The sequence below is a fragment of the Lissotriton vulgaris genome, unplaced genomic scaffold (genome assembly GCF_964263255.1).
Source record: "Lissotriton vulgaris unplaced genomic scaffold, aLisVul1.2 SCAFFOLD_773, whole genome shotgun sequence".
NCBI lineage: Eukaryota > Metazoa > Chordata > Amphibia > Caudata > Salamandridae > Lissotriton > Lissotriton vulgaris.
Genome location: NW_028241425.1, coordinates 105,234 through 249,412, shown reverse-complemented (window position 1 = coordinate 249,412; position 144,179 = coordinate 105,234). Strand labels below are relative to the sequence as shown.

General features: G+C 46.5%; 1 protein-coding gene across 1 annotated transcript; it reads left to right on the top strand.

Moving 5' to 3' along the window:
* Nucleotides 1-47,236: 47,236 nt before the first annotated feature.
* LOC147671298 (uncharacterized) lies at nt 47,237-105,904 on the top strand. Its single transcript, XM_086948090.1, has 4 exons — nt 47,237-47,325; nt 82,895-83,005; nt 83,243-83,494; nt 105,637-105,904. Exons 1-4 carry the CDS (start codon nt 47,237-47,239, stop codon nt 105,902-105,904), a joined length of 720 nt encoding a protein of 239 aa, XP_086804216.1.
* The last annotated feature ends 38,275 nt before the right edge of the window (nt 105,905-144,179 follow it).

Genomic DNA, 144,179 nt, shown 5'->3' with positions numbered 1-144,179 from the left:
TCTACCACGATCGTTGCTGATGCGCACGTCCCCTGGGCAGAGGATATCGGGCCCTGGTGAGGTCCGGGACTGCCCGTGTAACGGCGACAGAGACACCTAAGATGGCGGCTGCGGGAGGAGCGGCCATCACGGAGCAGGGCCGGGAGGTTTCGGCCGCGCTATCCCAGGTCGGCGAGGCCTCCCCGCCGATGATGGACCAGGAGCAGAGACTAAACCGGCGCCTGGATGCTATTCTGGATGCCATCACCTCGACCAAGGAGGCATTGCAGCAGGACATTGCGCAGGTTGCTACGGGGCTGGGGCTCCTGAGAGCGGATCATGCCAAGTTGGCGGATAAGGTTAAGGACCATGAGCAGCTGCTATTAGACCTGAAACCGGCAGTGGTGACCGCGGAACATAAGATAACGGACATCCTGACCCGGCTGGACCCTTTGTAGCGACGAGCGGAGGATGCCGAAAGCCGCAACAGACGGAACAACGTGCGGGTCGTAGGCCTGCCGGAGAGAATTGAAGGGGAGGATGCGGTGGCCTACATGGAGAACTGGTTCCGGACAGTGGTGGCACCGGAGGGTCTCACTTCCATCTTTACGTTAGAGCGAGCACACAGGGTGCCGGCTCGCCCACCAGCGCTTGGCCGCCCCCCTAGACCGATGGTGGTGAAGCTCCTCCATTATAAAGACCGGGACCTCCTCATCCAGAAAGCTCGGGCCTCGGGTCCGTATGATGTGGAAAACAGCCGAGTCACGATCTTCCCGGACTATACTCAGGCGGTCCAGAAGAATAGGGCATCCTTCCTGGCGGTGAAAAAGGAGCTGAGGGAGGAGGGCATCCAGTATTCCTTGTTCTTCCCGGCCAAGCTGCGGATAATCCTGGATAGGAACACTCATTTTTTTCAAAATCCGGATGAAGCGTGGTCGTGGTTGGAATCGTATCGAGCTGGCACGGACAGGACTGGCAAAATTCAGCGAGAAAGGCCTAAACCGCCTCAGGTCCGGAAGTCTCAACGGATTCGCTCCCGCAATAAGTTTCAGCGAGCGAAACGGGAGGCCCAAATGGCTGCGGACAAAAGAGGGGCGCTGGCAGCGATGGCGGCCATCACGAGATCACAGCAGGAGAGTGACTTGGCGGCTACGGACTCTGGTGAGGACGGTGGCAGGACTGGAGAGGAATTTTCGGAGGCGGAGAGCTTGAAGGGGCCGGTGGTCACCCTCCAGACGTCTGATGAGATTTTTCATGGCTGACTCTTATATGGGACTTGGGACACTGTCTCTTGTGGGGAGGTATCCTGTTGGCACTAAATGGGTCGCCAGGTAGGGTGAGGCATCAGCATTGCGGGATGGAAGGCGCGGGGCGCGGGCTCCGCCTGCCCGGGGTCGGCGATAACTCACCCCCTCAGGGCCCTTAAGGCCTTCTGTGGTGGCGACCACAGGTTAGTCGGATGTGTGTTTTGTTTAAGGTTTGGATCGGGGCTGACACTGGGTTTGTAGGCTCTGTCCTGGGGAGTGGGGTTTGGGGAGTTATTTCTATGGTTCGTTTGGGGGGGGCAACTGCTATGGTGTGGGAATTGTATGGCTATACTTGAACTGGATCACTCTACGTTGGTATGGGGACGTTACCTAACTTGAACTGCCTAACACGGAATGTCCGAGGACTGCGAACTATTGTCAAACGCCACAAAGTGCATGCTTATTTGGTGAGGCGGGGGGTTCAGGTTGCCATGTTGCAGGAGACTCATTTAACTTAACAGGAATGCATCGCATTACAGAAGAGATGGAGGGGTCAGGTCTTTGGCACCACTTACTCCGCGTTTGCTAGAGGGGTGCTGATATGGGTGCGAGCGGGGATACCGTTCCAGGTGCTGAATCAATTGGTGGATCCTGAGGGCAGATATGTGGCGGTGGAGGGGAGGTTGTATGGTCGGGATGTGGTTTTCAGCTGTGTATACGCTCCAAATGTTGATCAGGCCCGCTTCTTTGATGGTTTATCCGGCTCCTTGGCCTCTTTCTTGGCGGGGCCTGTGATACTGGGGGGGGACTTTAACTCGATCACAGATGTGGTCTTGGATAGATCCACCCACCACTGGTCGATTCCCCTGTACGTAAGTTAGCTGCACACAGGAAGGATTGGCAGGAAAGATGGGGACTGTTGGATGTGTGGCGGGAACAACACCGGGGTGGTAGGGATTACTCCTTTTTCTCAGCCCTCCACACTTTACATGTTAGGATCGACTCGGTCTTGTGCAGCGGGTCCCTAGCCCCATTGGTCTCCCATACGGAGTACCTGGCCAGGACCATCTCGGATCATAATCCTCTGCTGGTGCACGTCCAATGGCAGCGGGCGCGCTCCGCGATTCCAACATGGCGGCTCCGGCCCGACACCCTGGAGGACTCGGTGTTTAGTGACGCGGTCCAACGGGGCATAGATCAGTATTTTGATGAGAATGAGGGGACAGCTACTGATAGGTCCACTGAATGGGATGCGATGAAAGTGGTGGTGAGAGGAGTATGCATGGGTAGGTTTTCGAATGCTCGAATGTCGGTGTTGAATGCGCTTGCCAGTGCGGAGGAGAAATTGAGGGATCTGGAGCGGCGCAGGCCGGACCGACCGGATTTACAGGCCCGGTTACTGGAAGCAAAAGAGGTGGTGGCTACTGAAACGGAACGGCTGCGGAGCTATGACTACAGACAATATGCCATTAGAGCGCATGCTGAAAGGGATAAGGTAGGCACGTTACTGGCTAGGCTCGCTAATCCTGAACTCAGAGGCTGCCCGATCTTGAGCATCAAAAATTTACTGGGGGAGACGGTCTTTTCACAAACGGCGGTGCTGGAGTGCTTTCGGGCCTACTATGCTGAGTTGTACGAGAGCCAGTTAGGAGTGGAGGCTTGGGAAATCGCGGAATATTTTGAGTCGATGCAGCTTCCGGTGCTTGACAATGACGATGCAAAGGACTTAGGTGGACCTGTCACGCTGGCCGAGATTAGGGCGGCCATTAAACATATGGCGAGGAATAAAACACCCGGGGTGGATGGCCTGCCAATAGAATTTTACCAGAAGTATGTTGATAGCCTGGCACCCAGACTACTGGTGGTGTATGAGGAGGCTCACAGGTTGGGGGGTCTGCCCGGATCAATGAGGGAGGCACTGATAGTACCGTTGCTGAAACCCGGCAGGGAAGCGACTGATGTGAGGTCTTACAGGCCATTGTCCATGTTGATGGTGGACTATAAGATTTTAAGCCGTATCTTGGCCACTAGGTTGGCCCCACATATGACCAGACTGGTGCACAGGGACCAAGCGGGGTTTATCCCCACGAGGAGCACGGCGCTTAATATTCGCCGGCTGATTGGGATATTGGATGGTGCAGCGGACACGGACGATGCCCAGGCGGTGTTATCGGTAGACATTGAGAAAGCTTTTGATAGTTTGGAATGGGTCTATTTGGATGAAGTCCTGGTGAAGTTCGGCATTGGTGAAGGGTTTCGCAGATGGACGAAGGTGTTGTATTCCTCGGCAACGGCGCGAGTACGTCTGGGCACTCTGGTGTCTTCGGCTTATCCAGTTGGTAGGGGGACGAGACAGGGGTGCTCTCTCTCCCCCCTTCTGTTTGCACTGGCGATGGAACCACTGGCGGTGCGTGCCAGGTCGGGAAACATGTACGCAGGGATTGCTAGAGGCGGGCAGTTGCACTACATATCATTGTATGCGGACGATCTGCTACTGTACATGGAGGATACGGAACGAGCTCTGGAAGGGGCGATGGAAATGCTGTCTGAGTTTGGTCAGTTGTCGGGCCTCAGGGTTAACTGGACGAAGACTTGTGTCTTTCCGCTTAGGGCGGCCGCGCCCTGCCCTGCCCGTGATATAGGGGTGGTCTGGGAGCCATCTTGCTTTACTTATCTGGGAGTCCGTATCTACCACGAGGTCGCGGACCTCTTAGAGGGTAATATTGGGCGGTGCGTACGGGCGCTGAGAGGTTGCATGTCTTTTTGGGCCTCCCTCCCTCTGTCGGTATTGGGTAGGGTTGCTCTGCTGAAGATGGTGGCGCTCCCGCGGCTCTTGTACTATTTTCGCACGCTGCCCATTTGGATTCCGCAGAGGATCTTTAGGGACTTGCGGACGATGGTCATTGACTTCCTTTGGGGGCATGGTCGCCGTAGAGTGGCACTGAACACGTTGCTTCGCCCCAAGCTTGAGGGGGGGATGGCAGTCCCTGACTTTGAGTTGTATTACTTGGCCGCGCAGCTTCAGGTTCTCACACAGCATGTGGCTAGGGTGTTTAGAGGGCCGGAACAAGACCGAGAGCAGGGGATACAACGCCATGTCCTGGCATACATAATCATGCAGCAGAAACTGGAGTTGCGAGGCCTTACCATGGAGGAGAGGACGCTCAGGTTATGCTGGCAGAGGAGTCTGAGGAGAGCGAAGGCGTCCCGACCGTATGCCCCGGAGATACCGATAGGTATGCTAACTGCGCTGCCGCATGGGGGCGACTGGTCTCCATTGCTGGAGTGGGAGGAGCTGGGACTGCAAGTGGTGGGGGATTTGTATATTGATGGGACGCTGGTGCCCTTCCAAACGCTACAAGAACAGTTTGGGCTGCCGGAGGGGAGCTTCCTCTTGCATGCGGCCGTGGTGGCGGCCATGCAAAAGCATTGGAAAGGGGGGCTCATCGAACCGGAAACGACTATGGCTTGCCAGTATGTAGTGATGGCCGCCGGCACCTTTAAAGCGGTGACCTGCCTCCATAATAGGATGTTGCATGAGGGGCTAGAACCGCTCCTGGGCCTGAAAGCGAAATGGGAGGTGAGCATAGGAAGGCCCATTCCGGACACGGTGTGGGGTCATATCCTTAAGCGTACATGGAAGGGCACGAGGAACGCACGCTTCCAGCAGGTGCATTTTTATGTGTTGCATAGGGCCTACCTGACCCCGGAGAAGATCAAACGGTATTTTCAGGTGCAGGAGGCGCGGTGTCCGAGATGCTTGGCGTTGGAGGCGGATCTGGATCATCTGTTATGGGGCTGCCCGAAACTGGAGGGTTACTGGGCGGAGGTTGGGGCACTCCTCAATGCAGCGACCGACAGGGAGGTGGAGTTTGACATGGCGGCGTGCTTGTTGCTCTGGTTCCCGCACACAAAAAACACTAAGGTGACAAGTAAATTTATTGACCTGGGGCTGATACTGGCGCAGAGGGAGATCACCTGGCATTGGAAGTCCAGGGAGGGGCCGTCTGTGAGGAGATGGACGAATGAATTGCTGAGGTGGTCTGAATGCGAGAGTGTGCTCCGTATGAGACAAGCAGTCAAGCTTGACAATGAAAAGAGCCTGGAATCAGCGCGCGCATGGGAGTTGATAGTGCAGGCTCTGCGTGACTCTCTGGTGGACGATGAGGACTGAATGGATGGGGCATGAGGACACCGTGAGGCTTACGAGTATGGAGGTATTAGTAGATCTGTAGCGGGACCCATACTGGCGTTAGGAACACGGCTCACATCATTAGCGGTTGCTGGGGGGGGAGGGAATGGGTGTTGTTTTGGGGTTGTTGAGGGGTGGGTTGGGCACCGGGATCCAGGTTGGGGAGCGGAGGTAATTCCGGGCCTGTGACTGTCCTCACGGGTCTGCAGAGTTTGGATAGATAGCGGAACAGGGGCAGGAGCATGTGGCACTGTTATGTTAGGGCCCTCACAGGGACTGGGGGGCGGGATCGCAATATCGCCAAGAGACCGGGCTGTTAGACTATGCTGGACGGTGTCGGGGATGGGTTAGGTGTTGGGGGGGGGGTAAAATGCAGATACATGAAGAGATTTTCAACCAATTGTCCCTCAGGGATGCTCACTATGATGTCTTGCTGGCAATCTGGAACATTATGCCGCCCGGCCCCCGGGATACGGGCTGAATGGCTGTGTATACTCTATGTTTACTCGATCCATGCGGGGGGACACCATGAGTGTGCTGGTTGATTTATTGTATGCAATGGTTTCTAATTCTGCAATAAAAACAAATTAAAAAAAAAAAAAAAAAAATCTTTGTCCCATCGATGGACTGCATTTTGATTCAGGACATCTCACTCCTTCCAAGAGGTATCTCTGACCCTCCCCGGTGATGATTCGCATAGGAGCCCCCCCTGCCTCTATCCGGCAAACATAGAGGCTAAATGCTTGGTTCCTTTAGGACAGGGACTTTTGGAAGGTGGTGGGGCGGGAACTTAAACAATATTTTTCTCTCTAACGAAGGGTCAGTTTCCTCGCCGGGTACCTTGTGGGACGTGGGCAAGGCTACGATTAGAGGGGTCGCAAGCTTCAGCGACAGGCCCAATTGGAACAAATTACTTCATGGGAGGCGCCTTGAACGTGCCTCTGTCCGATCCCCAGACGCTTACGATGCAAGACTTCTCGCCTGGCTTCGGTCAGAGATCAAGCAGCTGTCACTGGATGCGGCCAAACTCCTTTGGCTTTCCTCCGTGACCAGGGTTTATGGTTGGGTCAATAAGAATGGCTCACTCCTTCACCGCCTTGCTACGTACCCAACGGCTAACTGTATAATTCCCGAGATTGCTGTACCAGATGGTTTAATGTGCCTTTCCCCAGTGGGGATGGTCCATGCCTTTGCCACCTACTATCACCAATTATATGAGGTTCGAGCTCCAACTCTTTCTCTCGCTGACCTGCTGGAGGTGAGGGGTGGCTGCCTTCCTAGTGTAGACCCCACTACTCAAGCTGACCTAGATCGCCCTATTACCCGTGAGGAGATCGGGGAAGCGATCGCTCTTGTTTCCTCCCGCAAGACGCCGGGCCCAGGCGGCCTCCCTCAAGAATACTAGGCGCACTATTGGGACGTTCTCACCCCTCACCTTGCTGAATTGTTTTGCAAAGCTGTGGAGAAAGGCTCCTTACCTCAGGAGACGGACATAGCCACCATTGTGGTTCTACCTAAATCCCAGCCGCCATTGTCACGGTGTGCTGATTATCGCTCTATTTACCTCATTAATACTGAGGTTAAACTGTTCGCCACAATCCTCGCCCAGCGGCGCAAACCCCACCTGTCTATTCTGGTCCAACCAGACCAATGCGGATTCATGCCCTTACGCGGCACTCGGCATTGTCTTCGCATACTGCATTCCGCCTTGGCCCACCGCCATCTCCTCACCCCGTACCTGGCGATTCTCCTGGTAGACTTCGAGAAGGACTTTAATTCGGTGGATTGAGGGTTTCTTCAGGATGTTCTTGGCAAGATGGGACTCGGTCCCTGGATTCCGGCCATGGTCAAGGTTCTTTACAACCTCCTGCGGGCTTGTGTCCTGGTAAACGGGGTTCTGTCGGAGCCCTTCTCGATTTGCAGGGGAATGAGGCAGGGTTGTCCCCTTTCTCCCTTCTCTTTGCTTTGGTGATGGAGCCCTTGGTGTCCCTGATGCGGTCTTGCGAACAAGCGCAGGGATGGGAATGGCCCAACACCGAGGCGGACAAAATCGCCCTTTATGCGGATGACGTCCTCATCTACTTAGCAGACTCCGCTCGTTCCAGCCCATATTGTCGTATTTTGCACTCCTTTGAATGGGCCTCTGGCCTCCTGTTGAACCCTTATAAATCGGTTCTGGTTCCCCTCCACCTATCCTATGAATGCTTCGACTGGCAATCTGATATACCTCGTCGCCGTCAATCCTTCAAATACCTAGGGATCTGGATGACCTTACTACCCGAGCTTAGCTGGGCACTCAACTTCACTCCCCTGGTGAAACGGGCCAAGGCGGACCTCCAAAAGTGGCAGTCAATGCCCCTTAACCCAATGGGGAGGGTGGCCCTTTTTAAAATGATGCTGCTTCCCCGCTTCCTTTACATGCTTCAGAACACCCCATGTGCTTTCCCAGGGCCTAGTTCCGCGAGCTAGACAGCATGGCCAGCAAGTTCCTGTGGAGGAGAGGTAGGTCCCGAATGGAACTATGTACCTGTAGGAGCCCATCATTTGATGGGGGTCTAAGAATGAATCACCTTTATTTACATTATCTAGCCACTCAACTTCTCTCCATACATGACTGGTTCAACGGAGGATAGTCCGATCCGGCTTACAGGCTCGAGCTGGGGGAGTTAGGCCTTGCCAAGATTCAATCCATGTTGTATGGGACCCCGATTCCTTCCTGTCTACCGGAGTTGACGCGCTCTGTTTCAACGGCTTGGTGGGCGGCATTGTGGCACACCAAATGGACACACACACCGACCCAATGTACACCCCTGTGGCGCGGGACCTGGCTCAAAGAATTTAATGAGCTTCAGGGCTTTGGGGCTTGGGACCTTATAGGTATTTTGCAATTGGGCGTTGTAAGGGTTGGGGACCACATGCGCTCCTTCAACGATCTCCAGGCCAGATACTCACTGCACCAATCACAATTCTATAGGTTCCTACAACTGCAGCACACCCTCCACACGCACCTTACAACAGGTACACGGCTTCCTTATCACAGCACGCCTGCAGCTCAGATTATATTTGGGGATCTGGGGAAGGGTGGCATCTCCCGCATTTACCGTACACTGATCAACAATGCCCCTAATTCCCTAGACCGACTGCTGGCACAGTAGGAATACTGGGTGGGCCCCTTGGAGGAGGAGGACTGTCGTGACGCTCTTATGGCCCCCAGAATGGTCACCGCATTGGCTAGACTGCGCTTGGTGCAGCTCTACTATTTATATATCACATACCTCACCCCGGTGCGCCTTCATCGGGCGAAGTTTAGTCCAACCTCAGCCTGTACCATGTGTGGCCACACCTGGTACAGGCTGAGGTTATGGTATGTGCCTGCTCCCACCTGGCGTGGTTCTGGATAGACCTCAAGGAAGAACTCACTGAAATCTTAGGGTGAGAGGTCCCCCATGACCCAAAGCACACGATCCTGGGCATCACTGATGGGTTGGATCGGTCTCGAAATGAGAAATTGTTTTTTACTACAGCTATGGTGGTTGCCAAGAGAGACATTGCGGCCTCCTGGAAATTCCCTGAGACCCCGAGTGTGGGGTGATGGCAGACTGGGGTGGATTGGTGCGCCACACAGCAGAAAGTCATGCATGTGCCACGTGGGTGCCCCAAGAAATATCATAGAGTCTGGGGGAAATGGTTGGGGGGGAGGTCTAATCATAAAGGGATTGTCCGATTTCATTTCATTTTGTTTTTATTTGTGTCTGTACACTGGGTACTGCAAATTCTTGCATGTAATCCTAGATTATTATGGTGTGGTGCTGAATGCCTGGTGCCTTCTTCCTTTTGCAAATCAATAAAAATATGTTTATCAACAAAAAAAAACATACACACAAATAAAGGTAATACAAAATGTGAAATACAGTAGCTGTGAGCTTTTTGCCTTCACTCCGGGGGGTGTGTGGATTTGCTGGGGCATAGCAAGGTGGAATTTTCTGATTGTGCATGATTTCAGACTCAAGCATTCCAAGCCTGCAGAGGAGGCTCACCCCAGCAGTGTTTCACCTGTAGGATAAATCACTTTTAAAAGGAACCGCCCCCGCCGCCCAGTCCAGTTGTTGACAAAGCAGCCATAGCCATAAATCTCCAACTAGGTCCGGGTGCTTGAGTTTAGTGAGTGTGAGTGTGAGTCTGCAGCTCCTACGTGTGCGCAAGAGTAGTGAGGGGGGATGGGGCAATGTGGCCGATATCAGTCCATGGGTTGATGGTGTTCATGACATCACACGGTGTGGTGGCTCTGACTTGGACTGTTGCTGCTTCATGTCACCATGATCAGCATCCTGATGCTGCAAAGGTCTCCTTAAACGACCCTTTTTCAATTTATTTATTTTTATTTATGCGTTTTTATATAGCGCGGACTTTACCCGAAGGCGTCAGAGCGCTTCACAATAGGAACAGAAAATTACAAATGAACAAAATTACAACAGCAGACGATAAGTTACATGAGGTAAAAGTGACAATTGTGAGCAAACAAAATACATGAGGTAGCAAACAGTGCAATACAGGGGGAAAGAGTGACAAGTGTGCAGGTTACAAGAGAAAATAAAGTACAATTAGAGGTATAATACTGCAATATATGCTAGACACAGAGGCACAAGAACAAACGTTACGTAGGCAATGGTGGCACTTGTGCAAGTATCAACAGCAAACAAAATGTGAGAGGTAGCAAAACAGTGTGTTACAAGAGAAAAGTGACGTGTGCAAGTTACAAAAGGGTACCATACACAGGAACAAGGATAATACTGCAATAAATGGTAAACACTCAAACTACCAGAACACACTGGGAAGGCACTTCCATAGTCATGGAGAATAGTTTCCAGTGATGGGAGGTCTTCCTTCAGATAATAGAAAGGGAGTGAATTACTAATCCAAATGTAATAGTTTATGCGAAGAACGTAATTTTTTTGCAAATCGAAATTTATTCTAGCTACTAAAGATTAATAGAGATGAGGATTAGTAACAAAAGGTGGGAACAAAAATAGTACATCAACCAGTGGTGACTGATGATCTTTGCAAGTGGTGGGGAGTAATACAAATCCCAGAAAACAATGCAAGCAAGCTTGAGATCTAGTCAGCAGATCATTTTGAAAATAATAGGATCAAATGGGGCATTTTAAAGCTCAAGTTTCACCTAAATGTTGTCACAAGCCTTCAACTCTGAAAGTGCACACATTAAATATTCAAGTACTTTCATTGTGTGCTAAGCCAATGAAGGCTGACCCTCTCCTGGAAATGATCGTTTGTTTACAAATGTGCAGTGGGTGACTCCCCCATATGTCAAAAATTACCTCCATCATGTCAGGGCCAGCATTACGACATGGGCGCCCTCATATGAAATTGGTGCCTCGTGCCTAGACTTGCATACAATATGGCAACAAAAGAATTTTTCTGTTGATGCGATCTACATAACATGGGTGACCTATATGTCAAAATTGACCTCTACTATGTATGGGTCCTTATTTTTTCAGGGTTACCTGCCCCAGCCCATTCCTTGTGGCACAGTTATCCTTAATGCCAAAAATGATATCCAGTAGGCACACTATTTGCTATCTGTCCCATATGCCAAAAATTACCTCTCGTGTGACAGACAGCAATTTGACATGAGTGCACCATATACAAAACATTACCTCGAGTTTACAAGTACCAGAATGTTGCAGTGGGTTGCTCTTATGCTAACAATTACATCCAGTGTGCCAGTATCAGCGTTTTGCTCTGGGTGGCCATTATGCCAAGAATGACATCTGTGTGCCAAGACATGAATTCTGCTCTGGGTGCCCATTTTTCAAGAACTCCCTCCAATATGTCAGCTCCAGCAACACATACATAAGAATTAACTTCAGTATGCCGGGCAAGCAGCAGACTCACAAGTGTAACATACTCAAATGTATACTCTCACTCAGCTATGCTCACTTACATTTACACACTCAATTAATTCTCTCTTAAAAAGCCATTCTCACAAATTCACACTCCTACGCTTCGCCCACGGAGTGTGCAGAGATTTATCTTCTTTGTGTACCGCGGAGAAGGCAAATCTCCGCACTCTGCAGCGTAGCTGAGTTGGCCAGCCCCGCCTCCACCCCCTCTATATTAACAGTGAATTCTAGTATGTAAAGTAAATTAAAACCCACTTACCTGTACTGCGGCATATCTGGGCTGCCCTCCTCCACTTCGTCGCCGTTTCTTCTGATCCTTGTGAAAACTGCGCATGCGCACGTCTCAGCAAATTTCTTGTGAGAAATGCACGTGCAGAGGCGTGCACGCATGCGCAGTTTTCAGTTGGATTAGAAGAAACGGCGACGAAGAGTAGGAGGGCAGCTCGGGGATGCCGCAGTACAGGTTAGTGGTTTTAATTTACTTTTTAAGTACTAAAATTCATTGTTAATATAGGGGAGTGGAGTTGGGTGGCGTAGCAGGGCTACACGGAGGGCCACGCGGAGGACCACAGAGTTTGTTCGTACCTCAGTGGCCATCCTCATAGCCCCCCTACGCCCAGGGCTACCAGATAGGCAAAACCTAACGCATTTACCAATGCTTGTTATTTAGGTTCCTTTGTGTGCAATATTTTTTTATTGTATTGTAATTGCATTTGTATAGCTGACGAGGCATCGAAGCGCTTTTTCGGCAAGTAGCACGCTACTCCGGGACCCATCGAGGATTAGTATTGAATTAGTATAGTGAAACATGCAAGTACATTTTAAGTGGTGGAAATGTTAGTCAGTTATTTGGATTCGGAAGGATAACAGAAAGATAGAGGAGGAAAGAAGGTTTGTATTTAGATGGCGCTTCTAACCCCTGATGAGGTGTTGAAGCGCTTTTTTTGGCAAGTAGCATACTACTCCGGAAACCCATAAAGGATTAGTTGTGAATTACTACAGTGAAATATGAAAGTAATTTGAGTGGTGGATATTAGTCAGTTATTTGGAGTGAGAAGGATAGCAGAGGGATAGAAGGGGAAGAAAGGTTTGCTTTCATATAACACCTGTTACCCCTAGTGGGTGTTGAAGCGCTTTTCTGGCGAGTAGCAGGCTACTTCGGAACCCATAAAGGATTAGTGTTGAAAATTAGTGTGGTGAAATATGAAGTAATTTGAGTGGTGGATATGTTAGTCAGTTATTTGGATTGAGAAGGGTTGGGGAGGGGGAAAAAGAAAAAAAAGGTTTGCATTTATATAGCGCTGTAACCCTGATGAGGTGTTGAAACGCTTTGTTGGCAAGTAGCACGCTACTCTGGAACCCATTAAGGATTAGTGGTGAATTAATATAGTGGAATAAGGAATTAGAAAAGTGAACATGCCAGTCTGGTATTTCGATTGAGAAGGATAGTGGAGGGATAGAAGTGAAGGATTTCTTGTTTTAAGTCATAGCAGTAGGAGGAGGCTTTTGCATGAGTAAAATGGGTTTTTGGAGGGGAAGAGTCAGAGGAAAGAGTTTAGAAAGGTTTGTTTTGGGGGATCGGTATAGTAAAAGAGGTGTCAGATGATGCAAGGAGGGGTAGAGTAGGAGAGAGTCAAGAAAGGGTTATTTTGGGGAACATAGTAGTGGTATGGGGTTTGGGATAAATGAGAGAGTGGGTGTAGAGGATATAGTGATAGATGTATAGGGTGAGAGCTAGGGTAGTGAATTGGAAAGAGTAGTAGAAAGACGTTTGAGATGAGTCCGAAAGTTGGGCTAGAAGATATATTGAGGGAAGTATAGGCTGAGAAATAGGGTAGTGCACTGGAAATGCTAAAATTGAAGAAAGTGGTAAATGTATGGATCCATAAGTACATTGAAAGTATATAGATGCATAAAGGAGGTAAGTATATGCAGATTCAAGATATTGATAGAGGTAGCGGATGAGAAATAGGGGTGTGCATTGGATATGCTTTTTCAGGAGAAAAGTAACAGACACACAGATCCAAGTACATGGAGGTACATGGATGCACAATGGAAGCAAGTACATGTAGACTTTTCTTTTTGTTTCTATAACATAATTATTGTACATGTTTATGCAAATCAATACACAAAGATAGGCACATATCTATAGTGAACATAAATGCCTATATACAGAGGGACAAATACATAGGGTGTGTATTCATGAATGATAAATGGGCAGCATTCCTGGCCCTGGTCTAAAACAGGCTCAAACAGGCACTCACTCTTGTCCTCTCCACCCTTAGCTTTGATGCCCGGGCTGAGACGCCCTAAGCCTTGGCCGTTTAGAGCCCTATTAGTCAGGTGACCCCTTCAGCCAATATAGAAGGACCCATATTATACTAGGTATAGCAAAGGACACATATTATACTAGGTATAGTGGAGGACCCATATTATACTAGGTATAGAGAAGGGTACATATTATACTAAGTGTAGAGAAAGACCCATATTATACTAGCTATGTGATGGACTCATGATAATGAGTGTAGAGGAGGCCTTATATTATACTAGATATAGAGAATGACCCATATTATGCTAGGTATAGAGATGGACCCATATTATGCTAGGTATAGAGATGGACCCATATTATACTAGGTATATAGAAGGGCAAATATTATACTATGTATAGAGAAAGACCCATATAATACTATGCATAGAGAAGGGCCCATATTATACTAGGTATAGAGAAGGGCCCATATTATACTATGTATAGAGAAGGACCCATATTATACTATGCATAGATAAGGACCCATATTATACTAGGTATAGCAGAACACCCATATTATGCTAGGCATAGACAAGGACCCATATCATACTAGGCATAGAGAAGGACACATATTATGCTAGGTCATGAGAAGACTCCATATTATACTAGGTATAACGAAGTACTCATATTCTACTAGGTAGAGAGAAGGCCCCATATTATATTAGCTCTAGAGAAGGCCCCATGTTATACTAGGTGTAGCAAAGGACCCATATTATACTAGGTATAGAGAAGGCTCCATATTATACTAGGTATATAGAAGGACCCATATTATAATAGGTATAATGAAGTACCCATATTCTACTAGGTAGAGAGAAGGCCCCATGTTATATTAGCTCTAGAGAAGGCCCCATTTTATACTAGGCATAGCAAAGGACCCATATTATACTAGGTATAGCAGAGGACCCATATTATACTAGGTATAGAGAAGGGCCCATATTATACTAGGTATATAGAAGGACCCATATTATACTAGGTATAGCAAAGGACACATTATACTACCTCTAGATACGGACCCATATTATACTAGGAATAGAGAAGGGCCCATATTATCCTAGGTATAGCGATGGACCGATATTATACAAGGTATAGAGAAGGAACCATTTTATGCTAGCTCCAGAGAAGGATCATATTATACTAGGTACAGTGAAGGACCCATATTAAACAAGGTATAGAGAAGGACCCATATTATACTAGGTATAGAAAAGGGTTAATATTATAGTAGGTATAGTGAAGGACCCATATTATACAAGGTATAGAGAAGGACCCACATTATACTAGGTATAGAGAAGGGCCAATATTATGCTAAGTATAGAGAAGGCCCCATATTATACTAGGTATAGAGAAGGTCCCATATTATCCTAGGTATAGAGAAGGACCCATATTATACTATGTATAGAGAAAGACCCATATTATGCTATGTATAGAGAAGGACCCATATTATACTAGGTATAGTGGAGGACCCATATAATACTAGGTATAGAGAAGGGCCCATATTATACTATGTATAGAGAAGGACCCATATTATACTATGTATAGAGAAGGGCCCATATTATACTAGGTATAGCAGAGGACCCATATTATACTAGGCATAGACAAGGACCTATATTACACTAGGCATAGAGAAGGAAACATAATATGCTAGGTCAAGCGAAGACTCCATATTATACTAGGTATAAAAAACTACCCATATTCTAATAGGTAGAGAGAAGGCCCCATATTATATTAGCTCTAGAGAAGGCCCCATTTTATACTAGGCGTAGCAAAGGACCCATATTATACTAGGTATAGAGAAGGCTCCATATTATACTAGGTATATAGAAGGACCCATATTATAATATGCATAATGAAGTACCCATATTCTACTAGGTAGAGAAAAGGCCAAATATTATATTAGCTCTAGAGAAGGCCCCATTTTATACTAGGCGTAGCAAAGGCCACATATTATACTAGGTATAGAGAAGGCTCCATATTATACTAGGTATATAGAAGGACCCATATTATAATAGGTATAAGGAAGTACCCATATTCTACTAGGTAGAGAGAAGGCCCCATATTATATTAGCTCTAGAGAAGGCCCCATTTTATACTAGGCATAGCAAAGGACCCATATTATACTAGGTATATAGAAGGACCCATATTAAACTAGGTATAGCAAAGGACACATATTATACTACCTCTAGAGACGGACCCATATTATACTAGATATAGAGAAGGGTCCATATTATACTAGGTATAGCGAAGGACTCATATTATACAAGGTATAGAGAAGGACCCATTATATACTAGCTCTAGAGAAGGATCCATATTATACTAGGTATAGTGAAGGACCCATATTAAAGAAGGTATAGAGAAGGACCCATATTATATTAGGTATAGAGAAGGGCCAATATTATACTAAGTATAGAGAAGGCCCCATATTATACTTGGTATAGAGAAGGACCCATATTATACTAAGTATAGAGAAAGACCCATATTATACTATGTATAGAGAAGGACCCATATTATAGAAGGAAACATAATATGCTAGGTCAAGCGAAGACTCCATATTATACTAGGTATAAAAAACTACCCATATTCTAATAGGTAGAGAGAAGGCCCCATATTATATTAGCTCTAGAGAAGGCCCCATTTTATACTAGGCGTAGCAAAGGACCCATATTATACTAGGTATAGAGAAGGCTCCATATTATACTAGGTATATAGAAGGACCCATATTATAATATGCATAATGAAGTACCCATATTCTACTAGGTAGAGAAAAGGCCAAATATTATATTAGCTCTAGAGAAGGCCCCATTTTATACTAGGCGTAGCAAAGGCCACATATTATACTAGGTATAGAGAAGGCTCCATATTATACTAGGTATATAGAAGGACCCATATTATAATAGGTATAAGGAAGTACCCATATTCTACTAGGTAGAGAGAAGGCCCCATATTATATTAGCTCTAGAGAAGGCCCCATTTTATACTAGGCGTAGCAAAGGACCCATATTATACTAGGTATATAGAAGGACCCATATTATACTAGGTATAGCAAAGGACACATATTATACTACCTCTAGAGACGGACCCATATTATACTAGATATAGAGAAGGGTCCATATTATACTAGGTATAGCGAAGGACCCATAATATACAAGGTATAGAGAAGGACCCATTATATACTAGCTCTAGAGAAGGATCCATATTATACTAGGTATAGTGAAGGACCCATATTAAAGAAGGTATAGAGAAGGACCCATATTATATTAGGTATAGAGAAGGGCCAATATTATACTAAGTATAGAGAAGGCCCCATATTATACTTGTTATAGAGAAGGACCCATATTATACTAAGTATAGAGAAAGACCCATATTATACTATGTATAGAGAAGGACCCATATTATACTAGGTATAGCGGAGGACCCATATTATACTAGGTATAGAGAAGGGCCCATAATATACTATCTATAGAGAAGGACCCATATTATACTATGTATAGAGAAGGACCCATATTACACTAGGCATAGCAGAGGACCCATATTATACTAGGCATAGACAAGGACCCATATTATACTAGGCATAGAGAAGGACACATATGTATAATGAAGTACCCATATTTTACTAGGTAGAGAGAAGGCCCCATATTATATTAGCTCTAGAGAAGATCCCATTGTATACTAGGCGTAGCAAAGGACCCATATTATACTAGATATAGAGAAGGCTCCATATTATACTAGGTATATAGAAGGACCCATATTATAATAGGTATAATGAAGTACGCATATTCTACTAGGTAGAGAGAAGGCCTCATATTATATTAGGTCTAGAGAAGGCCCCATTTTATACTAGGCGTAGAAAAGGGCCCATATTATACTAGGTATAGCAGAGGACTCATATTATACTAGGTATATAGAAGGACCCATATTATACTATACTCAGAAGCGCTTGTGTGTTGACTGGCTCCAAGTGCTGTTGCAGTGAACAGGGCTGTTAATCATTTTCTTATCTCCTCACATTTGTTGAGCATTCAAAGACCAAGATCAGCTGTTTTCAGAGGGCACCTCTTTACTCAAAGTTGCCTGCGTCGGATCAGAACTGCGCAGCACCTTATCCTGCAGCAAAGGGGTGCAGATGCAGAACGACGGATGCTACCATGGACAAATTAAATGCTCTGCTGTAGTTCGCTGTGCTGCATACACGCTGCAGGCTGGTAGGTTCACCTGAGCCTTGTTAGACGTATGCTGCAAGCTCACAAGTAGCCCTTCTCACTCTGACGCGCCTTTTCCATTAACCACCATTCCTTTGAAGCACAAGTGGGCTGTAAACATTACTGAACCAACCCGGATTAGCATTGAAATCTTTTTTTGAGTACGTTTGGTATGCAGAGCAAAGAACGCCCAGTCAGAGATCCGTTTGTTAAACTGATTAATATGTGTGTAAAGCCTCGGTTCATCCGGTGGCCTATGTTTAAAATATATGGCTCTCCACGCCCTCCCTCTGTCTCATCCAGCCTCTTTTGCCCCTCCCTCCCACGCGCCCCAGCCCAATCCAGCCAGACGGCTCTCACGTCTACTGCCAATACTGTTTATACACATTTTCACAGTTCTGGCATTTCTCCTTCTGCAGTTGAAGTACAATTCTTTAATGCAGTTCTGAATCTGACATTGCCATTATTCAAGCCAATGGTTTCACTAACGCCGCTGATGAGCTTCGAGGCTTCTAAAGTATGGCGTATGTTGACCCATCTCCTCCTCTTACCAAACACGCAGACCTGTACACCCCGGCATCACCCTGCCCCCTCTCACAGTTACACTACGTATTTGTTCTACTCACACCCACTACACTGCGCAGTGTTCTGTACCTCATTAACACGACGCCCAGGCCCTATGAAGTGAGGCCGCCCACTCTTGTGTGATTGAGAGTTAGTTAGGCTGTGCAGTGTTCCTTGGATGTCTCCCTGGACGGAGGCCGAGAGGTGTGCAACAATTCACTTATGGTCACAACCAACTTGAGCCAGTCGGAGGCTGTAGATATCAACCTACAGAATAACATATTATGCTGTGGTTTGTCAGGTTTTTTATCTCTGTGTCATGCTTAAGTACGCTTGCAATCACATGAGTGCTGCATAAAAACATATAACATGAAAAAGTGAGTGCGGCATGAAAGATACTGTTCAGAAGGTTTCATTATAATTGATTGTTGTTCTGCAGCCCCTCCAGTGCTTAATTTGAGCCTGTGTTTTCCGGTGCTCAGCAACGGCACTTAACCCCTTCCATGCTGCTGACGGAACGGTTCCGTCATGCACTACGGGTGAGCTGTGCGGATGACGGAACCGTTCCGTCATGACTCCGCCCGCGCAAGGCGGAGTCAGCATGGGCGGGGAAAACCGCCCGCACGGAAGGGGTTAATCATCAACACCAGCCCTTTTCATCAGCACCAGTTAACAACACATTCATTTATGGGGAGATTAAGTGATTTGCCTATAATCACAGAATGTTGAGCCAACACCGAGACTCAAACCTGGTTCCCCAGCTCCAAAGTCGGCCGCTCTGACCATTATGCTACATCCACTCCCCTCTTTCGTGGTTAATATTTAGGGGCATATTATCAAGGGGGTTTATCTCCGCTTTTTTGGCTTTAAAAGCCAAGAAAGCGGAGATAAAATTATCTCTTTATTACCTAGCTGTCGCTAACACCAGTTAGCGACAGCTAGTAGGAGATAGCGACCATCTTGGGCCCCACTTTGCATGTCAGTGATATTTATCACTAATGACATGCAAAGTGGGCGTGCCAAGATGTTAGCGACTGAAAACAGTTGCTAACATCGCTATCTCCTATTACCAACTTTTGGAGATAGTCGCGCTCAGCGCGAATATCTCCAAAAGCTAACACCTGCCCTGAGCAGTTCTTAGCCATGTTATCCAATGGGAGGTGGATAACATGGCTAAGAGCATTAGCTCGGTAATGCCTGAATATCGCTGACTTTTCAGCGATATTCATGCATTGCGGCGATTTTTATCGCATTTGCGGTAATACCAAGGTTTATTTGCGGTAAAAATCGCCGCAGCTCAGCGGTAAATGTTTGTCTCTAACCAAGCAATAGCGATAATTATCGCTATTGCTTGGTAATATGCCCCTTTGTCTCTAACCAAGCAATAGTGATAATTATCGCTATTGCTTGGTAATATGCCCCCGAGTTCTTTTTAGGTGGTGCTAAAAGGAGAAATGGGCTGGTGCAAGCTGACAAGAGCCCAGGCACTTATTTTTTTCAAATTAACCGCGTGACTCCTCCAAGTCTGGGGGTGCGGAAGCAACTGCTATACCCCAACTTCCAGCACCACTGGGGCTACTGAGCTCATGTGTAATCAGATTGGGTTTAGAAATGGTAACTCAGTAAGTTAAGGGTGCGCCTCTGACATCTTTGTGTTATAAAATTTGCCAGATTGCTCCATATCAACAGGACACAATCTTTCCACTCCTGAGTCTTTCCTTTAGAAATCATCACTATCTGGTGCCTTTGACCAGGTCCATAGTGGAAGCAGACACGCTCGAAACCCCGCAATGCACTAGTTTGTTAAATGATAGCCCAGGTTTGGAAGCCTGAGAGCCATCCAACATGGCACACCCAAACTACAGTGTGTGTCTTTTTTACAACTTAAGAGTCAGAAATCCTGGTAGAGGCAACTCACATTTAATCTGTACTGAATGAATGCAATGTTAATGTTAAGCTAGCTTTAGTGACACTGTTTTTTGCAGCTCTACTAAACTGTAAAAATGTGTGCTAAGGAGGCGCTGTGATGTTCCTACCGCTAGTTTACTTTAATGGTTTATTAATTTTAGGACCTTAAAAGTGTTTAAACCTGCAGCATATTATCCTCCACAACACAAATACCATTTAACATAATTACACTCATTTTGATACAATCCCACACAACATAATAATAATACACTCAAAAACACATAATTACTATCCGCATAATACAACCTCACACTATGCCACATAATTCCACTCCACAAATCCACTCCACACCACACAATTCCATGGCACACCATGCCACAACTAACAATTCCAATCCAACCCACATAAATCCACTACACACCACATACATCCACTCCAATCCATAACATATATGTGAGAGACATTTACAACGCCAATAGCCCTAACTCTCGTACTTTTTTAAAACCACCAACCACACAGATCTGGAGCTTAGCTCTAACCTATTTGTTTTTTTCATCACCAAAAAGGCATAGCTATCCACACAGTTCAATGCTACACAATTCAACTCAACACATTTCCAGTTCCCAACAATTTGACACCAAACCACATAATACAACTCAACAACACACCACATACATCAAATCCACGCCACAAAATTCAAAATTCAACTGCTCACCATATAATTAAACTCCACTACCTACCATTCCACATGATTACACTCTATAACACACAATCCCACTCCACATAATTCCAGTGCACTCAATACCACAAAATTACTATCCACATAATTCCACAGCACACCATGCCACATAAGTCCACAACACAAATCCACTCCACTCCAAATAATTCCATGCCACACAATTACACAACTAATCCAATCCAGCCCACATAATTCCACTACACACACATACATACACTCCTTAACACTTAGGTAAAACACATTGCCATCAGGGGAGAGGGTGTGGCTTAACAGCTAGGGCCGCTGACTTTGAAGCTGGGGATGGTTCCAGTCTGGCCAGAGGCTCAAACGTCCTGTGATTCTGGGAAAATCACTTAATCTCACCATGCCTGAAAATGAATGTGTCTGAAATGCAACTGGTGCTTATGTAAAGCGCTCTGATAACTTCAGGTCGCATTTTGTGCTATATAAAACTGCAAAAAAATGTCAATAGCTCTAACTCTAACAAATGCGAGACTGAATGTATTTCCTATGCTTGTTTTAGGACTTATGCCCAGGAGATCCTCTGGCTAACGTCATCACACGCCCCTACTCGCCCCTCCCCGCCGATGACCCATAAAAGGAGCCGGGCAACCACAGATGCAGCAGACACCCACAGATCCCAGTGCACAGGGCAGACCGCATCACCTGAGAGTGGCACCGGACAGAGAGAGGGCAGAGCAGCCAAAAGTGGCACCGACCCCTGAGAGTGGCACAGGTCTCCTGACAGCGGCACAGACTCCTACATACCCTAAGAGGCCAAAGGAGGTCAGAGACAGTCCAGGGACTCAGCAGCACCAGAGAGACCCCAGCAGACCGGCGCAGGAGCGCTCTAAGAGGCGGTGACCGGTGCTTGGCACGCACAGGTGGGTGAGGCACTGCCTGCCCACCGCTCTGTGCAGCTCTGCCCTCACAGGGCACACACTGTACTTGGGGCCCACTGGCAGGCACATACGTTGAAGAAACCCTGTACTTCAGCCATGTTTTGCGGGATGGTGTGTCAATGCAGGGAAGGTCACAGACAGAGCTTTTGGGAGGGCACAGTGTACTCGTTCGCGGAAAGGGAGAGTGTTGTAAAGACACCACTCGAAATGGGCTGATAGAGACTTTAGACTGGCACAGATGGAACATTTGCATTCCAGTTCTATCTCGCTGTGTGATCTTGAGCAGTTCATTGTCTCTACCATGGTATCAGTTTGCTGCTGGGGGTCTGAAATACCTGTATATGAGAGAATGTCGTGGAGCCCAATCTTTAACTGTGCCCCCCCCCCCCCCCTCACACACCACCCTACAGGGGCATCTCTACGCGGCCCTGCTTTTCCTTCACTGTGGGGCAGTGCTTTAAATGGGAAAAAATAAGTGCAGGTACTCATTACAATGAGCTAGAGGTGCAGTGAGGGGGCGGGGCTAGGGGTGGGGCTACGGTGATGATACTTAACGTTGTCAATATTAGTTGCAGCACATACCAAAACACATGAGAAATGTGTTTATATGAACAAAGCAGGCTAACTTATTACAACAAGCATTTGCAATGCAATAGGTCGCGCATTAGGAAAGTTTAAGCTATTGGTATTGTAAATGACAATTTTTTTTATTTATTTTTTGTTTTTGAAAATAGCGAAATGAATAGCTTTGTCATTTACAATGCCAATAGTTATAACTTTCGCAAATGTGACACCTATAGCATTTGTAATGCAATATGTGCTGTATTTACGTGACTTACATGTATTGATATTATAAATAACAATGGCTTTTAATTTTTTTAAATAATTAAAACTTAAATAAAAGTTATTGTAATTTATAATGACGATAGCTTAAACTTTTATAAATAACTTTTGTGAAGATTATGTTCAGTGTATGTTATTATGACGAAAATCCAAGAACAGAAGTGAAATAGAAGCATCTTTTTCTTACATTTGTAATAAAGCTTGGAACTTTGAGAGAACATATTTGAACCAGTTGTTGTTGAATGGTTGCACAGATTGATGCTGTGGTGGCGCTGAGTGATGTTGTGATGGCGAACGAGTGATGCTGTGGCGTTCAGTGAGCTGTGGTAGCACATAGTGATGTTGCGGTACCCCTGAGTGATGCTGTGGTGGTGCTAAGTGATGCTGTATGCTATGCTATGTTTTGTTTTGCTATCCTATGTTTTGTTTTATTATGCTATGCTATGTTTTGCTATCCTATGCTTTGATCTGTTATGCTATGCTATGCTGTGTTTTGTTATGCTATGCTATTTTTTATGCTATGTTTTGCTATGCTATGCTTTGTTATGCTATGCAATGTTTTTGTTATGCTATGCTATGTTTTGTTGTGTTTTATTATGCTATGCTTTGTTTTGCTATGCTATGTTTTGTTTTGCTATGCTATGTTTTGTTGTGTTTGGTATGCTATGCTATAATATGTTTTGTTTTGCTAAGCTATGCTATGTTTTGTTGTGTTTTGCTATGTTTTGTTATGCTATGTGTTGTTGTGTTTTGTTATGCTATGTTTTGTTATTTTATGCTATGTTATGTTATGCTATGCTATGTTTTGTTTTGCTATCCTATGCTTTGTTTTGCTATGATATGCTATGTTTAGTTTTGTTATTCTATGCTATGTTTTGTTGTGTTTTGTTATGCTATGCTATGTTTTGTTGTGTTTTGCTAAGCTATGCTTTGTTATGCTATGCTATGTTTTGCTATGCTATGTTTTGTTGTGTTTTATTATGCTATGCTTTGTTTTGCTATGCTATGTTTTGTTATGCTTTTTGTTGTGTTTTATTATGCTATGCTTTGTTTTGCTATGCTATGTTTTGTTATGCTATGTTTTGTTATGCTAAGCTTTGTTTTGTTATGCTATGCTATGTTGTGTTTTGTTATGCTATGCTATGTTTTGTTGTGTTTTGTTATGCTATGCTATGTTTTGCTATGCTTTGCTATGCTAGGTTTTGGTATGTATGCTATGTTTTGTTGTGTTTTGTTATGCTATGCTACGTTTTGTTGTGTTTTGCTATGTTTTGCTATGCTATGTTTTGTTATGCTATGCTTTGTTTTGTTATGTTATGCTATGTTTTGTTATGTTATGCTGTTTTGTTCTGCTATGTTTTGTTGTGTTTTGTTATGCTATGCTATGTTTTGTTTTGCTATGCTTTGTTTTGTTATGCTATGCTTTGTTTTGTTATGCTATGTTTTGTTATGCTATGCTATGGTTTGTTGTGTTTAGTTATGCTATGGTATGCTTTGTTGTGTTTTGCTATGCTATGATTTGCTTTGTTATGCTATGTTTTGTTTTGCTATCCTATGCTTTGTTATGCTATGCTGGTGAGGGTGGGTGAGGGTGTGTGAGAGTGAGGGTGTGTGATGGTAAGAGGGTTGTGAGGGTGAGGGGGTGTGAGGGTGAGTGAGGGTGTGTGAGGGTGAGGGTGTGTGAGGGTGAGGGGGTGTGAGGGTGAGTGAGGGTGTGTGAGAGGGTGTGAGGGTGTGTGCGGGTGTGTGAGGGTGAGGGGGTGTGAGGGTGAGGGGGGTGAGGGTGTGTGAGGGTGAGTGAGGGTGTGTGAGGGTGAGTGAGGGTGAGAGGGTTGTGAGGGTGAGGGGGTGTGAGTGTGTGTGAGGGGGTGTGAGGGTGAGGGTGTGTGAGGGTGAGGGTGTGTGAGGGTGAGGGTGTGAGGGGGTGTGAGGGTGAGGGTGATGGGTGTGAGGGTGATGGGGGTGAGGGTATTTGAGGGTGAGGGTGTGAGGGGGTGTGAGGATGAGGGTGTGTGAGGGTGTGTGGGTGATGGGGTGTGAGGGTGAGGGGGTGTGAGGGTGTGTGAGGGTGAGGGTCAGTGAGGGTGTGTGAGGGTGAGTGAGGGTGTGTGAGGGTGAGGGTGTGTGAGGGTGAGGGGGTGTGAGGGTGAGTGAGGGTGTGTGAGAGGGTGTGAGGGTGTGAGGGGGTGTGAGGGTGTATGAGGGTGAGAGGGTTGTGAGGGAGAGGGGGTGTGAGGGTGAGGTTGATGTTCTGTGAGGGTGTGTGAGTGTGAGGGGGTGTGAGGGTGAGGGGGTGTGAGGGTGAAGGTGTGAAGGTGAGGGGTGTGAGGGTGACAGGGGTGAGGGGGTGTGAGGGTGACGGGGTGAGGGTGATGGGGTGAGGGTGAAGGTGTGTGAGGGTGAGGGTGTGAGGGTGAGGGGGTGGGAGGGTGAGGGGGTGTGAGGGTGAGGGGGTGTGAGGGTGAGGGTGTGAGGGTGTATGAGGGTGAGGGTGTGAGGGTGAGGGGGTGTGAGGGGGTGTGAGGGTGAGGGGGTGTGAGGGTGAGGGGGTGAGGGTGAGGCTGAGTGCGGGTGAGGGTGAGGGGGTGTGAGGGTGTGTGAGGGTGTGAGGAGGAAGAGCAAGCGGTTCGTATGGGAAAGCCTGCAAGAGAGAACAAACAAAAACATAAGACATAGAGAGACCAATGGGATGTTACAGAATAAATAGTAGAAGGGGAGTGCGTGGGGTATGATTCGCCGCCGCTTTGATGTTCTCAGTGGCCACGCGGCTCACTGAGAACATCAAAGCGGCCGGGAAATTGCTCCCAAAGCTGCAGGCGGACAAATGGTGCGTGCGCCCGAGCACATGCAATGTGTCCGATCTGCAGACTTTGGGAGCATTTTCGAAAGTCCTACTATACTCTCGCAGAACGCATGCGCGTTGGTTCTACGAGACCTAAAAATGAAAGAAAAATTTGATATGTTAACAATTCCTTTTTTTGCAATGGTTGCACATTCGCAATGCCATACTGTTAATTGCTGTTGTTTGGAACAATACTATATATTTTTAAGCACGTGAGTAGGAAGAAACTGAAAATACCCCCACTTCGAACCAAAGTTCTTATGGCACGAAGCAGATCATCATGACCCTCCCCTGAAGGTATCTCTTGTCTCTTCCATCAATCTATTCATTCATCCTTTCATCCTACTATTTACCTGCTGATGTCCATCATTAAACCTTTACATTCTGTCATCTATTCTTTCTTTCATCCATCATTCGGTTTTTCACCATTCGGTCAGTCCGCCCTTCATATCCAAACCTATCCATTCATCCATCTCCAAACCTATCCATTCATCCTTTCACTCATCCATCTCTTTATCCGCCCTCTCGCTCATCCCTCAATCCTTTCACTCATCTATCCATCAACTCTTTCACTCCTTCCTCCCATCCACTCTTTCATTTCATCCACCCTTCACTCAACCTCTCCTTTCACTCATCCATCATCTACCCTTTCATCCATTCTCCCTCCCTTCCTATCATTCATCCATCCAATGTTTCACTTATCCATCCATCATCCGCCCTTTATACAATCTCCACCCTCTTTCACCCATCCATCCATGCTTTCACTCATCCATCCATCTATTCATCCATCTATCTATACATCCACCCTTGCTCACTCATCTATCCACTCACTCACTCACCCACCCATCCTCCCTACTATGTTATTTATGAACCTTTATCGCCAAGCAGACATGTACATACAAAGTGCCACCCATTTTCTTTAAAATACCTACTGAGAGTGTTTTGATTCTCTCTCTCTTTTTCTCTCACTTTTTTCTTACAAAAACACAGGCATACAAATGCAGACAAACACACAAACATAAGCAGACACACAAATGACTTCGGTATGCAGGGCCGTTTCTGCCATTAGGCAGAACTAGGCGGCCGCCTACGGCGGCAAAATGGGGAGGGCGGCAAAAATCATACTGGCAGCAGCACCGAGTGGACTGCACTGTGCAAGCGCACCTAAGAAATGTTTGGGAAGTGCAAATGCCGTTTTCCCCCTAACACTGCAACATAAACAAAACAGTGCACTGGAAGATTCTATGTTGAAGACCATTAACATAAACTTCTTTTATTTGACTTTTCTCCTATAAACGTCCTTGAGAAAAAAGAACACTACATCTTTGATAAGGGAAAGAGTTGCGAGGTAACGAGCCCACCTTCCCAGTCCCCAGTAAATTTGGCTAGCCGGAGTTTAGAAGCGTTGTTAGTGTTTCCTAATCTCTGTGAAAATACCAAAGGTTGCTATTTACGATGGGGTCATGAAAAAAACGGCGGTTACATTTTTAAGTAGTGCACGCCTTTGTTTACTTGTGTTAGTACAGATCATTTTTTTATTATTCCTGCCTCTCTTTGTTGTCACAGTTTCATTATATTTAGCTTGCTGCATGGCAAAGGTTTGTGTGGATACCATTAGTGAATATCTGTAATGTTGGCATGTACATATTATATTGTCTTGGGGTAACTGAATTGATTTCATATTTCATTGATACAAATATACCAACAGTATCATAATAGGAATCTTGCAATATGGGTTTAAAAATATTATTGAGCAGCAGAATACAGGCTTTTTGTCTGTTTTTTTTTTTAGAAAAATTAAGTTTCCCGTACACAATGTTTTAGACATTTTCTATCCTTGAAAGATGGTGTTATAGGTGGTTTCATCCCCAGCTCATTTTGAAAAGTCTTATAGAATTCACTAGGTAAACCATCTTGCCCTAGAGTTTTAGATAACTATGTTAATATCACTTCAAAAACAGATTTTTCTGGGATGGATTAACCATTATGACACACTATTCGTGATGTATTTTCACTGATTTGGCTGGCTGCAAAATTATTTTAACCTAATTGCTGTTGAGGTGAAATGCTTCTCAATTTCAACTGCGTCTTCAACTATGTGACCCCTTATATTGTAATCGCTCTTGTTCTGAGTCCAATTTGATTTGTGTTCTGTCTGTTATTCCTATTTAACACATGTACATCAACTGTTACCTCTCCTCTCCCTCCAATTGTAAAGAGCTCTGATATCACTCGGGATCATGTTCGCACTATATAAAACTTTATAAATAAATAAATAAAAAATAAAGCTCAGTAGTTTTGGATTAATAGCAAATACCTGTCAACAAATCAGACACTGATACAGTAATCTACGAACAGAGGTATGGTTCCGTTCAGCAGAGTAGTGTGCCTGTGGTCTTCTTAAATTAGTATGTGTGTACTTGTACATCAGGTATGACCAGGTGCATAGCCGTTAAATAATGCATTTATTCTTCTAGCCTGGATAACGGGGGAAGAGAGTGATGGTAGAAAAAGGGAGGGGGCAGCATTTTTCAATTCTCGCCTAGGGTGGCAAAACACCTAGAAACGGCCCTACCGGTATGACAAAAGCCATGTTATACTCTTCACCTACCATGGCTTTTTTAATTGCCACCAGAACCGGACTGCTCGAAGTCTGATTGCCACTGCCAGGGGACTGCCATGAATCCTGTGTTTGCACGAATGTGCACAGGATAGTGTGAATGTGATTAGCAGCACAGGCCCTGAACGGACCCTGCTCTGTCAAATGCAGCGTGATGGTTAGCACCCGTACATTATTCAAATGAGCCCTGCTGAACAGCTCAGCTGGGGCTCAGATCGGGGCTACAGAAGCGGTGCCTTGGCTACCAAAGACACGTTCCACTCCATCTCACCAGCACTCACAGCCAATAAGCTTACCTTTTCATGAGTACCTGTACTCTCCTCGGCACTAGAGAAGTGCAGGTACTCAGAGTGATAAATCTAAGAAGTGCTGATACTCAGTACCTGTGAGTACTGGCCAATTTAAAGCACTGCTGTGGGGCAATTCCCGTTAAACAAAGATCCTAGCCTGGCCCCCCATCAGCAGATCCACCTGAAAGCTTTACATGGTGCCATGTTCTGCCCGGCCCCTCTCTGCCATAACTGGTGACCCTGCAGATAATCACCCTTCACCCTGTCAGGAGGGGCATCAGCACCGGACTACCCTTTAAAGTAGTGACATACAGAAATGTTATTCACTCCTGCACCACGCCCTGTGCACACCTGTCTGCACCACAGCTGCGTGTACCGGTGCACACCTGCAGGTTGCACAACAGAGTAAACACACAGCACACAGATCTGCCTGTTTCATGCGGGAAGCCTGCACTGCATCTTTCAATCAATCAACTAAGATTTGTAAAGTCCGACAAATCAACTGTGAGGGTCTCGAGGCACTGTGGATATTGAGGTACTGGGTTTTTCGGAACCGATACTATTACAATAACCCAGCGGTGTCAGGGCAACACCCAAAGACCCCGGATTCCCCTGTCTTGGCAAACAGAGACACGGGATACTTCTCGATGACGTCAAAGACCAAAGTTTATTGGTTGCAACCAGGGACAGAGGTCTACGAAGTACACACGGGTAGTTCGACAGAGACTGCACCACATCAATGAACAAAACTCGGTCTTTTATGCCGAAAATTACGCCTCTGGCAACATCACAATTTACATTCGTTGCATATAAACTGACCAATGAACAAGTAGCATTTCAAAAAGTAGCGAATGACGACAGTCAAAGTTAATCCCACTTTCCGTTGTCCAGCCCACCAAAACGATCGCACACATGCTTAGTTTCCTGTTCGATCAGGCCGGACAAACCCATCATAAAACCTTCAACCCAGATCGATGAACATGTCGTAAAGGAAAGGCAGAAACAGATGGAAAGGAGATAGAGGAGTGGGAACGGTGGGCCATAAAATCGGACCACGTCCTGCTCTTTGATCTTTATCGGTGCAGCTGCTGAACAAGGAACTGGCTCAGCGGGATTCGTCCCAGACGAGGAGTCAGTTCGGCCAGGTCAACCAGAAGTCAACTAAGGCGTACGTGTCAAGGACTCGTTCGGCCACAATCATCAGGCCTATGCTAGGTCAACCATACAAGATGGCTGCCACATACGAGATGGAACCCGGAGGTTCAGACTATATCCTCAAGTGCAGAGTGTTCTCCTATATCGATTCATACGAAAACACTCAGACACGTTACACTCGCCATTTGCGGTCTGTAGAGACCAAAATCGTCCATTTCCGACGATCTTTACGAATTGGGTTTCGGAACTATCGAACCCAATTCGGGACCACGGAACCACAGACCCTCCTTTTGCCCTATCATAGGCAATAAACCCAGACCCATTTTAATCTGAATCCGGATCTATATTCATCAGGTCATCGATATGCTGCTGTAGCATCATCTTAATACTATGCATCTCTCTCCGGACAGGTTTCCGTACGCACAAACTAGCACAAAGGCCACAAATAGCCGGAGCACACTTTACACAGAGACAGAACATGAACAGAGTCGCTAAGACCATCCCAATGACCATCAAAATCTTCCAACCCCAAGTGGATATCAATCCACATAACCATCCCATCAAGGACCAATCCCCTTTGTCCAAATGGAAAGAATCGGAGATTTTGTGCAATTTGGAAATGGCTTGGAAGTTGACGGAGCGTTGTCTGGAATAAAAACGCAGCAGCTCGATTGAATCAATCTACAAACTCCACCTCGATCTGCCAGAATAACGTCTAGGGCAACTCTATTCTGAAGTGTCATAAGTCTATCCGACTGGAGCTCAGCAGTCAGGTTACCAAGGGCACCAGCAGTCTCAACTATGGTGGACTCAACCACTCTCGTAAGCTGACGAATGTTCCTACTGTTAGCCATTGGTCCCCAGAACGGCAGAAAACCCTTGAAGAAATCACCCAATTCTTGTCCTGCAGTGTCTTCTTGACTAAAAACACCTCTAGTAATTCTCGTCTTGTGGTAATCTGCCGCAGCTGTAAAAGTGGGGGGTAACAGAAAGGAAACAAAACATGTGCCCGAGAAGTCGGAGGGCAACCATGTATACGCTTTGTCATAGCAAACAAAGTAGGTACCCCTAGCAGCTAAGAACGCTGGGGAAGACTGAGACGGAAACACGTAAGTCTCCGCGCAAACGCTCTTCCCTAACTGAGCCTTCGGATTCTTACCGTTGCCCTGCAGACAATAGTAGCCCTTAGGGGGCACTATCCAGATCGGTAGAGGACTTTTCGCTCGCTGGTTAATACTCAGACTTACTCCATATCCAGTAACGTTCCAACGACTATAAGGTTGCCTCTCATCTTTCGGAATAGTCTCTACTGCATTAGTCCCTTTAATCATGTCGACTATGCCTCTAGCTATAGGACTATTCTTCGGATTATCTCTCGGTGAACGTAAGCGGTCAACACTGTGGACATATATGAACATGGTTCTGTAAGCTCGGATCGAACCATTCAAACTAAAGGGCAAGACCAAATAAGGAATACCTTTATCGGTTGTATAAGGCATCAAACCACAAATCCAGCAGTTTGTTGTATTGATCGCTAACTGATGCTGATGCAAAAGCTGTATGGAGGAATTATTAGCAAACTCCTTACGTCTGACTACCTCATATTCAGGCAAAGGGTGGAAAGAATGAGAAGAAATAGTAGGTGAAGGTGTAGGTTGAACAGTGGAATTAGACGTCATTTTAAAAACAAATGCTACATAACCAATTATAAAAATTACGAAACTCAGTAGCAAAAGTATGCATGGTATCAAAAAGCATTTCTTCGACATTATTGTGCATATACGTTTTCTAAAAGTCAGTGTCTGCACAGGTCTCTCCAACTCAAAGAAATCCATCCTAAACTAAGGGTGCTGCCCGCGGTGGTTGGTTGATTCTGCTTGAGAGTGCCTCTGCAAAAGTATGCATGGTATCAAAAAGCATTTCTTCGACATTATTGTGCAGATACGTTTTCCAAAAGTCAGTGTCTGCACAGGTCTCTCCAACTCAAAGAAATCCATCCTAAACTAAGGGTGCTGCCCGCGGTGGTTGGTTGATTCTGCTTGAGAGTGCCACTGCTGCACCCAGGAAGACTGCTTCGGACCAACAGAACCCAAGACCTAGTGTCTCAGGCTTATACTCCCAAGACTGGTAGCAACCGCGACCCTAGCAGCAAGAACCGGATGGCAGTTCAGAAAAACAAAAATACGTCGATCCTTGGTGGAGAGTTAACCTGCAAACATTAAAAAAAATCAACTTTATTAATCTTTTTTATTTGTCCTTAATTCTCAATCTCAAATTGTATCTGTTTCTTCCAGGTAACTCCTGATCGACAAACAAAAGATGAGGCTCGGTAGTGCTCAACCGCTCTGCAGGAGGTATTGATGCTTGCAAAAGACGATCACTTTCCTGTTCTGAGCTAGTTCCAATCAAACGAGCATCACTGAACGTTACAAACTTCGGAATTGTCTCGGTCTCAGAATCTGCGAGACCATCCTGAACCCACTTATCATAAGGCAAAGGTAAGGGTGCTTTCTTCGTGTGGGAGCCGTGGATCCAGTGGCGCTTCCCACGCACTCGCACCGCAGATCTTGTAGACAAAAGCTCTTGGAAAGGCCCAGTCCAGCGGGGCTGCTCGTTCTTCATACGCTGGAAGTTCCTAATAAAGACCCAAGAGCCAGGTTCAATGGCGTGCCCTGGATTCTCTGTAGCTTGTGGCAGAGTATCGTGTACCTGTTGGCGTAAAACACTCATTTTAGTTGTCAATTCACGTAAATAATCAAGCAAAACAGGGTGTTCAAGGTCATTAAACCTCGTCGGTCTTGGTACGCCCCAAATATTCGCCGGGCGACCAAACACGACCTCATATGGACTCAAACCCATTCGTGAATGCACAGTCATTCGAGTGGACAAAAGTGCTAATGGCAAAGCATCTGGCCATTGTAAACCAGTGCTCTCTTGAATTTTGGCCAACTTAAGTTTAAGAGTGCCATTATAGCACTCGACTAAACCAGCTGATTGGGAATGATTTGCAGCGTGGAATTTCTGCTTAATCCCGAGACCATCACACACTCTCTTCATCACTTGACCCACAAACTCACTTCCGTTATCACTCCAGATGATTCTCGGCAAACCAAATCTCGGGAAAAACTATTTTATCAAAGCTTTCGCAGTGGACAGAGCAGTATTGTCCTTAAGGGGGTAAGCTTCTACCCATCTAGAAAAAGAGCAAACAACCACTAACACAAACTTTAAGTTGTTGCATCTTTCCATATGGATAAAATCTAGCTGCAAAGCCTCGAACGGATACCTAGGAGGAGCAAAATGACCAGCTGGTGTTGGAGTTCCCTTGCCAGGATTATGCATCAAACACACCATACAATTCTTGACCAAATTCTCTGCACATATGGGTATTCCTACATTCTGCCAAACCGGAGCCAACAACTTGCAAATCCCTTTCACACTAATGTGTGCCAATCCATGTGCCATTGTAACAACTGGAAGCACATACGAGTTAGGCAACAACCTTCTCTGATATTCGGACAAATCAGTCCAACAACCATTCAAATCCAACCTACCCTTACTCTCTCTCCATTCATCCAACTCTTTCTCTGTGGCCTCACTCTGAATAACCTTCACGCTCTCAATGGTGTCTTCGCACATGCTCTTCTCTGGAACCCATCTCGCTGGACCCACAACATACATTCGACTCGTCACATTCCTAGCAGTTTCTTTCGCAACTTCATCCGCAAACGCATTACCACAACCAACATCATCCGTAATCTTTTTATGGGCACTGCATTTCACAATCGCTATTTGCAAAGGTAGTGTAAGAGATTCAAGAAGTTCATTCACCAGCTGCCCATGCTGGATTTTCGTCCCATGCGATGTCAAAAAACCACGTTCACGCCACAATCGTCCAAAGCTATGAGCCACACCAAAAGCATACTGACTATCAGTATACACATTCACTCTTTTCCCTTTCGCCAAAACACATGCTCTCGTAAGTGCAATCAATTCCGCCGCTTGCGCGGAATTGTGTGGGATACGTGCAGCTTCGACAACTGTATGTAAAGTCGTCACGGCATATGCTGCAGTGGTATCGCCATTTGGTAATTTAAAACACGAGCCGTCAACCCACAAAGCATCATTACAATCAGGAAGAGGAGTATCCCTTAAATCTATCCTCCCTTTCGTCTCTTCTTCTGTTCTCAAGAAACAATCGTGTTGCTCTTCGCTATCATCGTCTGTCTCAAGCGAAATCGGCAACAACGTAGCCGGGTTTAGGGTATTACCTCTTAATGTGCACATGGCTCGCTAGCAACGTAAGCTCATACCCTGACAACCGAGCACTAGTCAAGTGCTGTGTCTTCGTCCGATTCAACAAGGTATCCACTGCATGTGGAACCATAACCACTAGCGTATTATCCATAACCAAACCAGCAGATTGTCGAATCGAGACAGCCGCTGCTGCTGTTGCTCTCAAGCAACTCGGCAACGCTCTAGCCACAGGATCTAAAGTTGACGAAAAGTACGCACATTGGCGTTGCTTCCCGCCAAATTGTTGAGCCAAAACCGATAATGCACATCCCTCTCTCTCATGGACATACAATGTGAAGGGCTTGCTGTAGTCGGGAGTACCCAACACAGGAGCCGAACACAACGCATTGCGTAACTCAGAAAAACTCTTTTGGCATTCCTCAGTCCAAGGAATCGGATTTGGAGTGTCCTTAACTGTAAGAGCTATCAAAGGTTTCGCTAGAAGAGAAAAATTTGGGATCCACTGTCTACAGTACGACGTAATACCCAAAAACGCACGTACTTCTCTCTGTGTCGTAGGGACACTCATTCTCGCAATAGTCTGAATTCTTTCTGGGGTCAGTTTCCTTCCCTCCTTCGATAAGAGGTGACCTAGGTAGGTAACTTCTTGGCGACAGAATTGCAATTTTCGAGAGAGAAACTTTATGATGGCATTCAGACAAATGAGACAACAAGGACACAGTGGCATCCTTACATATGTCTTCGGTATCGTCAGCGACCAACAAATCGTCAACGTACTGGATAAGGTCTGCACCTTCAGGTAAAGCCAACAAGTCAAGTTGTGTCTTTAGAGCTTGACTATAAATCGATGGACTCTCGCAATAACCTTGAGGAGCGCGCTTAAAGCGGAAACTTCGTCCTCCTAAAGAGAATCCAAAGATATCTCTACTCTCTATGGCAATCAGGATGCTGAAGAAAGCATTCTTCAAGTCGATCACCGAAAACCAAGTAGCAGAAGCTGGAATCAATGTCAGTAATGCAGGGTACAATAGGGAATTGCGGAACAACAATCTTGTTCACTTCACGAAGGTCGATAACAAACCTATATACAGGAGGCTGTGAAGGATCAGTTCTCTTCAAGACAGGCAAAACCGGACTATTACACACATTACCTCGAGTCTCTTCAATAACGTCCTTGTCAATCAGATCATAAATGATCGCTAAAAGCGCTCGTTCACCATCACTTGAAATACGATATTGCGGAATGCGCGGTAACTGAGCATTGGCTTTCAACGTCACAACATATGGGGGAATGTCTAACAGGCCCACATCATTTGGACCCGTAGCCCACAACGAATCTGGTAAGGAAGACAATTCAGGTGGGAGACAATCTTTCGAGACATATATCGGAGAGATCACGTTCTCACCCAAAGTAAGATGTACTCCTGACGGAGAACAGTACAAAGTCGCATACAATCTCTTCAACAAGTCAAGGCCTAGTAAGTTCTCATTACAACCTGTAGTCAAAAGAAGGGGTGCTTCAAACCTACGAGGACCAACAGAAAGAGGCAATGGAACGGAAATCGGATTCATAACGGGGGCGCCAGAAAAACCTATAGAAACATTATTAAAGCCAGACAAAGGTGCGCCAGGGAGTTTAGAATGCATAGTAGAACTCTTCGTAGCACCAGTGTCTAGCAGAAAAGGCTCTGACACACCTGATGGGATCACTTCCACGTAAGGTCCACTCTGATCTACTGGAACTGAAACAACTCCCTCTCTTTGTCCATGGCTGTCCTAACAATCATTACCTTGCTCTCCATCGCCTTCAGCATAGTAATCATCCACGTAGTACTGTGTACACCTACTAGACGAATTCTGCTGTTGATCAAAACTGTTCATTGAATTCTGCGGAGGCAAAGGGCGCGCGTTCTGTCCGCGACCTCTACCTCTAGGCGCTTGTTGAGCACCTCTACCTCTCACACCATGAGCACTATTTGCACGTTGCAACAGAACCGGACAACTGTTCTTATAATGGCCTTCTTCTCTACAATATGCACACTGATTAGGCCCATACTGAATACGCTGTTGTTGAGGAGTCTCGTCTCTTTGCGAGTTCCTCGAATACTGTTGAGGCTGCTGATAATCGCGCTGATTATTAACACGGGGTGGATAAGCTTGTTGTAGAAGAACTTTAGTCTTCAATTCCTTAGTCTTCTTATCCGCTCTCTCTAACTCATCCTTACGCCTATTCTCGTAGTACTGAGCCGTAGCTAGAATCTGCGCCGATGTAGAGACAGGCCAAGCACTCTCGGAATCCTTCAACTTAATACACAACTCAGGAAGAAGATTGTGCACGAATTTATCAACGAATAATCTCTGGCCACCCTCGGTAGCCATATCCTGACCACTATGATCAACAAAAGTTTCCTCGAAATGCGAGAAAAAGTCTGAAACAGACTCATCTTTCTTCTGCTTACAAGCTGACAATTTGTCCCAATTAACACGGACCTCAGGCATTAAAGTCTTCATGAAAGTGATAATCCTACCAGGAAGTTCAGCAATAACATCTTCAGGCTTAGCACCTCCAACTTGTCTATCATTTGCTGCAACAAGATTCACCCACGAGTCGCCCAATTCATTATCATGATCTGTATGTCGAATGACATTCCAGATGGACTGTGGAACAACATTCCCAAACAGCATATCTATATCCGCCAAATTCATGACGCACGAACTCACAGTTTGCGTAAGTTCTTTATAATATCCTGCCGGATTCTTCCGCGGATCTGGTAAAGTCTGTTTAAGCGATAGAACTTCTGCACGCTTCCATGGTACATGAACCCATACACGCTGAAAGTGTGCTTGAACAGGTGGAATAGCAGCAGCATCAGCAGGTCTCCATACTGGAGGAACCTCTCGCATCGGATACTGACGCGCATGTCTCCTAACTGACGGATCTGGCTCAAACAGCCGTTCAGTAGGAACATCGCTTCGGAGCGACAGTAACATCGACACTGCTTTCTCGACATCATGTATATTCACAATTGAGCGTTCCTTTAGCAAACTCGAAACGCAATCGGGACAATTCTACAGGAACTCTACCCAATTCGTCCATCCATTGTTCATGGAGGAACGCACACATAAGCTCAAAAACATAACGCTGCTTTGGTGCTTCCCATTGTCTGAAAACATCCATAATACCTTCTAGATCATACTGGGACTTATACATCACCCATCTACGTGCCATATGGTCCAAGACCACTCGCTCATCTGTATCGGGCAATTGGCTACGCAACTGTCTACGCTCACTCACAGGAGACATACCCATTTGTCCCAAAATAGGAGTTAGAAAATTAGAAAAGGCAGCGGTCATCCGCTGTCTAGGAGAAGGAACAGTCGGAAGGACAAGAGGAGACGGAACAGTAGTAGTAGGATCCATAGTCGGAACAGGCATAGAAACAGTAGTAGAAGAAAAGGGCAAAGTTGGCAACACTTGAGAAGGCTGCGCATAAGGAACAATAGCCAACGAAGAAGCTGGCTGCGGAGGAATAACAGGAGGCAAAGCAACAGGTGCTTGCACGGCCACAACCGGTGGTGGTTGTGGTGGTGCAGTAGCATTCTGCACATAAGGTGGCGGTGAATTTAGCAAATGCGACATCAAAGGGTCTTTCACAAGATCCTTCTCGTCTTTCTGCTCTTTAGCCGGCAAGACTGGGTAGCATCTGTCTACCGCTAACTTCCTCACTCTAAGCATCTGCTCACTGTCTTTCTCTTCTTCATTATCTCTGTATGCAACTGCAGCTTGTACCATTGAAATACCGTTCCTATTCTTCTTCGCTAACTTAAATTCTTTCTGTTTGGCTTCCTTGCGCCATATGCGGAAATAGTCAAACATCGCCGGCCGGGCTTTCTTCTTGAACAACTTCACTTCAAGATTATCTAAGACTTCTATCTCGAAACTACCATAACGGGGCCACTGTAGGACACCGTCATTCTTCGTATATCTAATCCAGACCTCATTATAGCTAATAGGACCCACACCATGTTTCACATATAACTCGTATGTAGGAGTTCCGATCGGAGGAACCGGACACGAATCCTCTAACCGGGAATCCCTCATAGTACCACAACTAAACAACTTCCTAAGACTGCTAAAACCAGGCATCTTGCTCACTAGTCTAGCTTCAAACAACAAGGGTAATCTGAAATCGATAAGCTCGTGAATACACAAATCCCTTGGCTTTGGGGCCTGCAGGTACCAAATCAAAGCTATCCACTAAAGGATACAAAACAAACTAAGAACTAGGAGACGCTCCCTTTATACTTAACTGAGTTGTCGATGGCGTCACCAGAAGACCCGTCAATCGTCTCGCTCTACAAATATCTAAGGCTCCAAAACAGGGCGACAGACAGGGCAGCAGTCCTTCGTAGCCGTCAGGACGCGGGAAACCTCGCAGCAAAGACCTTCAGAACCACGTCGACATACAGGGGTCGCTGAAGTGGCTGGCCGTCCTCTGGAATTTTCACACAAAGCTCCTCACGAACCTCTGGCTTGGACCGGTACCGCTGAAGTCGCCCCACGTTGGGCGCCAATTGAGGTACTGGGTTTTTCGGAACCGATACTATTAAAATAACCCAGCGGATCAGGGCAACACCCAAAGACCCCGGATTCCCCTGTCTTGGCAAACAGAGACACAGGATACTTCTCGATGACGTCAAAGACCAAAGTTTATTGGTTGCAACCAGCGACAGAGGTCTACGAAGTACACACGGGTAGTTCGACAGAGACTGCACCACATCAATGAACAAAACTCGGTCTTTTATGCTGAAAATTACGCCTCTGGCAACATCACAATTTACATTCGGTGCATATAAACTGACCAATGAACAAGTAGCATTTCAAAAAGTAGCGAATGACGACAGTCAAAGTTAATCCCACTTTCCGTTGTCCAGCCCACCAAAACGATCGCACACATGCTTAGTTTCCTGTTCGATCAGGCCGGACAAACCCATCATAAAACCTTCAACCCAGATCGATGAACATGTCGTAAAGGAAAGGCAGAAACAGATGGAAAGGAGATAGAGGAGGGGGAACGGTGGGCCATAAAATCGGACCACGTCCTGCTCTTTGATCTTTATCGGTGCAGCTGCTGAACAAGGAACTGGCTCAGCGGGATTCGCCCCAGGCGATGAGTCAGTTCGGCCAGGTCAACCAGAAGTCAACTAAGGCGTACGTGTCAAGGACTCGTTCGGCCACAATCATCAGGCCCATGTTAGGGCAACCATACAATATGGCTGCCACATACAAGATGGAACCCGGAGGTTCAGACTATATCCTCAAATGCAGAGTGTTCTCCTATATCGATTCATACGAAAACACTCAGACACGTGTCACTCGCCATTTGCGGTCTGTAGAGACCAAAATTGTCCATTTCCGACGATCTTTACGAATCGGGTTTCGGAACTTTCGAACCCAATTCGGGACCACGGAACCACAATGCTAGTAGCTTCATCACACGTGTCTGCACTCATCATATGCATTCCTGATTTACAATTGCTGCTTGATGGTACCTGCCTGTGCCATAAATGCAAATTGGGCATTTGTTTGCAAAATACTGAGCCATGACTGATTGCACAGAGCAATTAGGATATTTGCCACCACATGACTTTCTGGACCATGACCGCTTGTTTCAAATCTGTCTGCATCCACCGCATGTCTAGGCCGCAGACTATTGCATAATTACTGCCTGTTGAAAGCCAAGGCTGACTGTGCCACCATGCATTAGGCGTTAGACTAACGCATTTAGTGCAGGTGTCCGCTTCACCACACTAAAATCTATTAGTCTTCCAGTTATAGACCACCTGAGACGTGCTCTACATCGCTAACATCCACGACAGCTTCAACACCACGACCGCCCCTACTACGCCAGACTCCACCTCCCCTGTGAACACCACCAGCGCCATCCGCCTGACCTCCTGGTCCACCGTCAATGACGATGAAACACGCAAGGTCATGAACTCCATCCACTCAGGATCTCCGTCTGACCCGTGCCTACGCCACGTGTTCAACAAAGCAGATGCAGCCATCGCACCCCAATTAAGGAAGGTCATCAAAATCTCCTTCAAAACAGCGACATTCCCGGAAAGCTGGCAGCACGCCGCAATCAACACCCTCCTCAAGAAGCCCAAAGTGGACCCCAAGGACCTCAAGAACTACCGGCCCATCTCCCTGCTCCCGTTCCCGGCAAAGGTCATCGAGAAAATCGTCAACATGCAACTGGCCCGTCACCTGGAAGACAACAACATCTTGGACCCGTCCCAGTCTGGATTCAGACGAAACCCCAGCACCGAGACACCCCTCATCACCGCCCCAGACGACATCGGGCGCCAACTAGACAACAGCGAAACATCAGCCCTCATCCTCCTGGACCTGTCGGCCGCCTTCGACACGGTCTGCCATTGCACCCTAAAGACACGCCTCCTAGAAGCCAGAATCCAAGAGAAGGCTCTTGACTAGACCATGTCCTTCCTCGCCGCACCAGAAATGGAAGGGCACTAACTGGAGACACACTGTGCAACACTTTAACAAGAGTAAAACCAAGCAATGACTTTCATGCAAAGAAAAAAACATCTTAAACATGTCTCTTTGCTGAAAAAATTCTGGAATTAAATGGTCACTAACCTAATTTATTATTAAGGACGCTTCTGATTCTATGCAACACCACAAGGCCGGGCCTAGTGCCGATTGGCACCAGCTCCTTTACCAAAGAGTATTCCAAGATGGCTTGCACTATTAAAGCTCTACTATCTGAAACCGTCTGCACAGCCTATGGCACTGAGACCAACCACCATGAGGCAGCTCAACATCATGGCTCATTGGGTGGGAAATCTGTGCATTTCTGCCAATGTCTAATACTGGTTTAGCTTGATGAGGGCCTTCTGTGTGTAAAGTAGTCTACGTGTATTTAATACATTTCACCAATTGGAGTTGGCCGTTGCTCATTTACATTCTTCTTAGTCCACATCTAGTATTTTATCTTAATCGTAAACACGTCCCATATAAATCTCAGAGAAATTAGTGGTATCATGTGTAAAGTTTCCAGGTGAGGAGTTGAAAACATAGGTGGCTTGCTAAATAAGGCCAGAAAATCCTTTTAATGTTGTCCTCCTACAGGACCAGGCAGATTCAGATAGAAGCTCAGTCAGGACAATCTGACATGAGGATAGAAAGCATTTACTGGTGAGGCAAGAGAAACTGGATGTTTTGCACGACAGCACTTCCAAAGTCTTGGACCGCCACACTCCTGAGGTTATTATTAAAAATCTTAACCCTAGAATAGGCCATGTTCCCAGTTATCACAGTATTTATTTATTTATAAAGTTTTATTTAGAGCAAAGAAGATCCCGAAGGATATACACACATTTTACAGATAATATAGAATATAAAAGTCAGCAAGGATACTTATGATTTACATTAGTACACAGGGTATGACCCTGTATCATTCTATTGCAGTTAGGGATTTTACCACTAAAAGTTCTTACCAAGAACTGGAACAATTCCAACAATACTACAGGTTTATGTGATATCTATAATAGAGGTGTGCAAGATATATCTCATGTATTGTTAGCTTGCCCAAAAATAACCTTGGTAGAGGTCAGATGTTGCAATTTAAAACCTATTTGTCTCAGATATAATATATCTACTGTGCAAGGCTTAATACCATTTTTTAGATCGCCACTGAATATGTCTGCCATACTTTGTTTACATTATAAAGTGTTTAAAAAAAATATTTGAAAGAAGATACGTTGTAATTGGCCTTATAAAGGAAATGTAAAATGTATTTTTATTCTTTTGTTGACCTCAGTAGAAGTTTAAATCAAATAAGATCAAACTTGAACTTAGACGTTCTGGTACCTAACCCACGTGTAGTTCAATTCTTAATTTAAAGAGCTACACAAAGTGTATTGTGCTATTTATGTTTACCTCCTCTTCATTGCTTGATTTTGCTCCCGAGAAAGTGTCACTCATAGTCGTTGAAATGTCACTCATAATTACACTGAAATTATGAAAATGTCACACATAGCAATCTGAAACCTTGGCTACATTGCTACACCACAGCTGCCTGCACCATTAGCCGCTTGCGCCCATCTTCTTATAGATCTGCGCAACGTCCGCTTATATGCACTTATCAATTGGAAATAGACCATACCGGCACCAGAATGTCTCTGCCTGTCCTGTCCAGCTCACCCCTGCAGCATGCACCACACCTTAGCAAGAATAAGGGACCCCCTCTATCAATAATTTCAGGCTAGGGAAAAGAGGGGATAGAAATCTACACTATACTAAATAAATTCCCTCATAGCCTATCAATACTTTTCATTAGAACATTGTTCATATAGAATTTGTCAAACATTTATAGACAACAACAGCCAGGATAGCTTGACTCCAGATCAACTTTTTCTATTATTTTTATTATATCAAACTTCATTTCTTTTGTCATTTGTATTCTCTTATTTTTTTTTGGTATATATGTTTCCTTCATAAGAACCAGTTATACAAAATTCATATACATTTTACATGATCATTAGAACCAATCCTATTGACAAAATATTATTCCCCAAAAATGTTTTCAGACAAAAACATCACAAAAAAGAAACCACAACACCCCTGGATTAACTTCAATAAATACAACCATACTGAAACCACTCAGATTCATACATTCCCACACAAACTACACACACCCAGCATCTGTACACAGTAGAGGTTTATGTGTGACAAAAGAACTACAACAAGATAGGTCTAAAATTCAAAGCACGAGGCTCAGCACAAGGTCGACGCGCATTTCGGTGGAATGAAGATGATAAGACCACCTTCCTCAGGACCTTTCCAGATACCCACATTCAACTTTCAGCTACCAGAGGACCTAAAATACATGAAGAAATAAGCACTGATGCATCTACAAAAGTCAAAACACATAAAATGTATTCTTGATTGGTCCTAACATGAACATACAATTGGGCCTGCAGGTCAGTGAGCCACCCCCATACTCCTCCTCCTCCTCCCGCTTGTTACCATTAGGGAGCCACACAGGTAATCCCAACCATTAGGCGACATACAATACGTTGATAACAGACTTAAAGTACCAACCACCAATAGTAAAGTAACCATCACCATCTCCCTGTGAAACAAGATAAGAAAAAAGTAAGTACAAGCGTATAAGGTACTAAGCACATAGCAAATCACTTACAAGGAAAATAAGACAATTTTGGTAGAATCGTAAATTAGAAAATATAGCTATATTCTTAGGATCCACAACTGGAATCTATCCAGATCCTCAATTGTAGAACACTCTGCAGTCCTAAAAGAAGGGGACATAAGTTTAAGAACAGGGATATGTGAGATGAGTTATTACATGATGACTATTTCCTACAGAGCCTAGTATTCTTACCAACAAAATGATCCTCAGTTGACACAAAGTTTTTCTTAGTTTATAAATTCTTTGATGCTATCATGTATGTCCAATAACGGAAGAGGGAAAAATGCAAAAACAACAGTTGATGGACAGAATGCAGTACAATGCCATTCATTCACCCCAGTACAGAGATCTGGGCCTAAATCCATTGTTTTTTTGCACTCGACACCACTCAAGTTCAGACAAGGCCATATGCAAATCAGCCTTGACCCTGTGCCTCATGGGAACAGTCCAGCCCGAACTGCCAAGCCATGTCTTCCCTGGACCGAAATCAAGCATCCTAGGACCGGTTTCTGGCTATCAGCCGTCATCAGCCAGGATAGCTTGACACCAGTGGTGTGGAGAGCACGGGACTCACGTCTGAGCATACCCGTCCCACTCGGGGTGACTAATGTAAAAACAACAGTTGATGGACAGAATGCAGAACAATGTCATACATTCACCCCAGTACAGCGATCTGGGCATAATTCCTCCGCTTCTCTGATTTCTTATTCGTCAAGTATGTATCAAAGTCTTTCATTTCAGTCTGAATTTTTCTAATCTGGCTTTAGCTTCTTCCATCGCATTGGACATTCTTAATTTGTCTTCCAATGCAAGAATCTCCTGCTTCAGGACAGCCATAATCTAATTATTAACATCATCCAGTCGCTGGAGCAGCGGTTCGCAATAAGCGACCACCGCTCCAGGAACTTACGGATTTCGACAAATAAAGCTGGTGCATTCCGAACTCTTAAGCCAGAGGGGATCACTCCCACTTTTAAATATTCAAGCATGTACTAGGCATGCGATTCCATGCGTTTAAACTTCTTTTTCATATTTAAGAGATTTTGCCACTCACCGTTGTCTCCCTGTTGACTAGAGAGGTAGAACTGCCACTATCCATGACTTGGCCTATTAATGAGGAAAATTCCTGATCGGAGAACCCAAAGGTCTGCAGACCCTCCATGTCTCTGGGATTATAACTTCAATCCTTCTTTTAATTGCTAAGTAATACATTCTGTACAGAAACAGGTAATGAAGGAAGAGTTAGACAATAATTGTGATGATTAGAAAGAAGATACATATACATATAGAGGACGAAGAAAAGGGGTACTCCCAGCCAGCAATGACCCATGTACATCCACAAGAGATCTAACCAATCTTGTTCAGTGCATGAGAGAAACCTTACTACTACACCCAATCCCACAGTTCAAAAACCGTGAATGCTATAGCAAGAATAAAGGACCCCCTCTATCAATAATTTCAGGCTAGGTTGTTTGCAATGCGCTCTGTAACTTAGCTTGACATTTCAGAATGCCGAACTAAAACCTACTGGGTAAATACAGCATCTGGTTTTACTCTTTTGTGGATGCAAGAGGCACATCGGTTGCCTTGTAATACTACGGGTCACACTTTAAATTTGATGACACATTGGACCCTGATATAATAGGGATAGGGACTCTTGTATGACTACTGGGACACCTGAGAAGGAGTTCGTAATTCTAGGACTTAGGGGTATGGCTAGTTACAGGGTACTTGAAAATTATGGGGAACAGGGATAACTAAATTCTGACCCCATTTTTTGTTTCGTTGTTTTTTCTAGAGAAACCTATAAAGAGCGTCCTAATTGAATTACAACAATATTTACTATACATTTGAACAGAGGAAATCGACAAGTAAAGTTCCTACACCTAATATGTTGAGGTTAGTATGTATGGCAATTTTTGCCACACAGAATCTCACTGCAGACAGACTAGTGAAACCTTGGTTTGTCATGTAGTGCATGCCATGATATGACTTTGTTCTAATTTCTTAGGTCAACTATTGCCCCTCTTCCGTTATTGGACATACATGATAGCATCAAAGAATTTATAAACTGAGAAATACTTTGTGTCAACTGAGGATCATTTTGTTGGTAAGAATACTAGGCTCTGTAGGAAATAGTCATCATGTAATAACTCATCTCACATATCCCAGTCCTTAAACTTATGTCTCCTTGTTTTAGGACTGCATAGTTTTCTTCAACTGAGGATCTGGATGGATTCCAGTTGTGGATCCTAACAGGATAACTATATTTTCTAATTTACGATCCTACCAAAATTGTCTTATTTTCCTTGTAAGTGATTTGCTATGTGCTTTTTGCCTTATACGCTAGGACTTACTTTTTTCTTACTTTTTTCTTATCTTGTTTCACAGGGAGATGGTGATGGTTACTTTACTATTGGCGGTTGGTACTTTGTCTGTTATCAACGTATGGTATGTCGCCAAATGGTTGGGATTACCTGTGGGATTACCTGTGTGGCTCCCTAATGGTAACAAGCGGGAGGAGGAGGAGAATGGGGGTGGCTCACTGACCTGCAGGCCCAATTGTATGTTCATGTTAGGTCCAATCAAGAATACATGTTATGTGTTTTGACTTTTGTAGATACAACAGTGCTTATTTCTTCATGTATTTTAGGTCCCCTGGTAGCTGAAAGTTGGATATGGGTATCTGGAAAGGTCCTGAGGAAGGTGGTCTTATCGTCTTTATTCCGCCGAAACGCGTGTCGACCTTGTGCTGAGCCTCGTGCTTTGAATTTTAGACCCATCTCGTTGGTGCTAGAACCAATCCTATTGAACAAATATTATTCCCAAAACATTTTTTTCAGAGAAAAACATCACAGAAAAGAAACCACAACACCCCTGGATTAACTTCAATTAATACAACTATACTGCAACCACTCAGATTCATACATTCCCACACAAACTACACACTCCCAGCATCTGTACACAGTAGAGGTTTATGTGTGATAAAAGAACCAGTACAGTACTGCGAGCTGTGTTATATCTGACATGGGGACATGTCTGGTCTCCGGGGAGGGGGCGGGGTCCGTTCACCGAGCCAGAAGCACTAAAAACTGCAAACGAATCAAACTACCTCCCCTGGGTGGGCCCCTGGTGTATACATGCCCTACAGGAGACAGTGATCGACAGACTGTCCCTGTCTGCTCTGATACAGATTTATAGCCTCCGCTCTAAATACACAAGGCATATCCCCCCCACCGACCAAAGAAAGCACCGGCCCAGCCGCCCTAGAGCGCTGAGTCTGAGCGCGGACTCCTCCCTGGGAGAGCTCAAACCGAGATGTGAAGTTGGTCTTTGTGCGCTATTCTGGGTCTCAGGGGTAGCGAGTCAGGCTGGTGCCCACTCTACCCACTACACCCCATGTCGGAGTTGCTATTCACAGTCCTAGAAGTGCCCCCTCTTTAATTATATTCTCCCCCAAACAACACTACAACTAACTCTGCACTGTGTGAGCAGAGGGGCCAAGGCCCGTATGTGCATGGATTCTGAGCTCACACATCTGACTGAAGCTCCCACTACTCTGGGAGCCTGAACACTGTTCTGCCCTCAGCAACCTCACTGGCCATTCAGAGACGAGCCTGTCAAGTAACTGACTTTGACCTTTCAGAGCTGAGTCACACTCGCCCGACTTTGCCTCATGGTTTTGAGATGAGACGTCTTTGTTTGAGGGCTGAAACTGTCAATCCCAAGAGAGATGATGGGGAGAGAGGTCAAGTCTCTTCGATTAATATATCTGTCCAGTGCTTCACCGTATGTCGGCACAGAGCTTCGATACATCGACGATGTCAAGCACTACCTGACACGGCAGCGGCCACATGCCCAGCTCAGGGGCCTGACAGGGTTGATCGGCAGAGCAGGGCGGGCGAGGCCCGAGTCTGATAAGTCTGCCTGTTTGTCTATGACCTCTCGGGTGCGAGAGAATTTCATGTAAACCTCTGACGGTGATAAGGACTTTGAGAATAATGGCCCTTCTTTTCCCTCGTAGGTCAGTGAGAGAGAACATGGCTCCGCTCTGCCTGCTCCTAGTCCTTGCATGTGGAACGGTGGCATCATCCAACAGCGACACCGAGATGGACGGAGGCAATGACCGGTAAGTTTGGGACAGCTGACACTTGGTGGTTGATGAGACGCGGGGGTGTTGGTGTTTGAAGGGTCGCAGCTGTCATGGTGAAGTAGTGGCCTCTAGTGGCTAGTTACAGTATTACATAGTCTGACTCATGGCGGGTGCAGGCAGCCAAACGTTGGTGCTGCAGTCACAGTATATGTTTATCTGTGGAAAAGGTGTTGGGCAGCGGCCAGGGCGACTGACTCCCGGGGGCTCACGGTTCGATCCCCGGCGCCGGCGGCAGATCAGCCCAAGACCATGTGACTCCGGGCAGTAGCTCGCTTAGTCTTCCCAACGGCCCCCAGCGCCTTGACACCTTCAGGTAATTGTTCGCGCTTTATAAATACTGGACATTTACATTTACAACTGAGGGGCTAGAGCAGAGATCTTCAAACTTTTTTGCTCCGAGCCCCCCCTAAGCAAAATGTTTTGAGGTCGGCCCCCCCCTACAAAAGTTTAAGGCAATGATTGGTGGAGCGGGAGGGACATGGCTGTGTGCAAGGGACGGGCTTATGATATGATTTCAGGAATACTTTTTCTATAGCTCATTAACCACACTAAGTATGATACTTATAAAACAGCAAATGCATCAAACAAAAACATGTGTGGTCCCAAAAATACTGCTCCCCATTATTGCGGTGTTGTAGCCCCTCCCACTCTTGGACCCAAATGCAACTACACCTGCTGTATTATTGATAACAGCAGTTCTGAGTAGCAGGCTATCTTCTCTACATCTTTCACCTCTTCCCAACCATGTCTGCCCATCTCTCTGATTTTGAATGAGGTTCTCTGTTCCTTTCAGAAAAAAACATAAAGCTCCCACACCAGGTCTCCCTTTCTTCTGCAAAGGTGCCCTCGGTCCTAATGCTAAAAAGGAAAATAAGCTCCCATGCCTCTTTTTTAAAGGTAGACAGTGATAACTGTGATGCAGTGGGCCCCTCAAACCCATAGGCCCCAGTCCTTCTGCAAATTCAGAATTTAAAATGTAACACCATTGTGAGTGGTTTTCTTTAATATGAAGACTTGATTTCTACCCAAATGAACCCTTTTTGCAATACTAGGATAAGGAAAAACTGGTCAAAAAATATGTAGCTGTAATATATTCCTTGCAGTTTGCATGCAGCTCTTTAGTGACAGTTAATAGCACTCAGCTATATATTAGTATTTTAACTTTAAAACTGCAAGTAACAAAAAAAAGATCTCTCTGATAAAAACCATAACCAATTGACCTATTTATAGTGTATGTACTTTGTGATCTGAATCAGACATGTTCTGTGCAGCAGGCATATTAACGTTCTGGGCTATGATGAGTCAAAAGAAACTTCCACTTCCAGACAAAGCTCCGGTCTCTCCCCAGAAAGAACATTAATCACTGGAGTTATCCTTGCATTTTTATTAATACTTTGAAAATTGCTGGGGCAAGGAACGTGGCATCAGGTGCTTTGAAAATTATTGATGTTTATGCATCATAATAAAAACAGCCAGTTGTTAAAAATACATAAATGTCTTTTGATTCTGGCAACCTTTTTGACCCTTCCAGCACACTTCCTGACCTCCGCCCCCATGGCATGCTGATCACTGTTCTCACAAGGGCTCGAAGTAAATGAAGACAGCCTGGAAATGCAGCAAGGCCACCTTCATTTACATGTAATTACAGAGGCATTCGCACCCCCCTGGGAACCCATTCACGCCCCCCCCAGGGGGGCGCACCCCACAGTTTGAAGACCTCTGGGCTAGAGGGTGGGAGTCAGAGACTGGTGCAGCAGCAACATCCAGGGGTCTATCAGAGTACAGCAATGGCTTGGGTAGGGTAGGGGTTATTCGCATCATATTGGCTGTGGATCAGTGATTTGCAAGTCAGAATGAAGCTTTGATTGTGGTCCAGGGGTCCAGTGTCGGTCCACGAGGGCAACAGCTGATGCCGCATTGCCAGGATGTATATATGAGGTAAATTAATATACAATCACTCTAAAATTAATTTGAAATGGATACATTTGCATAGTCATTGGCCAATGGTCATTCAGAGCATTGCATTGGCTGAGATCTGTGAGGTGACATATGGCGGGGCAGCAGCAAAGTCGTCCTGTTCACACGGTGAGTCTTTTCTTCAGATCCTCACCTAGATTCTATAATATCTATAGGGTCAGCGGTTAAGATTATACCGTCTATGCTTTCCGGATCTGGGTCACCACTTTAAAACACATTCTAAAATTCAAACTGTTGTTTTGATTCCAACTGATGTCACCCCCACACTCTCCCTCCCCTAGTGTGAAGAAAATGCTTCTAGTGAGTGAAAGAAGATATAGAAAGAAAAAATGTGTGAAAGGGCTGGTGGTGCCTCATGGAAGTAACACTATGGGGGTAAGCAGGAAGGTACTCTCCTGCTACCTCAGGTTTTCATCATCAGCAACCACCAACCTGAACATAAATTGTGGATGTGAAAAGGAAAAAATGGTGAACACTGGTGATAGGATGTCAAAAACCGCCTGTACATCAGTAGAAAATCCAATGTACCGCAGGATCAACCCTACAATATTAAAACCAGGCTAGATCACACTGGCTTTTGGACTTTTATTCAGTGCTGTGTGTCCACCCTCTTAAAAGCCGACATGTTTCATTGCCCAAGGAAAAACCCACGGCAATTTCTTCAGGGAATGGGTTCTGTCACTCCACCCTGCACCAATTTAGCTTTTGTATTAGTGTTCCTAAAGGGGACAAAAGTTAAAAACCACACAACATATTCAGTTGGCACCTACTCACTAAATCTCAAATGTTCGTTAAAAACCAGTGGATGTCATAAATATTTACCGGGATAAAGCCCATTCCGGGCATACCTGTACCCGTATGTGAGTCTGTGCTAAGTCACCGTCTCACATGTTATCACGTAAACTGCCACCGTCAGTCTGTAAAACATAATGTGTTAAGATTAATCACAATGTTAAAAACCATATACATTATGTTACATGTATCACACTTTAAAGGTCAGGTTATGCTCTGTCTCCTATTCCTACATTCTTTATGTGTTAGGGACCTTATTCAAGCTTTCAACAAGCATACCACGCTTACCGTGTCCGCGCCGGTGTGTCGCGTCAACTCAGCACCTACCGGACTCGGCAAGCGGTGGAAGCTTGTATGGGTGCGTAAGTGCCGCGTCATCACGTGGGTCACGTGTTTCCCTCTGTCATTATGATCTCTCTGTGATATCCCGGGCGCCATCTCTAATTTTATAATGAGTGCAATCTTAGTTGTATCATATGGAAATTCCCCCATTTATTGGCACGCAAACCTGGAGCAAGAGCTCTATAGCTATACCACAGTTGTTGGTTGGAATACATCGACAACGAACATACAAAATCTAAGGATTAGTGTTCTGTCTCAAAAGTACGAATTAAACACCATTTGGGGGTGTGCAAAACTAGTAGTTTCTGATGAAATATCTTCCTACCACAGTGCTAGTGTGGGGCCGCTCGATAATAGGCACCCAGAAATTCCTATTCACAATGGAGGGCCATCAGTTGACAAACTGCATCTTTATTTAGTATCTGCAACTTTATTGAGTCTTACAATGAACAAAGTACCATAGTGAGGTCTAATTCCACCTATATTGAAGAACCTGTCTTCTAAAGGTTAATAAAGATGTTTGACACCTTGGATTTAGACATACTAGTTTGTAGGACTCATTTAATTTAGACATGCTGGCAAAATACAATATCTAGTGCTGTTGAGGGTAATCAAACCCTCTTGTTCCCTATTGTAGGTCACAGGGAAGACCCCTCAATCACAGCTGCTGGTACCGCTGTAACTTATGCACTAGTATGAAATATGGGCTACTTAAAGATCAGGTGTACTAATTTAAGCGGTGACTTTGCCCCATTCTTTTTTTTTTTTTTTTTTTTTTTTATTGCAGAATTAGAAACCATTGCATATAATAAATCAACCAGCACACTCATGGTGTCCCCCCGCATGGATAAAATAAACCATAGATCGTACACAGCCATTCAGCCCGTATCCCGGAGGCCGGGCGGCGTAGTAATCCAAACTTCCAGCAAGAACAGCACAGTGAGCATCCCTGAGGGACAATTGGTCAATAACCGCTTTGTGTATCTGCATTTTACCCCCCTAAACACCTAACCCTCCCCCAACACCGTCTAGCCTGCACTAACATTCCAATTACACAGGCGATACTCACAATCCTGACCCTAAATCCATTCGATGGTGGGCCCCTATCATATCAGTTCCATGTGTCCCTAACTCTACCCCACCGCCTATCCAAGCTCTCCCGTCACGCTGGGACATTTCCAACCCCGGGGATCACTGCTGCCTCCCGACCTGGGTCCCGGTGCCTAACCCCCCCCCAGCAGCCCCAAAACAGCCCCCATCCCCCCCCCCCCCAGCAACCGCTAACGATGTGGGCCATGGTCCTAACGCTACTATGGGTCTCGCTACAGATCAATTGATACCTCTATACTCATAAGCCTCATTGAGCCCGCATACCCAAGCAATTCAGTCTTTGTCCTCCACCATGGAATCACGCAACGCCTGGACTATCATCTCCCACGCTCTCGCCATTTCTAGGCTCTTTTCATTGTCAAGCTTGACTGCCTGTCTCATACGGAGCACACTCTCACATTCAGACCACCTCAGCAGTTCATTCACCCATCTCCTTACTGACGGTCCCTCCCTGGACTTCCAATGCCAAGTGATTTCCCTCTGCGCCAGTATCAGCCCCAGATCAATGAATTTACTCGTCACTTTTGTAATCTTCGTGTGTGGGAACCAGAGCAACAAACATGCCGCCATGTCAAAATCCACCTCCCGATCAGTCACTGCATTTAGGAGTTCCCCAACCTCCGCCCAGTAAGTCTCCAGCTTCGGACAGCCCCATAACAAATGATCTATATCAGCCTCCAATGCCAGGCACCTCGGACATCTCGCCTCCTGCACCTGGAAATACCGTTTAATCTTCTCCGTGGTCAGGTAAGCCCAGTGCAGAATGTAAAAATGTACCTGCTGAAAGCGTGCGTTCCTTGTACCCTTCCACGTACGCTTAAGGATATGACCCCACACCGTGTCCGGGATGGGCCTACCTATGCTAAGTTCCCACTTCGATTTCAGGCCTAGGAGCGGATCCAACCCCTCATGCAACATCCTATTATGGAGGCAGGTCACCGCTTCCTCATGCAACATCCTATTATGGAGGCAGGTCACCGCTTTAAATGTACCTGCGGCCATCACGACATACTGGCAAGCCATAGTCGTTTCCGGTTCAAGGAGCCCCCCTTTCCAGTGCTTCTGCATTGCCGCTACCACAGCCGCATGCAAGAGGAAGCTCCCCTCCGGCAGCCCAAACTGTTCCTGCAGCGTCTGGAAGGGGACCAGCGTCCCATCAATATACAGATCACCCACCACTTGCAGTCCCAGCTCCTCCCACTCCAGTAGCGGAGACCAGTCGCCCCCATGCGGCAGCGCAGTCAACATTCCCAACGGTATCTCCGGTGCATACGGTCGGGACGCCTTCGCTCTCTTTAAACTCCTTTGCCAACACAACCTGAGCGTCTTCTCCTCCATGGTGAGGCCTCGCAACTCCAGCCTCTGCTGCATGATAATGTAAGCCAGGACATGACGTTGTATACCGTGCTATCGTTCGTGTTCTGGCCCTCTGAATACCCTAGCCACGTGCTGCGTGAGAACCTGAAGCTGCACGGCCAAGTAGTACAGCTCAAAGTCGGGGACCGCCATCCCCCCCTCAAGCTTGGGTCGAAGCAAGGTGTTCAATGCCACTCTACGGCAACCGTGCCCCCAAAGGAAGTCGATTATCATCGTCCGCAGGTCCTTAAAGATCCTCTGAGGGATCCAAAGTGGCAGCGTGCGAAAGTAATAAAGTAACCGTGGGAGCGCCACCATCTTCAGTAGAGCTACTTTACCCAACACCGACAAAGGGAGGGAAGCCCAAAAGGACATACAGCCTCTCAGTGCTCTTATACATCGCCCAATGATACCCTCCAATAAGTTCGCGACCTCGTGGTAGATTCGGACTCCTAAATAAGTGAAGCAAGATGGCTCCCAGACCACCCCTATAGCATGAGGGGGACACAGCGTGTCTGCCCTGAGCGGAAAGATACAAGTCTTCGTCCAGTTAACCTTGAGGCCCGACAACCGACCAAACTCGGACAACATATCCATCGCCCCCTCCAGAGCCTGCTCCGCATCTGCCATATACAGCAGCAAATCGTCTGCATACAAAGATATATAGTGCGACTGCTCACCTCTTTCGATCCCCGCGTACATGACTCCTGACCTGGCGCGCGCTGCTAACGGTTCCATCGCCAGTGCAAACAGCAATGGGGAGAGCGAACACCCCTGTCTCGTCCCTCTACAAACTGGATAATCCGCGGATACCAGAGTGCCCAGGCGTACCCTCGCTGTGGCCGAAGAATACAACACCTTCGTCCATCTACGAAACCCCTCGCCAAGGCCAAACTTCACCAGGACTTCTTCTAAGTAGACCCACTCCAGGCTATCAAAGGCTTTCTCAATATCCACAGATAACACCGCCGGGTCACCGTCCTCTTCCGTCGCGCCGTCCAATATCCCAATTAGACGACGAATATTAAGCGCCGTGTTCCTCGTTGGGATAAACCCCGCTTGGTCCCTGTGCACCAGCCTGGTCATATGCGGGGCCAACCTGGTGGCTAGAATACGGCTCAATATCTTGTAGTCCACTGTCAGCATGGACAACGGCCTATATGACCTTACATCAGACGCCTCTCTGCCGGGTTTCAGCAATGGCACTATCAACGCCTCCCTCATTGATCTGGGCAGACTCCCCAGCCTGTGAGCCTCCCCGTACACCACCAGTAATCTAGGCGCCAAACTGTCTACGTACTTCTGATAAAATTCAATCGGTAGGCCATCCACCCCGGGCGTTTTGTTCTTCGCCATATGCTTAATGGCCGCCTGATCTCGGCGAGCGTGATAGGCCCTCCCAAATCCTTCGCATCGTCGTCATCCAGCACCGGAAGCTGCATCAATTCCAAGTAATCACTGATCTCCCAGGCCTCCACTCATACAACTTAGCATAATAGGTCCGAAAACATTCCATCACCGCTGTTTGTGAATAAACCATCTCCCCCGATGCATTTTTTATGCTCAAGATTGGGCAGCCTCTGAGTTCAGGGTTAGCGAGCCTGGCCAGTAACGTGCCTACCTTATCCCTGTGAGATAAATAACGGTGATGGATCAAGCCCTGATCTTTGGACTGGGTAAGAGTGGTCTGTTTAACTCAGACACTCTGTTCATCACCACCCCCTTTTTGTAAATCGTTTTTGGCCACTATAGGTGTGGCAGGGTATACTCAGACATGAGTCCCTTTCTCACTGCTCCATCAGGATTCAAGCAAGCCGGGCCGAAGAAGGCTGAAATGCCAGAAACCGGTCCCCGGTAGCTTGTCTCCTTTCTGGTGAAGAATTGGCTTGGTAGTTTAGTCTGCCCTGTTCCCATGATGTACTGGGCCAGGGACAGACTGATTTGCATATAGCCAGGTTCTGAGCTGGGATGGGGCAGTGAGATAAATAACGGTGATGGATCAAGCCCTGATCTTTGGACTGGGTAAGAGTGGTCTGTTTAACTCAGACACTCTGTTCATCACCACCCCCTTTTTGTAAATCGTTTTTGGCCACTATAGGTGTGGCAGGGTATACTCAGACATGAGTCCCTTTCTCACTGCTCCATCAGGATTCAAGCAAGCCGGGCCGAAGAAGGCTGAAATGCCAGAAACCGGTCCCCGGTAGCTTGTCTCCTTTCTGGTGAAGAATTGGCTTGGTAGTTTAGTCTGCCCTGTTCCCATGATGTACTGGGCCAGGGACAGACTGATTTGCATATAGCCAGGTTCTGAGCTGGGATGGGGCAGTGAGATAAATAACGGTGATGGATCAAGCCCTGATCTTTGGACTGGGTAAGAGTGGTCTGTTTAACTCAGACACTCTGTTCATCACCACCCCCTTTTTGTAAATCGTTTTTGGCCACTATAGGTGTGGCAGGGTATACTCAGACATGAGTCCCTTTCTCACTGCTCCATCAGGATTCAAGCAAGCCGGGCCGAAGAAGGCTGAAATGCCAGAAACCGGTCCCCGGTAGCTTGTCTCCTTTCTGGTGAAGAATTGGCTTGGTAGTTTAGTCTGCCCTGTTCCCATGATGTACTGGGCCAGGGACAGACTGATTTGCATATAGCCAGGTTCTGAGCTGGGATGGGGCAGTGAGATAAATAACGGTGATGGATCAAGCCCTGATCTTTGGACTGGGTAAGAGTGGTCTGTTTAACTCAGACACTCTGTTCATCACCACCCCCTTTTTGTAAATCGTTTTTGGCCACTATAGGTGTGGCAGGGTATACTCAGACATGAGTCCCTTTCTCACTGCTCCATCAGGATTCAAGCAAGCCGGGCCGAAGAAGGCTGAAATGCCAGAAACCGGTCCCCGGTAGCTTGTCTCCTTTCTGGTGAAGAATTGGCTTGGTAGTTTAGTCTGCCCTGTTCCCATGATGTACTGGGCCAGGGACAGACTGATTTGCATATAGCCAGGTTCTGAGCTGGGATGGGGCAGTGAGATAAATAACGGTGATGGATCAAGCCCTGATCTTTGGACTGGGTAAGAGTGGTCTGTTTAACTCAGACACTCTGTTCATCACCACCCCCTTTTTGTAAATCGTTTTTGGCCACTATAGGTGTGGCAGGGTATACTCAGACATGAGTCCCTTTCTCACTGCTCCATCAGGATTCAAGCAAGCCGGGCCGAAGAAGGCTGAAATGCCAGAAACCGGTCCCCGGTAGCTTGTCTCCTTTCTGGTGAAGAATTGGCTTGGTAGTTTAGTCTGCCCTGTTCCCATGATGTACTGGGCCAGGGACAGACTGATTTGCATATAGCCAGGTTCTGAGCTGGGATGGGGCAGTGAGATAAATAACGGTGATGGATCAAGCCCTGATCTTTGGACTGGGTAAGAGTGGTCTGTTTAACTCAGACACTCTGTTCATCACCACCCCCTTTTTGTAAATCGTTTTTGGCCACTATAGGTGTGGCAGGGTATACTCAGACATGAGTCCCTTTCTCACTGCTCCATCAGGATTCAAGCAAGCCGGGCCGAAGAAGGCTGAAATGCCAGAAACCGGTCCCCGGTAGCTTGTCTCCTTTCTGGTGAAGAATTGGCTTGGTAGTTTAGTCTGCCCTGTTCCCATGATGTACTGGGCCAGGGACAGACTGATTTGCATATAGCCAGGTTCTGAGCTGGGATGGGGCAGTGAGATAAATAACGGTGATGGATCAAGCCCTGATCTTTGGACTGGGTAAGAGTGGTCTGTTTAACTCAGACACTCTGTTCATCACCACCCCCTTTTTGTAAATCGTTTTTGGCCACTATAGGTGTGGCAGGGTATACTCAGACATGAGTCCCTTTCTCACTGCTCCATCAGGATTCAAGCAAGCCGGGCCGAAGAAGGCTGAAATGCCAGAAACCGGTCCCCGGTAGCTTGTCTCCTTTCTGGTGAAGAATTGGCTTGGTAGTTTAGTCTGCCCTGTTCCCATGATGTACTGGGCCAGGGACAGACTGATTTGCATATAGCCAGGTTCTGAGCTGGGATGGGGCAGTGAGATAAATAACGGTGATGGATCAAGCCCTGATCTTTGGACTGGGTAAGAGTGGTCTGTTTAACTCAGACACTCTGTTCATCACCACCCCCTTTTTGTAAATCGTTTTTGGCCACTATAGGTGTGGCAGGGTATACTCAGACATGAGTCCCTTTCTCACTGCTCCATCAGGATTCAAGCAAGCCGGGCCGAAGAAGGCTGAAATGCCAGAAACCGGTCCCCGGTAGCTTGTCTCCTTTCTGGTGAAGAATTGGCTTGGTAGTTTAGTCTGCCCTGTTCCCATGATGTACTGGGCCAGGGACAGACTGATTTGCATATAGCCAGGTTCTGAGCTGGGATGGGGCAGTGAGATAAATAACGGTGATGGATCAAGCCCTGATCTTTGGACTGGGTAAGAGTGGTCTGTTTAACTCAGACACTCTGTTCATCACCACCCCCTTTTTGTAAATCGTTTTTGGCCACTATAGGTGTGGCAGGGTATACTCAGACATGAGTCCCTTTCTCACTGCTCCATCAGGATTCAAGCAAGCCGGGCCGAAGAAGGCTGAAATGCCAGAAACCGGTCCCCGGTAGCTTGTCTCCTTTCTGGTGAAGAATTGGCTTGGTAGTTTAGTCTGCCCTGTTCCCATGATGTACTGGGCCAGGGACAGACTGATTTGCATATAGCCAGGTTCTGAGCTGGGATGGGGCAGTGAGATAAATAACGGTGATGGATCAAGCCCTGATCTTTGGACTGGGTAAGAGTGGTCTGTTTAACTCAGACACTCTGTTCATCACCACCCCCTTTTTGTAAATCGTTTTTGGCCACTATAGGTGTGGCAGGGTATACTCAGACATGAGTCCCTTTCTCACTGCTCCATCAGGATTCAAGCAAGCCGGGCCGAAGAAGGCTGAAATGCCAGAAACCGGTCCCCGGTAGCTTGTCTCCTTTCTGGTGAAGAATTGGCTTGGTAGTTTAGTCTGCCCTGTTCCCATGATGTACTGGGCCAGGGACAGACTGATTTGCATATAGCCAGGTTCTGAGCTGGGATGGGGCAGTGAGATAAATAACGGTGATGGATCAAGCCCTGATCTTTGGACTGGGTAAGAGTGGTCTGTTTAACTCAGACACTCTGTTCATCACCACCCCCTTTTTGTAAATCGTTTTTGGCCACTATAGGTGTGGCAGGGTATACTCAGACATGAGTCCCTTTCTCACTGCTCCATCAGGATTCAAGCAAGCCGGGCCGAAGAAGGCTGAAATGCCAGAAACCGGTCCCCGGTAGCTTGTCTCCTTTCTGGTGAAGAATTGGCTTGGTAGTTTAGTCTGCCCTGTTCCCATGATGTACTGGGCCAGGGACAGACTGATTTGCATATAGCCAGGTTCTGAGCTGGGATGGGGCAGTGAGATAAATAACGGTGATGGATCAAGCCCTGATCTTTGGACTGGGTAAGAGTGGTCTGTTTAACTCAGACACTCTGTTCATCACCACCCCCTTTTTGTAAATCGTTTTTGGCCACTATAGGTGTGGCAGGGTATACTCAGACATGAGTCCCTTTCTCACTGCTCCATCAGGATTCAAGCAAGCCGGGCCGAAGAAGGCTGAAATGCCAGAAACCGGTCCCCGGTAGCTTGTCTCCTTTCTGGTGAAGAATTGGCTTGGTAGTTTAGTCTGCCCTGTTCCCATGATGTACTGGGCCAGGGACAGACTGATTTGCATATAGCCAGGTTCTGAGCTGGGATGGGGCAGTGAGATAAATAACGGTGATGGATCAAGCCCTGATCTTTGGACTGGGTAAGAGTGGTCTGTTTAACTCAGACACTCTGTTCATCACCACCCCCTTTTTGTAAATCGTTTTTGGCCACTATAGGTGTGGCAGGGTATACTCAGACATGAGTCCCTTTCTCACTGCTCCATCAGGATTCAAGCAAGCCGGGCCGAAGAAGGCTGAAATGCCAGAAACCGGTCCCCGGTAGCTTGTCTCCTTTCTGGTGAAGAATTGGCTTGGTAGTTTAGTCTGCCCTGTTCCCATGATGTACTGGGCCAGGGACAGACTGATTTGCATATAGCCAGGTTCTGAGCTGGGATGGGGCAGTGAGATAAATAACGGTGATGGATCAAGCCCTGATCTTTGGACTGGGTAAGAGTGGTCTGTTTAACTCAGACACTCTGTTCATCACCACCCCCTTTTTGTAAATCGTTTTTGGCCACTATAGGTGTGGCAGGGTATACTCAGACATGAGTCCCTTTCTCACTGCTCCATCAGGATTCAAGCAAGCCGGGCCGAAGAAGGCTGAAATGCCAGAAACCGGTCCCCGGTAGCTTGTCTCCTTTCTGGTGAAGAATTGGCTTGGTAGTTTAGTCTGCCCTGTTCCCATGATGTACTGGGCCAGGGACAGACTGATTTGCATATAGCCAGGTTCTGAGCTGGGATGGGGCAGTGAGATAAATAACGGTGATGGATCAAGCCCTGATCTTTGGACTGGGTAAGAGTGGTCTGTTTAACTCAGACACTCTGTTCATCACCACCCCCTTTTTGTAAATCCTTATCCCTTTCAGCATGTGCTTTGATGGCATATTGTCTATAATCATAGCTCCGCAGCCGTTCCGTTTCGGTAGCCACTACCTCCTTGGCTTCCAATAACCGGGCTTGTAAGTCCGGTCGATCCGGTCTACGCTGTTCCAGACCCCTCAACCTCTCTTCCGCTCGAGCAAGCGCATTCAACACCGACGTTCGGGCATTCGAAAACCTACCCATGCACACTCCTCTCACCACCACTTTCATCGCGTCCCATTCAGTGGACCTACTATTAGCTGTCCCCTCATTTTCATCAAAGTATTGGTCTATGCCCCGTTGGACTGCGTCACTAAACACCGAGTCTTCCAAGGTGTCGGGCCGAAGCCGCCATGTTGGAATCGCGATCTCGCACGCTGCCATTGTATGTGCACCAACAAAGGATTATGATCCGAGATGGTCCTGGTCAGGTACTCCGTATAAGTGACCAATGTAGCTAGGGAACCACTGCACAGGACCGAGTCGATCCTGACGTGTAGAGCATGGAGGGCCGAGAAAAAGGAATAATCCCTACTACCCTGGTGTTGCTCCCGCCACACATTCAGAAGTCCCCACCTTTCCTGCCAATCCTTCCTGTATGCAGCTAGTCTACGTACTGGGGAATCAACCAGTGGTGGGTGAGACCTATCCAATGCCACATCAGTTATTGAGTTAAAGTCCCCTCCCAGAAGCACAGGACCCGCCAAGAAAGAGGCCAGTGAGCACGATAGACCATCAAAGAAGCGAGCCTGGTCAACATTCGGAGCATATACACAGGACAAAACCACATCCCGGCCATACAACCTCCCCTCCACCGCCACAAATCTACCCTCAGGATCCACCAGCTGATTCAACATCTGGAACGGTACACCCGCTCGAACCCATATCAGGACCCCTCTAGCGAACGCGGAATAAGTGGTTCCAAAGACCTGACCTCGCCATCTCTTCTGTAGCGCAGTGCATTCCTGTTTAGTTAAATGAGTCTCCTGCAACATTGCAATCTGGACCCCCCGCCTAACCAAATAAGCATGCACTTTGTGGCGTTTGACCATAGTTCGCAGTCCTCGGACATTCCATGTTAGGCATTTCAAGTTAGGTAACGTCCCCATGCCAAAGCATAACGATCCAGTTCAGGTGCAGCCATTCATTACCCACATCGTAGCAGTTGCCCCCCCCCCAAAAGAATTATAGAAAAAACTCCCCAAACCCCACTCCCCAGGACAGAGCCTACAAACCCAGTTTCAGCCCTGATCCAAACCGTAAACATAACACACATCAGACTAATCTGTGGTCGCCACCACAGAAGGCCTTAAGGGCCCCGAGGGGGTGAATTATCGCCAACCCCGGGCAGGCGGAGCCCGCGCGCCGCGCCTTCCATCCCGCAGTGCTGATGCCACACCCTACCTGGCAGCCCTTCTAACACCAACTGAATATTTCTCTGCGAGAAGTACAGTGTCACAAGTCCCATATATGAGTCAGCCATTAAAGATCCCGTCGGACGTCTGTGGGGTGACCGCCGGGCCCTTCGAGCTCTCCACTTCCGATAATTCCTCCCCGGTCCTGCCCCCGTCCTCACCAGAGTCCGATACAACCAGGTCACTCTCCTGTTGCGACCGTGTGATACTCGCCGTCGCTGCCAGCGCCCCTCTTTTGTCCGCAGCCATTTGAGCCTCCCGTTCCGCTCTTTGAAGCTTGTTACGTGAGCGGATCCATTGGGATTTCCGGACCTGAAGCGGTTTAGGCCTCTCTCGCTGACTTTTGCCAGTCCTGTCCGTTCCAGCACGATACAATTCTAACCATAACCACGCTTCATCAGGAGTCTGGAAAAATTGAGTGTTCCCATCCAGGATTACTCGCAGCTTAGCCGGGAAGAGCAATGAGTACTGGATGCCCTCCTCCCTCAGCTCCTTTTTCACCGCCAGGAAGGATGCCCTGTTCTTCTGGACTGCCTGCGCATAGTCCGGGAATATCGTGACTCGGCTATTTTCCACCTCAAATGGGCCCAATGCTCGAGCTTTCTGAATTAACAGGTCCTGATCTTTATAATGGAGGAGCTTCACCACCATCGGTCTAGGAGGGCGGCCGAGCTCCGGTGGGCGAGCCGGACAACACCTCAGGCTTCGTCTCTCAAGGTCTCAGCGGCACAAGCGGTCTCCCAAGAGCTCTCAGCCGCTCTCCTGTGGTTCCCCAACACCTCGCAGACCAGTTGCGCCGATCAGGGGTCTCCCCGGGTGTAGTTTTCAGGAGAAATAGCGGGACCCTGCGCGGAGCTGCAAGCTCACGCCGCCATCCCGATCGGCGTCCAAGCCACGCCCCTGACTTTGCCCCATTCAATGATGTCATTCAGCCCCCGTTGGTCTAACCCCTCTTGGTAGATCAAACGTGCTTCCCTTGTGCTCAATCTGCTTTCTATGTTGTAACGGTCGCCCACTACCCTCTCAAGCACTACCCACCGGATGTCTCTCGGTCTGTGTTTTAATGCCTGGAAGTCCTGCACTAGTTTCGTTGTGAGTTTCCCCATGCGTAAAGTGCTCAGAAGTTCCTGTATTCTTATTTTGACTTTTCGTTTCATGAGACCTATTTAATCTAGGTCGCACGGACACGTCAGTCTGTAGATAACTTTGGTGGTTTTGCAGTTGCTGAACTTGTTCAGAAACCAGGTCTTATTCCCTGCAACAGTACCGCTTTTAGCCGGTGCTGTGAACTCACAGACCGAGCAGCTCCCACATGGGAAATGTCCCCGTGGCACATTGGTCTCTCGTGATTCTAGTTTCGGGTGTGAGCGGACTAAGCGGTCACGCAGGTTAGCTGATCGATTGAAGACAAAGCATGGTTGAGGCATTTTCATGTTTTTCGTACTTAGTAAATGCCAATGCCTTCTGATAAATCTGTCTGATTTTGGTAGGCAGTGGTCCAAAAGTGGTAACCACTGGGATACATTCTCCACTTGTTTTGGGTGTCCTCTCCAGCAGGGCAGCGCGTGGGGTGTTAAACGCTCGTTTTCTTGCTTGTTTGATCACCTTCCTGGGATAAGCACGTTCTTCCAACTTCATAGAGAGGTCCTGAGCATGTTTGGTGACCTCTTCTACCGATGAACAATTCCGGCGGTACCCCAGAGATTGGCCAACCGGCAAATTGTCACGAAGAGCTCTAGGGTGGTAGGATCTGTAGTGGAGGAGTGAGTTTTGTCGGTGGGTTTTTGGTGCACATTAGTTACCAGCCTATTGTTCCTTCCTGAGGGACCGCACCCAGGCGGTTCGCCTGGGTGATTTTTCTGCGGACTTCCGGAAAGTTCAGTGCGGGGTCCCCCAAGGTTCTTCCCTCTCACCCCTTCTGTTCAACCTTTACATCGCCCATTTATTTTCTCACTGCAACAGATGGAGGTCTTCGTATATAATTATGCAGATGACCTCCAACTTGTCTTTAATCTATCTTCTTCCTCTTCTTCTGTTTCTAATTTTCAATCCACTATGATTCACATCCGTGACTGGATGAACCACAACCATCTGAAACTCAACCCAGACAAGACTGAGCTGGTGTTGACAGGTGGTTCATCCAGTCCCTGGTCTTCTCTGTTTTGGCCCGTTCCCTAGGCTCTCCACCTGTCCCCTCTACCTCAGTAAAAACATTAGGCATTAAACTCAATTCCCAACTCACCCTTCACTCCCAGGTTAGTTCTGTGGTGTCCTCTTCCTTTCTTTCACTGCGCACTATATACAAGGTGTCCCGTTTCTTTTCTTTTGACGCCCTGAAACTGATTACCCTGGCAATGGTCATCTCCCGCCTGGATTACGGCAACGCCCTATATGCTAGTATACCTGCATATAGCCTAAGGCGGTTGCAGCAGATTCAAAACCAGGCGGCGCGCTTGGTGTTTAAATTGCCAAAATTCCACCTTGTCACTCCCCTCCTTAAATCTCTGCATTGGCTCCCAGTCCGTGAGCGTGTCCAGTTCAAGCTCGCCTCCATCATCTTCCAAGCTCGACTGGGCACGGCACCGGCTTTTATCTCTTCTGAGATTATCCCCTATGTCCCTACCAGGGAATTACGTTCATCTACCAAATCCCTCCTCACAGTCCCGCGGTTCCGGAGGAAGAAATGGGGAGGATCGAAATTTGCGACCCTTGCTCCACTCTTTTGGAACTACCTGCCTCCAGAGCTCAGAGCTTCGACTCTCTACCCACAATTCAGGAAACAACTTAAAGCTCATCTATTCAACAAGGCTTTTTATTAGTTCTCCAACACTTCGTATTCCCTTAGCTTAGTTTTGCCTTTCCTGCCCTGCCATCTGCAAGTTGCAGCGCCATGAAACCGCTGGTGAACATGCGCTAAATAAATAATTTAAAATTCAAATTCAATTTAAATTCAAATTCAAATTCAATTCAAATTCCCAGCTCGGATATCAAGATCCAGATATGTTACTGTAGATCTACTGATCGTCCATGTGAACCTCAGACATTCATCTAGATTATTGAGCCACTCTAAGAACTAATTTATTCTAGTTTCCGTGCCTGTCCATATGCATAGCACATCATCAATATATCTCTTCCAGAGAACACTGTTCCTCTTGAAGAGATTGGTTTCATGATTGATGTAGAGTGCCTCAAACTGGCCTATATAAATGCAGGCCAGACTGGGAGGGAATGTAGCCCCATGGAGGTACCAGAGACTTGCAGGTACATCTGGTCCTTGAAGGCAAAAAAGTTTTGTGTCAAGGCTAGTTCTATGCATTGCAAGACAAATGTTTGTGGTGTATGGTAAAACCACTCGCTTTCCCCCAGGGCGCGTGCTGCTGTCACCAGCGTCGCTTCCTGGGGGGTGCTTATATGCAGCGATTCAATGTCAATGGTAACCAAAAATTGGTTATGCTGTTCATAGGTCACATTTTCCACTATTCTCAGCACATTGGTGGTATCTTGGACAAATGAAGGTTGTGTAACTACACATTCTCTCAGAAAGTAGTCTGAAAATTGTGAGAAAGGTTCTAACAGTGATTTGATGCCCGCCACATGCGGGCGCCCAGGCGGTGGTCGTTGGGCTTTATGAATTTTGGGCATTATGTAGAATGCAGACATCCTGGGTTTGAGGTTAATCAAAAATTCTGCCCCCTTGTACGTGACCCATTTCTTCTCTTTAGCTTGTGTAACTAGCTCAATGATGGTCGCCTGCAGATCTTTGGTGGGATCCCTATCCAGTGGTCTATAATTCTGGCAGTTATCCAGTAATCTAGCAACTTCGGCTTCATAATTTTTGTTGTTCATCACCACCACCGCCCCGCCCTTATCGGCCGGTTTGATGGTGATGGCCGAGTTGGTTTGTAAGGCCCTTAAAACCTGCCAACCCCTGCCACTCATGTTGGTATGAGACGTACCCCTCATGTTTTGCTCCAGGTTTGCTATGTCTTGTAATACTTTCTGTTCAAAGACTTGCACCTCTGGGCCCACTAGGTTATTCAGTGGACAAAAACTAGACGGGCATCTTAAATTAGTAGAGAAGATTGGTGGATTATCTTGTTCTTTCCCTTCACATTTTTTTGGGAGTTTTATTTTTCTCATAAGGCCGAATATTTCACCCCGTAGTTTGAATCCATCATGTTTTGGGGTGGGGACATACGCAAGACCTTTATTGAGGACTCTCAACTCGTCCTCAGTCAGTTAATGTTCAGAAAGGTTAACCACAATGCTTCTATCACTACTAGTTACAGGGGAGTTCTGCCCCGACTTCGTGTTATTCTCGGGGAATACATCGGCCATGTTGAGTTCAAATTCTGGTGTGCGCGTCCTCGCCCTCTGCCCTGTGACTGGCCCCTCTTTGATCTGTAGGATGTGCGGGCTGTTGCACTAAAAAACCCTGAAAAGGGCCCCTAGGTCCTCGTTAGTTCTTTCTTGGTGGTTAAATCTCACCTTTTGATTGGAAGTATGTGGTTGGGCGTTATAGTCCTCGTCCTCACTACTTGTATTCTCAAATATCCAGTTGTTGGGAGTCTTCCTCTCCTGTCGTCGCCCTCCTCGCTGAACCTGTAGTTGTACTGTCTGCTCCGGGGCTTGTTGGTAATACTGGTCTTCTGTGTAGGGAAAAGCCCACTCGTGGCTAAATCTGTCCAAATTCCAAGTTCTCAATCCTTAAATTTTTTGGTTGACCATATACGTCTGGTACTCTCCTAAATCACGTTGGATCTTGGCCAATTGTTCTTTGGTGTCCACTATTGTAGTGTCAGCTTTTATTCCTTCCTCTATTTCTAGGATCTCTTTTAAGAGTTCTTCACTTAATCGCTTGGCCGTACTAATAATGAGGACGAGACAATCCCAGGTACACTTACTAGCTATGTAGCTCCAGTCCACCCGGAATTTTCTGTCCTCTAAGAAGATCTTCGGCTCAATGCGTACCAAGAGGCTGGGTGGTGTTGCTCCTGCTCTCAAATACTCAGTCATAAGTGCTCCATGGAGCGCTATCCTGACTTGTCTCTTCCTAGTATTGGATAATTTTTTCCATTTGTCACGTGCTGATGACGTCCCACTTAGAGGAGCATTAGGCGAAAGTCAAGGGCCAGACAGTATAGATGCTATATGGTCATCAGTGAAGGCTAGACAAAATGTATCCTTACTCCGGTAGTTATGACACCCGTGGAACAAGGCCACATGGGTCCTGAATTAGTAAAAACGTGCCAACTGATGTGCCAAACTCTGTGATATCAAACAGTGTTTTTACTACTAACACAATATGTTTTATCTTCTTAATCACGCTCTCACGGCTAGGTGAGTGGGGATGAGCTGTTTTCTACCCCTATAGCTCCTTTTTGTATAAGGCAGCAGCGAAGTCGAGCAGCTGGTCAGAGTGTGGCATTAACTGAGGTCTTTGGGATGGTTTGTGGGCCTGCCTCGACCACATGGGTAGCTGCTGCATTACCGCACTGTTTGGGTTCTGTCCTTAGAACTTTTGACGCATGAGCCAGCTTGCCAACCAATGCTGAGGTGGAATAGGAATGTTGGAAAGAGGGTTGGCAGTTCCTGGTCGTTGTTTGCTTTGCCGGTCACAATACTTAATGCTCTACAATAAACTTGAAGTATCTACTTATCAGTCCTGTCTTACTGGGATGTTTCACTGGCGACGGCTGGAAGCAAACCATAGACCGGCAAAGCAGGCGATTCTTCCTCTGAACCTGATTTACGGCAGCAGCAAGCTAAAACTTTACAGTAGCTGAGAGCGAGAAGCTTTACAGTAGCTGTCCTTCTCGGGTCAGGTCAGGTCTCGGATAGAACAGACGACACGTGAAGTGCTTGATTTGTTTTGGATTTTCAGATTTTGTGAAGTCGAGGAGGAGTGACGTCACCGTCGCAACGATCAGCTATGAGTAGTTGCAGAAAGCTGTATGTTGCTTAGCAACAGCCCTGTGCAGCCGACACAGAGTATACAATTTCAAGGCGGCCACATTCCTTCAAGGTTTCTTAGCAATCCAGAAGCCAGGGTTTTCTGAGTCAACTCGTGCACCAGGCGCGGCCAGTACAGGTGAGAGTTGTGGGGCGGGGGCGGGGAAAGCCAACAGATGACGGGATAGATAAATATAAATATAAAAAAAACACTTACTTTGCACCCGGCAAGCGCAAGGTGTTTTTAAAAAAAAAAAAAACATTTTCCTATCCTGTCGTTTGTTGCCGTGAGAATGAAGAAGGTACCTTCTCGTTTCAAGGATTATGTGGGGTTCCCATTTTGACAGCAAAAACCTAACACCGGAAGATCGACAGATGAAACCTCGTCATAAGATGAATCACCGTTCAGAAGATGACCTCCTTTCGGGAGACAGGAACACAGAGGAGAAGGTGAAACATCATCCACACCAAGTGTAGTACCTCAATCAACCTCTTCTAACTGGGCTTTTTTAGGAACAGGTTCAACTCCATCAGAAGAACCAGGAGGGGTTGTGGAAAAGACAAAACAACAAGAGGACGCAGTGGCGAAGAACACGAGGAGCCAAAAACCTTAGTCATCAACATTTCCGAACAGAAGATCACTAAATTTCAATCCAAGGTGTTACAAAAAGGCACATCATACGTATATACTTACCATTCCAACCTATTAGAAACCCAAGTATGTACCTACAAATGTTTAATATCATTAAGGTTGAAACACTTCTTTTCTAATGTTGCACAGACCACAGAGGAACCACCCAAGGATACTTTAATGGGATTACGGAAGAAGAGTACGTTTCTACCACCTATCAGTCACAAGGTACTTGATACCTTTGAAAAAGTGGTCTCAAAAGACATAGAACGGATTTACAAACAACCTAAATCTAAAATCACGAATCTCACCCAAAAGGAAAAAATAAGCTTTAAAACAGTTGGCTAAAAACCCACAAATAACCATTCGTCAAGCAGATAAGGGTGGAACCACGATTCAGATTTCTACCTGAAGAATATAAATGAACATGTTAATGACACCAACACTTATACCAAAATTGACATAGACCCTACAAAGGAATTCATAAAATTTCTGTCCACCATCATTGATCAAGCCATAAGTAAGGGCATCATTGGAACCAAAGAAAAATAATTTTTGATTAAAAACAATCCAGCATTGCATATATTTATATGATCCCAAAAGTACACAAGCATCTTACACAACCACCATGTAGAGATATAGTGTCAACAATCAATTCGATTCACAAGCCCATCGGGTAGTATCTGGACAAACATTTACAGCCAATTGTTCAAACCATGGCAACATATATAAAGAATACAACAGATTTTTTAAATAATTTGGAAGAACATACAATTAGGTACACCAAGGATATGATTTTATGTACGATTGATGTCAAATCTCTATACACTTCAATCCCTCATGACCTCGGGTTAGAAGCAATTGCATCGTTTTTAATGTTGTCAGGAAAGGATCAAGAGTTGAAAGTATTTCTAATGGATCTCTTCCATTTTACTCTTTATCCCAGTTACTTCAAGTGGCAGAATGAATACTTTATTCAATCCTCTGGAACTTCCATGGGAAATTGTGCAGCTCCTGCATATGCAAATATCTTCATGTATCGTTTCGAATTGGATAATGTTTTAAAACAACAAAAATGGTCAGAAAATCTGATCTTATATAAAAGATATATCGACAATACATTCATCTTGTGGAAAGTATCAGAAGAAGCTCTACTACATGCTATTGATAATTTGAATCAAGTAAATGACTGAATTAGCTTTACTCACACTATACACAAGGAACAAATCACATTTCTGCATGTCATGATACATAATTCAGATGGAGTCTTGGAAACCACGGTATACACCAAAACTACGGACAGGAACAATTTTTTGCATTTCAACAGTTTTCACCAACATTCTCTAAAAAGACACCTACTATATTCTCAACTATTACGGTTAAAAATAATCTCCTCAACTGAGGAATCTCTCAAAGAAAGCGTAAAGAACACTGTCATAAAATTCAGAGAGCAATGCTACCCCACACATATCCTACAGGAAGCAGTATCAAAAGTTGAAAAATGGAAAGATAAAATCTGTTATAACAACAAGTTAAACCAAAAGATGAAAGTAGAATGGTTTTTGTTTCTAAGTTCTCAACCGAAAGTCAACACATAAAGAGAATCATATTCAAACATTGGCCATTATTAACCTGGGAAGAGGATTTTAACAGATTTTTTTCCAATCCACCAAGATTTGCATATGAACGCACCAGAAATATTAAAGAGTTACTAAACCAAAAAGAATATCGAAAACATCTAACATACAAAGGTACCTTACCTTGCCACAATTGTGGCAATTGCAATTCCATAATAAAAGGAAAAGAACTTCAACATCCAACCCAGGGGACAAAAAAAATTGAGGGTCACAGCCATGTGTGACAGTAGCAACTTAATTTATATGATTAAGTGCCCATGTGGATTGGCCTACGTGGGAAAAACCAAACGCAAAATAAAAACATGGTTTACTGAACATAAAAGTAACACCCGTACTAAAAGTTCCAAATCATCATTGGCCATACATTGTAACACCCATAACCACAATCCTAGTCAGTAACAATTCTTGGTATTGGAGCAATCTCAGACACTTCCAGGAAGAGATAACACACAATATTTGTTGCGTAGGGAGATATTTTGGATTAGCTTTCTCAATACAGCATATCCGAAAGGACTAAATGATCGGGTAGATTTTAACTATTTTCTTTAAACACACGATCTTTCAAGAAATTGTGGACATATGATGATTCTTTGTATGTTGTTAATTTACATTATGCCATTGAAATAGGAGATACCAGGTTTTAATGTGAAATGCATAACATTATAGTATTTCATTAACTTCTACCAGTGAGGTCATGTGAGATGATCCAGCGTTCATTTACCATGACGTATGGAGACCAAATGCGGAAGCGGATCGAGAGCGCTTGAGGAGGCTTGTGATTTAACATACTCTGGGTAAGATGCTTTTTGAATCACGCCTCACTGAAATCACTCCATGAGTGACTTAGAGGATTAACCGGTACTTTCTTTTACATTTTTGTAGTTCGCCAAAAGCTGCATTAGACATGGGACATTACACTCCGTATAAACATGGAGAGTAAACCCATGAGTTCTTTTACCGTATTGAATGTTTAGTTTTCTCGACAACAATGATCGTACGAGTTGTCACACCACTTTTTTATTAATTTACAGGCTTTACTAAATTAAAGCATGCCACAGCATGAACTTAGTGATGAAAGTAAGTTTTTTTAATCCTAAGGTTTGGTACCGGGTGACTTTTTGTAACTACGCCATTGTAAAGAGTTGTTTGCGATGAAGTGAACTAATTTACTGGTTGACTAACCGTCCTCCTTGAATTCTAAGTGTTTTATTGTGAAAAAATGTTTTTTACCATGAAAACTTTCTTGAGAAACACAGTAGTTCACTTTCAGATGAGACGTGCACCATGGGGATATAAGGTATAATGCTGTGTATTTGATGATTTACAGAAAAATATCCCCTGAGAAAGGGCTAAGCCCGAAATGCATTGGACATCATTCTGAATCCATTGATGAACATAATTTTTGTATGAAAAGAATGAAAAATATTTGGAAGAGAAAAGACATTTGAATAAATCTTTCATGAACGTATAAAGAAACTTGTGATTAATATCATTGAAATAATTTTCAGAGCGCATTTGGTGACGTTTTCCACTGCTTCAGGATAGCGCTATCGAGCATATTTGATTTCCTCGCACTCAGGAGGGATTACCAAATTGCACCTACTCACCTTAACATCTTGTTTTTCACTATTTATACCAGGAGTGCGATTGTTCTCTATATTGATTGGACAGTTCCCATTGTAAGCCATTTTATGTTTGTATATGTGTGAGAAAGTGCCATCTTTCTTGCATTGGTATGCCCCCACTTTTTTCTGAACTATTGATGTGCTTTGACTGAGTGTGCCCTGGGTTCCTGCCAACCAGGTGTTCCTTCCCTAAAACTGTGTTGAAACTAAAACCCAATTGGCACCTCTGGCCACCTGTCAGCCCCTAGTAAATGGGGTCTCAGGGGTCTTCTCTAGTCACCATGCCCAGGGCATGGTGACTAGAGAAGACCCCTGAGGGCTGCAGCACTGGTTGTGCCACCCTCAGGGGTCCTGTACCCTGGCACACACACACTGCCCTTGCAGGCTGAGTGCCTACGTACAGAACTAAAACAAGAGTCGACTTGGCACACATCCCTGTGTGCCATGCCCACAGAGCCCACTGTCCTGGCATACTTCAGTCACCGCTCTAGCTGGGTGCCCTATGCAAGAGGTGAGGGCACCGGTGCATGAGCCCTGTGCCCCTACAGTACCCAGTGCCATTCCTGGGCACTGTCAGTGCAGTGATGCCAAATAAGAGTATATGGTGCTGGGAGGTTGTCATTACGAACTCCACAGCACCATAATTGCTACACTGAAGACTGACAAGTTTGGTACCAAACTTCTCAGCACGTTAAACCTGCACTGATGCCAGTGTGGGATTTAATGTAACATGCACGAGAGGGAATCTTAGAGATGCCCTCCAAAACCCGAACCTACAATCCACGTCTGGGCTGAGTGGCTGCAGAGGCTGCCACACAGCAGACATGTTGCTGGACCCCTGGGTAGGAGAGCCCCCGCTCTCCTGGGCCTACAACAATGCACGTCCTGGGCGAGGTGCTATGTCTCCTCCCCCAGGATGGACAGGGGTAAGCTTCAAAGGCATATCACCTCTGAGAGCTTCTCCAGGCCATTTACTGTACCCAGCAACCAGCCTCCCACCAGTTCTACCCCCACTCTGGCGGGAAGACTGTCGGGAAAAACTACGTCAGGAAGGGGGGGTGCCAACCTGTGCCATCTCCACCCCTCAGGTGGAGGAGGCGAGGTGAAGCATGACCCCGGGCTCCGGCCTTCTTGTAGATGGGGAGTCCTGCCCAATCCCAGCTAGGCTCCTGCCCCCCTCCCACAGGAGAGGAGCAGGTTAGGGGGTGTACTCACCCCAGGAAGGGGTACCATTGGTCCCTGCCCTTGCCCTACCTGTAACAAAAATAAAATTGTATTTCGGGGCTCCTTGAACCTTCCTTCTTTAGATCCCGATATCAAAAGATGAAAGAAGATCAAGAAGAAGAAGACCCGCCGCGCAGCTGCTAACAACAGCAACAACTGACTTGGCCCCAGCCCTACCGGCCTGTTGATCGTGGAACCTGCTCCTGCCTAATCCCAGCGACCTCTGCGGACAGCAACCTTGAGACACCCAGAGGACCTGCCTGCCTTGACCCTCTCGAAGATTGGGACTCCCATCAGCAGAGGCTCTGCTGCAACAACCCACCTGGTGCCCACCAGGAAGCTCCCTACCAGCCCACTCTGCACCAGTCGAGCCCAGGCCGGGCCAACCCGAACCAAGACCACGAGGACATCCCCCCGGTGACTGGTACCCGAAGTCCAGTGCCCAAAGACCCTCCTCGACGAACCAGCCGACGCCTGCAGACTGAGAACCAGGGGCCACCCCAACCGCGACCAGCCGAGGGTAAGCTTTTCCGACCCCCAAAGACACCCCGGCGCCCCGCGGCCCCCTGTGCCTCCCTTTGGGGTACCTGCCTGTGCTCCAAGATCCCAACTTACCTCTCGAAGTGCTGGTCGACCCTGGAGAGTCACGTCCTCGAGCCTCCAGCCTTTTTTCCTTTTTCAAGATCCTCATTGGATAAGATTGAGCGCCCGACTGCTCGAAAGCACCCTGCACCCAGCCACCTGAGTGCCGCTGGCTGTGACCTCTCTGTCCTATATTACTTCCCCCCTCACCCTGAGCAAGTGACCAGGAGCCCAGCTCCCAGAGCCGCGTGGCCTGCTAGCCAGCCGCCACCAACTGAAGGCCCCCCTTCCCTCATTGGATAACATTGAGCCTACCTACCTCTGCACCCGGCCGCCCCTGCACCGCTGGGATTGAACTAACTTTACTCACCTGACCCTGGGGAACCCTTGAGTCTAATCCCAGAACCCTAACTTCACTAATCAAGTACTCACCTGGAAACCAGTAATTCACTTACCTGTCATTGGATAACATTGACTCATCTTGATTCGAAAATTTTCTGTGTGAAGTTTTGAAAACTGAAAATATTCCTATAAAATCAGCCAAAGTCCGAATTCGAAAATACTCACCTGTGATCAGCAGAGAAGCCAGTACTGTACCTTTCAGCTCAGTACTGAACCGCTAAAGTAATCCCTAGCGGGTTTACTAGTAGCCTGTAATTTCTCCATAGGAACCCATTGTCTGCTTTTCTATGAAATTTCGTCTGTGTCTACTTTTGAAAACTGCAAATATTCTTTAAAAATCGAACGAAATACTGAAACGCAATTACCTACCTGTTTTGAGTTAAGCCCCAAGTGCTGGCCCTAGGAGACTAGTGCTGGGTTACAAAAGTAACGCAATCGTACTTTACCTGTAACCTGAATTTCCTCCCATTGGATAACATTGTCAGAATCACCTTGAAAAGTTTCTAAGTGTGAACTTTTAAAACAGATTTATATTCAGGAAAATTCATCACAGTAACTAAAACGTTTTTGCTAACCTGGTTTCAGCTTAGACACCAGGACTGAATCTTAGATCTAGTCCTGGAACTACCAAAGTAATCCATAAAGTAATCAACTGTACTTTCCTATGAAAAACCCTTTGAGCTCAATGCTAGAGTGTGTTTAAGAACTGTGTTGCTTATTAGCTATCCTGTAATTATTGTGTACAAACTTATTGCTCTTCTACAAAGTATTTACATGAGAGTACTTGCACCTTGAAAAGTATATATTTTATAACTGTTGGTTCTAAAAATAAAACAACAATATCTGAAGGTATAACAACAATTGGCCTGGAGTTCGATTCTTGAGTGTGTGAAACCTTTTGCTCACTGAGTGTGTACAACTAATGCTTTACACTGTCCTCTGATACTGCCTTACTGCTCGACCAAGCTACCACTTTGGAGAGTAATGTCAGTTCTGACTTTAACCTCTGTTATACATCTGGGGTTGGTGGACTCTATACACACTGTACTTCCTTCTAGTCCAGTATATATAGAGCCACTTTCTCACATTGGTGGCAGCTGTGGGATACAAACTTGCATTTGTTGGACTACTTGGTTACCATCTGATCACATGACAGAAATCATAAATTGCCTTTAGAATTCTGAAATTGGTCTTTTCCAAAAATACAAAAAATCTGGATAGATTTTGTAGACTACTCAGTGAAGACACTGGATAGTTGGTTAACTGGATACAATGTGCATGACTTTACCGGACTGTATAATTTGTTTATGAAGGAACACATTTTAAGTAATAGCACAAATGAAAAGTTACATCAGCCTTTGGTATACCTAGGTCTAATTTCTCCCCAAGAATTGGGAAAGAAGGCTGACCACTGGGTCAAGACTAGGGTGACAAGGACTGCCACTGGGGGTGACCAAAAGAAGGTGGTCACAAACCCCCCCCCCCAGGGGAAAGGTGGTGATAATCCCCAAGATAAAAAGTCTGAGTCTTTCAAAGGGCGCCAAAAACCAGTTCAGGTGGGTGGGTCCCAATCTACTCCCTATGTGCCTCAGCTCTAAAGGGGGAGACACTTTGATCCTAACGAGGCCTATTGTAACAACTGTAAGAAGTTGGGACATTTAACTGTAGACAAAAACTGCCCTACAACAAAGCCCCTAAGGCATCTATTCCAGCTACCTCAGGGACAGTAAATCTACAGATGGTAACAGAGGAGTGCCCAGAGCAAATCTGGGAATACACTCAGGCGAGTCTAGTCTGCTCGGGAAATATGGAGGTTGCCAGTGTGGCTGGGTGGCGAACCAACTGTAACAAATATATGCAATACCCCTCCATCAATGAAACTAGAGTAGAAGCCCTGAGGGACACAGATGCCAGCATCACGATGGTAAGGGAAAAGCTGGTTTCCCCAGAGCGACACCTGATTGGGAAAACTTACCCAGTCAACAATGCTGACAGCACTACCACCCAACGCCCCCTAGCTATGGTAACATTAGGATGGGGGAGGTTACTGGCCTGAAACTGGCAGTGGTCTCACCATAATTGCCAGCTGACTGTCTGATTGGAAATGACCTGGAGACCTCAGCCTGGGCTGAAGTTGAGCAAGTAACCCATGCAGCCATGCTGGGTATCCCTAGACTGGGTGTGTCCAAACCAGAGCACAGAGCAAAAAGAAGGGTGAACAAGTGAGGGTGGAGCCTGAAAGTATGGCCCAACCAACCAAGAGAAAAAGCAAGGAGACTGGGGAACCAGCTTCTACACAGCCATCCTCTCAGGACCCCTCTCCCCAGGGAGAGGACTTGGAAACCCTGGAGGGAATTGAGCCTATGGAGCTTGAGCCTTACCAGGCTGGACTCCTGGGCCCAGGGGGACCCACTAGGGAAGAGCTGTGCCAGGGCCAGCGAGACTGGCCAACTCTTGAAAGCCTGAGGCAGCAAGCAGCTGCAGAAGCCAAGGGAAATGTCAGTGGTACCCACAGAGCTTATTGGGAAGAGGGATTACTGTATGCTGAGGCAAGACACCCCAATCCTGGAGCTACCAGGAAAGTGGTAGTGCCCCAGAAGTACAGGGAGTTCCTCTTAACTTTAGCTCATGGCATCCCCCTAGCTGGACACCTGGGGCAAACCAAAACTTGGGAAAGGTTGGTTAGCCACTTTTACTGACCCCAGATGAATCAAAAAGTGAAGGAGTTTGTGAGCTCCTGTGTCACCTGTCAGGCCAGTGGCAAGACAGGTGGCAAGCCAAAGGCCCCCCTGATACCAGTGCCAGTGGTGGGGGTACCCTTTGAAAGGGTAGGTGGGGACTTTGTGAGTCCACTCGAAACTCCCACAGCCTCAGGGAACAAATTCATTCTAGTAGTAGTGGATCATGCTACTGGGTACCCTGATGCAATTCCCCTTAGGGTCACTACAACTCCTGCAGTAGCCAAGGCCCTCCTAGGTATCTTCACCCGGGTAGGGTTTCCTAAGGAGGTGGTTTCAGACAGAGGTATCAACTTCATGTCTGCTTACCTGAAACACATGTGGAAGGAGTGTGGGGTGCAGTACAAGTTCACTACCCAATACCACCCACAAACCAATGGTCTTATAGAAAGATTCAACAAGACACTGAAAGGTATGATCATGGGGCTCCCTGAAAAACTCAAAAGGTGATGGGATGTCCTGTTGCCATGCCTGCTTTTCGCTTATAGGGAAGTGCCACAGAAGGGAGTGGGGTTTCCACCCTTTGAACTTCTGTTTGATCATCCTGTAAGGGGGACCAATTTGTCTTGTAAAGGAGGGTTGGGAGAGGCCTCTGCAAGAACCCAACAGGACATTGTGGACTATGTGATTGGCCTAAGGTTCAGAATGGCTGAGTACATGGATAAAGCATCCGAAAATCTTGAGGCCAGCCAGGAGCTGCAGAAGCACTGGTATGACCAAACAGCTGCCATGGTTGAGTTTCAACCTGGGCAACAGGTGTGGGCTTTGGAGCCAGTGGCACCTAGGGCTCTCCAAGACAGATGGAGTGGCCCTTACCCTATCCTGGAGAAAAAGAGTGAGGTCACTTACTTAGTGGACCTGGGCACCAACAGGGCCCCCAAAAGGGTTATCCATGTGAAACGCCTCAAACTCTACCATGACAGGGCTGACCTCACGATGCTGATGGTGACTGATGAGGAACAGGAAGCAGAGAGTGAACCTCTCCCTGATCTCCTCTCTGCCAGCCCAAAAGATGGGTCAGTGGATAGAGTAGTCTTTTCAGACACCCTCACTCCCCAACAGCAGGCACTGCAAGCAAGTCTTGCAGCAGTTTGCTAGCATCTATCTTTTCCTTGACCGCTGGTCTGACCAGCAAGTGTACCCATGATGTGGACACTGGTGACAGTAACCCTGTCAAAAACAAAATCTATCGACAATCAGACCAAGTCAAGGAAAGCATCAAAGCTGAAGTCAGCAAGATGATGGAGCTAGCGGTGATTGAACCCTCTGAGAGCCCCTGGGCTAGCCCAGTGGTTCTAGTCCCCAAACCTCATCAACAGGGTAGAAAGAGAGAAATTAGGCTTTGTGTGGACTATAGAGGGCTCAACTCTGTCACCAAGACAGATGCTCACCCCATTCCAAGGTTCAATAAATGAATGAATAGTACTTTTCACTGTGTATTTCAATCCTAAAAAGGAAAGAAAAGTGACAACACAACAATCAAGGGGCCAGATACATAAACCAATTGACCAAAGGTTAAACCAATTTTATGAAAAATCAATTTTCAAAATTCAAATACAAACAATTTATTTACAGCACAACATTATTTTAAAAAACATTTCAATTAGGCACAATTTGAAAAGCACTGCTAGATGCAGTAGGAAAAGTGAAAAGGTACGTGCTCAAGTGAGGGAAAAGGATAAGAAAAATTAAACCAATTTTGTAAGCAAAATTACTATAATTATAGGACAACTAAAATTCAATTATGCAAGTTGAACAATAAGGAAGCCTGCCCACAATACAATTCAAAACAAGAGGGCGGGGAAGGGACACAAGGGTGCAGGCCCCTAAAGCACAGTAAGAACGGGGGGATGGGCGTCGACGTTTCGACCCTGGCGCAATGGAGGGAAGATTAACACCTCTGCTACTGGTCTTCTTCAGGACAGTAAAGGGGTGGAACGAGGAACGTGAGAGTACCAAGGTTTCAAAAGAAATGCAGATATGTCACCAGTAATAGTTCAAGGTGACCGATTAATGGTGTGCCCAATTGTTCCAAATCTTGCCTGCGATTATTGCCAATCTATTTTCGAGTCACTATCAAAGTGAGGGCAGGAAGGGGTTAAGGATGTCCCTTCAAGATTTATAGAAAAACCAGCAGTCAGTTCTCAAAAAACGTCCTCAAGGCAAAAGACGGGGCAACAGCGTCCTAGTCCGCGGTTCCTTGCAAGGAACCGCGGACTAGGACGCTGTTACACCGGCATTTGTGAAACCCATTTGACGTTTGCCTTGAAATTCGGACCCCCGTTTTGAGGAAGCGACGGTCAGACCCGTCTAGAACCGGTTGCGGGCTGATTAAACACCTTCAAATACATTTGAAGAGACATCCTTCATCCCCGTCTTTTGCCTTGAGGACGTCTACCAATGTAGATGGACTTTCCAGGTTCTTCCACTTAGACAATGAAGACTCCCTAGGGCAAGGTTAGTCTCATCACCTTTCGTTTGGGGGGGGGGGGGTTGTGTGAGAAAGTGCCATCTTTCTTGCGTTGGTATGCCCCCACTTCTTTCTGAACTGCTGATGTGCTTTGACTGAGTGTGCCCTGGGTTCCTGCCAACCAGGTACAGGTACCCAGGGCCTGTGTTCCTTCCCTAAAACTGTGTTGAAACTAAAACCTAAATTGGCACCTCTGGCCACCTGTCAGCCCCTAGCAAATGGTACTCTAGGTACCCAGGGCATGGTGACCAGAGAAGACCCCTGAGGGCTGCAGCACTGGTTGTGCCACCCTCAGGGGTCCTGTAACCTGGCACCCACACACTACCTTTGCAGGCTGCATGCCTAAGTACAGAACTAAAACAAGAGTCGACATGGCACACATCCCTGTGTGCCATGCCCGCAGAGCCCACTGCCCTGGCATACTTCAGTCACCCCTCTAGCTGGGTGCCCTATGCCAAAGGTGAGGGCACCGGTGCATGAGCCCTGTTCCCCTTACAGTACCCAGGGCCCATTCCTGGGCACTGTAAGTGCAGTGATGCCATTTAAGAGTATATGGTGCTGGGAGGTTGTCATTACGAACTCCACAGCACCATAATGGCTACACTGAAGACTGACAAGTTTGGTACCAAACTTCTCAGCACATTAAACCCGCACTGATGCTAGTGTGGGATTTAATGTAACATGCACAGGAGGGCACGAGAGGGCATCTTAGAGATGCTCTCCAAAACCTGAACCTACAATCCACGTCTGGGCTGAGTGGCTGCAGAGGCTGCCACACAGCAGAAATGTTGCTGGACCCCTGGGTAGGAGAGCCCCCGCTCTCCTGGTCCTGAAACAATGCACATCCTGGGCGAGGTGCTATGTCTCCTCCCCCAGGATGGACAGGGGGAAGCTTCAAAGGCATACCGCCTCTGAGAGCTTCTCCAGACCATTTGCTGTACCCAGCAACCAGCCCCCCACCAGTTCTACTCCCACTCTGGCCGGAAGATTGGCGGGAAAAACTGCTTCAGGAAGGGGGGTGTGCCAACCTGTGCCAACTCCACCCCTCAGGTGGAGGAGGCGAGGTGAAGCACGACCGCGGGCTCCGGCCATCTTGTAGATGGGGAGTCCTGCCCAATCCCAGCTAGGCTCCTGTCCCCCTCCCACAGGAGAGGAGCAGGCTAAGGGGTGTACTCACCCCAGGACAGGGACCCATTGGTCCCTGCCCTTGCCCTACCTGTAACACCCCTACATTTAGTATTTAGGGGCTCCCTGAACCTTCCTTCCTTAGATCCCAATAACAAAAGAAGACAGAAGATCAAGAAGAAGAAGACACGCCGCGCAGCTGCTAACAACAGGACAACAACAACTGACTTGGCCCCAGCCCTACCAACCTGATGATCCTGGAACCTGCTCCTGCCTAATCCCGGCGACCTCCACGGACAGCAACCTTGGGACACCCAGAGGACCTGCCTGCCTTGACCCTCTCGAAGATTGGGACTCCCATCAGCAGAGGCTCTGCTGCGACAACCCACCTGGTGCCCGCCAGGAAGCTCCGGACCAGCCCACTCTGCACCAGCCGAGCTCGGGCAGGGCCAACCCGAACCAAGACCACGAGGACGTTCCCCTGGCAACTGGGACCCGAAGTCCAGTGCCCAAAGACCCTCCTCGACGAACCAGCCAACACCTGCAGACTCCCATCCCAACCGCGACCAGACGAGGGTAAGCTTTTCCGACCCCTAAAGACACCCCTGCACCCAGCGCCCCGCGCCCCTGCATCCTGTGCCTCCCTTTGGGGTACCTACCTGTGCTCCAAGATCCCAACCTACCTCTCGAAGTGCTGGTCGCCCCTGGAGATTCACCGTCCCCGAGCCTGCAGCCTTTGTTCCTTTTTCAAGATCCTCATTAGATAACATTGAGCGCCCGACGGCTCAAAAGCACCCTGCACCCAGCTGCCTGAGTGCCGCTGGCTGTGACCTCTCTATCCTATCTTACTTCACCCCTTGCCATGAGCAAGTGACCAGGAGCCCAGCTCCCAGAGCCGCGTGGCCTGCTAGCCAGCCGCTACCAACCGAAGGCCCCCTTCCCTCATTGGATAACATTGGGCCTACCTACCTCTGCACCCGGCCGCCCCTGCGCCGCTGGGACTGAACTAACTGTATTCACCTGACCCTGGGGGACCCCTGAGTCTAAGCCCACAACCCTAACTTCACCAACCAAGTACTCACCTGGAAACCGGTAATTCACTTATCTGTCATTGGATAACATTGAAAACAACAATAGGTACCAGAGGGTCTAAAACCAAACACAGCTCAAAGGTGTACGCTAGCCGCCTAATCAACCACAGTCCCCTAATCACCCAGGGGTCAAAAATGATTCGACACAAAAGGCTCTCAAGGGATGAGGAAAATACCCATCAGTCACCATACGGATCCGCCCTTCATCATTTGGGATTTTATCCGGACCACCCGTCTGAGAAAATCAGTGCCACAATCAAAGGATGACCTGGTGGTAAGGAGGTCCCTTACGTGGTTATTGATTACAGTGTGGTCTACCACTCGATCTTAATGAGTGGAAAAAGACATGGGACTGGGGTGTGCAGTGCGAATAAATGTGAGTGAAAAAAGAAACCAAGACAAAAGAGTGTGTTAAAATTGGTCAAAAGAGCACGGAACGATATTTATTCTGTGTATGCTCTCAATACCAAGGTTAAAAATGTATGTAACCTTAGGCAGTCAAATTAGGTAGACTGTCTGAGGTAGGGTCCGTCGACATGTTTCAGCAAACATGGACTATTGCGTCCTTGCTTTCATCAGGACCAGGACTTTAATGCTAATGCTACTGCACAACGTGAATAAATCATAAAGTGAAAGGGTGACAAAAGGAAAAATAAGACAAGTGCAGAAAGTCACCTGTATAGTCCAAATGCCATTACAGTTAGTGCCGATCACTGTGGAAGGAAGTGAGTGTCAGGTTAGGCTATCTGTATCCTATGAGCTTTAGAGTAAGTCCATCATCTATGGATCAACAATGAAATCACACTAAAAAGATGTTGATATATACACTCTTATTATTAGAGAGTCAGTTGCCATCCATTCGGAGATACATATTATTATCCAAACGCCATATAGTTCTTACCTTAATCTGTAAGGTAGACTTGCCTCACCCCACCTGGCCCTCCCCTACCGTAGTGTTTCTTATTGGATAACATTGACCCATCTTGACTCGAACATTTTCTAAATGTGAAGTTTCGAAAACTGAAAATATTCCTATACAATCAGCCAAAGTCCGAATTCGAAAATACTCACCTGTGATCAGGAGAGAAGCCAGTACTGTACCTTTCAGCCCAGTACTGAACCGCAAAAGTAATCCCTAGCGGGTTTACTAGTAACCTGTATTTTCTCCATAGGAAACCATTGTCTGCTTTTCTATGAAATTTCTTCTAAGTGTCTACTTTTGAAAACTGCAAATATTCTTTAAAAATCGAACGAAATACTGAAACGCAATTACCTACCTGTTTTGAGTAAGGCCCCCAGTGCTGGCCCTAGGAGACTAGTGCTGGGTTACAAAAGTAACGCGATCGTACTTTACCTGTAACCTTAATTTCCTCCCATTGGATAACATTGTCAGAATCACCTTGAAAAGTTTCCAAGTGTGAACTTTTAAAACAGCTTTATATTCAGGAAAATTCATCACATTAACTAAAACGTTTTTGCTAACCTGGTTTCAGCTTAGACCCCAGGACTGAATCTAAGATCTAGTCTTGGAACTACCAAAGTAATCCATAAAGTAATCAACTGTACTTACCTATGAAAAACCCATTGAGCTCAATGCAAGAGTTTGTTTAAGAACTGTGTTGCTTATTAGCTATCCTGTAATTATTGTGTGTACAAACTTATTGCTCCTCTACAAAGTATTTACATGAGAGTACTCATACCTTGAAAAGTATATTTTTATAACTGTTGGTTCTAAAAATAAAACAACAATATCTGAGGATATAACAACAATTGGCCTGGAGTTCAGTTCTTGAGTGTGTGAAACCTTTTGCTGACTGAGTGTGTACAACAAATGCTTTACACTGTCCTCTGGTACTGCCTTACTGCTCGACCAAGCTACCACTTTGGAGAGTAAGGTCAGTTCTGACTTTAACCTCTGGGGTTGGTGGACTCTATACATACTGTACTTCCTTCTAGTCCTGTATATATAGAGCCACTTTCTCACAATATGTTTTTACTCTTCACTAAAATGTTATTATTTTTTTGTTTTTCTCCTTTATCCCTGTATGTTACAGTATGTATGATATGCATGATTTTATTATCATTTTATATATTATTGGTTTGTAGTTTTGTCGTTTTAGTTTTATTATAAAGGGAAAGATGTGTTGGGTTCTGTGTTTAGAACTGTTGGTGCATGATCCACTTGTGCAACCATTGCTGAGGTGGAATAGGAATATTGGGAAGAGGGTTGACAGTTGCTGGTTGTCGTTTGTTTAGCCTGTCGCCTTACTTAATGCTCTACAACAAACTTGAAGAATCTACTTACAAATTCATTCTAACAGATGTTTCATGCGTTTGATTTTATCAGTGCAGAAAACGTACTTAGCCTCTAGTAAAACAGCAATAGAAGTACTTGGCCCTCACTTCTTATACACTTCAGCTATTCTGTGAACAAATTATAGCAGTATTCTGGTACTGATGTTCATTTCCCTCACTGTCTCCTCTGCAGACCTTCCAGGCGCCATCCACCCCCAGTGGCGTCCTTCCTGAAGAGTCTGAATGCTCTACCGACACGGAAGTCAGAGGGTGAGCAAGGCGGTATCTTCAGCTCCCACCACGGGTAAGGATGTGTCTCTCACTCGCTGTTTGTCCTCCATCTCTCTCTCCTGCTTTCACCCCATTCATCCCATCTATGTTTATCCCCCTCCTTTTCTTTTGTTGCTTCTCCCTCTTCGTCTCTTTCGGGCGAGCGTGAGCACACTGGCCCTGCTGAGGTGTCCAAACATGGCGCTGCTGCATGACATGTCTTTAATCCCCAGGGCGTGTTCTGAATCTTGTGAATGTTTTCCTCTTACAGGGCCGTGCCTCACCAGAGAGAACAGAGACAAAATCGCCGTCCCAAAATTCCCAAGCGTGGCTGCCCGCTGGGCACCTGCCGGACGCATCACCTTGCCAGTAGGCTTAACGACCTAGTCGAAACCCCCGACAAGGAACACTCCAATACAAGCCCAGGGGACCCGAACGGCTATGGTCGGCGCCGACGCTTCCTACTTGCCCGCCAGGCGGCCCTTAGTCTGGACCCAGCCAGGGGCGACCAGCACAAATCGGGGTTGGTGGGGCAGTGGGCATGAGGGGGTAATGGGATCTAAAAAAAAACTTTAAAAAAACATACTGCGTCGTCTCTCCTCCGTCTCTCCTTCTCGTCCCGCTGCACCTCCAGAACAGGAAGCACATCCAGGCTCCCCTATGCCAATCACAACTGTGTAGTGCAGATTGTGGTTGGTCGGGGTGCCGTGGTTCGGCACTCAGACAAGCATGGGGAGTTTGGGTATGTTCTCCATCCAGGCTGTAATGCAGCCTGGATGGAGAATATGCAAAGTGCTCATGGTTTGGCCTGCCCGAGACGGCTGGCCAAACAGTCATGCGCACTTACAGTGTACTCACCACTGCTCCCCTTCCCTGCTCTCTGAGCAGAGCAGCCTGTAGTAATCCTCTCGAACACCACTGTTACTTGGAAGGTATTTTATTGAGCTATCTCATACAGCTTCTTGGCCCTGTCCCAGCAAAGGGAGAGCGCAGCATCATGTGAAGACAAAACATTCTAATCCCCCTCTTCAGTACATGAAAGGGAAACAATATTCTAATTCTAACCTCACATTCTACCAGCACAAACTAAGATAAAAACCTTTACTTTACACAATTGAAAAATAATAATAAACATATACACCTATATACACCTAATGGATACATTTACAAATTCTTACAACCAGATAAGGCATTTTTTTAACAATAAGCTAACAATAACATTTTACACACTACAGACGAAATCTTCTAACTTCTTTGGTTTATTTATACTTCTGCCAAAAGCACTGGTCTTTCCACCTACTGAACAATCACTCTGATTACCACCATCCACAACTTCACCACCATTCATGACTTCACTATTCACCTCTGTTCCAACCCCAGAGTCTCTTGTTCCATCTCCATAGTCTCTTGATACTTTCTGCCTCCTGTTATTCCTGCTCACAACCCCATCCCCTTCTTCTTGCAATCCTTGATTCAAAACAATCTCTACAACATCAGCATCAGCAAAACTATCAATCCACCAGTACATATTACAACAAAGTATTTTTACATCTAGGTTCAATTCAAGCACACCATGGTCACTTTCTCTAACCCTAGCCAACCTACTCATGTGACAAATACTGCCTTCCTCCAACTACACTGTGTTTTTCATTACTTCCACAACCCTAACAGGTTGGTTAAATTTGCTTTGCCTTTTAGGCACCTTCCTAGCATATTTCACTCGTACCCATTGACCCACCTTCGGGTACAAATTACCCACTTTCCAACTTTCTCAGTACTCCATGGCACTTTGTTACCTCTTCTCATCCACCCCGGATTAGCTTTAGAATGGGGCTTACGTCCTCTCAATGTTAAACTGCCTTTATCCAACTGAATCATGAACTGTTACTCTGTGTCCATACCATTTTCTTCAATTTATTCTCTCAATTCTTTCTTCTTTGACTAGCTAACTGAAATTTCCCATTTTATGTTTCTGTTAGCCCTTTTCTCAACAGCATTCCCCCTGGAGGATATAGTGCAGTGAATTTCTGTGCAAAACCAGCAATTTCCATGAACATCTTAATTTCCTCCGATTTAAACTGTACACTATTGTCTGTAAGTACGATAAGGAAAACCTTCCCTCAAAAATATGTCATTCAAGAATGATTTAGTGTCAACCACTTCTGATTTAAGCAATTTAGAGAATAAATCCACTAATACCAAAATATATTTGCTAGATCCATCACTCCATACTACTGGACCCATGATATCCAGAGCAACTTCCTCCCAGGGCAAATTGGGACACCTCAATGAACTCAAAAGAGGGTTGACTGTCTTAAGTGGCTTGTCAGCTTTCTCACAATCTATGCAGGACCATACAAATCTCACTATTTCAGCATCAACTTTAGGCCACCGATACAAATCTTTAATGTTACATTTGGTCCGTATAATACCCGCATGTTCCTCATGACATAATAATATGATCCTGTTTCTAATATTGCATGGAGGTACAATTTTGTGAGCCCTTACCTCAAACATGCCTTACCTCAAACATGCCTTCCAATCCCAATCTATCTATCATCTCCCTAAAAGCTTTCATTTCACCAAGGTCTGTCTTCATACAATCTTCCCAACTATTTACAATTTTACTCCTGACCAAATTTAATACATCATCCTCCTTGAAAGCCGCTATCCATTCATCTTCTTTCAAACTTTTGGATTCTCCATTATTGAAAACCCATGCCACACACACATCATTGCAAGGGCTGTTATCCACTTCCCTAAGAGGTAAGGATAACAGGCTCAACAAATCTGCCATCATATTTTTCCTTCCCGGAACAATTTGTACTTCATAAAAAGTCTTGTAACCTCATGGAAAGCCTAGCAACACGTGCTGAAGTTCTGGATAAGTCACCCGTTGTCAACAATGTTGTCGAAGGTTTATGAACAGAACGGACAATGAATTTTCTGCCCCACAATAATTTACGAAAATGTGCCAATGCTCATACTCAAGCTAACCTATCTATTTCTGTCACAGAATACTGTTCTTCCGAGGGTGTCAATGAACAGGACGAAAAACCAATAACCACTTTAAACCCATTCCTAATTTTTTGAGTAAGTACACTCCCTAAACCTTTACCACTTGTGTCTGTAGTGACAAAAGTATCTGCATTAGAATCGAATCCTTGCAACCTTGGTGCCTTGGGAATGGTTTGTTTTATTTCCATAAAATACTTCTGCCATTGAGACCACTCACACTTGATTTTATTCTTCCGCAGCATACACATCTCATGTGTTTTTTCTGAGAACTTGTTCACATTTTTTGAGTAGAACTCTACTAAACCCAAAAATTAACAAACTTCTTCTTTGTTTTTTAGCGAAGGTGCATTAGAAATAGCTTCTACGTATGTTTCTTCATATTTAATACCTTTATCGCTAATTACACGCCCGCAAAGCTGCAGCACCAGGAGCAAATAAAAGGATAATAACCAAGTTAGCATTATTTAAAGCAGTGGGACGATGCTCCTCCGCCTTAGCAGAGGAGCCGCTACTGGACCGAGCACCCTGCTGGACTTCTGGCTCCTGCGACCTTACAATCTTACCTAGCACTGCAATTCTGACATTTATCAAGCACAAGGTCCCAGGCAGCACCGCTAGGGAAGGCCAAACCATATAAAGGGCGGCCTCTTAAAGCCAGGGACACAACCTCAGATGTGGCCTTTGGTGGCGAGGCCTCCCCAATGAACTCGGGGGCCACACGCTAATGGGCGCTGAGCCCAGGTCACTGTGGGACGTCTTGAGCTTGGACGTAAAACTGTTTGCAGTAAAAACAAACACTGTGCTGAAAACAGAGAGTGAAACTATATAGTATAACTATGACCTTCCAGAGAGAGCAACCATCCATCGGTGGTGTCTTTAAGAGGAAGTCGCCAGTGTTGTCGTAGAGATAACTCTAGCATTTATCCTCTCCCAGGAGGTGGCGATGAACAGGCAGTGCCATGGCTTCTGGGAGCTCAGACATCAACAGAGGGAGCTGTCTTTAGAAGAAGTAATGGTGTAAACATGTTTTATTGTACAGTGTTATCTCTGCTGTTACCTGGGGAGTAGTAAACCGGGAGCAAGGAATCGGTGTTCAGCCAGCGAAATCAAATTATGTCCCTCCTTCAGCCTTCAATATTGAAAGAGGATGGAGCGAAAACATGAAGCGCCAGCACACTGAGCAACACAGGCTGCTCAGCAGCAGGCAGACCAAAAAGACTGAGTTGTTTTGCACTTGGTATGTCAGAAGCACTTCCTTGAAGGATTGAAGTGGCACGTGTTCCATTATTAAAGAGCTTGATGACCTTGAAGATAGTGACCCCTAAAATCCCCATCTTCTCCCGCCTAAGCACACCTTTGCATTGGGAGACCCAGAGTCTCGCTTTGTAGGGATTACTTCCTTTGCTAACTTTCTGCCACACTTTCCTAGAAAGTTAAACCTGGACATCTACCGGGCTGCCGTGGTTGTTCCTAGACCAGCCATGTGCCTCATGTTATAGCAGTGGTTGGGTAGTCCCAGACCTTTTTCCTTTCCCCAAAAAACAATATGCCTGCCTAATCCTGAAAGCCACGAAGCCCCAGATAGTCTTTTGGAGAAGCTGAACTGAATCTATCCCTGGCCTTTGTCCATCCTGAGAACTTTGAAAGTGGAAACTGTGGCTGCTCTGTAACATTCCTATACCCCAATGAACCCTGAAATAAGCCTGGCAATAAACACTTTAAAAGCTTCAGTGCACTCGGCTTAACAACTCACCATCTATCTATTCCAAAGGTCAGTGAAGAGAGTACCCCTAAGATACACCACATTACATTTATCCTTCTATCTTCCCCTCTCTTATCTAGCCCTTGAGACTGTAAGCCCCAAAATACCACAGTTGTCTTATAAAATTGGAATATTACCTATCCTCTCCCCATTTTAGTAAATTTTCAAAATTGGCCACCCTTCAAAAACAGGCTAAGGATGTTCTTCCTATTAAAAGATTTCTTCCATGTTCAACACAGCCAATATTCAAGGCCAGTGTAAGCCCCAAACCTTATAGGGGAGTCTCCAAAACCCAAGGGTCCTTCTACTTCCCTCCTACCAGAATCCCTGAACCTATGAACCACTGGGTGAGTTCCCCCTTACCAATTACCCATAGGCCCACGCCATGGTAAGATAAAGTTTGTATGTATAGGATATATGAAGACTATGAATCTATATATATAATGTGCTATTAAAAAAGATTATAGATGCTTATTTATGTAATGTACATATCTATTTATCATTATTATTGTTCTTTCGTGTAAGGTTTAAGTTGTCAGTCTGACGATGTTGAATGGTTTATGCGGATCAGAGATTATTTAGGATGTATTGCGTGGAATATGCCGGAGACCGAGAGCGGTATGGAATGACCACACTATCTTTTCATGGAAGCAATTAAACAATTCTTCAGCTCTGTCAGAATCTGTTGGTATTCTTGTCTTAGAATGTTGGGTCCTCAAAAAGACAGTCTTCATACAAGCCTGCATGCCCAAGAATCAGAGCAAATCATTCTGAACCTTTGAATCTTTTGAATTTAAATGTAAATTGTTGGAAGTGGCGATGCATGGAATGGAGAAACTGAGGGTGTACAGGCGTTTTAAATATTTATTAGATTTTACATTTTAAATATTAGATTAGGTTGTGTGTGTGTATTTTGCCACTCATTGTGAGCAAGGAAACCGTAACTCCCTCAATGTACTGGACTTGACCTCAAACCGAGTGTGGAAGAGTGCTGAGGTCAGGGCTCACATCATAACTCGCATAGAGCGGGCCCGCCCTTGGGCTGAACACCACCACCCAGAGGAGGAATGACTTTCAGTTACTAAAGGCCATGCCCAGTGTAGAGGAGGAGCATGGCTGGCCCTTCACACCCAACCTGAGTGCTCCATCCCCCTTTGGGTTCAGTGTCTGTCAGTTTCCTGCTGAAATCCACACTGTTGCTGAACCCCTACGCGAATGGGCAACGTGAACACAATGTAGCAACCCAGGGATGGACGGAGAGGAGAGTGAGAGAAATACTGGCCTTGAGAACATGCTTGCACTGGTTCTGGGTAGGCGGGACCAGTGCAGGAGGCTTCACTGGTGGGAATATAGTAAGACCAGCTGGATGAAGTGGGAAGCCACAAGTAAGAATTGGCAACGAGCAGTGGGAATATGGAGTTTCCAACCTGACTATACCCTATACCAGGTCTAAGTCGAGGCAGAATCTTGACTGATATGGGCTGACTTTAGCACTGGTGGCACCCAGTGCGACAATGTTTGTTTGGGCCCCCCTGACTATGGTGGTTGTGGTGACCAGCTCCACCATGGATTTCCTCAACACCACCTTATGACAGTGCCCCTCAAGGCTCCATAGCCACTCCCTTTCAAATGCATTTAATTAGTTACATAGCGCCACTCATACCAGTGTAGGGTGTCAGAGCACTTTGCATCACACATATTACATGGAGACAATCAATCATATGTGTCTAAATCAGCGTATAAGAAATGTTACATAAGCCAGAGGACAACGAGATGTAGGCATGACATGTCATCCATACTGGTAGGCAGTATAGTTGGTCTGGTCTAGGTCTGGAGAAGCACAAACTCAGAATTGAAAACAGAACACCATAGTTGAGGGTTCTCTTTATTAATAAGAATCGATTTCTACCCAAATTAACCCTTTATGCAACATTAATCTGTGCTCTAATCTATACTTGGCAGTGTGCATTCACTGTTCATTATTAGGATTTTAATTTATTTTATTTTATTTATTTATTTTATTTTATGTAGCTTATAAAGCGCACAGCTACCCCCGGAGGGGTGTCCCGGCGCTAGAACCTGAGTCTTAGAGGGGAGAGAAGGAACAGAGAGGGGAAGTGGCATGATAAATCAGAGTCTAGAAAAGAGCCAGGTTTTGAGTCTGGCCCGGAAGAAAGATTCGGAAGGGCAGAATCTGAGATCGACTGGCAGCGAGTTCCATAGTTTTGCAGCAATTACACTGAATCCTCTGCCACCCATTCTGGATAGTCTAAAGCGGGGAGAGATCAGAAGGCATAGGTCATTGGATCTCAGAGATCTGATGGAACGGGATATTGAAACTCGTTTTTTTAGGTAGTTTGGTCCGCGATCATTAATGGCTCGGTGAGTCAGAGTGAGGATCTTAAACTGAATACGGCTGGCCACAGGTAGCCAGTGCAGTTCCCTACGATATGCGGCAACTGACTGACGATAAGAAATATTACCAATCAGCCTCGCCGCCGCATTCTGGACAATCTGCAGCCGGTCAATCAGGTATTGGGGAGCTCCGGCATAGAGGCTATTAGCATAGTCCAGGTGGGACGTGATGAGAGCGTGGGTAACTGTCCGGCGGGAATCCAAAGGGAGATAGGGGAGGATTTTCCTGATCATGCGTAGCTTCAGGAAGCAGGCAGAGGTCACTTTTTGAATCTGAGTCTTGCATGATAGGGAGTCATTGAAATGGAAGCCCAGGTTACGGGCCGAATGGACGGGAGAGGGAGCGGGATCGAGTGCCGTGGGCCACCACCAGGAGGAGGGGATGGAATTTTTCTGGTTAAAAAACAGCACCTCTGTTTTGTCTGCATTGAGTCTTAGATGGTTTTCAGACATCCAATCACTGATGTTGTTAAGGCACCGGCGGAAGTTGGAGAACGCGGAGTCAGAGTGGCCTCTAAAGGAGAACACTAGCTGAGTATCATCAGCATAAGAGACCACCCTGACTCCGTAGGACTCCACCACGCCGGCCAGTGGGGCAAGATATATGTTAAAAAACAGAGGGCTGAGGGCCGAGCCCTGTGGCACACCGCAAGATAGGGGTTTTTCCTCCGATCTGAAAGGCCGCAACAGCACCCTTTGACTTCTTCCAGAGAGGAAGGACTCGATCCAACTGATGGCAGTGCCGCCAATGCCCATATGCCGTAGTCGGTCAAGGAGGATGGGGTGGGATACCGTATCGAATGCCGCGGACAGGTCGAGGAGGACCAGCATGGCCTCCTCGCCTCTGTCCACGCACTCCCGGATGGTCTCCGAGACCTCCAGCAGAGCCGTCTCAGTACTGTATCCCGCCCGAAATCCAGATTGCGAGTCGTGCAGTAGTAAGTTGTTCTCCAAGTACTCCGTGAGTTGCAACTGCACGGCTTTTTCCAAAACCTTTGCAGGTTTGGGGAGGAGGGAAATAGGGCGGTAGTTGGAAAAAACAGTGGGATCGGCATCTGCCTTTTTTAGAATTGGGATCACCAAGGCTTCCTTCCAGGTGGTAGGGAAAAAGCCATGGTGCAGAGAGGCATTCCAGATGGAGAGGAAAGAGTCGGCTAGCAAGGGGGCCAGTTCACCCATAATTTTGGCCGGAACGGGGTCAGAGGGTGCACCAGACTTGCAATGAATGAGTAGTCTGATAGCATCCTCCTGGGCAAGTTTATTGAAGGCAAGAAGGGACGGAGAGGTAGGGGGATCGGTAGACGGAGGCCGAGGCATTGGCCCTTTAGGGAAGGAGACGCAGAGTTTATCGATCTTTTCGAGGAAAAAGTCCGAGAGTCCTTCACATAGTTTCTGGCTAGCTGAGACCTGAGTGGTCCTGGCCGGAGGGGTAATGAAATCTTTAACGATGGAAAAGAGGGTTTTTGAAGAGTTTTTGGCTTTGGTAATTTGGAGCGAGAAGTGATCTTTCATGGCTGTTTTTTTATGTTTGAGAAATTTTTTCAAGGCCGCCTTATAGGCAAGCTTAGCTTCAAGATCGTAATTTAGTCTCCACTTCCGTTCGAGTGCTTTACAGCTACTTTTTTCCTCGCGGAGGGAGGTGGAGAACCAGGGAGCGGAAGGACGGGATCTAGTGGAGGTGATGAGTTTCTGGGGGGCAATGTGGTCAATAGCGTTGATGAGGGCGGAGTTGAGCCTGGCGATATTAGAGTCGATATCCGGGGATAGATGGTCCGTCTGGAAGTGGAATATCGGGTCCAGGGAAGCGCAAGTGACTTTGTGCCACTTCCTTCCCAGCTCTTTCCTGGGCACAGGAGGGATAGATTTACGGTCTAAGGCCAAAGAAAAAGGGATAAGGTAGTGGTCGGACCATGTAAGAGGAAGGGAGGGGGAGACGGTGATAGTGGGGAAATTAGCGAAAATAAGGTCCAGGGTGTGACCCGCCACATGAGTAGGACCGGTGACAAGTTGAGTGAAATTAAGGCTGTCCATGATTTCCAGTAAATTATTCGCTTTTGCGCAGAGGGAATTATCAACGTGAAGGTTAAAATCACCTAGAGCTAAAAAGTATTGATGTTTCAAGGCTAGATCAGCTAACTGGTGAGTGAGAGCGGTAAGAGAAAGGGAAGCCGCCGTGGGGGGGTTGTAGATTAGAGAGCCAGCTAGAATAACAGCCGCGGAATCGGATACTGAGAAATAGAGGGCTTCAATGATACCAATGTTGGTAAGTTTGGTAATGGTCAGCTGAAAATAAGATTTAAAGATGATTGCTAGTCCGCCTCCCGATTTTCCCCCTGCACGATTAACACATTTTATGTCATAGCCTGATGGAATGGCTAAATAGATGTCCGGAGAGGAGGAGTCAGTCATCCAAGACTCAGTGAGGAATAAAATGTCCCACTCCTCGGAGGAAATCAACAACCAGATGTCATTGGCATGACGGGGGAGAGACCGGCAGTTGACTAAGCCTGCTTTCAGCGTCCGATGATTAGAGGCTGAGAGCTGCGGCGTGGGATAAGGTAGCAAATGGGAAAGGAAGGGCGGGAGAGTGAAGGTGCATTGAGGGCAATGAAATGGAGCTGATTCAAGATGGATAGGGTTGCAGGGGGTAGTGGCCGCACAGAGGGAGGGATTAAGAGAATGGAGCTGGGAATTGGTCCAGCACATACGTGCGGAATCAGCAGCATGGACAGGGGGACAGGCCCTGGGCCCGGTCCAGGCCCGGACGGGCCCAGACGGGCTTGCCTTTGGCGCGCCTTCGGCGCGCAGACGGCGCGCCCGCTGCGCCCATCCGCTGCGCTTCCTGGCGAGGCACATGATTTATACCTGAGAGGGAGGGCGTCACGGGGGCGTGGCCAGCTGAGGTGGGCGTGTCTAAGGACGCGCCTCGCCCTCTGTGATGGCGATGAAGGAATCGTTGCAGCGCTGAGAACGCTGTTTAAGAGCAGGGGTGAGTAGGTCTTTAGTTAAAAACAATACACAATCAAGTTTTTAAAAAGAGTAGGGTTCACTCCCGGCTTCCGCCTCAGGAGACTCACAGTTCAATAATGCCGCGCTGTCAGCTGCGCGCGCTATTTAAAGTGATATCAGGGGGCGTGGCCAGCTGAGGTGGGCGTGTCTAAGGACGCGCCTCGCCCTCTGTGATGGCGATGAAGGAATCGTTGCAGCGCTGAAAACGCTGTTTAAGAGCAGGGGTGAGTAGGTCTTTAGTTAAAAACAATACACAATCAAGTTTTTAAAAAGAGTAGGGTTCACTCCCGGCTTCCGCCTCAGGAGACTCACAGTTCAATAATGCCGCGCTGTCAGCTGCGCGCGCTATTTAAAGTGATATCAGGGGGCGTGGCCAGCTGAGGTGGGCGTGTCTAAGGACGCGCCTCGCCCTCTGTGATGGCGATGAAGGAATCGTTGCAGCGCTGAGAACGCTGTTTAAGAGCAGGGGTGAGTAGGTCTTTAGTTAAAAACAATACACAATCAAGTTTTTAAAAAGAGTAGGGTTCACTCCCGGCTTCCGCCTCAGGAGACTCACAGTTCAATAATGCCGCGCTGTCAGCTGCAAGCAACATAAGGTTGTCTCAGAAAAACAGTAACCAACAAACCCATCTAAATTATATGCACTTTGTGATCTGCATGGTATACGTTCTTTGTATAAGGCATATTAATCCTCTGTGATAATTTATGATCAGTCAAAACCTCAAATAGACAAAACTTGGATCTCTCTCCAGGAGGAACAATAATCACCGGGGTTATCTTGACATTTTATTGTTTCCTGGAAATTGCTGGAGGCAAGGAACATGGCAGCAGGTGCTTTTGAAACCAAAATAAAATTACAAACACGGCGCCCCCTGGAGTCAGTAACGAGTGCGGTGGCACTGGGCGCACTGCCCTAGAGCCAGCCCTGATTGTAACCAATCCTTTTAATCTGAAACCTTATGCCCAGCAGAAGGACATGATCAGTCTGGTCTTGGTGCAGAGCCTGACTTTTGGGGAGGCCCTAACATTCGATCCTATGCCCCAAAGCAGCTTTATTGATGTTATTCTAGTTAATTGTGGTGTTATCTGTGACATCATATGTAAGCTCATGAACAGTGCACCAGGGGGCCTTAGGGTTGTGTTTTTCACAATAAGCAGTGAATAACACAGGTGTTTAGGTTTTGTACCTTACCATAACATCCCTTAAAATAAATTACTTTTTTATTACACATTATTTCTCTTTTGAGTAAAGAGCCATAATTTACCTTTAACAGTGTTTTTATCAGTGATTTTTAGGTCTCGCAGAACCAACGCGCATGCGTTGTTCTGCGAGAGTATTGTGGGCAAACCAACTCTTGAAACCAGCAAGGATTGTCCCCAATGCATGTGAGGTAATCAACTGTGACGCTTCCCTAGCGCGCACTTGGCCTCACTTCTCAATCACACACTCGCTCGCACATCAAAGGCTGCTCACTCAAACACCATATGCCTGCTCCCCTCCCCCGCCCCCTACGCCTCGCACCAGACTTCATTGGAATGCGCTCTGTGCATTCTCCCCTCCCTTTCAGCCTCTTTCCCAGCTCCCAGCCTGACCCTCCTTTCTCACCTCCTCTTTCCGTCTTCGTCTGCTTTCTCCGCCCCTCAATCAACTCTCTCTCCCGAGCTCTGTGGCGGACACTCCCCGTCACCCTCATCCTCCTCTTCCCATTTCCACATTACTTTTAAATTCCAAGTCCCCTCTCTCTAGCTCACTCTCATCTCTTCTCTGGCGCAACCACCTCCTTCCTATCTTTGTCATAATCGGGTTGCCCCATTAAGCCAACGTTTTTGATAGCGTTTTAAAATTAAAGAAACCAGATACGGTATATTTTCCTTGCTCACTCAAAAACCATATGCCTGCTCCCCTCCCCCGCCCCCCACGCCTTGCACCAGACTTCATTGGAATGCGCTCCGTGCATTCTCCCCTCCCTTTCAGCCCTTTTAGCTTCTTTCCCAGCTCCCAGCCGGACCCTCCTTTCTCACTTCCTCTTTCCGTCTTCGTCTGTTTCCTCCGCCCCTCAATCAACTCTCTCTCGAGCTCTGAAGCGGACACTCCCACGTCACCCTCATCCTCCTCTGCCCATCTCCACATTACTTTTAAATTCCAAGTCCCCTCTCTCTAGCTCACTCTTATCTCTTCTCTGGCGCAACCACCTCCTTCCTATCTTTGTCATAATCGGGTTGCCCCATTGAGCCAACGTTCTTGATAGCGTTTTAAAATTAAAGAAACCAGATACGGTATATTTTCCTTACTTGGCTACATTCTTGGCTCACAACTCGTGACCAAGTCTTATTGGTCCCTGAACGGTGGGGTTGGTTAAACAAGAGAGGCTTGTGTTACACACTGAAGAGTAAAGAAAGACTTGGCACCCACATTCCCTCTTGTGAATCCAGAGCCAGGTGTAACTTGCTTAGCCAGTCGCAGTGCCTTGAAGAGTTACACTCTATAAAACTATCAAAAAAAATCCTCTAAAATAAAAGACAAAGTTCAAGCTGCCATATCTGAAAGCTAAGCAGACTATATTTGAGCTAAAACGAAGGACAACCAGCGTTCCTTAAGCCAGTCATCTTGAATTTCCCTACTGTTCCCCGATAGCAGGAAGTGACGCATCTCCTAAGTTGTGTCTCGTCATTCTATGATTGCGAGTCATATTTCACGGCAGAAACTACGGTAGCGTTTCACTGGCACCATATGTAACTGGAATGTTCGAGTCATTAATTCCATAGGGGTGTTCTGCAGCATGTGTGCACATCAGAGAGTGGGCTTGCTCATAAAATCGGTGCATTCGCCCATTCATGTATATGTAGTTGAGGGTATTGCACTCAATTTTTCAGTCTCTTAACATTAATTCGATATGTGTGCAGCACTAGATCAGTGCCTGCTAAACCCTTAAGTATCTATGAATATGGCCTGGGATCGCTAGATCTCCAGGACTCCAGTGCGCACAACGAGTAATTTATTTATACAAATGAAACCATTTTTAAAATTTTTACTTTGTTGTTAAATCATCACAAGTTTAGTCAATAAAATCCAATTATATCATTTTGTAAGCAATGTATCAAAAAACAATAGTCAATGTAAATAAATCATATACAATTCTCCAAAACAGTTTTAGTAAAACACAATTACATTTGTAACCCAATGCATTTCGGGGTCTACACCCCTTCGTCAGGGGTCTAGAAAAAAGAAAAGAAAAGAACAGGAAGCTCTATTAATTTTGATGCTTTAAAAGAGATGTGCTGTGTGATCTTTAAATGTTTTATCAAATGTCTTACCCTGGTAACTGGTTGTCTTTGGTGTATATATTTGCTAAAGGAATATAGAATCTAAAGGGTCAAAAAACGAACAGGAATAAAGAATCAGTCACGTGATTCGACTTGAAAAATTATTACGTGGTAAAGAACGGTGATCACAGAAATTACCTGAATTTCTGAGTTGAGCGAGCTCATCTGCAAATGATTAAAGATATACACGTCAAAAAACTCTCCTCATTCGCCCATTCAGCACAGCACAAGCGGCCCACTCTTCATGCTGTCAAACTGTGCCTGGGCTCCCTTAACGCACAGGGTGCACAGACAGCCCACACACTCTCACACACACTGGATGAATTCATAGCATACAGTGCGTGCACCCAAACCCCAAATAATGCACGATCCACTATCATAAGTGCATGCCAGCACACCTTTAAAACAACATACACATGCACACAAAACAGTACATCAGGGGTGTCCATCGTAAGTCCAGGAAGATTGGTGCCGTGACACGTTTTCAGGATAGCCACGGACTATGAATCTATCACTGTCTTGGCCTCTCCACTCTTCCTCTATTTCTGTCTCACTCTCTCCTGCCCCTTCCCTGTCTTAGCCTCTCCACTCTTCCTCTGTTTCCCTCTCACTTTCTCCTGCCCCTTCACTGTCTTGGCCTCTCCACTCTTCCTCTATTTCTGTTTCACTCTCTCCTGCCCCTTCACTGTCTTGACCTCTCCACTCTTCCTCAGTTTCTACCTCACTCTCTCCTGCCCCTTCACTGTCTTGGCCTCTCCACTCTTCCTCTATTTATGTCTCACTCTCTGCTGCCCTTTCACTGTTTTGGCCTCTCCACTCTTTCTCTATTTCTGTCTCACTCTCTCCTGCCCCTTCACTGTCTTGGCCTCTCCACTCATCCTCTGTTTCTGTCTCACTCTCTCCTGCCCCTTCACTGTCTTGGCCTCTCCACTCTTCCTCTATTTCTGTCTCACTCTCTCCTGCCCCTTCACTGGCTTGTCCTCTCCACTTTTCCTCTATTTCTGTCTCACTCTCTCCTGTCCCTTCCCTGTCTTGGCCTCTCCACTCTTCCTCTATTTCTGCCTAACTCTCTCCTGCCCCTTCCCTGTCTTGGCCTCTCCACTCTTCCTCTATTTCTGTATCACTCTCTCCTGCCCCTTCCCTGTCTTGGCCTCTCCACTCTTCCACTGTTTCCGTCTCACTCTCTCCTGCCCCTTCACTGTCTTGGCCTCTCCACACTCCACTCTTCCTCTATTTCTGTTTCACTCTCTCCTGCCCCTTCACTGTCTTGGCCTCTCCACTCTTCCTCGGTTTCCGCCTCACTCTCTCTTGCTCCTTCACTGTCTTGGCCTTTCCACTCTTCCTTAGTTTCCGCCTCACTCTCTCCTGCCCCTTCACTGTCTTGGCCTCTCCACTCTTCCCCAGTTTCCGTCTCTCTCTCTCCTGCCCCTTCACTGTTTTGGCCTCTCCACTCTTCCTCTATTTCCGTCTCACTCTCTCCTGCCCCTTCACTGTCTTGCTTCTGTTTATTGTATTCGCACAAATCTAATATCTTGGTCTATTCCCGTTCAATAATCAGGCCTTTTTGTTTATTAGGTGTTTATGTTTTTGATGAGTTTATTTATAGGCACTTTCTATCTATCTATCTATCTATCTATCTATCTATCTATCTATCTATCTATCTATCTCTCTCATTTTATTTATCTATCGCCCTCACTCTATTTATCTATCGCCCTCACTCTATCTATCTATCGCCCTCACTCTATCTATCTATCGCCCTCACTCTATCTATCTATCGCCCTCAATCACTCTCTCTATCGCCCTCACTCTATCTATCTATCGCCCTCACTCTATCTATCTATCGCACTCACTCTATCGCACTCACTCAGAACCACCACTCAGGGGCACCACAGCATCAATCATTTGCAACCATTCAACAACAACTGGTTCAAATATGTTCTCCCAATGTCTCAAACTTTATTACAAATGTCACAAAAAGATGTTAATATTTCACTTCTGTTCTTGGATTTTCGTCACAATAAAATACACTTAACACAATCTTCACAAAAGTTATTTACAAAAGTTTAAGCTATTGGCATTATAAATTACAATAACTTTTATTTAAGTATTAATTATTTAAAAAAATTAAAAGCCATTGCTATTTGTAATAGCAATACATCTAAGTCACGTAAATACAACACATATTGCATTACAAATGCTATAGGTGTCACATTTGCGAAAGTTATAACTATTGGCATTGTAAATGACAAAGCTATTAATTTAGCAATTTTCAAAACCAACACAGAAATAAAAAAAATTGCCATTTACAATGCCAATAGCTCAAAATTTCCTAATGCGAGACCTATTGCATTGCAAATGCTTGTTTAGGTTTCTTAATTATAGTCTTGCCCCAGCCTAAAGCAAGGGTCAGGCACAGCAGAGGATGGACTTTGGCATTGCCCTGCACCATTTTCGAGTAGCCCAGAACATCCTGCTCACATCTGCATGCAGAACCGCTTTAGATGCCGCACATCATCTTCGGCCATAACCAGGGCTGGATTGGCCATCGCGGGCACTGGGCCGGTTCTGTAACTGGGGGGCCGGTTTTGCAGCAGTGTTGCAATATCGGCCCACTGTAACAAAAGCAGCAGCAGTGCTTCACACTTGCAGCCCCTCCTCCTTCCCCCTTAGGGCCGGTCCATGTGAATGGCCAGGGCTGGTTTGTGTTCCCAGTTTGCCCTGGTCATGATGTGCACCCAGAATCTACAGCCCCTCTCTTTACCCAATCCTCGCGCGCCCCAGAATCCACCGAATATATCCTTTAGGCTTGTACAGCAAGTCTGATTAAAAAAAGGCGTGGCCTTTGGCCACACTGTGCCCCAGCTCTGTGGTCCCAGAATCCTCTTTGAATGCCATTCAGCCATGCGCAGCCGGATCTGAAGCAGTGCATGGCCTACTACGACACACTACACGCTTTCTCCATGGCCCCATAAACTTTAATCTCGCCCTATTATTTCACAAATGAAAGACATTTCGCATTCTTCTGTAATGTCTCTGATTTCCCTTATGTGTGAGTTATGCCCCCCTCCTTGCTCCCTCTTGCCCCCTATGTTTATTTCCCATGACGCCAAGCAACATTCACGATAGCCTTAGAAAAACTTTCAACCCATGATAGCCAATCAGACTGCAGCATTTTTCAAACCATTCGAGGATTTTAAGTATGATGAGAAAAACAACTAATTGTGCCAACCAGATTTGGTTTCTTCCAGATTTAAAATTGATTCGTGAGCCAGAGTTCTTAAACCCAACTCTCTGCAGATGCATTAAATTAAGACTTTGAAATATAACCAGCAGCTTTTTGCAACGCAGCCTCTGTCAAAATGTACTGCATGGATTCACACCATACAACAAGCACTGCCAAAGGCAGTGTTTCTAGGTTTGGTGGGCTAATTTGGGAAAACATTAAATTGGTACATTAAACCAGACACATGTAATTAATGGAATTTGAACTATATTGAAAGCTTCCTTGCCTCTATTACAGCCTAGTTTTGACTATGTGTCTAAAAAAGGCTGGATGGCAAACAAGTCTTCATTATAGCTGTCCTTTTCTTTTGATGACATAAAAATAAACAAAAGAACATGTGGAAATAATGAAAGCTCTTGCCAAGCCTTTTTAATTTTTCATTGAAATAAAAGACGGTTTATGTTGAGGGCAGCAAAGATGAGAAGCTGCAGATAGCTTCAATGAACTTACCAGGGGAATGTGGGAATGGTGGAAGAAGCAATGAGAGGAATGAACGGAGTTGTGTCGTGCACGGCGACCTATGCACAGGTGAGCTGGCGGCACTCTAAATATCTGCAGCTGGGCCTAGTTCAATGAACACACCGAGACAGTATATGTGGATCCAAAAAAGAAAAGCACTTTTGCTGGAAACGTCGTCGTCTTTTTCTGACATTTTTCAATTTCTAAGTGCAGCCTCAGGGTGGAGGGAAATAAAACATTCAAAATATGAAAAATAACTAACTAACTACAGCAAGACAGAGTGGTTGCAAGGTGGCCAGATTGATTTATTCACACCTAAACACATTAGCGCCACTTTGCAGTGTTTGCCAGTGAAGCGCTACTTATGTTTTCTCGTCGCTCGTTGGACAACATTGTTTTTCCTGGGTGGGATAGTGCACTATTCCTGGAGGTACTGAAATACCTGCTTGATGGGTGAATTTGAAAACAAAATGCATGCTGCGGCTCTGTATTCAAAAATGAGGTATTTTTAAAGCATGCTGCTTACGTTTTGTAAGGATAAAAGCAATGGGCATTGAAGCAGGTCCCTTCTGGGCCCTGTAGTCATAAGTTTTCGGGCAAAAGAACTCACTAATTTCTGAATAATGAGTGTAAAAAGAAAAAGGTAACCATGTTGTTCCTGCTTACATTTCACGTGCTTGCATTCCCTATGAGTGTTTGCTTTTTCTAGAATGTGCTTTTTTTTAGGCAGCATATTGCTCTTCTCTAGTGCGTAATTTGAATTGAGATACATACAGGTATTTATAGCGGGTCAGTGCAGTGCAAGTTTCTCTCAGTGGGGCAGTATGGTGTTCAGTGGGGGGAGAGGGGATGTGGCACTATGGTCAGAGCTGCTGAATTTGGAACTGGGGAACCAGATTTAGCCTTCATGACCAGTCCACCAAACCACTCCCCCTGAGGGAGCACATTTCCATGCTAGACTTTAGAAGGCCCGCAAGATCTTAAAACCCCTGGGGGCATATTACCAAGCAATAGCGATAATTAACGCTATTGCTTGGTTAGCGTGAAAAAATTATCGCCGGGCTGCAGAGATTTTTATCGCAGATAAACCTTGGTATTACCAAGGTTTATCGCAAATGCGATAAAAATCGGCCGCAATGCATGAATATCGCTGAAAAGTCATTAGCGAGCTAATGCTCTTAGCCATGTTATCCACCTCCCATTGGATAACATGGCTAAGAACTGCTCAGGGCAGGTGATAGCTTTTGGAGATATTCGCGCTTAGCGCGAATATCTCCAAAATTTGGTAATAGGAGATAGCGATGTTAGCAACTGTTTCCAGTCGCTAACATCTTGGCACGCCCACTTTGCATGTCATTAGTGATAAATATCAGTGACATGCAAAGTGGGGCCCAAGATGGTCGCTATCTCCTACTAGCTGTCGCTAACTGGTGTTAGCGACAGCTAGGTAATAGGGAGATAATTTTATCTCCGCTTTCTTGGCTTTTAAAGCCAAAAAAGCGGAGATAAACCCCCTTGATAATATGCCCCCAGGTGTCTTAGCACAAGCAGGTGGACCCTAGCAGTGGAAAGTGTGGGTTAACCTTGAAGGTTTGTCCACCACAATTCATTCTGAAGTTCACCTCCAGTCTTGCAGACAGGACTATGAAGCAGCACACCATAGAGTGACAGGGACTCTGTCACTGAGGTCACAGGACCCTTGAGAATGGTGGCTCTAGGGCACTGCGACTGCCCCAGGTGCTGACCAGCTGCGGTCTGGGCAGCAAACAGCGATGGGACAGAGGGGCCGGGTAAGGGGGGATTTCGATCGACGACACAGAGGGAAAATTAAATAAATAATTAATTTGCCCTCTACATCATCCTTGGAAATCCCCCCTTACCCGCTCCCAGCGCCCCACCGCTGTTACCTGCATGGACCGCGGCTGACGTTGACTTCAGGTGGGATCGTTGTGTTTGCAATTATAATATGGTTTTAAAAGCACTTGCTGTTTCCTTCCTGGCCTCCAAAATTTTTTAGCAACAATAAAAATGTAATTGATAACTCCAGTGATTAACGTTCTTAGTAGAGAGAGAGATGGTGTTTTGTATAGTTGAGGTTTTGACTCCTGGAAAGGAAGCTCAGAGGATTAATGTGCCTGCTGCTAAGAACATGTACCATGCAGATCACAAAGTGCACATAATTTAAATAGGTCAGTGGGTTACTGATTTTGTCAGAGAGACTCTATTTTTACTTGTAGTTAATAAGTTAAAATTCTAACATAGAACCGTGAGCTATGAACTATCATGTAAGAGCTGCATGCAAACTGCAAGGTATAAATTAGAGCATTAAGTTTTTTTCCCCAGTCTTTGATTATCCTAAAGTTGGAGAAAAAGGGGGGCGGAGCTTACCATGAAGCGAGATGGCCGCGACTTAGGCGAGCTCCTCTCAGGTGCCTTAAATATCCTTCAAAATCCTCCATGATGGAAACTTAACTACGGAGCAATAGCAAGGCCTGAAACTACTGAAACATCGGGTACCTGCTCGAACTGGGGAATTTCACTCTGTCGCACTCCACAGCCTGAAATGCGTCACGGAGTGCTTGTGGCCTGGCCTGAAGAAACCAAAACCACAGCGGTGGCCTGCAGTAGGACGCACGCCCGAGACGTAGAGCACACAGCTCGGCCCCGACGAGAGGTCCGGTACGGTCGGAATGACATACTTGAAGGTACTGGAGGCAATGAGATAACTGTGGCCTGACTGTGGCGGAGCAGCTGCGGGGTGAGTGGTGGCGATGGCGCAGGCCGGGAAAAATAGGGGAAGGCACCGTCTTGATTAAGTACACGGAGTGGAAACACCGCAGAGGTATCGAAAGTGCCCCCGACTTATATATATAAGGCGGACTGAACACTGCACACTGCACACTGCTGCTGAAGGGTAAAAAGGCACAGTAGATGCGGAGTGCCAGGGGGAGACAACACGCAAATTAATCAAGATGGACCCCGGGGAGGAGAAATACCGCACTGGGAGCCAGAGACGATATTTGCAGCGCTTATTGGCCACAATATAGAGCGGCGGCATGGGCATAATGCACTGAGGAGCCTGGCAGGAGAGGCTGAACTGGTAGACCCCCCACGCTACATCTGCGCACATCAGCCTTGGTGCAGGTTTGTGGCCTGGTCTTGAGACGCACGCGGGTGGTGCAAACTGAAATCTACAGCTGTCGGCTAGGACCTGGGAGCTGCCGGGCAGCGCCCGGATACCTCTAAATTCAAAGACAGTACATGACCCAGTCTCAGGATAAATTGGAGGTGGCACGGTGGGGCGAATGTCACACCCCCACTCAGCGGCATCATCAGGGGCGACAAGCGGAGCCCAGTAAAGTAGGGGGCTGCTGGGGCATGAATGAATGAATGAATGAATGAATGAATGAATGAATGAATGAATGAATGCATGATTACGTATTTGTATCGCACATGGCTACCCGAAGGCATCCCAGCGCTTTGGACAACGTTCATTCACCAAATTTAGACAAACAGCAGGGTTTTCAATGACTTCCTGAAACTAGGATGGTTACTTTCCATTCTCAAATCGAGTGGCAGATTGTTCCAGAGTCTTGAAGCCTGTAGGGAGAAACGTCGTCCACCCATCCGCACCTTTTTGGTTTTAGGGATTGAGAGAAGGTTCTTGTTGGAGGGTCTTAATTCCCGGTTAGGGAGGTGGGGACAAAAAAATGATTGTATCAATAGGGGTGCTTTTTTATGGATTACTTTGTGGACCGTCACCAAGGTTTTCCATTCGATCCTCTGTTGCACTGGAAGCCAGTGCAACTGGCGGAGTGCAGGTTTGGCAGATGTTTTACGTGGAGTGTTCAGCAACAAACGTGCAGCACAATTCTGAACAGTCTGCAGTGTCCTGATTGTCCCTTGGGGGGAGCCCAGATAAAGTGCATTAGAATAGCCAAGGCATGACAAAATCAATGCCTGCACTAGTATCCGTCTGGCTTCAAAGGAGAGAAGAACGATAATTTTCCTCAAAAGCCTCATAAGTGCGTAGCATGTGGCAGCTACCTTCAGAGCCTGGACAGAAAAATTAAGAGCTGGGTCAATCCATACCCCAAGGCTCTTAATTTGGGTCTTAGGTTTGGGTGGTTGGCCCAGATTGTCCGGCCACCAACCATCCACTGTGGTAGGTGCTTTATGTCCCAGCATCATCACCTCAGTTTTTGACCCGTTTAGTTTAAGGAAGGATTCATCCATCCATTCCTGAACTTTATTAAGGCAGCTGGAGAGTCTTTCAAAAGGGGCATCATTGGTAGATAGTGAGATGATCAGTTGTGTGCCATCTGCGTATGTAACAAGTTGTATTCCCCAGGGAAGCACCACCTCAGCCAACGGCTTCATATAGATATTGAATAAGGTGGGGCTGAGGGATGAGCCCTGGGGTACACAGTAGTTAAGACACATTTGAAGGGAGGAGGCTTCATTTTCAAATACCACAAAGGTCCTATCAGCCAGAAAGGATTGCAGCCACTGTAGTGCGCGGCCCGAGACACCGACCTCCTCCACCCTATTAAGTAGAATGGAGTGGTTGATGGTGTCGAAGGCCGCGCTAAGATCTAATAGTAGTATGGCCGCATGATTCCCGCTGTCTACGATCTTCCTTGCCTCCTCAACCACTGCAATAAGCGCTGTTTCGGTGCCTTGATTTCTCCTAAACCCTGTCTGCGTCGTATGAAAGAGATTGTTATCCTCAAGAAAGGTAGCCAGCAAAGAATTGACATACTTCTCTGTGAGTTTACTAACAGTGGGCAGAAGAGAGATGGGGTGATAGTTTGCCCAATCTTCGGGGTTAAGGTTGTTTTTTTTAACAGGGCCTTAACTTTGGCCTGCTTCCAGGTTGGCGGCACCAAGCCTGAGGTCAACGAGGCATTGATCACTTCCTGAATGACTGGAGCCACAGTGTCTGAGACCAGATTTAATTTGGTAGGGGGTGCAGGGTCATTCGGAGAGCCTGATTTTAAGTTTCTTAGGAGACTCTGAGTAGTGGCATTGTTTGCTGAGTGCGCGGAGTGGCGTACACTGGACCCCCTGGACCTTCAAGCCACACTGCAGTGAAGGTGAGGAGGGACACGAACAGAAGCTTGGTGTATTCACAGAGTGTTAGCCTGTGAGGAAAGAGATCCACTGCGCCTAAAATCTGCTCAAATTTGTTGCTTGCCCAGGTTGGTGTATTTGCTCGCACCTTTGTATAACATACCATAAAGGAGGTTCACCCCCACTGAAACAGCCTCTGCAACAGCCCTGCTGCGCACCTGTTCGGAACCGCTCTCCTTTGAAGCCCCTAGCACAGGAGCTGAGCATAGTCAGAACTATGGGCAAGACGGACAGGACCCAGCCCAAAATCGCTTTTGAACAGGCCAAAAAGCAACCAGATCAAGGAGCAGAGGACTGGCGCTACAGGAGGGGTCACAAACTACGACGTGCAGGCCATGTTCACCAGGATCCAAGCAGCATTAACAGACATTGATGGCAAAATAGACTCTCTGACATACTGGGTCGACAGGATGTCAGAAAGCTTGGACAAGCACATGGAAAGACTTGATATTGCTGAGCACCGAATATCCGAGGCTGAAGATGCACAGGTACAGATTTACACGAAGCTGGGGAAAAGGAAAAACATCTGACGGCGTTAGCAGCGAAAGCAGAAGATTTAGAAGCGAGATCCCGCAGAAACAACATCCGCCAGACGGTCATAGCTGAAACAATGAATACGGGACCTACGGAGCGATATGTCGAGCAACTGCTCATCTCAATGCTGGGACAGGAGACATTCTCCTAAATATTCATCGTTGAGAGAGCGCATAGATCCTTGGCACCAATACCACCTGCTGGCTGGAGACCAAGACTGATCATAGCTCGAATATTCAATTACAGGGATCGTGATGTAGCACTTCTAAAGGCTAGGGAGTTGGGGAAATTAACCCATGAAGGCATGGATATCTCCCTATATCCTGACTTTACAGTGTCTGTTCAAGAAGCAAGAAAGAAGTTTGGCCCGGCAAAATAAAAACTGAGAGTCTTAAATATACAATATGCCATGTTGTCCCCTACTAGACTCAAGATCACAGATTATGGGAAGACAAAGATTTACAATGAACCCAAAGACGCGCTGAAATTTCTTCAACAGAAAGGTCAACAAGGACTGAGAAGGAAATCTCCAAGAGGGGATCAAGAAGAACAATCTACTACATCAGACGTTGAATAACCACCAATTGGAGGAGTCAGCGATCAATACCTGCAGAATGAACAAGGCTAACTGGTACAAGCACGGAACTGGCAGCAAGGAGGGGTGACTGCACGGCACGTGTGCATTCATTCCCCAAAAATAAACAGTTACACAAACGCAGCAGTCGTTTAAAGTATGGAGTGCTTTTTTCTTCTGGTCATGGAGAAACTGCGCTCGTCGCCTGAGACGGTTCGAGGGACATGGATGCTATGTAAAAAACAGATAAGTCAGATGTTCGCACTAGAGAGTACCCTACTATAATGCTGTAATGTAAAACATGTCAGATCATATTATAGTTTCTAGCCTTTTATGATGCTCCAAATATTGGCAATTATCTAAGTGGAAATAATGTGTAGGTATGATGCAATATATAGAGTTTCCTGGTATATAAGTTGATAGGGTGTCCGCCCATGTGGGGATAATCCACGGGAAATGGACTAATAGTTCTCGCCCCTCTGTGTGCACCACACCAGTTTACTTTACGGGGTTTTTTTTGTTTTTGTTTTTTGAGGGAGGGAGGGGAAGTTGGACTTTATGATAAAACAACTTGGGATTGGCTCCTCCACACGGAATGGGGCGGAGTGGGAGGGGGGAGGGGACAGGGAAGGTAGAAAAAGTCTGGTCAACATTGTAAAATTGTACACACAGGTCTATCTCCATACTTGGAATTTTCAATTGAGGTGGTTATTTCATATAAGGGAAGATAGGTATAGCTGACCTTGCCTCGAATACTCGAAAACTAACATTTATAACCCGCAGAAAATGCGTAAAGTACTGGCATATTTTGATAAACATGGCATAGATGTGGCATGTATACAAGAAACACACCCTACATCCATCAATAAAACATGGGTGGGCACAAGATGGGCATCGTACCTCATGGGGTCCTCATACTTTACGAATGCTAGAGGTGTACTACTGTTAATTAGGTGCAGCACCCCGTTCCAACATATTCACACTATTAAAGCCGACCAAGGCCGTTATGTTATAGTACAGGGGAATTTTGGAGGTACCGTACTGACGATAATCACTTCCTACGATCCAAACACCGACAACCCCAGTTTTTATGCAGATATATGGTCTAAACTTAGGGAATTACCAAGCGCGACAATAATATGGGGTGGAGATTTCAATACATGCCTGGACCCGGCCCTTGATAGGTCAACTGGTAACGAAAGGTATGGCAAACAAGTGGCCAAAGTACTAAAACAAGGCATGGAGACTTGGAGGATGACTGGCATATAGAGGCTGAGATATAGAGGGTGCAAGGAGGGAACATGCACATCAACGAAACATAACACATGGTCAAGGATAGACTATTGGTTGCTCACATAAGAAGCATGTACGTGGACAAAAACAATCGAATACCTACCCAAGACGCTATCAGACCACTCACCTGTCCGCCTCACACTAGAGGTCCCTACATACAGAACTAGGCAATTCACATGGAGGATGCAAGGGAGCGCCCTTTTAGACCAGGTGTTTGACAGCAAGCTAAGACAAGCCATAGGGGACTATTTTGATTTAAACTCAGGACCAGTGGATAGTGCAGGGGCATTATGGGAGGCATTTAAAGTTACAATTAGGGGCCACTGCATTAGCAAGCATGCTGGGATTTTGAAGGACATGCAGCCACAATTAAAAATGATAGAAAGAGATATTACCCAAGTTGAAGGAGAACATACACAAACGCGAAATCCCACCTTATTAGCAACACATCACTAAAGACGAACTTAAAGACGCAATAAATTCCTTGCCAAATAACAAAGCTCCGGACTAGACGGGCTCCCCGGCGAGTTCTACAAAGCATATCAGGACTTGCTGATACTACACCTAGCCAAAATGGCATAGGAAGAAGGTAGACTTCCTGCCTCACTAAGGGAAGCACTTCTAGTGGCGCTCCTCAAACCAGACAAGGACTTAACCAGATGTGACTCTTACCGCCCGTTATAGTTAATCAATATTCATGTTAAGATCCAAGCAAAGGTCATTGCTACCAGGATACAGCTCCTGCAGGAGAAGCTAGTATTGTCTGAACAAGCTGAATTTGTACCAACTAGATCTACCACCCAAAACATATGCACGTACTTACACTGTACCACCACCTGGATCAAGAGCTACAGGCAGCTGCGGCCCTGTTGGACGCTGCAAAAGCTTTTGATTGAGTGGAATGGAGATATATGTTCACAGTATTATGCAGAATGGGCTTCCCGGAGATGGATATAACTCCTATACAATGGTCCCACTGCTAGAATCAGAATAAACGGGCAAACATCTGACCCTATCAGCATAAGTAGAGAGACGAGACAGGTCTGCCCGCTTTCACCAATCTTGTTCACGCTGATCTTGGAGCCATTAGCTTGTGAAATTCGTCAGCGACACTCGGAAGCCGCTTTACAGTTTAATATTTGCCCCCTTAGCATATCACTATATGCTGACGATATGGTGCCCTTCACTCGCCACCCCGACATACATTTAAATAATCTCATTAGAGAATATGTCCACTTTCAGCAATATTCGGGTTTGCAGATAAATTGGGACAAGTCGGTGATTAAACCCCTTACATTGGCAACATCCCACCCAAATTTAAATTATCCCCTGAAATGGCAAAGTGACCCGGTAAAATACCTGGGCATAAGGATACATAGGAACTCAGAACTGGTAATAAGAGAAAATTATGTAAGGGCGATGACCAAACTTGAAGAGCAGATAGATAGATGGATAAAGATGCCCCAGATAGGATAGCTCTGCAAAAAATGATAGTCCTGCCTACATTTTTATACCTATTATTAATATTTCTATCTGGCTAACGCAGGCGATGTTCTCTAAACTACGATCGGCTATGCAGAGGCTAATATGGGCGGGTAAACAGTCCAGAATATTAACAAAGCCATACCACAAGGATGGTTTCGGGGCACCAGATTTATAACTATATTTTATCTGTGCACAGGTGCAACACGCTCATTATTGGCTACAACCGCATGCGTACATACCACACATGGCAGTGGAAAGGGATAGCGTACAACCCACCCCACTGATAGCCTATTTGTCAGACCCGAAGTCCTTCACAAACAGAGACACAGTATAAACCCAATAACTTGAAATATCCGCGTACAATTCTACTTAACTTTTCAGATTTTAGGGTGAAGGAGAGAATTCTAAACACAGCATATTCCAAGAAATCATTCAATGCAGAAGGAATAAACAATTTTCGAATTTTCTCGGTGTGACGGGGAGGCGGATTCTGGGGATGCCAATGCTGATGTGCCCGCGGACTGGTGGTCTGCTATGCCGCTGACCCCCCTTTCTGTCATCCCTACACAGACTGATGGCTATGCTGATGTGCCTACGGACTGGTGGTCTGCTATGCCGCTGACCCCCCTTTCTGTCGTCCCTGCACAGACTGATGCCACAGGACTATGGGACTGGTGTGCGACGGAGGTCGACAGTGTGTGGAACTACCCTCCGGAAAAAGAGCACGGTCCCTTTAACCCGGGACTACACGTCGGCGAGGACCCGCCCCCTGAGAGCGTGAGAGAGTCAAAAGCCGGAAGAGCGAGAGAGACGACGGACGGCGTTTCCCTGGAGGCAGAAGGTGTATTGGAGTGGAGACGGAGAGCGGTGGAGTTGAGTGTCAGAGAAGGAGAAGAGTACGGAGAGAGCCCAGCTGAGATCGTCAAGCCAGGAGGCCACCGATTCGGCGCTTCGCCATGCCACAGTCCCACGGGAGGAGCGTGGCTGGACAAGGTACGGGGTGCAGTTGCGGGCTGGGTGGGACGGAGTGACCCGTCGACACCTCGAGACCCAGTGTAAATTTGTATAGTCAAGTGCCCCTCCCCTCACGAGCACTACGGACGGCTGTATTTAATTGTGCACTTGGTTTCCCTCACTCCCCGGGCCCTTGCAAGTCCAGCACGGACGCCCCAGTGACTGCTCTTTTTCTTTTCTTTATTTTCCGGGATACCTCCGGACGGGGTCACGAGCCAGTACTGAAGTGGGCCGACATCTCCTTACCTCACGACCGGAGAGAGCGACTCGACTCGTCTACAGCCCTGCTTCATTCTGGATAGCTCAGGATTCACAAGAGGTGTCAGAACGGAGACCTCTGAATTTGCAAGACTGAGAGTGACTACCAAAAGACGTAAAGCCTATCTTAAAATAAAACCTTCACTCAGAGCACTATTTCCTGACTCTGTCTCATTGGATCCTGTACCCCTTGTTTCTGACTCGCCATCCCCTGAGTCCCCCGACCCTGCCCCCTCACAACTGGTGTCAGAAGTGGGATATCCATCCCAGTCCATCTGTGAATCCGAGATGGACGCCCTGTTGCAGCATCTCATAAAGGGGCAGGAGAAACTTGAATGGGCAGTCGAGCGGCAGATGACATCGGCCCAAGCCGACAGGGACCTGTTCAAGAACACTATAGCATCCCAGATGGACAACATGCAGAAAACGATGACCCATCCCTCCGGGCTTGTTCCTGTGGACAGTAGAGCCCATGTCCCCAGCACCTCCGGTATATCGTTACAAAAATACGTGCACGGTGAAGACCCGGACGCCTTTTTGATGAATTTCGAGCGGGCATCCAGAGCGCTGGGGTGGCCCGAAGAAAAGTGGCCATTCTTCCTGGCCCCGCTGTTAACTGGGGAGGCCCAGTTTGCATATCAGGTTGCGAATCCTGCTTGGAACGCTCCTTATGCTCAAATCAAGAACGTGATACTGGATCATCTGGGACTGGACTCCGAAGCGTACCGCGTCAGGTTCCGCAAGGAAAAGGGGATCCCGGGAGAGAACCCAAAACCCTTTTCTTCTGCTTGAAGATGATGGCCGACAAGTGGCTGAAATCTGGCTCCAGCACTAAAGAAGAGATCCTGGCACAAATATACTTGGAGCAATTCATGGAGGCGCTCCCCTATGGCTCACAGAGATGGCTGAGACAGCACTCGGGACTCACGGTAGAGCAGGCCATTGAGATGGCCGCCAACTATGCACGAGCGCAGCCACGGGGCATAGGGTGGGAACCAGAGAAGACCTCAAAAACGCCGTCCCTTGGAAGAGGAGAAAAGAAAGCAAAACCTACCCCGGAGCCCTTCCGGCCTCGCCCTATCAGGATGGAGCCTCCCCTACCTCGAGGCCCTCAATGCTTCGAGTGCGGCGAGTGGGGGCACATCGCCCGCCTGTGTCCCAGGAGAAGACCTCCCGAGGAACCTATGGAGGTGGGGTATCTACCCAAGGCTGTCCTCTACTCCGCTGAGCTGGGAACCTCCTTTCATGTGAGTATGAAGGTAAACGGGTATAGTATCAAAGCCCTCCTGGACTCAGGGTGTAGGCAGTCCGTGGTGCAAGAGAGGTTTGTCCTGCCCGGCCAATACGACCAGGATGCAATAGTACACATCCGTTGCGTACACGGTGACATAAAGCTGTATCCCGTGGCCCAGGTGTCCGTTGCCTCTAGCAACCTCCCTGAGTGTACAGTAAGGGTAGGAGTATTGACGACCCTACCAGAGGAGATGATCCTTGGTGTGGATAACCGGATTTCCTGGATCTGTTTCGAAGAACAGTATACGAACAGCCCCTGACCGAGCTTAAACCACATTCGGCTCTGGTCACTTCCGAACCATGGGTCCTTGACCGCAGCTTCCGTTTTGCCCAGTCAGAGGACAGAACTTTGTTTAACGCATGGGAGGCAGCGCAGGCATCTCAGGACGAAATCATCCACTCATATCCCAGGTTCATAATAAAAAAGGAACTGTTATACAGAGAAGCAGCTGCAGGACAGGAGTTGCAGCTCTTGGTCCCGACGTCGTTTCGTGAACAGGTGCTGTTTTTTGCACACGCTCATCTAACAGCAGGCCATGCGGGCAAAGAGAAGACCACAGAGAGTGTTATACGGCATTTCTACTGGCCAGGTATCTACAGAGATGTGCAGGAGTACTGTAGAAAGTGCGAGATCTGCCAAAGAAGGAACACCCACAGACCCCCGGCGGCTCCCTTACAACCAATGCCAATCATTGGGGTGCCCTTTGAGCGTGTGGGGATGGACCTTATAGGGCCCCTCCCGAAGACCCCCAGAGGACATCTATATGCTGTAGTGATAGTGGACTACGCCACAAGATACATAGAGGCCTTTCCCTTAAAATCACCCACTACCGCCAATGTGGCTGAGAAGTTCGTAGAATTGTTTTCCAGGGTGGGCTTTCCTAAAGAGGTGGTAACGGACCAGGGAACACCGTTTACATCACGCCTCATGAAGGAAATCTGCAAATCCCTGGACATACATCATCTGAAGACGTCCGTTTACCACCCCCAGACAGACGGCCTCGTGGAGAGGTACAATCAGACCATCAAAACTACCTTGAAGAAAATGCTGTCCTCCGAAGGTCCGGCCTGGGACCGGCTACTCCCGTTAGCCCTGTACGTACTCCGGGCCCAAAAACAGAGTAGCCTCGGTCATTCGGCTTTTGAACTGCTATACGGGAAGATACCAAGAACCTTGCTAGAGATAACCAAAGACGCATGGGAAGCGCAGGAAGACCAAGAAAGAAACACCCCCCCTGGAATACACCGCACAACTGAGGTCCAAGTTGGGGAAGCTACGTAGTCTGGCCTATACGAACCTAGAACAACAACAGAAGAAACAAAAGAAGGCTCACGACAGAGGGACCCGACTACGAAGAATGGGAGTAGGTGACTGGGCCCTGGTGCTCTATCACGAAGAAAAATGAGTGGGTCGGTCCTTACGGAGTAATAGACACAATAGGAGAGACCACCTACAGGTTACATCTCTCTCCATCAAAAACCCAGACATACCACATAAACATACTCAAGAAGTGGATTGGTCCTCCTCCCCGGAGTGCCCACTTGGCGGTCCCGAACAAAAGAACAGAGGAACACACCCTACGTCACCTCGTGGTAAACCCCGAACTATCTGAAAGAAAACAACAAGACCTAAGGGAAACCTTAGCACCCTTCTTGTCTGTGTTTTCAGATCTGCCAGGGAAGACAACCCTGGTAGAGCACCGCATCGAGACGATCCCCGGGAGAATAGTGAGACAACGGCCCTATAGGATCCCTGCCGCCAGGAGAGAGGCCGTAAGACAAGAGGTACGGGACATGTTAGAGTTGGGGGTGATCAGACCGTCCTCCAGCAATTGGGCCTCCCCGATAGTGATGGTGCCCAAACCGGACGGCACAAAACGCTTTTGCATGGACTTTCGAGCCTTGAATATGATTTCCTCTTTCGACGCTTATCCCATCCCCCGCGTTGATGAGTTGATAGAGAACCTGGGGGAAGCAGTGTATATAACGACCATAGACCTAACCAAGGAGTATTGGCAGGTGCCCCTTAGGGAGGAGGACCGGAAAAAAAACGCCTTCATCACCGACGAAGGGCTCTACGAGTTTACGGTTCTCCCCTTTGGGCTTCATGGCGCCCCTGCCACGTTTCAACGGCTCATGAACCACATACTGAAACCCTTTCCGACCTTCTGCTCAGCCTACCTAGACGACATCGTCATCCACAGCAAAACATGGGAAGAGCACCTGCAACACCTCCAGGCCATCCTCCGGGCCCTGCAGGAAGCGGGCCTACACGTCAATGCAAAGAAGTCCCGGGCTGCGTTTAGGAGGGTCAAGTACCTGGGCTATGTGCTAGGCGAGGGCACCATCGCCCCCCAGGACGAGAAGGTCAGGGCCATCAGAGACACGGGTTTCCCATCAACGAAAAGGGAGCTTCGCGCTTTCCTTGGGCTAATCGGGTATTACCGAAGGTTCATTCCCCGGTTTGCTGAAGTGGCCAACCCCTTGACGGACCTCCTACGCAAAGACGTAAGGACAAAGGAGATACAGAAACCCACTAGGGAAGCCTTGGAGGCCTTCGCCCTCTTGAAGAACGCCATAACCTCAGCCCCCGTTTTACTATCCCCGGACTTCAATAAAGACTTCCTCCTAGCCACTGACGCTTCTGAGACCGGCCTAGGGGCCGTTCTCTCGCAGTTGGACAATGAGGGTGTTGAACACCCGGTCCTATTTACCAGCAGGAAACTATTCCCTAGAGAACAGAAGTACTCCACTGTGGAGCGGGAGTGTCTCGCCATCAAATGGGTGGTAGAAAAACTACAGTACTATTTGGAGGGCTGGCCCTTCATTCTGCAGACCGACCACGCCCCCCTAAGATGGATGTACCGCAACAGGTCGCTCAATCCACGAGTGCTCAGATGGTTTTTGTCTCTACAGCCCTACTCCTTCACTGTACTGCACAAAAAGGGATCCGAAAACGGGAACGCGGATTTCCTGTCCAGGGTCCCCCCTCTCCCCGATCGGGAGAGTCCAGGGGGGGAGGTGTGTGACGGGGAGGCGGATTCTGGGGATGCCAATGCTGATGTGCCCGCGGACTGGTGGTCTGCTATGCCGCTGACCCCCCTTTCTGTCATCCCTACACAGACTGATGCCTATGCTGATGTGCCTACGGACTGGTGGTCTGCTATGCCGCTGACCCCCCTTTCTGTCGTCCCTGCACAGACTGATGCCACAGGACTATGGGACTGGTGTGCGACGGAGGTCGACAGTGTGTGGAACTACCCTCCGGAAAAAGAGCACAGTCCCTTTAACTCGGGACTACACGTCGGCGAGGCCCCGCCCCCTGAGAGTTTGAGAGAGTCAAAAGCCGGAAGAGCGAGAGAGATGACGGACGGCGTTTCCCTGGAGGCGGAAGGTGTATTGGAGTGGAGACGGAGAGCGGTGGAGTCGAGTGTCAGAGAAGGAGAAGAGTACGGAGAGAGCCCAGCTGAGATCGTCAAGCCAGGAGGCCACCGATTCGGCGCTTCGCCCTGCCACGGTCCCACGGGAGGAGCGTGGCTGTACAAGGTACGGGGTGCAGTTGCGGGCTGGGTGGGATGGAGTGACTCGTCGACACCTCGAGACCCAGTGTAAATTTGTATAGTCAAGTGCCCCTCCCCTCACGAGCACTACGGACGGCTGTATTTAATTGTGCACTTGGTTTCCCTCACTCCCCGGGCCCTTGCAAGTCCAGCACGGGCGCCCCAGTGACTGTTCTTTTTCTTTTCTTTATTTTCCGGGATACCTCCGGACGGGGTCACGAGCCAGTACTGAAGTGGGCCGACATCTCCTTACCTCACGACCGGAGAGAGCGACTTGACTCGTCTACAGCCCTGCTTCATTCTGGATAGCTCAGGATTCACAGGAGGTGTCAGAACGGAGACCTCTGAATTTGCAAGACTGAGAGTGACTACCAAAAGACGTAAAGCCTATCTTAAAATAAAACCTTCACTCAGAGCACTATTTCCTGACTCTGTCTCATTGGATCCTGTACCCCTTGTTTCTGACTCGCCATCCCCTGAGTCCCCCGACCCTGCCCCCCCACACTCGGATATGTCAGCGGCTTCTGCCCACAGACGTCGAGACTTTGTCAAAATGATAGACTCTTTCAAAAGCAAGGGAGCCCAGGCTATGATTGTGCAACAGTCAAAACTCAGGTCCTGGCTAAAGGGAGGTTCTTTATTTTTACAATTGTCCACGAAGCCCAGTCCTTCTTGGAAGGATTAGGAGGATAACCCAGCAGATCTCCAGCTGTATCATGCTCCTAACAGATTCAAGAGTTTAGTGTATAACAGCTCTGATCGTCATGGGGGGGGGCTGCCCATAACAGGAAGCACAAAAAGGATGCAATGCAATGGCATCCAACAAGAAGAAACAGAAGGAAAGGACGGACGTGGAACACGGGGGGATCCGTCCAACTGAGGGGGGAGGAGGGGGGTCCGGGGTGGTGAAGGGAGGTGTTGCAATGGGAAAAACGAGAGTTCAAATGCATTGTGTTTCTCTACATTTCTATGATTACAGTACGAGCAATGTTATTCTTTTTCATTTTTTATTTATTTATTTATTTATTTATTTATTTATTTATTTAATTATTTTTTTTTGCACAAATAATTATTGCACTTGCCATTTTTGCCCGTATGGATTATAATAAGTTGTCAAGTTTCTTCGAGTATATTTGCTTATTTTGCACTAGAGGGCTCTTAATCCTTCAAGTCTGTTCTGCTATTTGTATCAGCCTGCTGTTTAATTGCATATTTGCACAGTTGCTGCTCGTTTGCACATTTGTACATTGCAATTTAGATTTTTTTCTATCAATATCTGCTGCTGCTATTACATTTTTATGTATCACCTATCGGTTATATACGTCATTGTTGTTGTTTATATATTTATAGATTTGCACATTTGCACACTTCCTGAGGGCCTCGCCTATCATCTCGAGTATGCCCGTTTGCAGATTTGCACATCTAATCTCAGATTCTCTAGGAATATTTATGTGAATATTTGCTGCTATTATGCTACCGGCCTATATTGTTATATACACTTATATTACCTATTGGTTATATTTGTTGCTGCTGTAGTTTTTTGTTCATTTGCAGATTTGCACACTTGCACATTGGCTGAGGGCCACGTTCAACATCTCGTATATGTTTGCTTGCATATTTCCACATTTAAATCCAGTCTCTTTACGAATACTCCTGTGAATATCCGCTCCTATTATGCTATGGGTCTAGACTGCTATATATATATATATATAATTTATTGATTATACGTGTTGTTGCTGTTGACTCTATTTTTGTAAATTTGCACACTAGCGTATTAGTTGAGGGTCACGCCCGACATCTCGAACATGAAATAATATGGTGAAATGTATTTCTTTAAACGTTAACGGATTGAATAATGTTCGTAAAAGGAATGCTACTGAGTGCTGGCTGAAAAACCTTTCACCAGATGTCATCTATTTACAAGAAACCCATCATAAAGACCATGCAGAGTCAGCTAAACTCTTCAAAAGCTGGGTGGGCTATAACATATCTGCCCCTGCTGGGATGGCTCAGAGAGGAGTTTCCATACTAATAGGGAGACATGTAGGGTTTAATCTTGAAGGGTCTTGCACGGACATTAGAGGTAGATGGGCAGTTGCACACAGTAAATTAAATAACGTCAGTGTTATTCTTGCTACAGTTTATGCACCAATTCTTGACGACCCTCAAGTTATTCTACAAGTAAAACAGGCAATAACTGGTCTGCCCGGGCCAATAATCTGGGGGGGAGATTTTAATTTATTGCAAAACCCGCGATTGGACTCGACTAAGAAAGATCGTCGTCAGAATAAACCCCAAGTTGCCTTAGCAGTCCAAAGTTGTAAAATAGATCTTGATCTTATTGACCATTGGCGAAAGCTAAATCCTATCAAGCGCGAGTACTCATGCCACTCAGCAAAATACAATTCAGCGTCAAGGTTAGATTTTTTTCTGTCATCCCATGATTTAGTATTATACAATTATGCCCATCTACCTCATGCTTTCTCAGACCATGCAGCTCTTTGTATGGAGGTCAATCTGGGGAATCATGAACCTAGATCTAAAAGTAGATGGTTTTTTAATAAACTCAATCTTCTTGATCAACAATGGTGCACAGATATTGATGAAAGGATTGAGCAATTTTTTATACAGAATAGAGGTTCAGCCCCATTAAATATAATCTGGGATGCTTTTAAAGCAACTCTTCGTGGAATAATTACATCTAAAGAAATCCCTAAGTTGAGGGCAAAAAGGGAGGAGAAAATCAAACTCCAAACTGAACTCTCACAGGCAGCCCAAGAGCATTTTAGGGTCAGATTTAAGATCTCTGGTCACAAACTTAACATGGCAAAATGCAAAATGAAGAACTTTTATTATGAATTAGGCGAGACAAATAGCAACCTATATGCACCAAAAATATATGAAGAGAGTGAATATACAGGAAAGCTTCTGGCCTGGCAATCTAAAGAAAAGCAGGTTCACAATAGAATAGATCAGCTATTAGATCCTATTACTAAAATACAAGTTAAGACCACCACCTCTATTGGCGATCTGTTTTTAAAACACTATGAAGGAATTTATCAAGTATCTGAAGGGGCTACATCTGACTCTACCTTGGAAAATGTTTTAGAACAACTTGAAATACCTAAATTAGATCCTGAGTGCATTAATTATCTTACTCAAGACTTCACATTATTGGAATTAGAGGAAGTGATAGAGTCTTTCCCCAACGGCAAGGCCAACGGTGAGGATGGCCTTCCCATCGTATTTTTTAAAAGATTTGAGGGAACTCTACGCAAAGAACTTCTGAAAGTAGTTAATAACTTACTCCAAGGTGGTCCCCCACCGGATTCCTTCCATATAACGGTGGTGGTCAGTATTTTAAAAAAGGGCAAGAACAAGGAAAATATAAATTCATACCGCCCGATTAGCCTTCTGAATACAGATTATAAAATTTTTACAAAACTTTTAGCAAACCGATTAAACAAAATAATAGGATCCCTGGTAGCTCATGACCAGTGCGGTTTCATCGCAGGCAGACATCTTCATTCCAACACTACATTTTTATTGGAGGCACTAGATTATTTTAAAACTAATAAGGTGAAGGCTCAAATTTGGTTTTTAGATGCGGAGAAAGCCTTCGATCTAGTCTCTTGGGATTGCCTGTTTGCAATTTTACGTAGTTTTAATTTCCCGAATGTTTTTATTTTTCTCTTACGACAATTGTATGTGAATTCTAGGGCACAAATTATCATTAATAATACAAATACTGGGTCCTGTAACGTCACTAGAGGTACGCGACAGGGATGTCCCCTGTCGCCAATTTTATTTGCATTATTTATCGAACCTCTTGCAATCGCCATCAGGAATATTAAAGCTGACACAGCCCCAATATTAGGAATGACAAATATAAAACTGTATGCAGATGATATTGCCCTTTTTATAGATTCTAAACCCTCTAGTCAACGGAGGATTTTAAAAATCTTCTCTGATTTTCAAAAGCTGGGGGGTTATAAAATTAATGTAAACAAAACGGAAATTATTCTGGTGAACTGCACTATCGACACTTTAGCTCCGGAATTCAGGCGGATATATAACACAAATCCCAAAAGATATCTTGGAATATTTGTATCAGATAGCCTAGACGACCTTTTTGCACTAAATTTTTTACCTTTATTAAAAAAGGTGGGCTCACTTTTAGACCGGTGGAATTTGTTACCCCTGTCTATTATAGGACGGGCATCGCTAATTCGTATGTCGGTATTACCCCTCTTTAATTTCCTTTTTTGTGCAATTCCCTGCGCAATCCAGGCCTCTTATTTTAAAAAAGTAGAAGCGCTGATTTCCTCTTTCCTATGGGCAAAAAAATCTCCCAGACTTGCACTGAGCACTTTGTATTTATCATCTACACAAGGAGGGTTGTCCCTCCCAAATATTAGAGAATATTATTTTGCGTCTTTTGCACATTATAGTCACAGGTTTTCTGTTTTAGATTTTCACGAGACGGATGATTTTTTTATCAAAAGGATGCTGCTGGAATTGAAAATTTATGACCCAGTAAGAATCACTAAAGATCCCAAAAAAGTACGCTATAAATCCCTGCAGTGGATCTTTAAGGTGAAAACTCAGTTTTTTAAGTTCTATGGATTACCTAATTTTAGCAGCAAGACAAATTTAATGAATTTTAGCTTAGGAGACGCTGGATGTATGGACAAATATATATTAACTATTTGGAAGGAGAATGGCTTCGAGAAAATTGAAGACTTCCTCTTGGGTAACAGATGGAAATCCTGGGATGAAATCAATAGTCAGTTAATCCATTCGCACTGCATGCTGAACTGGTCCTTTTTCAGGATAAATCCAAAATTTAGAGAACTCACTATAGGAAATCTATTTGTGAAAGAAAATATTTCCACTATCCTTAACAACAAAACACAAAAGAAAATGAGTATTTGGATTAAAACACTAAGAGAAGGTAAAGATCAGGACCTCTACAACAAGATTACTGAAAGATGGAAAAAGAAGGAAGATATTACAATTAATCAACAGGTATGGGACAAAATAAATAAGTTTAATAAAACCATTTTTCGAGGAGCAAATTTTAAACGTATGCAATTCTTTAACAAATGGTTGATATATAGAACTCCGTCCTTTTTGCATAATATCTTCCCCCAAATAGCTGACAAATGTTTCCGATGTGAAGGAAAAGGCACGTGGAAACACATTGTTTGGGAATGCCCCAAAATCCAGGTATTATGGAAGGAAATAGGAAAATATCTCTCAATTGTCCTTAAAACTAATATTGTCCTGGATGAATTGACTTCCGTCCTAGGTTGCTCTTCTATTCACACCCAACACGATGAGTCCCTTTTTATAGCTTCTTTAATAGCTAAATCCCTTATTTTACAGTCCTGGAAAACAGACCTTGTCCCATCCTTCCAAGCATGGAAGATAAAATTACTCCGAATCCAGGATAGGGAAAGAAAATATGCTTTAAGATCAGGGGCTCTGAAAAAATATGATACATTTTGGAGTGGGTTTGATCCTTAAATTTGCCTTGCTCCTATTCAATCGGATTTAAAATTGGTTTATTGAGTTCGTTATGCATATGCACGATGCACTTTACAAATCTAGCTATGAAAAATTAATGGAGAAATCCCACAGGGAGTTTAAAGTTCCTATATTATCTTAATTCTAACAAAATCGTCTGATTATTAGTGAAAGTCTGTTGCCTGTTTGCTTTTACACAATTTTGCACTCTATAATTTAAATGTTATAACTAAAAACTGTATGGTTGTTTTCAAGATTTTTTTTTTTCTTCTAGACTGTATTAATTGGATTTCAAATATGTTATGTCTCCTGTACTGTACTGTATTGTTATATATGAACTCTCAATAAAAAAATAATAATAAAAAAAAAAAAACAGAGACACAGTTCAAACTACACTGCGTTTCAAGAGCATGGTATACGCTAGCATACTGAGCGAAATAACTCCCCATTTACTCTCCATCACTTCCTATCACGAACCATCCGGAAATATCAGTCATGCAAGATAAATTTTTTTTACAATTGTTGGGGGAAATGAGGCTATTCACAATGACAGATGTCTTCCCACACAGTAGATTCATCCAACGGGAGGACCCGTCATTAAGCATACATAACACACCCATGAAGATGTTTGCCCATTTGCAGTTGGCGATCAGGGAGCTATACACCTCTTTTCCGGAAGAACCACTGACATTGCAGGCATTGCAGCACTACTGATAGCACCTACTCGCAAAAAATTATACACACGCTTATACAACGCGTCGCAGTCATTACATAGCGGGATCGCAAACACGTCACTCAATAAGTGGGAAGCGTTAATAGGAGACAGCATTGATGAACGGGATTGGGAATATAGTTGCACGCCGCTACAATTGATGACATCAAACTGTAATTTGCAAATAATACATTTTAAATTCCAACATAAATTTTACTATACCCCGATTCAATTATACAGATATGGCCTTTGATCACATGACAACTGTTATAGATGCAAGGCACTGAATGCAAACTTCTTGCACATCGCATGGGCGTGTCCGCAGATACATTGGTACTGGCAAAATATCATGAGAGCACTTACAACAATGTTATCGGAACTGATACTGAATACCCCCTGTTGTGTTTACTGGGAATATACAAACTCAAGCCTGCAAAATGACGGAAATTTCTGACTGTAGCACTTCTGTTAGCAAAACGTTGTGTTGCTATTAGATGGGGCCGCTAACGCCCCCCTAGGTTCAAAGACTGGCTGACGGGCATGTCCTATTGTAGAGAAACTATGGAGGTTTACGTGGAGGAATTACTGCAGGCATCGAGGCCTCGTGATTTCTGGGAACCCCTGAAGCAATACCTCCAGTCTATGCAGGGGGACAACTGAATATACGATATTTGGTGGGACAGAAGACTATGTGATAATTGTGTTGTTTTTCCTATTCAAGCGGAGAGAAAAGAGATGGAAAAAACTCAACTTGTGGCTTGATATGTATTAAACAGTATTTTGGAATTCCTGGGGGATGTGGAGGTTTCGAGATGTGATGATCAATATACTTGCCTGCCTATGTTTAAAAAAAAGGTACACAATGTTGTATATTGATGTACAAGGATGATGGGATTTTTACTCTGTAAACAGCTAGCTCTACTGTACATGTGCATCTACTGATGACCAGACATAATAAACAAAGTTAAAAAAAAGAAGTTGCAGAAAAAGGGTTACTTCGGGTAGAAATCAATTCTGATTATTAAAGAGAATCACCAATCATGGTATTACATTTTAAATTCTGAGTTTGTGCCTCTCCAGCCCAATCACTATTGAACTATGCTGCCTTTTAGTCTGGTTGTCATGTGACTCCTACACCTTGTAGTCCTTTGTCTTATGTAACATTTCCTATACAGTGATGTACACATGAAGGATTGACTGTCTCTGTGTATTATGTGTGATGTAAAGTGCTCTGACACCCGACACTGGTATTAGTGGTGCTGTTCATTTTCTGATACTTTATTATTTTGACATTTTTACACATTCTAACAGTCTCTGCAAATATTTTTCCTTATTAGTACCAGTGGAACATACAACTGCAGCAGTGAGAAAGGTGACCATTCCACCTTTGCAAAGGGCCCTCCACTTCACATCAGCACAAGGCACATTTTTTAGGAACTTTTGATCCGTTTGAGCTATAAACAATTTACTAGTTAACATCGTCAGATTATGTAGCAGATGATGTATTATGTGGCAAATATGGCAGAGCCATAATTATGTGGAAAATATTTGCAAACTAGGATATTTTGACATTCAAGTTTGAACTGCTCTTGTGGTGAAAGGGCGAAGTGCTGATGATAGAAACTCCATGGCTGGGACACAAATGGCTTGTGATTCCACTTTTAAGGATATTTGAAACATTCTGTGATTGGAAATATATCCCACTTTTTGGATGTATTTTAATGTCAATAACTCATATAAAACCTTAAATAAACATGTATATCCATTGGTTAAATTAAATAACGTAATAAGCTTTAACCGGTTAATGAAATGGGAAACAAATACTAAAAATTGGGATATTTTGCTCTCTTTGCCACACCTCTGACTCTACCCACTGACTCAATTCACGGGTTATTCCCGCTCTCTGATTCTCTGTCCACAGTTACCCTACTTTTTTCCCCCTACTTCGACCACTGGGTTGGGGGAGTGGGAGTGAGTAAAGAGATTAAGGGGCAGCCACGACGAATGAGGAGCAGACACAAGCAAAAAGTGGAAGGAGTAGGAACAAGCACCAAGGAGCTGATACAAGGAGAGGGTGGTATTTGTAAAATAGGCCCTCATGATTTGCAATGCAGGTATTCCTATGGAAGAAGTTGAATCTTCCAACTAGCCAATAGCATGAGGTGAGAGAGTAATACCCCTCTGGGGGAAGCAAATGCCCACAATCTATTCTACAGAACTGAAACATATAGATTTACACTGTAAGACCTGGCACTTTTTGCAGGTTTATCCCCAAACATTTTGCCTTTTGCCACCTATTTTTCTGACCCTGTTTTCGTTGGCTATAGGATTCTGGGCACTTTACCACTGCTGATCAGTGCTAAAGGGAATATTTGATTTACTGGTAAGTCCTTATTGAAGTGAACTGAGTGTGCCACGGCCTGTAAATCAAATGCTACTAATGTTCTTGCAGCACTGGTTGTGCCACTCACACAAGTAGCCCTCTAAATGTGTCTCAGGCCTGCCACTGCAGTGTCTGCACCCGCAGTTTTAAACTGCCATGTTGACCTGGTAGGTGCACCCACTTGCCAGGTCAAAAGCGGCAGAGAGATCAGGTAGAATCAGGTCATTAAAGATTGGTGTTAATAAACTGGCTAAAGTGGCAGACTCCATATGAAGAATGGCCGGGTAGTTGGGGTCCAACAGAGACCTGGACCGAGTAGCAAGAAATTAGGTCCTGCACGTGGTCCACCGATAGTGAATTAGCAGCAGGTGGACTCTTCAAAGAGATCTTAGAGGGCTCCAACCTAGAGTCAAGGCTCCTTGTACCCTGCGTGGCAGAATAGGTCTCACCTAGAGAGCTAGAAAATGCAGGGAACTTTGTACCATCAGACGGGAGATCTCTATCTTTCTTTCAAGAATCTTTGAAACAAACATAGAGATAACAACCGCTGAAATAATCCTGGGGGCAGACGGCGATACTCGACCGAACCAAATGAAGGGACTTCTGTTTGTTGCAATGGCAGTACTTAGATTATGTCTGGCATCGGCTTGGCTCGACCCACATCCACTCGAGCTTCAGCAATGGCGTGCACGATTGCTAGCAACTTATAGTCTGGAGATAGCTATCTACAGCAGGAAGGGTAGGAATAAGAAAAAGAAAGGATTAGCAGTGTGGGACCCCTTATACAATGGATAGAATATGCTGATTGATCAAGTCTCTAAATTTTCCAGTATAATTTGTATTGTATTATATAAGAACTTGTACAACATTATGCCTGCACCCACCAATGTTTATATATGTCTATTTAAAATGCCTGTATAGGGGTGGGGAGGGGGGAGGCGGGTGGGTTGCCTTAAAAATGTGAAAATTTCAATGAAGAACAACTCAAAAAAAAAAGGAAAATGTTTTGAATATGTCAAGTACTTTATCCTGAAAAGCTAATGTGATGTTGTCGCAAAGGGACTGACGGCTTTCAGTTTTTTCTAGATCACTAAAATTAGCCAGTTTTTTGATCTTGGCAAACAATTCTTTGTTGGAATTTTTTGCTGAAATAATTTTATGTGAGAAATAAGCAAAGTTTTTTTAGTTTATATTTTATTTTTCCCAAAGAGGTCAGAATTGAGTCTACAGAGATGCTCCTGGCATCTACACAGTTGCTTCAGATCTCTGAGATTCTGGGAGAACCATGGTTGAGAGGGGGGTTAATGTCCTATTAAGTAGGCGTTGACTCCAGGCTAATTGATCTGTGGCTGAAGTAAGCCAATCATTGTAGTCAGAAATATGTTGGTCTAGATTACTTGAGATCTTCAGGATGGAGGGTTTCAGTTTACTTTCCAATTGCAAGGGCAATAGGATTTATCCAAGCTGGAGTTGAGTTTGATGACAGACTTTGAGGTGATGTTCAGATGGAACATAAGTGCGATGTGATCTGACCAGGTTAATGGTTACGACTCAGAGAAGGCCAGTGCAGGGTTACCAGAGAATATTTCATCTAGTGTATGGCTGACTGTGTGTGAAGGGGAGTGACAAGAGCTGGAGAAGTGCATACACTCTAGGCAGTCACAACGGGGGTTGAGGTGTGTCCTGCCTTGCCCTGGTGACTCGTCGCTAAGCTGAATAGACCTGGTCTGCATTTACAGTGGTGGACGAGTTTTGCTGGCACCTCCAAAGGCTGTGTCTCCTTTGCACAATACTGCCTCCACCCCCTGTGGTCAATCTGGACCAAAGAAGCCAGTACTGGTCTGGACTGGGCCTCTGAGACCCTTGCAACAAAAAGAACAATGACAAAATTGGATATGAGTGAGACCTTAAATCCTGGAACATTAGAATACTTTTAGAAACACGAAAACCCTCCCAAGAAGAAGAGCTGAAAAGGTGTGTGAGGAGAGCTGCCTTTTCTGTGTGAGGGCGGGATGGCCTGCAGTTGCTGCTTCCATCTGGGGCGAGGAAAAGGACTGACTCTTTTTGCCCTGCTGTGATTGTGCTCCTGACGAATCTCGAAGGGCTTGTGCTTGCTTGCCTCCTGTTGGAAGTCTCAGGTAAATCAAATACTTTAGGAAAGATCCTTGCTGGATCTCAAAGCCTGCCTGGACAGAGAGCCGAAGAGGTGTGTGAGGTGTGCTGTCCTGCTGTGTGCGAGGTGGGACGGCCTGCAGTTGCTGCTCCTGTCTGGGGCAGGGGAAGGTCTAGAAGACTGTTCTTCACCTTTTTAAAGCAAAGTGTGTGAGGAGCGCTTTATGTTTCTGCTCTCTCATCAGTGTGTGGTGAGCCCTGTTTTCAGGTCCTAGTGCCTGTTTATCACAGCATGTGCAATGCTGCACTGTCCCTCCTGTTGAGCAGAGGGAGGGGAGAGCCTGTAGTGGAGGGAGTGCTCTCCCTCTCCCTGGCAGCCGGTGTGTGTGCCATGTTGCCAAGTTGATTTACAGCAGGGGCTTTGCTTAAGTGACCCCTTTCTGTGGAGTATTACAGCCCCAAAGGTAGATCACCCTGCAGGCACCACACACTATTCTGGCTCTCCTCGAGGCAGCGCGGCGCTGAGAGCCATTATCGAACCTACTAAGGGAGCTGCCCGAGAAGAAGGGAATCCTGGACTGGAGTCACAGTAGGTGGGGCCCAGCCAGTGCGGAAGGACGTGGTAAAAGAATCAGGACATACGGAGACATTGCTCTTTGTCCAGAAAGAAGAAAGGGAGGCTGCACCCAGTGCAGCAGCCCTCCCTGGCAGCCGGGACGACTCAGGTGTGCTAGTTAGTGATGTGGGCAGCGGCCTTTTCACACCCTGAGCGGGGGCTTGTTTTTGCAGCAGCACTGCACGAATGCGGGCAACTGCCTTTCCTCTCCAAATGAGGGAGGGTCCCCTGTGAGGTCTCCCTATTGACTGTGGTGGTGCATCAGGCCCGGCTCCAGGAATTTTTATTTGGGTGCGCCAAGGGTGCATTTGGATGGCCCACTGCGGGCTCGATTTGTCGCATATATGTCTAGGCAGGCCTGCTTCAGGGCCCTCCTTTATCTCTTCTTAGTCTTACAAGGCCCAGTAAAACTCACTCTTTTCCAAATCTCTTTTTAATGTTATCACTCTCAAAAAGTGTTTTTTCCATGGAATGTTCCTTTGATGGGAAGAGGAGGTTTCTGATGTGGGAGTATCAGGCAAGTGGCACTTCTCGGGGACCCTCTGTGCAAGCCTCCAGGGAGAATCCCTCTTCATTACTACCTCCACCTGACCACAGACTCTGCAACGCTCTCCCTTACAGGCTTGATTAGCCACTATTCCTCTCCAGTGCACCTTATCTCACAGGTGACCTTGGGCCCCAGCCCCATATCAGGCACAATCGAACTCCACTTTCATTTTTCCCGGTAAATACATTAGGAAAATCACCTTCATACTTAAAAATAAACAAATTAAATGAACAAAAACAGAAAGGCCATGACAGGGCCGGCTTCAGCGCTGATGCAAAAGTCTTTTTTGGCACTGCACCAATAACCTTTTTCTCCGTAAATACCTTTACTACCACCTTCCAACAGTGCCCCTCATCCCTCCAAGGCCCCCCTATTGACCTCTTCCTCGGATTCCCTCACGGCCACCCTCCACCAGTGCCCCTCATCTCTCTGTAGCCCCTCCCCCTCATGACCTCCTCCTCAGACTCCCTCACTACCACCCTCCAACAGTGTCCATTATCTCTCTGTAGCCCCCCACAATTGAACTCTTCATGGGACTCCCTTACTACCACCCTCCACCAGTGCCCCTCATCTCTCCTTAGCCCCCTATTGACCACTTCATCGGATTCCCTCACTGCCACCCTCCACCAGTGCCCCTTATCTCTCTGTAGCCCCTCCCCCTCATGACCTCCTCCTCAGACTCCATCACTACCACCATCCATCAGTGCCCCTCATCTCTCCCTAGCTCCTCCCTCCACCCCATGACCTCTTCCTCGGATTCCCTCACTGCCACCCTGTAACAGTGTCCCTCATCGCTCCATAGCCCCTCCCACTACCTCCTCCTTGGATTCTCTCACTGCCACCATCCACCAGCGCCTCTCCTCTTTACGTAGCCCCTCTCTCATATGCATTTCATTTGTTGTATAGTGCTACTCACATCAGTGTAGTGTGTGTCAGTACTCGATACCACGCACACATTATACAGAGATAGTGAATCATACAAGTATGTAAATCAGTCTACAGGGAATGTCACATAAGCCAATGTGGATTACAAGGTTTAGGAATCACATATCATCCATACTGGTGGGCAGTATATTTTAAGAGGGTTTTGTCTGGGGAAACACAACCTTGGGATTTAAAGAGTATTCCATGGGGTCAGCTTTACTGATAAAAATGTATATCTGCACAAACATACTCATTCTAGCAACATTAGAATAATGAAAGACTGGGGACGTTCTAACTATATCACAAAACAAAAAAAGCGAAGTTCTAACTATACCATTCATGTTTGTATGCAGCTCTTTGGTGACAGTTCATTGGTCACTGTCCTATGTTAGGAGTGTAACTTCTGAACTGCAAGTAACACAAGGATCTCTGTGACAAAGGCAGTAACCCACTGAGCTATCCACATAAAATAATGTTCATCTGCATTTAAAAACTACTAACAGACAAATGATTACTCTCCAGCAGGATCATTAATCACCAGCGTTATGTGGGCATTTTGTATTGTCTTGTTGTCCTGCGTCGGCCATGATAATGATAAAAAACTGTTTAAATTAAGCACTCACGAAGTATGTGTCCTGCTGGGCCTGTGCAGATTTTAAAAAGAAAAAAATGTAGTAACACATTCTCTTACCTCCTCCATAAGTCAAACTTTGTGTCACAGCCCGCTTCAGGGGTCAGGAAAGGTGACTAGGAATAAACAAACTTCTTTTCTCCTGCGCTGCATAGAAAAAGAAATATCAATGCAGCAGGACAGTAGGCACAGGTTACCATTGTCAAAGCAAGGATTTATGACCTTTCGCCATGCAGAGATGAAGGGGTGAAAAAATAAACGAAGCCTCGTTAACATGTAAATGGTTTTTTAAAGACCTGTGAAGTACTTGGGTGCGCCTGCGATAATCTCTAAACCTGTCTGTATGTGTGTATGCACCCAGGAAGCTGTCTCGGCCCGTGCTGACACACACGACCTGTGCTGTGCATTCCTGCCTTCAAGCCCTCACTGCGAGGGCCAAGTCTCCTGTTTGGGTGGGCCTGGCCCACCCGCTAGAACCGGACATGGGGTGCATGCCTCCTGCTCCTTCCTAATATTGGGCATACCTGGGGCACTGTGGCTTGGTTGTCAAGACTGGAGGAACCGAGACAGAAGCCCCTGATTCCCAATGAGGATTTACCACATTTTCCATTAAAGGCACGCAGGTGCTGCTGCACCCGGGATCATGTGTAAGTTACCATAATGAAGGTGTTGTTTATGACATTTGCATCCTAAAAGTAATAACAGTAATGCTCTAACTATTATGATTATGACAATTCCCTATTTTGCAAACTGATGGTGATGGATGTGATTCTGGTCTATGTGTTTTATATACAATGTATCAGATATTTTCATATGCTACTGTGTGGAGTCTCTTTTGTGGTGTATTTACTGTGTCACTGGTTTTTGTGTGAGTGTTGCACAAACGCTTTACACATTGCCTCTGAGATAAGCCTCACTGCTCTGCCAAGCTACAAAGAGGTGTTGTGTAGTTCCTACAAATCTACACAGGATCTGCACGTTTTAAGCAACATAAACTAAGGGATTGGTGTCCAAACTGATTCCAGACACCCCCAGAGGATATGTTAGTCTGCAGACGAGCAAGCTCACAGTGCCACTATGAGCCTTTCTTACCTAGGAGCGAATAGTTTCTGGCAACTATCGAACATAACAACCCTGCCCTCTTAGAGATAGTTGAAACATGACAGTACTATTCGCTCAGTCACTCGTGCTCACTTTGTCCCAGAGATATACACAGAATAAACTGTGGGGTCGTTTTTAATAAGCATTTATTGAACCAGCGTCATTCTAGTATAAAATACATGTGCTGCAACAGCAATGAGACAGAAACAGATATATATGGTTATAAGCACTAGCAGAATAAAGAAAAGGTAGAATTCTACTGTAGTGCTAAAACAATGAATATATGTAGGCATATAGATACATAACAGTAATGATGCGTACTCCTACTATGCAAATCCTAACTAGATGTACCTAAATGTACCTAGCATGTATGTAAGTGTATAGCCAAGAATCCCCTTAGGATAGAGCCAACCCCATTACCTGATGTCGGAGAGTGAAGGACCCTGTCTTGGTCTCGAGATGGACATGTTGCGAAGGATGTCAAACCACTGTGTGCCGAAGTGACTGCGTGCAGGAACTGCAGCATCACACGTCAGCATGGAAGTCTTTTCTTCCCTGGTTTTCCCAGCGAAGATGTAGTGCTTATATACCCGAAAGGTATCCTTAGGGTTCTACCTAGAAGTGTGCCATGAGCATGTTGGGCAAGGATGACGATAGAGGTGACCCTTATACAGAGCTATTCTGCAGAAGATGATAATCCTGCTGTGATACTGAGAATCCTCATGCATAATAAAAGAGGCTAGTTTTCTGCGAAAACCACAACATTTATGAAGCACCTAACTAGGAAAAAGAACAGAGCCAGACCCGTTATGTAGAACAATGGTAGGACCGATGTAGGTAAAGGGTCGGGCAACTAACTGGGCCTTTATTGGGATATTTTAGGGTTCATAACACCCACTCCTCGTCCGACTGGATGACATAATATGCCTGTTTAAAAAGCCTAAAATCATTGCTCAAATATGCGTTTAAAAAAATCTAAAAGCAGGGTATATGTAAAAATTGTGTAGCCTTAAAAAAAAGCTCTATAAGTCCTCTAAAAAGTCAGTATACTGTAAGACCAACTGAACATGTCGATAGCCATAATGCTCAGTGAGAGCAGAAGTGAAAAGAATAAAACAAAAATTATGTTTTCAAATTGCAATTTAAGTTGTTTTTGAAATAGGCTGAATTGTTCCCAGCACACAGAGAGCCAAATGTTTATGTGTCCTGTGTGGGAGACACAACATCACCGTTGCCTGCGTTCACAGATGAAATCCCTATCACACCTCTTGGATTAGGTCAATGGTTCGACAGCTGTTGCTGAATAAGCACTTGATGCCTGTAAGTCTGGTACAGAGCTGTTGTCCATGCCAACGGGAGCTGAAGCCCATGGTGGCTCTAAGAATGCCAACATCAGGATTGGAATACGCTGGGAGGGAGCAGTGATGGAGCCTGGGTGAGGAGGAGCCGCGATCCAGCCACCTCGCCACTGCTGCATGCCGGGAGAATCTTGAGGCTCGGCAATCATCGCACTGAGCGGACAGCCTGACAGTCGTGGATGCGGGGAGCTGTGATTTTGAAACCGGCCCAGACCCATGTCCACAAGCAAAGCGGCGGCGACCTCGCGGACCTCGCGGAGGCGAGCGGAATTCTGTGCCATGCTAAGCCTGGTCATCCGCACCGCGTTTAACAAACAGATCGAGGTAACAGCGGCGATATCTGTGGCTTTCTGTATACAAAGGGCAGTGACCGCGAGGCAGCAAGCTTGGCAGACAAACGGGAGCAGGCAGCTAGCGGAGAGGAGGATGACGACGAGAGGACAGAAAATAAAGCTGATCTCGGTCCAGATGGAAGGAGAGAAGCCAGATCAGCCAGTAAAAGGTAAAAGGGACTTGGGGGCTATTAAAAAAACTGCTACCAAATCTAACCTTATAAAGGAGGCTGTCTCGGACAAAACAGGTCGCTCCCCCTCAATTAGCAAGCACTTTCCCGTATTAAGATCAGTATCAACAACAGCTAATGAGGGTAGTACGGGCAGTAAAAGACATCCCAATATTAGCCCCCAAGTTCTCCCTGCAGAGGTGGCGTCCCAAATACCGCTCAACTCACAAGAAGCGGGCCTAGAGGCATGGCAAAATGATGTGGGAGGGGGTAATGAGCCTCAGATAACTCCCTCAAGGGAGGCCATGGCGGGCGGCGAAGAACATGGAGAGAACCCGAAAGCTTTAACCAATTCCGGGGTTCTGCCACCTCAGACACCAGATCCTAGTGCTGAAAACTTTTACTCTGTGCCAGATGGGTCCTTATCAGATACTGGCAAGGAAGCTTCCTCTTCAACTGAAGACTCTCTGTCAGAGGAGGATCGCAGCGAGGATGAGATAGCTCAAAGTAAAACGGCCAACACAGTCTTGAAGAAGAGACAGTCCAGGCGGAAGCGGAATCAGCTAAAGTGGGGCTATTCTGACTCCCAAGCCTACTTTCACTTGGAAACACCCCCAGTGCACCACAATCTGAGACTGCCTCATCAGTCCTGGAAAGGAATGGGGGCGATGTGGAGGCGCCTTCTTTGGCTTCAATTCTGAATTCCATTAAGCAGTTTCAGGAGGAAGTGCGCTCAGACAACCTCTCCGCCAAAGCTGCCGCTAGGAAATTGTAAAGTGGCATGAGGAAGCTTAATGAGGCTTGTACAGATATTGGAGACCGGGTAGCGATGGTGGAGGCCAGGACTGAGATACTGGAAGAGGAGGCTGCAAAGGCTAAAGAACAGGGGAGCACAAATGAGGCATGCCTAGTGGACCTAATGACCAAACTAGAGGACCAGGAGAATAGACAGCGCCGTAATAATTTGCGACTACTGGGTATCCCAGAGGGGGTTGAAGGAGAAGACCCCAGAGGGTACATAGTCAAACTTTTGTGAGCCGCGTTCCCTGCAGAGACTAATTGGAATTGGGAGATGGAGGTACAAAGAGCCCACAGATTTCCTTTTAACATCAAGGCTAGTTGGGGAGAGAACCACACCAGTGAAAAGCCCAGGGTCTTTTTGGACTTTTTCTGGAACTTCCTACTGAGGCAGATGATCTACGATAAGGCAAGACCAAACTCACAGAAAGAGGCGAATGGGGTTACATTTTTTCCAAAACCGGATTTTTGCCACGCAACCGTTGAACAGAGATGGAGGTTGTGTCAGTTAATTTCCCCATTCCAACAGCAAGGGGCACAAGTTTATTTAATGAACCCAGCCAGATTGAAGGTTCTGCACGAGGGAAAAACGCGAGTATTCCTCTCAAAAGTCAAAGCAAGAGAGTACTTAAAGGTAATCACGGAACGGAAGCGGATGAACTGACTAATGATTTAGACTAGTCATTTAGACATCAAGATACCCGGACCTCTGTTGTGTTTTTCTTTTTTCTTTTAGGGTGGTTTGGTGGCTGGAACTCACACTTAACATCCATCATACAAGGTCATCTTCACTGCTCAATAAGGGTGGGGGATGGGGGCTGGGGGAGGGGACACCTAAAGATTGTAGGGGGGTGGACACTGAGGGCCAGTTTGAAATAGGTTACAGACTACAAGATTACTTTTTTCGAAAAAGCTGAGATAGGGAGAGAAGCAAGCAGGAATGCAGGATAGATGAGAGATTCATTAACTTACAATGAGTGGTACAAAGAAAATTAAAATAGTATCTGTGAATATCTGTGGACTTAATGATTTGGTAAAAAGTCAGAAAGTGGCACAAGGGTTGCGGACACTGGATCCGGATTTGATCTGTCTCCAAGAGACACATGTCGAAGGAGCCCAAAAGCATCTTTTTAACGCACTAGGGTATAAAATAATTGGAGCTATAACACAAGGCGCAGTGAAAGGGTTAGGAGTGTTAGCAAATCACAGGCTTCCTTTAAAAATAGATAGGGTCAAGTCCAATAGTCTCGGGAGATGGGTAATTGTGGGCTGCTCTCTGACACCAAATTGCACTTTTACATTATGTTCTATTTATGGGAGCAACCAATCCAGGAGCAATTAACTGGGTAGCAGAGGAACTGGTACATTGGCAAACTCCCATTGTATTATGTGGAGATCTGAATTTAAATTTACCAAGCTGTTGGCAGTCAGAAAGTAACTGGAGATACACTGGTAGAAAGCCAAGGGTGTTTCAAGCCATGTTAAACCATATTGAGACACATGGTTTAATCGACGTCTGGGCAGAATTGAGACCTAATAAAGAAGGTTTTACTTTATTTTCAGCGCCTCATGTGTCACTCGCAAGACTAGATTATTTTTTCATTTCTTCTTCCCGGATCAGTTCCTCTCACATTGAAATTTCACCCCGGTTTAGGTTGGATCACAACTCATTGATGTTAACCCTGGATGGTTTAAGGGCCGAAACCCCAAATATAACCTGGACTTTTGAAAAAGCACTTTTGTATGATGTCAAATATAAAGTATACATGCAGGGGTGGATTCAGGAATTTTTTATGGCAAACCTGGGCTCGGCTCCTCTTATGATAGTGTGAGATACGTTTAAGGCCGGGGTTAGGGGCGAGACCCTTTGCTTTTCAATAAGGAGAAATAAAACTGAAAAAGAACAGGTGCAGAAGCTGCAGGATAAATTTACAGCAGAAGAAACAAGACTAGCACAGACAATAAAAGCAGGAGGGGGCGTAGAGGCAATCCAACACGTGGTAGCGGCGGTTAAAGCAGAGATAGGATCGGTCTTTTTAGAAAGAACGGCCGCAAGGTGGGCTGAAGACCCCAGGGAAAATCTATTAATGTGGGGAGCAAATAGGGCATCACCTAGTGTTAACAATTAGGCAGCAGTCAACAATAACCAAAATTCATACCAACTCGGAGGGGGTTACAAAGGATCCGGGGAAAATACACAAAGCCTTCGAAGGGTTTTACAGGGTTCTCTATGCCGAGGAAGATGTTAGACCCTTTGAGGCAAGGAGCATAGACATTGCGGAGTATTTAGATCCTATACCTATTGCTAAGCTCAGCCCAGAAATGCAAGAACAGATGGAGCACCTTCCCACATGGGAAGAGATAGACAGTGCACTTAAGAGCCTGCCGGACGACAAAGCAACCGGCATGGACTGCATCCCTGCAGAATTCTACAAAGCCTTTGTACCGCAAATTAAAGAAGTCTTTACATCAGTGGTCATCTCAATCTTTGGTGGTGCTGCCCCCCCCCCATCATGGTCCCTTGCAAAAATTGTAATCTTTGCTAAAAAAGACAAATCCCTACTGTAAATGTCATCCTATAGACCAATAACTTTAATAAATACGGATTCTAAGATATTTTCCAAAATATTGGCCAGTAGAATATCTCATAACATAGAGGGTTTAGTCTTCGACTGGCAACATGGGTTTATCTCTAAAAATGGAACTACCGAACATGTTCGAAGGACAATTATGCTGTTAATAATAGATAATTAATTAATAATAGATAGCAGGAAACCCGAACGCTTTAATATTGCTAGACGCCGAAAAGGCTTTTGATCGGGTCTCCTGGTATTTTCTTTGGGACGTCATGAAGTGGGCGGGCTTTGGGCCCAAGATGCTGCAGGCAGTCCAGGCTCTATATAAAACCCCTAGAGCCAGAATCATGATTAATGGAAAGCTAACTGAACCAATAGAGATTTCACGCGGGACGAGACAGGGATGCCCCTGCTCCCCACTGCTGTTGGCCCTCTTTATCAACCCACTCATTAGTAAAATAGAAGCAAACCCAGAAATACCAGCAGACATCAGACATGGAATAAGTACTAAGACCAGGGCGTATGCTGATGATTTGGCGATAGTCACTCCTGACCCTAAAAACGCCATTAAGGCACTGGAAAGTGAAGCTCAGAAGTTTGGAAAAATTTTGGGGTATGCTTTAAATAAAACAAAGACTCAGATAATACTGAATGAAAATATAGCCTATGCTGATAGACTAGTTGTCCCCAAAGTTAAATACTTTGGTGTGAGTATTATGGCCAACATAGAGTCAATAGTGGAGGAAAATCTGATCCCGCTATCATTAGACATTAAAAAGGCACTTAAGAAAATTGATAATTTGCATTTAACTATAATTGGCCGCTGTAACGTAATAAAGATGACCTACTTCCCGAAGCTACTATATTGTTTCAGAACAATCCCCCTGGAATTTAATAATGCAATCCTTCATCTATTTGAACAAATATTTTGCCAATTTATATGGGCCTACTCAAATACAAGGAGATCATACAAACTACTTTCTTTACCCAAGGAGAGGATAGGATAGGATAGGATGAACATTTGTAGAGCGCGAATTGCTGCCCGGAGGCGTCCAAGCGCTGGAAATACCGTGTCCCCGCACAGGGCCCAGGAGGAGAGAGAGAGTAGAAGTTAACTAGACTGAGTGAAATAGAAAAGTTTTCAGCTGTTTGCGGAAGGTCGAGAGATTGGGGTTAGCTCTGAGGTGTAGCGGGAGGGCGTTCCAGGCCTTGGCGCCATTATGAGAAAACGTCCTGCCTCCGGATCTAGATCTTTTTATTCTGGGAGCTTTTGCAAGGAAGGTCTGACTGGAGCAGAGGCTTCTGTTGGGCGTGTAGTGAGTGATTAAGTCCCGGGTAATTTTGGGGCCAGTGTTCCAGAAGGCCTGATGTGCTATGCACATAGCTTTGAACAGGACTCTCTGGCGCACCGGTAGACAGTGGAGGGTTACCAGTCCGGCCCTCACTGACTGTCTACGGGGAAGGTCGAGTAGAATACGTGCTGCACAGTTCTGGACTATCTGGAGCCTTCTCAGAGTGGATTCAGGGGTGCCAAGGTAGAGTACATTATTAAAATCAAGTCGTGACTGAATTAGACCTTGTATGGCTGTTTGTTTGGCATCCAGAGGGAGGAGAGGGAGGATTTTTTTTAGCATCTTCATGATGCCAAAGCATGTGGCTGAGAGTTTTGTAGATTGTACATTAAAGGACAGGGAACTGTCCAGCCAAACTCCGAGACTCTTAATGCTGTTTTTGGGAGTTGGCGGGGGACCCAAACTGGGCGGCCACAGAGAAGGGGGGATGTTAAGGTCTGGGGGGCCCAAGAGCATCAGCTCAGTTTTGTCCCCGTTCAGTTTCAAAGACGAAAGGGACATCCAGGTCTTCACTTCCTCAAGGCACTCTCTAAGCCCTCCCAGTGCCGATGGTTTAGCTTCCTGTGTTAAGGAGACCACCAGCTGCGTGTCGTCCGCATATGAGATGATCTTAATCCCATACGGGCGGACGACATCAGCCAGTGGTCTCATGTACAGGTTAAAAAGTACAGGGCTTAGAGATGATCCCTGAGGGACTCCACATTTCAAAGGTCTGCTGGTGGAGACAGACTCACCTTCAAACACACGGAAGGATCTGTCCTCTAAGAAGGACTGGAACCAAGACCAGGCTTTATCCCCAATCCCGACCTGGGACATACGGTACAGCAGAGTGTCATGGCTGACCGTGTCGAAGGCCGCGCTGAGGTCAAGGAGGATCACTGCCACTGATCCTCCTTGATCCAGGATTTTTCTAGCCTCCTCAGTAACCATGAGGAGGGCGGTCTCAGTCCCATGTTTAGGTCTAAAGCCCGTCTGGGTAGGGTCCAGTAGATGGTGATCTTCCAGAAAAGTTATAAGTTGTTTGTTTATGTGTTTCTCCAGGATCTTGCTGACCCAAGGGAGCAGGGAAATGGGGCGATAGTTGCTCAGGTCATTAGAGTCCAGATTGGGCTTTTTCAATAGGGCTCTGACCATGGCCTGCTTCCATGCGGTAGGGACCGTGCCAGATAAAATAGAGGCATTTAGAACCTCCTTAATAATGGGCAGAGTGATCTGCGATGCTGCCATTATTATGTCTGGCGGGGCTGGGTCATTGGGGGAACCAGATTTTACATTCCGTGCTAAGGGTTCAAGAGTGGCGAGGTCTAGCAGAAGAAAGTGAGTCAATGTGGGTAAGTGTTGACTGGAGACCATGGGATGGGGGGGGACCGAGGGAGTGAGATTGTTCGGAGGAAAAGCAGAGTAGATGGCACTTATTTTCTGATGAAAGAACTCGGCGACGTTATTACAGTGGATGATGGACTTGTCTGCCTGCACGCAGGGGGGCTGTTTAGTCAGTTTTTTAATGATTTGGAAGATTTCCTTGGGTTTGGATTTGGCAACCAGAATTTTCTCAGAGTAGTATGTGGCTTGAGCCACTTTTATCAGTGTTTTGTATTCACTGATGGCTTCTCGATAGAGGTTTTTTTTTCTGTGGAGTAGTCAGATCGCCAGTGTCTTTCTGATTGCCTGCAACAGCGTTTCTTGTCCCTAAGATCCTCAGTGTACCATGGGGCAGTTTTGTGGAGACGTTTAAGCGTGATTTTTTTTTTTGGAAGAACGATGTCCAAGGACTGAGTGATCCAGTTAGCATAATCCTGGTTTGCTAGGCCGGGGTTGTCTTTAATCAAAGGAGGGTTCTCAGCAAGTTTGTTAGTCCAGTTATCAACTGCTAGGTGGGGCCAGGATCTCATGAGTCTCGTGGTGGGTGTCGGCTCAGGGGGTTTAGGCGCAGACCAGCTGATGGGGATCAGAAAGTGGTCAGTCCAGGGCAAGGGGATGTGTGGACTGGTTAGAAGACCGGGACAGTTGCTGAAAACCGGGTCCAGCAGATGACCCTTGACGTGGGTGGGAGAGGTGACCCTTTGGGTAAGTTGTAGAGCCGCTAGGTCATCTATTAAAGTCATGGCGGTGTGATCTGAAACTGAGTCGAAGTGAAAATTAAAATCACCTAGCACGGTGAAGTTAGATGTGGGATTAAGACGTTCAGCTACACTTGAGGGTAGGCTGACGTGAAACTGGTTCGGGGGCCAGGCGGGCGGTAAATGGTCAAGGTACTGGCTTGCTGCAGGTCGCGCTGCTGTCACGCTGCTCTTTTTAACTACCTGTTTTGTATTTGTTTTATTTTAATTTGGTTCTCCCCTGTTTTTAGGCGCTCTCACTTGGGAATAGTCCCCCGCCCTCTTACCTACATTTAAAGGAGTTAACGCACCGCCGTTTGGCGGGTCCGGGTCCCGGGGTTGGATCGGTGGGCGCCATCTTGCCTTGGGCTGTTTAGGTTTTGCACGGGCGCCATCTTGGAGCGTCTCTTCGCTCGCTGTGCCATTCACCTCGCCTACTTAAGGCGGACTCATCTTCAGTTACTTGGTCAAGGTACTGGCTTGCTGCAGATCGCGCTGCTGTCGCGCTGCTCTTTTTAACTACCTGTTTTGTATTTGTTTTATTTTAATTTGGTTCTCCCCTGTTTTTAGGCGCTCTCACTTGGGAATAGTCCCCCGCCCTCTTACCTGCATTTAAAGGAGTTAACGCACCGCCGTTTGGTGGGTCCGGGTCCCGGGGTTGGGTCGGTGGGCGCCATCTTGCCTTGGGCTGTTTAGGTTTTGCACGGGCGCCATCTTGGAGCGTCTCTTCGCTCGCTGTACCATTCGCCTCGCCTACTTAAAGTCGTCCTCTCCCGCGCAGCGGGATCGCGCAGTGGGACGCCGTCGCTTAGCCGGAGTCGTGCCTGAGTCCTGCCCGTCTGCGCCCGTCCGCACCAAGGACGCGCCGGGCGCGGGGGTCTTTAGGGACCTAAACATCTTCAGGGTCGGCTACACGGGATTGCGCTATGATTGTTTATTCTGCTGCCACGCTGCGGGTCTTAGGACGTTCTGTCCTGAGATGTATACATGCACCTATACACCCGCTTTGTGGCCCTCATCAGTGCGCCTGTGGTCAGTGGGCACTGGACCTTCCGGCTAAAATCTGTCAGAAGACTCTACCGGTCGCTGCGCGCCGTGGCCGTCAAGCCCATGCTTTGCGCATCCTGAGCTTCAATGCGAGGTCTCTAGTGCAACACCACCAAGCCGTTAGGGACTTGATGCGTGATGAGGCCCCTGATATTGTGGCTATCACGGAAACCTGGCTGAAGGATGATGACACGGCCATTATTAATTTGGCATTCCCCTCAGATTTCTCGGTCTTCACCTTGAATCGATCGACTAGGGGAGGGGGTATCGCTCTCGCAGTACGATCTAGTCTCTCTTGCTGTTGGTCCGCCCTTAACATCGTAGGCTGCGAGAGTGCCACCTTCAAAATTCAGGTCAACCCCCAGTTCTCCCTTTCAGGGATGGTAGTCTATCGCCCTCCGGGCAGCGAAGTGGCATTCAGGGTTGCCTTCCCCAACGCGGTAAGTTCTCTGGCGTTGGGGTGTGCTAACTTCTCTATTTTGGGGGACCTCAATCTGCACTTTGAGAATCAGAATATCCCTACGGTGTGTTGTATCTTAGCCGATCTGGAGGCTCTTCAACTCCAACAAATAGTGCAGCATCCCACACATGTAGGCGGCCATACGTTGGACCCGTCTTTCACGAACCTGACGGAGACCACAGTAACGGCCGTTACCCCGCTCGGCTGGACAGACCATTCCTTAGTGGCCATTCATGTCCCCTTGCCTGGAATTCCCTCTTTTGCTCCTGTGAGGACGATCTCCACACGGCACTGGAGTAAACTGAGTCTCGAGGACCTTCATCAGGCCCTCGCGGCAGTGCCGTTGGGACCTTTGGAGGACGCGGATGCAGGTTACGACCGGTTCTGCTCGTGGGACACTGAGGCACTTGATTCCCTGATTCCTGTTTCAACTAGGAAAATCAGTTCCAGGGAGTCAAGCCCCTGGTATGATAGTGCCTTACGCATACTCAAGGGCAGCTGTAGGCGAGCGGAGAGGGAGTGGCGGAAGGTGTACGACAGCGGGAAGAAGGCTGTGTATCTCGCTGCAGTTAAAGCTTACCACCGTGCTATATGTCGGGCCCGGGCAGCTTTTTACGCTGCGGAGTTCGGCAATAGCCTCAACCCATCTAAAACCATCTTCAAAGTGGTAAAGGACCTTGTGGCAAAGCGAGCCTCGGCCATAACAACGAGTTCCATCGCGCACTGTGAGGCTCTTGCCTGGTTCTTTTTAGAAAAAGTTCAGAACATCTATTCAACTTTTCCGGACACTAGGCCATCGGCAGGTACTCCACGTAACTTCGGCTGAGATTTTCTGCTTCATGTGCTACCCCCGTTGTCACCCGAGGGCTTTACCATCTTGGCGCAGCAGGTGAAATCCGGGTCGCCCGCCGATCCGCTTAAGCCAGCCCTTTTCAGAGACCAGCTGTTTGTGGGTCGTACCTCGGTACTCTCCCTGATTAACATCTCGCTGGCCTCGGGTACGGTTCCAACAAGCTGGAAGCGGGCTGTGGTTTCTCCTATTTTAAAGAAACCCTCTTTGGACCCGGAAAAGCCGGAAAATTACCGGCCTATTTCCCTGCTCCCCTGGCCGACCAAAGTCGTGGAGGCCCACGTGAACAAGGTTCTTTCCGACCACCTTACTCGTGCCAACATCCTAGACCCCACCCAGAACAGGTTCCGTGCTGGGCACAGCACGGAAATCGCCCTTCTCACCATGACTGAACATCTTCGCACAGTGATGGATGCAGGACAGACGGCGGCGCTGGTATTATTAGATCTAAGCGCCGCCTTCGATACTGTCTCCCATCCCATCCTGCTGCACCGCCTGGAGGAGATTGGAGTGGGGGGGTCCGCCCTCCAGTGGTTCCAGTCCTTCCTCGATGGTCGTCTCTTCAGCGTTGCGATTCCGCCGGTCCAGTCCAGTTTCCATCCTCTGAAACAGGGAGTGCCGCAGGGATCCTCGCTGAGTCCCACGTAGTTCAATCTCTACGTGAGACCGCTAGCCGAGGTTGTCAGGCAGTGGGGTATGACAATGGTGTCATATGCCGTGGCCGTCAAGCCCATGCTTTGCGCATCCTGAGCTTCAATGCGAGGTCTCTAGTGCAACACCACCAAGCCGTTAGGGACTTGATGCGTGATGAGGCCCCTGATATTGTGGCTATCACGGAAACCTGGCTGAAGGATGATGACACGGCCATTATTAATTTGGCATTCCCCTCAGATTTCTCGGTCTTCACCTTGAATCGATCGACTAGGGGAGGGGGTATCGCTCTCGCAGTACGATCTAGTCTCTCTTGCTGTTGGTCCGCCCTTAACATCGTAGGCTGCGAGAGTGCCACCTTCAAAATTCAGGTCAACCCCCAGTTCTCCCTTTCAGGGATGGTAGTCTATCGCCCTCCGGGCAGCGAAGTGGCATTCAGGGTTGCCTTCCCCAACGCGGTAAGTTCTCTGGCGTTGGGGTGTGCTAACTTCTCTATTTTGGGGGACCTCAATCTGCACTTTGAGAATCAGAATATCCCTACGGTGTGTTGTATCTTAGCCGATCTGGAGGCTCTTCAACTCCAACAAATAGTGCAGCATCCCACACATGTAGGCGGCCATACGTTGGACCCGTCTTTCACGAACCTGACGGAGGCCACAGTAACGGCCGTTACCCCGCTCGGCTGGACAGACCATTCCTTAGTGGCCATTCATGTCCCCTTGCCGGGAATTCCCTCTTTTGCTCCTGTGAGGACGATCTCCACACGGCACTGGAGTAAACTGAGTCTCGAGGACCTTCATCAGGCCCTCGCGGCAGTGCCGTTGGGACCTTTGGAGGACGCGGATGCAGGTTACGACCGGTTCTGCTCGTGGGACACTGAGGCACTTGATTCCCTGATTCCTGTTTCAACTAGGAAAATCAGTTCCAGGGAGTCAAGCCCCTGGTATGATAGTGCCTTACGCATACTCAAGGGCAGCTGTAGGCGAGCGGAGAGGGAGTGGCGGAAGGTGTACGACAGCGGGAAGAAGGCTGTGTATCTCGCTGCAGTTAAAGCTTACCACCGTGCTATATGTCGGGCCCGGGCAGCTTTTTACGCTGCGGAGTTCGGCAATAGCCTCAACCCATCTAAAACCATCTTCAAAGTGGTAAAGGACCTTGTGGCAAAGCGAGCCTCGGCCATAACAACGAGTTCCATCGCGCACTGTGAGGCTCTTGCCTGGTTCTTTTTAGAAAAAGTTCAGAACATCTATTCAACTTTTCCGGACACTAGGCCATCGGCAGGTACTCCACGTAACTTCGGCTGAGATTTTCTGCTTCATGTGCTACCCCCGTTGTCACCCGAGGGCTTTACCATCTTGGCGCAGCAGGTGAAATCCGGGTCGCCCGCCGATCCGCTTAAGCCAGCCCTTTTCAGAGACCAGCTGTTTGTGGGTCGTACCTCGGTACTCTCCCTGATTAACATCTCGCTGGCCTCGGGTACGGTTCCAACAAGCTGGAAGCGGGCTGTGGTTTCTCCTATTTTAAAGAAACCCTCTTTGGACCCGGAAAAGCCGGAAAATTACCGGCCTATTTCCCTGCTCCCCTGGCCGACCAAAGTCGTGGAGGCCCACGTGAACAAGGTTCTTTCCGACCACCTTACTCGTGCCAACATCCTAGACCCCACCCAGAACAGGTTCCGTGCTGGGCACAGCACGGAAATCGCCCTTCTCACCATGACTGAACATCTTCGCACAGTGATGGATGCAGGACAGACGGCGGCGCTGGTATTATTAGATCTAAGCGCCGCCTTCGATACTGTCTCCCATCCCATCCTGCTGCACCGCCTGGAGGAGATTGGAGTGGGGGGGTCCGCCCTCCAGTGGTTCCAGTCCTTCCTCGATGGTCGTCTCTTCAGCGTTGCGATTCCGCCGGTCCAGTCCAGTTTCCATCCTCTGAAACAGGGAGTGCCGCAGGGATCCTCGCTGCGTCCCACGTTGTTCAATCTCTACGTGCGACCGCTAGCCGAGGTTGTCAGGCAGTGGGGTATGACAATGGTGTCATATGCCGATGACACCCAGCTAGCGGTTACGATCAGCGGGGATGCGGACCAGGATGCTCCCAGGTTTCAGAGTGGACTCAGAGCGGTGGCAAGCTGGATGAAGGCCAACTGCCTCCAGCTCAACGCGAAGAAGACCGAGATCATGATCGTCGGTAGAAGGGCGGATCTCTGGGGGGGCAGGTGGTGGCCTTCAGAGCTTGGGCTGGCCCCCCTTCCTGTGACGGAATTAAAAAACTTGGGAGTGTGGATGGATCCCACTCTCAGTTTTGTGGGGCACACGAAGAAAACGGCAGCATGCTGTTTTGGAATTCTCCGGGCTCTGCGACCAGTCCTGAAGTTTTTTGACTCTCATACACGGCAGTTGGTAATCCAGGCGACTGTTGTATCGCGCCTGGATTATGACAGCTCTCTTCTGGTCGGCGCTAACTTGGCTGAAGTCACTCGCCTCCAACGAGTGCAGAATGCTGCCGCCAGAGCTATCGTTGGTCTTCCCAGATCTTGCCCTGTT

What these genes read in the sequence shown, in the direction of transcription:
- LOC147671298 (XM_086948090.1), top strand. Translation starts at nt 47,237, where the DNA reads ATGGCTCCGCTCTGCCTGCTCCTAGTCCTTGCATGTGGAACGGTGGCA. An exon ending in ATCTTCAGCTCCCACCACGG is followed by an intron (nt 83,006 to 83,242) that starts GTAAGGATGTGT and finishes TTCCTCTTACAG; the next exon opens with GGCCGTGCCTCACCAGAGAG. An exon ending in GGCGACCAGCACAAATCGGG is followed by an intron (nt 83,495 to 105,636) that starts GTTGGTGGGGCA and finishes GCTTTTGAACAG; the next exon opens with GCCAAAAAGCAACCAGATCA.